Raw genomic sequence first — 144179 nt, forward strand, 5'->3', positions numbered from 1 at the left:
TGATGTCAATGGCTTCTTGTAGCCTATCTTCTTTTTGACAGAAGTCCTCGAGATCGGGTACCATCTCGAGGCTTGTAATGATGTCAATGGCTTCCTAGAGCCTATCTTCTTTTTGACAGAAGTCCTCGAGATCTAGTACTATCTCGAGGCTTATAATGATGTCAATGGCTTCCTGGAGCCTATCTTCTTTTTGACAGAAGTCCTCGAGATCGGGTACCATCTCGAGGCTTGTAGTGATGCAAGGTTTTTTGTTCCTTGAAATATCGTATGGCAACATTAAATGCATGACATGGTTATGAAGTGACTAAGGCAATTCCGCTGGTACATCATCCCAAAGCAAAAAATGGCTTAGTTAGCATTTTTAATAAGCCTTTGAGGCAGGCAGATAGTCGCCGCTTTCCCTACATATAGGGCTGTATTCCTTCTTTTAAGGATTTCGCTATTCCGAGTAATTATCCTCCTCTATAGAGCCTTCCTTTCCTATGTTAGGCCCTTCGCCATTTCAACTTTGAAGCCCTTTATCAAATTCCCGCTCCAATTCCCTAGTTATGACTGCTACACCAGGGTCCGCTCGGCAAGGAGAGGGGAGTTCCCCCTTTGAAGGCTTTTTGAACCAAAATGCTCGGGGTCATTGGAAGTATGCCTCAAAGTTTATTTTATTATTAGGAGAGAGGCACCTTGAGTCAGTGAGGAAAGATTGCGGATGAGGAGAAAAGGTAGTACTGCGGGCACCTTCCCCGGAAGAGAGCATCATGGATCATGCCAAGGGGTTTTTGAACGTGGACACGTGCCCCTATATGATGGGTCCCCCTGAAAGGGTTGTGCTCGACTTCTCTCGAAAGTACCAGGTTACCTTAGCGTAGGTTCACCTGTCATTTTGGAGGATAGTGTTGATGATTAGGTTCTTCGCGAAAGAAACATGGCTTGAATTCACTCTTAGTCATCTCATCAAACTGTATAGACCTTTTCACCATCGGGGTCTACTGACCCTATGATGCCGACCCACCATGCTTTTTGTTGTTGATGATGATGAAGACAGGGATCGGGTATGGATGAGTCGATTTGTCCGAATACGAACTGTCGATGTTATCCCTGTGGAGTCTATGTCATTTCCCGAAGAATGGAATTTTATGCGTAAGCGATATACTTGTGCCTTTGTAATTTTGCTTATGGAGTAGGCGGGTTCCGTAAATGCGCCTTCCTTTCCCTTTCTGCAGAAATTGCATGGATGTCGTGCGAGTTCCCCGACTTGATGGATTAGGCTCAGGAGCTGGAAACTCGCTCGACTTATAACGAGCGTAAGTGGGGAGCTTTGTCTAGGGGCAGATGGGAGGCTAAACACCACGGTACGTGCTATATGATTTGCTCCTTTTTTGAAAGGAACTTTCTTTTTATGCATACTAATCCGTCATCATAGGCATCGGGGAATCCTTTAAGACAAGACCGTGCCCTCTCGGAGAGGGAGAAGGATCGCCAGCTTCTGGGCTACAAAATGATAATAATAAGCAAAAAGAGCCTTTATAGGGTGACGGTTCTTACAGCAAGATGAGTCTAGGCCAGGGGCTCAAAGAGGATGTGTCGGCTGAGTCTGATGCGCCCGAGATCTTTGGCTTTAGAAAAATAGTTCCACCTCCGTTGTCATCTTCTTTCCTCATCGAAGGCACCTCGAGGAATGAGGTTTTTCTGCCACCGACTTCCTCTTCCATCGAAGGTACTTCGAGGGATGTTCGAAGCCAGGGGCTGCATACACTGAGTGATCGTGCCCCAAACGGGAGCGGTTCTACCGAGACATATGGAGCCAAACTAGTTGATGTGTGCTCAACTTTTGAGGAAGCTCAGTGGCTCTATTCTGAGGTGAGTCTTGGCTATCCGTGTTGACTTTATAGTTTTGTAATTTATACTCTCTTATCGAGTTTCTCTTTCATAGGCTTTTAACAAGCTCAAGTCCGAGTTGTTCCGTCGTGAAACCAGGTTGCGAGAAGCCGTGGATGCGGAGAAATCCCTCAGGCATCTCTTCGATAAACGGGAAGACGAATTGGCACACTTGCGGTATGAGGCGAGTCGAAGTCTGAACTACGAAAGCTACCTCGAGGAGCAGGTAATGTTTGTTTCGAGAGAGTGCGTGTTTCGTCTCCTATCTTCTGAGGCTAATGTCTAGTTTATTTCAGTTGCAGAAAAAGATGGAGGACCTGTAATGCCTTAGGAGCGAAGTTGGTCAAGCCAAGTGTGAGCGTGACAAGCTAAAGGCTCGGGTGGGCTCCCATATGTCGACTAAGAAGGATGCTTTGGCCAATGCTTCCGCCCTCGAAGTGCAACTTCGCAACGCCCAAGAAAATAGCTTGGTCCGAACGGACATGATTTTAAGGCTAGAGTCTGAGCTCCTAAAGGTGAAGGCCGAAGTCGTGGATGCTCGGGCTGAAGCCGAAGTAATCTGAAGGCTGATAAGAAGGTGGTTATTTATTTGAAGGACGCTGCCGACACTCGTGCTGAGCTAAGGGGGGCTCTTGACCAGGAGAGTAGGAATAAAGAGTACATAAGGTGTAAATCTCGGAGGGAAACCCTCGAGGAGATACATGACAGGGGCTTCGACCTCGCGAAAGAGATAAAGCAGGCGGAAGCGGAATAATACGGTGCTAAGCTCCTTCTGTCTGATGCCGATGGATATAAATTATTCTTATAATTTTAATAAAAAAATATAATATTTTAGATATAAAACATGACCAATTTAACAATTCTTGCAGGTAAAGAATATATGAAAAAAGAGAAAAAGAAAGCACCTACAGTTCAAGGAAGAAGGATACATTCGTGACAACTTCATCTAAGACTACACAAAGTCAAGAGATACAAAAGTTATGGCAAATTCCCACCAAAATTTCATGACAAATTGCCATGTCAATTTCTCATCAAGGCCATATGATATATTGATATTATCTTGCAAATTCTCACCAAGGTCTTGTAGAAATTTTCCTATAAATAGGCATATATTTGTAGAAGAAAGAACATCCCCACTTTGTATCTAATTTTCTATCTAATTTTTTCTAAGTTTCTAAAGAGAAAGAGAAGAATAATCTTAGTCTCTTCCTCTAGTCATTCTCTTTGTAGTAAAAATATTCTTAGTCTTTTGAAAGTATTTTTTAGCTTTTCTTACTTCATAATGGAGTAATTTCTTTTTGTTGGGATAGTTGATGAAGCTTGATATAATTATAATACTATCTCAGTTCAATACATTCTTGGCCTGAAACTCTATTTACATTTCATATTGTGATGGAATGATGATTTTTTAATCTTATTATCACATCTACATATTTCATATCTTAGTTATTCTTATATTAATTTTATAATTCTCACGGAGCAAAATTAATATATAATAACTGATGAATAGAATATTAGAGTGAAAGTAATTTTTGATAAGATTATTATTTCAAGTCTGCAATTTGGCTTTCCTCGGTTTTAATTCTCACTGAGGAATTGTTGAAGGCAAGATTATTGATTTTCTAGTAAAAATATTCTCACGAAATTTTTACTACACTTGAGCACATAATATTAGAGTCAAAGAAATTTTTAGTAAGATTATTGTTTCAAGTCTGTAATCTTGCTTTGCTCAGTTTTAGATCTCACGGAGAAATTGTTGAAGGCAAGATTATTTATTTTCTAGTAAAAATATTCTCACAAAGTTTTTACTACGCTTGAACACAATTCAGGCAAGATATTTCAGTTTAATCGTCACTAGCTTTAAATCAATTAATTGACATAATCTCACAGAGTGTTAATTATTTATTTATTTATAGTGTAAAAATATAATTGTATTAACAATAAGCAATTATTCTTTAGAGAAATACATATGAAACTGAGATTTTATTGTAATGATATATCAAGTGAATTCAACGATTCCCAACTCTTTTTATATATAAACTTTTCGGAAGAAATTTGTCTTAATTTTATAATTTCAAACACACCTTTCATCAATTTGGTTCTCTCAAATAGTAGTTAAAATATTACAAGTCTGTAGCTTAGATTGTCCAATCTCTGTGGGACGATATCATAAACTATACTAGAATTTGACAGGGCACGAGCAGAAAATCCTATACACACAAGCTTTGTCAAATTTTTGGCGCCGTTGCCGGGGATTAGCACACATCTACTTCAGATTAAATATTTTATTACTAATTAAAGAATTTATTATTATTGTTAATTTTTCCTTCAAAATGTTATCTCCTACATACTACTATCATAATTGTTACTATTATTAGAAGAAATTCTATATAATATTGTAAAAAAGCATATAAAAAAAAAAGAAAAAAGAAATCCCTCATAGTTAGTACTTCAACCTACTCTATTTTGTATTTTATTATTATATTATTATTGTTACTACTAACATTTATGTAATAGTATAATATATTAGTTTTGTGATTCCCAATCTCATTTTTTATTTGTCATTTTTTTAAGTATATTTTATTATTTTTATTATTATTATAATTGTAAGTACTTGTTTTTACTATTCTAGTTCTAAAAGTATCCTTTGTACTATTCTATATTACTATTATAACTATTACTTTTACTATATTTTTATAAAATAATATTTTATTCAATTTTTTTAATTGATAGTACTTTAATCCTTCAACATACTTGATTTATTATTGATTTTTTTTCATATAATATAATTAGTATTATATTATTTCTTTTGATGGTTAGTTACAACTTACTGTTTTAGTTAACTATAATATTAACGTACTATTTTTTTAATTCAATTTTAAAACTATCTATTACTATTTTAAGAACTGTCTTTATTTTACTTTAATTTCAGATAGTTTATGACCAACTCTTCTGCAAAAGAGTTGGCCAATTACGATCCTGAAATTGAATAAACTTTGCGATTGTGCAGGAAAGGACACATATCGTCTCAAAACATAACTTGTAACAGAATGGAGCACCAATTAGAAGATGATAACAATCCACTACAAATTCCACCACCAGCTCATTTAGAGGAGCAGTTTGATGAAGTGGCGCCAAGACCAGCAAATAGAATCCTAAGAGATTATGCTAGACCTGATCGTTTTAACTATGAATCTAGTATCAGGAAACCTCCAGTAGCAGCCAATAACTTTGAAATCAGGACATGCCTGATTCAAACAATTCAACAATCTTGCATTTTCACTTGTGATCTAAGTGAAGATCCACATAGCCATTTAATTGATTTTTTAGAATTGGTTGAAACCGCAAAGTATAATGGAGTACCTCCTAAAGCAATTATGTTAAGGCTATTTCCTTTTTCTTTAAAAGGAGGGTCTAAAACTTGGTTACGAAGTTTGCCGCAAGGGTCTATTACCACATGGGACCAAATGACTCAGAAATTTTTAAATAAATATTTTTCTCATGCTAAAACAACAAAGTTAAGACATGATATATCCAACTTCTTATAGACTGACACTGAGTCAGTTTATCAAGCTTGGCAAAGATTGAAAACAATGTTAAGAAAATGTCCACATCATCACATTCCTGAACATATGCAGTTGTACGTTTTTTTATCATGGGTTAAAACTATCTTCTAGAAATGTAATAGATGTAGCTGTAGGAGGTTTCATAATGGGAAAACCTATAGAAGAAGAATTGCAATTGCTTAATGAAATTTCTGAAAATGCCATACAGTGGCCATCTGAGCGTGTAATCATTAAGAAAGCTGCTACAGTAAATCAGGTGGATGCTTTAAATACCCTAACACAACAGATTGTTTCTTTGGCACAAAAATTTGAATCTTTTTAGGTAAATACACAACAACCAAGACAGTCTGAGGCTTGTGACTTGTGTAGAGGAAACCATCTAAACCACGAATATCAAACAACTAATCAAAATGATGAACAGGTCAATGTCATCGGATACAAGCCGTATCTTTTTGGAAGTCCATTAGCACAAAAACATCCAGGATTTCAATGGTGCAATGCAAATGGTGCTGAAAACTCTCAAAACTACCAGAAGCAACAGGTACAGAGTCCACCCGGATATCAAAATCAAAATTGTGGACGTCAAAATTCCAGGACATATCAGCAAGAAACTCCATATTAGCAAAGGGCTCAACAAGGTCATCCAAGTCTTGATAACCTTTTGTACAAGTACATTTAGGTTACTGATGAAAAAATGGAAAGTCAAAATTCAGCTATAAAAAATCTTGAAATTTACTTAAGCCAATTGGCAACTCTTGTGTCTGAAAAGATTCAAGGTTCTTTACCGAGCAATACAGAGAAAAATCCAAAAGAACACCTTAAGGTCAGTGCCTTACGGTCAGGTACGACTCTTGATGAACCCTATGCAAACAAAAAAGAAAAGAATCAATTAGAACAACAGGTAGGCAAGGATGAAAACTGTGAGACACCCTCTCAACCATCAGAAGAGAAAGAAGCCAAGAAAAAAGAAGAAGAAAATACTAAAAATTTGACTTCTTTCCCTGTTACACTCCCTTTCCCACAAAAGATGAAAAGAGAAAAACTTGATAATCAATTTGCAAAGTCTTTGGAGATTTTAAAATAAATTCACATTAACATTCCTTTTACTGATGCTCTATTCCAAATGCCTTCATATGCCAAATTTCTGAACGAAATTTTACTAAGAAAAAGGAAATTGGAAGAAGTTTCTGTGGTAGTTCTTACTGAAAAATGCAGTGCTATGCTTCAAAATAAGCTACAACAAAAACTCGGTGACCCAGGTAGTTTTACCATTCCATGTACTATGGGAGGAGTATACATTGAAAAAGCACTTTGTAATTCTGGAGCTTTAATAAATTTGATGCCATTTTCTATTTTTAAAAAATTAGATCTTGGTGAAATGAAAGGCATAGGTGTTTCACTTCAATTTGCTGGTCAAAGTACTAAGAGACCAAAGGGAATAATTGGAAATGTGCTTGTAAGAGTAGATTAATTTATTTTTTTCTGTAGATTTTATAGTACTTGAATGAATGAGTATCCTGATGAATCAATTATTTTAGGTAGACCATTTCTTGCAACAGACAGGGCAATCATAGATGTCCATCAAGGACAACTTATTTTAAGAGTTGATGAAGAAAGAGTTATTTTTGATACGCAAAAGATACTAAGATTCTCAGAAGATGATACATCATCTTCATGCTTCTCAATTGACATGATTAATAATCTTATAGATGAATTCAAAGATGATCAATTAATTTCTGACTCAATGGAAAGATGTTTGGCCAAATCTGGCACCACACAAGATGAAGATCCGACTATCAGAAGTGATGTGAAATTATTGGAAAACGATTATGAGGAAGGGGACATGCAATTAGAAGAAGTTCAACCAAAAATTGAACTCAAAACTCTCCCTTCTCATTTGAAATATATCTATCTTGAGCATGAGTTATTTCCAGTAATTATTTCATCTTCTTTAACTACAGAACAGGAAGAAAGATTGATTGAAGTATTGAAAGCACACAAAGGAGCCTTGGGATGGACAGTAGAAGATATCAAAAAGGATTAATCCAGCAATTTGTACGCACAGAATCCTCATGGAGGATAGCTACAAACCGATAGCCCAACCCCAAAAGAGATTAAACCCAGCAATGCAGGAAGTTGTAAAAAAGGAGATTGTAAAGCTTTTGGCGGCAGGTATTATTTACCCTATTTCAAACAGCCCTTGGGTAAGTCCTGTTCAGGTAGTACCAAAAAAGGGAGGTATGACAGTGATAAAAAATAAAAATAATGAACTAATACCTACCAGGACCGTCACAGGATGGAGAGTCTGTATAGATTATAGACGTCTTAATGGTGCCACTAGAAAAGATCACTTTCCTTTTCCATTTATTGATCAAACGTTAGAAAAAATTGCAGGGTATGGTTTTTATTGTTTTCTTGATGGCTATTCAGGGTATAACCAAATCCCAATCGCACCAGAAGATCAAGATAAGACAACTTTCACATGTCCTCATGAAACATATGCATATAGGAGGATGCCATTTGGTTTGTGCAACTCTCCTACCACATTTCAGCATTGCATGTCAGCAATTTTTTCTGACATGATTGAAAAATTTCTTGAAATTTTCATGGATGATTTTACACTCTTCGGCAAGGGTTTTGAGGATTGTATTCACCACTTAACTTTAGTTCTTAAGAGATGTGAAGAGACAAACTTAATTGTCACGACCCGGATTTTCCACCCTCGAGAGCCGTGATGGTGCCTACTCATGAAAGCTAGGCAAGCCAAATTATTCTAATTACTTAACCTTTTCTAGTTTTAAGCCGCTATCAGTGACGGGAAGATATCATGCAAATAGCAAAAATAATTAAGTGGAAGGAAAAATCTGATAAATTAATCTTAATACAAAATGCGGAAGTCTAAATACAACTCTACCCAGAATTTGGTGTCACAGTTTCACAGATGGTCCAAGAACACTACATACAAAGTCTGAAAGATGAAATATACACTGTTTCTGAAATGAGTAAAGGAAATAGGATAAAGGAAAAGTAGGAGGTGACGCCAAGGCCCGAGGACGCCTGCAGGACTACCTCGTGTCACCTGTTAGACTGAATGCAGTAACCTCACTGTGGTCCGAAGTCTACAACACTAGGATCTGCACAAAAGAGTGCAGAGTGTAGCATCTGCACAACCGACCCCATGTGTTGGTAAGTGTCTAACCTAACCTCGGCGAATTAGTGACGAGGCTAGGACTAGACTACCAAGTAAACCTATGCAGTTATATCATAAACAACGAAAATAGAAGCAGATAATTGTAATTAAAATTGGGCAGGGGAAACATGCTTTGGGGGAATAACAGATAACAACAGAATAACATGAGAATATAAAGAAACCAAAATCCAATTACTAACACGGATAGGGAAAACAAATGCAGAGTTCACTTTCGTTTCACATCTCGTTGCAGGTGTGCAACCCGATCCCATTTTATGTATCTCGTTGCAGGCGTGCAACCCGATCCCATTTCACGTATCTCGTTGCAGGCGTGCAACCCTCTCCCATTTCACATATCTCGTTGCAGGCGTGCAACCTGCTCCCATTTCACATATCTCATTGCAGGCGTGCAACCTGCTCCCATTTCACATATCTCGTTGCAGGCATGTAACTCGATCTCATTTCACATATCTCGTTGCAGGCATGCAACCCGATTCCATTTCATGTATCTCGTTGCAGGCGTGCAACCTGATCCCATTTCACATATCTTGTTGCAGGCGTGCAACCCGCTCCCATTTCTTTTATCAACACCAATCACAAAAAAGGTCCCGATAAGGGAACAATAATATCAAAACAAACATCCCGACAAGGGAACAATAATATGACAATAACATCCCGGCAAGGGAACAATAATGATAATAATATTCCGGCAAGGGAACGGTAATGATAATAACATCCCGACAAAGGAACAGTAATGATAATAACATGTGAAGCGCAATAAACCACAACACAGTCATAATAATTACAATACAAGACTCACGGGCATGCTTGACACCAACATATAGATACTCGTCACCATGCCTATACGTCGTACTCCACAATTAGCACGTAGCAAATAAGACACGACTCCTAATCCCTCTAGATAAGGTTAGACCAAACACTTACCTCGATGCCACGAACACAATTCACGTCTCAAATATCGCTTTACCCCTTGATTCCACCATCAATTCGCTCGAATCTAGTCATAACTTACTTAATTACATCAAAAAACGCTAAATAAATCAACTCCAATGCATGAAAATGAGTTTTCCCAAGTTTTACCCAAATTCAAAAATCGCCCCCGGGACCACATGGTCAAAAACCGATTACCCATTCCCCCACGAACCCAAATATATAATTTGTTTTGAAATTGAACCTCAAATCGAGGTCCAAATCCCCAATTTTTGAAAAACCTAGGTTCTACCCAAAACACCCAATTTCCACCATGCAAATCATTGATTTTGAGTTGAAATCATGTGAAAAGATGTTAATGATTGAAGAAAACGAGTTAAAATTGACTTACAATCGATTTGGAAGAAGAGTTGTTCTTGAAAAATCGCCCTAGGGAGTTTATGTTTTGAAAGGATGTGAAAAATGGTTGATTTTCGGCTAAATATAAAAGTTGCAGGTTGCAGGTATGGGAATTGCGAATAGGGTTCGCAATTATGCTCGCATTTGCGAAGGGGGTTCTCGCAATTGCGATTTGGGAAATGCGAACAAGGGATCGCATTTGCGATAGCAGGCCCAAAAGGGGTGCATCACATTTGCGAGATGGATCTGGCCTGGGCTGCTTTCGCAATTGCGACAAGGCCCTCGCATTTGCGAGCCAGGCTTCACAAATGCGAAGACTGCAGGCCTGAACACACCAGCTATAAAACCTGCAATTCATCAAGTCCAAAATCCACCCCGTGGCCTATCCAAAACTCACCTGATCCCTCGGGGCTCCAAACCAAACATGCACACCAACCTAAAAATATCATACGGACTCGCTCGTGCATTCAAATCACTAAAATAACATCAACAACTAGGAATTTAGAATCAAAATCATGAAATTTCCTTAAGAACTTCAAATTTCCAATTTTCTCAAAAATGATCTGATTCACGTCGTTTCAAGTCGTTTCTTGCCAAACTTCATAGACTTATCTTAAATCACATATAAGACCTATACCGGTTGCTGAAAAAAAGAAGTATTGGCCTGATACCATTAAGTTTTAATTACAATTTATTTCCAAAACTCATAAACAATTTCAGAAAACAATTTTTTTAAAAATTCATTTCTCCGGCTTGGGACCTCGGAATTCGATTCCGGACATACGCCCAAGTACCATATTTTCCCGCGGACCCTCAGGGACCGTCCGATCACGGGTCCGGGTCTGTTTACCCAAAATTTTGACCAAAGTCAACTTAAACTCATTTTAAAACCAAAATTCATTATTTTTCATAGATTTTCACAAAATGACTTTCCGGCTTCGCGCCCGGACTACACATGCAAATCGAGGTGACACAAAAAGAGGTTTTAAAGGCCTCGAAATGCAGAATTCGTTTTTAAAACAAGTGATGACCTAAAAGGTCATCACATTAATTCTTAATTGGGAAAATATCATTTTATGGTTACTGAGGGAATTGTTTTAGGACATAAAATCACTTCTAAAGGGATAGAAGTTGTTAAGGCTAAAATTAATCTTATAACAGGATTACCCCCTCCCACAACTATTAAAGGCATTAGAAGCTTTCTAGGTCATGCAGGGTTTTTTACAGACGATTCATAAAAGATTTTTCAAAGATTTCAAAACCACTGACTAACCTTTTAATGAAAGATGTTAAGTTTGAATTTCAGGTGAATTTATGAAAGCCTTTGACACCCTTAAAGAAAAATTATCAACTGCCCCTATTGTTGTGTCCCCTGATTGGAACCAACCTTTTGAGGTCATGTGTGATGCTAGTAATACAGCAGTTGGAGCTGTTTTAGGCCAGAGAAAAGAAAAGATTTTTCGTCCAATTTACTATGCCAACAGGACAATGAATGAGGCTCAACTAAATTATGCTACGACTGAAAATGAATTACTAGCAGTGGTATTTGCATTTGTTAAGTTTTGTTCCTATCTGATAGGAACCAAGGTCACTGTTTTTACTGATCATTCGACTCTAAAATACATCTTAGCAAAAAAAGATGTGCGACCTAGATTGTTAAGATGTATTTTACTTCTCCAAGAATTTGAGCTCGAAATAAAAGATAAAAAGGGAATAGAGAATCAGGTAGCTGACCATTTGTCTAGATTAGAGAACCCCTCGCTTGAGTTATGTGATATAAAAGAAGAGTTTCCTAATGAACATATTTTTTCGATCAACTCAGTTGTGACTCAACCACCCTGGTTTGCAGATATTGCAAATTACTTGGTTTGAAAATGGACACCCCAAAAATCTCACTTACCAATAGAGGAAAAAGTTAATATCTGATGCTAAATATTATTTGTGGAATGACCTTTACTTGTTTAAAATTTGTGCAGATAATATTATCAGAAGATGTGTACCAGAAGAAGAAATGACCAAAATTTTGTATTATTGCCACGATGGAGCAGTTGGAGGACATTATGCAGCAAATCAAACTGCCTTCAAAGTTCTAAAGGTTGGATTTTTCTGGCCAACAGTTTTTAAGGACGCTCATACCTACGTTGCACAGTGTGACATGTGTCAAAGAATAGGTAATATTACTAAGAGAGATGAGATGCCATTGCAATCAATACCGGTATGCGAAATATTTGATGTATGGGGAATAGATTTCATGGGTCCTTTTCCTTCATTTCATTCTTTTGAATATATCTTTGTGGCTGTGGATTATGTTTCAAGATGGGTTGAAGCCATCCCAACAAGGAAAAATGATGCTCAAACTGTGTGCAATTTTCTCAAGAAAAATATTTTTACCAGGTTTGGTACACAACGAGTCATCATTAGTGACCAAGGGTCTCATTTCATGAATAGACAATTTTCAGCATTATTGTCAAAATATGGCGTGACTCGCAAAACAGGAACACTATACCATGCTCAAACACAAGGGCAAGTTGAGGTTTCTAACCGTGAATTAAAAAGAATACTTGAAAAAACGGTTGGAATCTCCAGAAAAGACTGGGCTTCAAAATTAGATGACACACTGTGGGCATATCGAACGGCGTTTAAAACGCCAATTGGTACATCTCCATATCGATTAGTCTTTGGAAAAACTTGTCATCTTCCAGTTGAATTAGAACACAAAGCTTTTTGGGCATTGAAAGCATTGAACTTTGATTTAACCCCTGTTAGTAAAAATAGATTTTCTCATGTGAATGAATTGGAAGAACTCATATTAGAAGCCTATGAAAATGCCAAAATCTTTAAAGAAAAAACAGGAAAATGGCACGACAATTTAATCCGACAAAAAATATTTAAAATTGGAGATCAGGTACTTCTATACAACAGTAGACTCAGGCTATTTCCAGGAAAATTAAAATCTAGGTGGACGGGTCCTTACAATGTTACAGATGTTACTCCATACGGAGCAATTTAAATTCAACAAACCAATGGAGGAGACAAATTTAAGGTAAATGGTCATATGTTAAAATTATATTCTGGAGGGCATTTTGAGCAACAACCATCTGTCACTTTGATAGATTGATGAAGTCTACAATTAATAAGTCGAGTTGACGACGTTAAACTCAGAACTATGGTTCCTTACCCGTAGCCATTGAGGGAGAAGCAATGGAGCCTCATAAGTCCAACATAGATTTAAATAATTAAATGTTTAATCAATTGATCTGGTTAATATCCAGGTTATTGTATAAGCAAAACATCTCATGAAGGCCTCTACAAAAACAGAGTCATCTATACAGGAGCAACTCCATGGTGATTGGTATGCCTAAATAACTGGTTGGTTAACCATTTAATAATGCAATTCATATGTTGGCATAGGTAATTTTCTACTTTATATGCAAACTAGACTTGTTATTTGTGCACAAAAGGTGTGTGGCTGCAGTTTCTTTCAAGCTTCTTCTGCAGTTCTACCTTTGATTGTTCTTTTTTTCTTTTTGAACTTTCTAAGAGTTTCCCTAGTTTGTATATCACGACCCTAACCCCGAACCCGGTCGTGATGGCGCCTCTCGTGAAGACAAGGCCAGCCAGTTCAACCCAACTCAACTTTTAAAGTAGTTAATCAACATAAAAATAGTCTAAACATGATTTAAACAATACTAAATAGCGGAAATATCGATAACAATGCGGAAAGTCCAACCTGACACAGCCCTAACCAGGGTGTCACAAGTCACGAGCATCTCTAAACCATGATACTAGTCTGCTAAAGTCATAAACTACTACAAGTGTTTGAAAGGAAACAGAAATGATAGAGAAGTAGAGACACGGGGATGCAGACGTCAACAACTACCTCGTAGTCTCCGAAAAACCGCCTGGAACTGGAGGAATCAGCACACAGGAGCGATACCAACTACGCCTGAATCTGCACACAGGGTGCAGGGAGTAAAGTGAGTACTCCAACTCAGTGAGTAACAAATATAAATAACGACTGAAAGGAAGAAAACATGTAAAACACAAGGCATTCTATACTAAAGCAGTAAAAATCACTTAAAACAGTAAAACAGTGAAGAGTCAAGTAAAATCCTTTTTCAACAAGTAAAACAAGTAATTGACAGGTATGTAAACAAATATAACTTCGCCCCTCGAGCATAGTATCATCGAATCCGCCCCTCGGGCTACATCTCAGAACAATACCAATCCCTCGAGTTCAATCTCAGAACAAATATCAGCTCCTCGAGCTCAATCGCACATCATAATGGGTACCCGCGCTCATTGGGGGTGTACAGACTCCGGGAGGGGCCCTTTACGACCCAAGTGCAATATCAAGCCATCTCGTGGCATCAAATCTAGGCCCTCGGCCTCATATAAATCAAGCCACCTCGTGGCATATATATGCATCTCAGGCCCTCGGCCTCATATCACTATCAGTGTATTCTCACAACTAGACCCTCGGCCTTACTCAATCCAAAAATCATCACAAGCCCTTCAGGCAATAGTAAAACATTATTTCTCAGCCCAAAACATTATTTAAAATATCATTTAAGTCTCAAAACTGAGTAAAAATGGATGAGTAGTAAAACAGTGGAAAATAACATGACTGAGTTAAAGTAATAAGTCAAAACAGTGAGGAAATTGTAATAAACATCCCTGAAGTGTTCCAATAGTTGGCACGAAGCTCAAACATGGCAATCAGCCCAAATCATGATGATAACAAATAAGTTTCAGTCAAATACACGGTAAAATCATCAATCGGGACGAACCAAGTCACAATCCCTAATAGTGCACAACCCCACGCTCGTCATCAAGCATGTGTCTCACCTCAATATAGCACTACGATGTGCACATCCGGGGTTTCAAACCCTCAGAGCATCACTTACAATCATTACTCACCTTGAACCGGCTAAATCTCTAGCTCACGACTCCGTTGCCCCTCAAATCGGCCTCCACGCGCGTCGAATCTATTCAAAATCAGAATGAATACGTTACAATATGCTAAGGGAACAAATCCCAAGCGAGAACAATCAAAAAAGGGTAACGATTCCCAAAATTACCAAAACCCGAGCCCCAGGCCCACATCTCGGAATCGGGTAAAATTTATATTTTCAGAATTCTCATACCCTCACGAGTCTAACCATACCAAAATTATCCAATTCCGGTACCAATTGGTCCTTCAAATCATCATTTTATATTTTAGGAAGATTCCACAATTTTTCTTCCCGAATTCCATCCCAAATTACGAATTAAATGATAGATTCATGTATTCTAGCCAAATCTGAGTTAAAATCACTTACCCCGATGAATTTCGTGAAAAACCTTCAAAAAATTGCCAAAATCCGAGCTCTCTAGGTCAAAATATTAAATAAAACCCAAAAACCTCATATTTATAGAGCACCCCATGGATTTCCACCTCTGCGGACCGCACAAAAACGACTGCGGCCGTACATGTTTTCATCTGCAGTGACAGGTTTTAGTATTTTAGCCATAACTTTTGCTACACATGTCCAAATTGTGATATCTTTACCTTTCTGGAAACTACACATGAAGAGTTACAAATGTTTTTGAATAATCCCAAAATTCCTTGTAGATCAAAAGATATGAGCTTCCGAAGTAGGACCAGTGAAATGTTCCCCACCGCAGCCGCATTGCATTTTGTGCGGTCCGCACAGCACCTACCGCGGCCGCACTTCATTTTATGCGGACTGCGCTGGTGGGTTCCGAGGCCTGAAACCCTTCTAGACCTGCTACATCGAAGATTTTCGGCCTAAAACATCCCGGAACCCCCGGAACTTCAAATCAATTGTACCAACACATCCCATGATATCGTTCAAACTTGTTCAAAACTTCGGAATGCTCACAACAACATCAGATCACCAATTTAACATATGATTCAAGCCTAAGAATTCCAAGAACTCTTAAAGTATGCTTTCAATCAAAAAGTTTATCAGATCTCATCCGAATGACCTGAAATTTTGCACACACATCCCAAATGACACAACAAAGCTACTGCAAATCTCGGAATTCCATTCCGACCCCTATATCAAAATCTCTCCTATCAATCGGAAATCGCCAAAATATCAACTTCGCCAATTTAAGCCTAGATCTTCTCTACAACTCCAAAACCCATTCCGATCGCGCTCCTAAGTCACAAATCACCTCCCGAATCTAACCGAACCATCGGAACTTGCTTTCGAGCCTTAACACATAAGTCAACATCCGGTGACTTTTCTAACTTAAGCCTTTTTAAAAGAGACTAAGTGTCTCAAACTTCACCAAACTCATTCCGGACTCGATCCGACCAACCCGATACCACAAAAATACGGATAACGAAGCATAAAGAAGCTGAAATGGGGAAAACGGAGCGGTAACTCATGAGATGATTGGCCGGGTCGTCACATCCTCCCCAACTTAAACAAATGTTTGTCCTCGAACGAGTCGAGAAACATATCTGAAGCATCAAACAGGTGAGGATATCTGCTCCGCATCTCCCGCTCGGTCTCCCAAGTAGCCTCCTCCACGGGCCGACCTCTCCACTGCACTTTCACTGAACTATATCCTTTGCCTCAACTTCCGAATCTGACGACCCAAAATAGCTACTGGCTCCACATTATAGGTCAGATCATCATCTAACTGAACCATGCTGAAATCTAAAACATGAGACCGATCCCCAATATACTTCCGGAGCATAGAAACATGAAATACCGGATGCACACTCGACAAGCTGGGTGGCAAAGCAAGCTCATAAGCCATCTCCCCATTCCTCCGAAGCACCTCAAAAGGCCCAATGAACCGAGGACTCAATTTCCCTTCCTTCCCAAATCTCATAACACCCTTCATGGGTGAAACCTTCAACAGAACCTTCTCGCCAACCATGTAAGACACATCTTGAACCTTCCTATCAGCATAACTCTTTTGCTTCGTTGTATTGTACGAAGCCTCTCCCGAATAACCTTCACTTTCTCCAAGGCATCCTATACCAAATCAGTCCCCAATAGCCTAGCCTCACCGGGCTCGAACCAACCAACTGGAGATCTACACCGCCTCCCATACAAAGCCTCATATGAAGCCATCTAAATACTCGACTAGCTGCTGTTGTTATAAGCAAACTCTGCAAGCGGTAGAAAATCATCCCATGATCCTCCGAAATCAATGACACAAGCACGCAACATATCCTCCAATATCTGAATAGTACGCTCGGACTGCCCGTCCGTTTGAGGATGAAAAGTTGTGCTCAACTCTACCTGAGTACCCAACTCTCTCTACACTGCCCTCCAAAATTATGAAGTAAACTGAGTACCTCTATCTGAAATAATGGAAACTGGGACACCATGCAAGCGAACAATCTCTCGGATATAGATCCCTGCCAACCGCTCTGAAGAATAGGTAGTACACACAGGAATGAAGTATGTGGACTTGGTCAGCCGATCCACAATTACCCAAATAGCATCAAACTTCCTCAAAGTCCGTGAAAGTCCAACAACAAAGTCCATAGTAATTCTCTCCCACTTCCACTAAGGAATATCCATCTGCTGTAGCAAGCCACCCGGTCTATGATGCCCATATTTCACATGCTGACAATTGAGACACCGAGCTACAAATCCCACAATATCTTTCTTCATTCTTCTCCACCAATAGTGCTACCTCAAATTCTTATACATCTTCGTGTCACCCGGATGAATGGAATACTGCAAGCTATGAGCCTCCTACAAAATCAACTCCCAAAGCCCATCCACTTTGGGCACGCAAATCTGGCCCTACATCCTCAACACCCTATCATCGCCGATGGTCACATCTCTGGCATCATCATGCTGAACTCTGTCCTTAAGTACTAGCAAATGCGGATCATCGTACTGGCGCTCTCTAATGCGATCATATAATGAAGACCGAGATACCACACAAGCCAATACCCGACTGGGCTCCGAAATATCTAATCTCACAAACCAATTGGCCAAGTCCTGAGCATCAACCGCAAGAGGTCTCTCCCCAACTAGAATATATGCCAAACTCCCCATACTCACTACCTTTTGGTTTAAAGCATTAGCCACCACATTGTCCTTTCCCGGATGGTACAATATAGTGATATCATAATCCTTAAGCAACTCCAACCATCTCCGCTGCCTCAAATTGAGATCCTTCTGCTTGAATAAGTGCTGAAGACTACGATGATCAGTGAACACCTCACAATCTACGCCATACAAGTAATGCCTCAAAATCTTCAATGCGTGAACTATGGCAGCCAACTCCAAATCATGAACGGGGTAATTCTTCTCATAGGGCTTCAACTGACGAGAAGCATAAGCTATAACTCTACCCTCCTGCATCAACACACAACCAATCCCAACTCTCGAAGCATCACAATACACGGTATATGAACCTGAAACTGATGGCAAAACCAACACTGGAGCTGTGGTCAAAGCTGTCTTGAGCTTCTGAAAGCTCTCCTCACACTCGTCCGACCATACAAATGAAGCACCCTTGTGAGTCAACTTGGTCAAGGGCGATGCGATAGATGAGAATCCCTAAACAAAACGACGATAATAACTCGCCAAACTAAGAAAGCTGTGAATCTCTGTGGCTGAGGATGGTCTGGGCCAACTCTGAACCGCCTCTTTCTTCTTCGGATCAACCTGAATACCCTCGTTGGACACCACGTGACCCAAGAAAGCCACTAAACCAAGCTAAAACTCACACTTGGAGAACTTTGCATAAATCTTCTCCTCCTTCAATCTCTGCAATACAACTCTCAAATGCTTCGCGTGCTCTTCCTGAATACACGAATACACCAGAATATCATCAATGAAGACTATGACAAATGAATCGAGATAAGGCCGGATGACCTTGTTCATCAAATGCATGAATGCTGTTGGGGCATTGGTCAGCCCAAAAGACATCACCAAGAACTCATAATGACCATATCGGGTTCTGAAAGCCTTCTTAAAAATATCCAAGTCCCTGATCTTCAACTGGTGATAACCTGAACGGAGATCAATCTTGAAGAACACCGTCGCTCCCTCAAGCTGGTCAAATAAATCATCAATGCGAGGCAAAGAATACTTGTTCTTAATTGTTACCTTGTCTAATTGCCTATAATCAATGCACATTCTCATTGTGCCATCCTTCTTCTTCACAAACAGAACCGGCACACCCCAAGGTGACACACTAGGCCGAATGAACCCCTTATCTCAGAGTTCCTGAAGTTGCTCCTTAAACTCCTTCAACTCCGCTGGTGCCATACGATACGGCGGAAGAGAAATGGGCTGAGTGCCCGAAACCAAGTCAATACCAAAATCAATATCCCTGTCCGGTGGCATGCCCGGCAGGTTTGCAGGAAACAAATTGAAAAAATCCCTCACAACTGGGACGGAATCAATACTGGGAGTCTCAGCTCTGACATCCCTCACAAACGCCAGATATGAAAGGCAACCCTTGCCAAACATACGCTGGGCCTTCAAGAAAGAGATCACTCTACTAGGAACATAATCAGTCACACTACGTCACTCAATCTGCAACACACCCGGCATAGCCAAAGTAACTGTCTTAGCATGACAGTCCAAAATAGCACGACATGGAGATAACCAGTCCATGCCCATAATAACATCAAAATCCACCACTCTCAATAGCAATAGATCCACTCGGGTCTTCAGACCCCCAATAGTCACCACACATGACCGGTACACACGGTCTACAACAACAGTATCGCCCACCGGGGTAGATACATGAACAGGTAAAGCAAGAAACTCCTGGGGTGTACCCAAATAACGACCAAAGTATGATGACACATAAGAAAAGGTGGAACCGGGATCAAATAATATAGAGGTATCTCTGTGACAGACTGTAACGATACATGTGATAACAGCATCTGAAGCAATAACTTCGGGTCTGCCTGGGATGGCAGAGAAACGGGCATGACCGCCCCCTGATCGACCCCCCTCAGGGAGAACCCTGGCTGACTGACCCCCACCCTTAGTTGGCTGAGCGGGTGGTGGTGAAGAAGCTGGCGCTGAAGCCGATGATTGAATCCTCAGCTGGGACGAACTAGCAATATGACGAGGACACTACCTCCACATGTGGCCCATCTCGCCACACTCATAACAACTCAAGATATTCTGTGATTCTCACATACCTATGAAGCATAATATGATCTTCGTCAAAAATTTTCCTTTACCCGAGCCATCCTCGGTCTCAACCTCCATAGGCCATAACTGATTTACCCAAATGACTCAAACCGGAACCAACATAGCACATAATCGTGCAATAGCTTAATCAATAGCAAACTCCCCCACTTGGTTCGAAGTCGTAGACCAAAACACACACAATAACTCATAACGTATATACTCTATTGTTGCCTCAATACCATAGTGAAATTAAACTCAAACCTTCATAAACTCGTGAAACACAGACCATCTGGTACCTTGAATCTTCTGCAAATCTCACATTCATCCTTGCAACAGTCAAGCCCACTCTCTTAAGAGACTCAAAATTCAAATTTCAACACTTATATTTCACTTGTAAATGAGACCTTCTAAAAGACACATAAGGATCACACAACCTCGGAACACTTCGCAGGAGATAACCCACCTACCTTATCTTCAACTAACATTTCTGTATACCTTCCATTGTCACAAACATTACGCAGTCACTTATCCTTCCTGAGTCTGAACTCATACCGCAATATGAAATTTACTTCACTCCCAACTAGGACACATGAAAAGACTCTTCGCACACCCATAACTCGGGGCTATACCTCAAATCAAGATGAAAATCAAGCACCTAATAGTTCTTCTATCCTCCAACAGACCCTTCTCATCGCTTCCAATTCATAAGAATACATCTCGCAGTCACAACATACTCATCACATAGCCATGCAGCCATCACTTCCACTAATAGGGACACTACCGAACATATCAGTTCGAAGACACTTGCTCACACAATCAGCACCTCGGTGCTCAAGCTATAGGCAAAGATCTGGCCTCAAGTCCTCCAGACTGGCCTAACATCAACTCACAGAGATCACGTCTCGCCCCTCGATCGGGGAATCACAATCCATCGATGCACATCTGATACTGAGCGCTCAAGCGCGCACATGAACGCGTGGAAGGAATTCAAAGAGTTACATTTCAAGCCGAATCAAAGGACGCACGATAAAAATTCAAGAATGTGAAGTTCACCTAAAGGTTCTGAAGCCAATCGAGGAAAAATACAGACGTCTCCGTACCGATCCGTGAGACTCTACTCAACCTGCTTATGACTCGTGAGACCTATGTAACCTAGGCTCTAATACCAACTTGTCGCGACCCTAACCCCAAACCCAGTCGTGATGGCGCCTCTCGTGAAGACAAGGCTAGTCAGTTCAACCCCACTCAGCTTTTAAAGTAGTTAATCAACATAAAAATAGTCTAAACATGATTTAAACAATACTAAATAGCGGAAATATCGATAAAAATGCAGAAAGTCCAACCCGACACAGCCCTAACCAGGGTGTCACAAGTCACGAGCATCTCTAAACCATGATACTAGTCTGCTAAAGTCATAAACTACTACAAGTGTTTGAAAGGAAATAGAAATGATAGAGAAGTAGAGACACGGGGCTGCGGACGCCAACAGCTACCTCGTAGTCTCCGAAAAACCGCTTAGAACTGGAGGAATCAGCACTCAGGAGCGATACCAGCTACGCCTGAATCTGTACAAAGGTGCAGGGAGTAAAGTGAGTACTCCAACTCAGTGAGTAACTAATGTAAATAACGACTGAAAGTAATAAAACACGTAAAACACAAGGCATTCTATACTGAAGTAGTAAAAATTACTTAAAATAGTAAAACAGTGAGGAGTCAAGTAAAATCCCTTTGCAACAAGTAAAACAAGAAATTGACAGGTAAGTAAACAAATAGAAGTTCTCCCCTCGGGCACAGTATCAACGAATCCGCCACTCGGGCAACATCTCAGAATAGTCCCAGCCCCTCGAGCTCAATCTTAGAACAATATTAGCCCCTCGGGTTCGATCTCACATCACAATGGGTACTCGCGCTCACTGGGGGTGTACAGACTCCGAGAGGGGCTTCTTGTGGCCAAAGCGCAATATCAAGCCATCTCGTGGCATCAAATCTAGGCCCTCGGCCTCATATCAATCAATCCACCTCGTGGCATATATATGCATCTCAGGCCCTCGGCCTCATATCAGTATCAGTGTATTCTCACAACTAGGCCATCGGCCTTATTCAGTCCAAAAATCATCACAAGCCCCTCAGGCAGTAGTAAAACAGTATTTCTCAGCCCAAAACATTATTTAAAATATCATTTTAAGTCTCAAAACTGAGTAAAAATGGCTGAGTAGTAAAATAGTGGAAAATAACATGACTAAGTTCAAGTAATAAGTCAAAACAGTGAGGAAATAGTAATAAATATCCCCGAAGTGTTCCAATAGTTGGCACAAAGCCCAAATATGGCAATCAACCCAAATCATGATGATAGCAAATAAGTTTCAGTCAAATACACGGTAAAATCATCAATCGGGACGGACCAAGTCACAATCCCCAATAGTGAACGACCCCACGCTCGTCATCAAGCGTGTGTCTCACCTCAATATAGCACTACGATGTGCAAATCCGTGGTTTCAAATGCTCAGAGCATCATTTACAATAATTACTCACCTCGAACCAGCTAAATCTCTAGCTCGCGAGCCTTTGCCCCTCAAATTGGCCTCCACGCGCGTCGAATCTATCCAAAATTAGAACGAATACATCACAATATGCTAAGGGAACAAAGCCCAAGCGAGAACAATCAACAAAGGGCACGATTCCAAAAATTACAAAACCCGAGCCCCGGGCCCACGACTCGGAATAGGGTAAAACTTACATTTTCAGAATCGTCATACCCTCACGAGTCTAACCATATCAAAATTATCCAATTCCGGTACCAATTGATCCTTCAAATCATCATTTTATATTTTTGGAAGATTCCACAACTTTTCTTCCCAAATTTTATCCCAAATCACGAATTAAATGATGAATTCAATAATAGATTCATGTATTCTAGCCAAATCTGAGTTAGAATCACTTATCTTGATAAATTTCTTGAAAAACCTTCGAAAAATCGCCAAAATCCGAGCTCTCTAGGTCAAAATATTAAATAAAACCCAAAACCTCGTATTTATAGAGTACCCCACGGATTTCCACCTTTGAGGACCGCACAAAAACGACCGCGGTCCGCACAAAACCAGTGCAGTCCGCACAAAAACAACTGCGGCCGCACAGGTTTTCATCTGCAATAACAGACTTTAATATTTTGGCCATAACGTTCACTACAGATGTCCAAATGGCGATATCTTTACCGTTCTGAAAACTAGACACGAAGGGCTACAACTTTTGTTTTTGAATCATCTCAAAATTCCGTGTAGATCAAACGATATGAGCTTCCGAATTAGGACTGGTGAAATGTTCCCCACCGCGGCCGCATTGCATTTTGTGCGGTCCGCACAGCACCTACCGCGGCCGCACTTCATTTGGTGCGGACCGCGCTGGTGGGTTCCGAGGCCTGCAATCCTTCTGGACCGGCTATAGCTATGATTTTCGGCCTAAAACATCTCGGAACCTACCCGAAACCCCAGAACTTCAAACCAATTGCACCAACACATCCCATGACATCGTTCAAACTTGTTCAAAACTTCGGAACACTCACAACAACATCAAACCACCAATTTAACATAGGATTCAAGCCTAAGAACTCCAAGAACTCTTAAATTATGCGTTCGATCAAAAAGTCTATCAAATCTCGTCCGAATGACCTGAAATGTTGTACACACATCCCAAATGACACAACGAAGCTACTGCAACTCTCGGAATTCCATTCCGACCCCTATATCAAAATCTCGCCTATCAACCGGAAATCGCCAAAATATCAACTTCGCCAATTTAAGCCTAAATCTTCTCTACAACTCCAAAACCCATTCCGATCGCGCTCCTAAGTCACAAATCACCTCCCGAAGCTAACCGAACTATCAGAACTCACTTTCGAACCTTCTAACACATAAGTGAACATCCGGTTGACTTTTCCAACTTAAGCCTTCTTAAAAGAGACTAAGTGTCTCAAACTTCACCAAACTCATTCTGGACTCGATCTGACCAACCCGATACCACAAAAACATGGATAACGAAGCATAAAGAAGCTGAAATTGGGGAAACGGAGCGGTAACTCATGAGACGACTGGTTGGGTCGTCACACACACACACACACACACACACACACACACACACACATATATATATATGTATATATATATGTATGTATATATATTAGATCTTTTTTAATAATTATGCCCCTTGTAAAGTGTTAATTTATCAAAATAAAACTCTTATCATTCTATATCAAATATATATTTTTTATATTTACCACTTAACTTTCATGTTTTTAAGTTTATTTTTATGAAGGCAAGAATAAATATCTTCAAAACATGGCAAGACATTCTGAGATTGAGAAGCATTATGCTCAAAAGCAAGTAGAACTTATAATCTATATGCTAGAACTTGCCCCAAATTTCTTTCGAGGCGAAATCCTAGACAGCACTGATTTTTGAAATATGAATTTAGGCTTTCTTTGTTTACCTCAGTCTTTTCTAGATATTGCACAAAAATTTACTACAAAAAAAATAAATCCCTAGCATCTATTTTAAAGCTTGAAGACCTAATTTTTTCTTTTGATACCTAAGTATGACCAAATTTAGATATCACATTCATGCTTATTATTTGAAAAGTCCTTTTTCAGAAAATAAGTTTGGAGCTCATTTTGAAAAAGAATCAGAATTAAAGAAAAAAAATGAGAGATTGATCTTATGTTCAAGCATTATAAGTAGACAAAAAAAAAATCAATAGCAAATATTTGGAAAGTCGGATCTAAGAAATATTCTACTTCAAAACTAAAAAAGGCAAGTCACTACAAATATAACCTTTAACCTACCAGCATGAAGCCAATATTACAAGCCAGAAAAAGTCCTAAAAGATTTTAGAAATCAGTATTTAGTCTACATTAGTGGAGATAGACATAAAGAGCAAGCCTATGGACAAAAGATGAAGAGTACTCAATGCAAATGATCATAAAGTTATCAATTTCAGAGAAGTCTCAAAAAGAAAGAAGGTACAATTTTTGTTGAATAAAAATAAAAGTAAAAACAAGGTAAAGATTTGATAAATATAGAAAATTTAAAAAGTTTGAAAGCATGATAGATTTTATTTGATTAAATTTTCATTTTACAAGAGTAGCCATAATTTTAAACAAAAAATTAGAAATATATTTGTTTTTTTAAAATTCTTTTCCTCGAGGACGAGCAAAAATTCAAGTGTGGGGTATTTGATGGATATAAATTATTCTTATATTTTAATAAAAAATATAATATTTTAGATATAAAACATGACCAATTTATATCCTATTCTCGCACTTTTCTAACAATTCTTGCAGGTAAAAGAATACTTGGAAAAAGGGAAAAAGAAAGAACCTACAGTTCAAGGAAGAAGGATACATCTCTGACAACTTCATCTAAGACTACACAAAGTCAAGAGATACAAAAGTTATGGCAAATTCTCACCAAAATTTCATGACAAATTGTCATGTCAATTTCTCATCAATGCCATATGGTATATTGATATTATCTTGAAAATTCTCACCAAGGTCTTGTAGAAATTTTCCTATAAATAGGCATATATTTGTAGAAGAAAGAACATCCTCACTTTGTATCCAATTTTCTATCTAGTTTTTTTTACGTTTCTAAAGAGAAAGAGAAGAGTAATCTTAGTCTCTTCCTCTAGTATTTCTCTTTGTAATAAAAATATTCTTAGACTTTTGAAAGTATTTTTTAGCTTTTCTTACTTCATAATGGAGTATTTGTTTTTGTGGGGATAGTTGATGAAGCTTGATATAATTATAATACTATCTCAGTTTCAATACATTCTTGGCCTGAAACTCTATTTACATTTCATATTGTGATGGAATGATGATTTTTTAATCATTATTATCACATCTACATATTTCATATCTTAGTTATTCTTATATTAATTTTGTAATTCTCACGGAGCAAAATTAATATATAATAACTGATGAATAGAATATTAGAGTGAAAGTAATTTTTGGTAAGATTATTATTTCAAGTCTGTAATTTTGCTTTCCTCGGTTTTAATTCTCACACAGGAATTGTTGAAGGCAAGATTATTGATTTTCTAGAAAATATATTCTCTGAAGTTTTTACTACACTTGAGCACATAATGTTAAAGTCAAAGTAATTTTTAGTAAGATTATTGTTTCAAGTCTGTAATCTTGCTTTCCTCAGTTTTAATTCTCACGGAGAAATTGTTGAATGCAAGATTATTGATTTTCTAGTAAAAATATTCTCACGAAGTTTTTACTACACTTGAGCACAATTCAGGCAAGATATTTCAGTTTAATCATCACTTGCTTTAAATCAATTAATTGTCATAACCTCACGGAGTGTTAATTATTTATTTATTTCTTAGTGTAAACATATAATTGTATTAGCAATAAGAAATTATTCTTTAGAGAAATACGTATGAAACTGATATTTTATTGCAATGATATATCAAGTTAATTCAATGATTCCCAACTCTTTTTATATATAAACTTTTCGGAAGAAATTTGTCTTAATTTTATAATTTCAAACACACCTTTCATCAATTCGGTTCTCTCAAATAGTATTCAAAATATTACAAGTCTGTAGCTTAGATTGTCCAATCTCTGTGGGACGATATCATAAACTATACTAGAATTTGATAGAGTACGAGTAGAAAATCCTATACACACAAGCTTTGTCAGATGCCGAAGGTGGCGAAAAGGAGGCCGGCAGACCATAGTCCCCGAGGGGGACGTAGATTAGGCCATTCCTTTCTTATTTTGTGTATAGTGCTTTCAAAGAACATTGTTAATGAAGCTTGTATTCTCTCGCATACATGTATAAAAGGAAGCCTCGTGGTTTTATTTTTCATGCATTTCCTTTTGCCTTGATATTTGTCAGTCGTCAGCCAGATGAATTGGTTTTCGAGTTAAGAGAACCCTTAGGTTTGTGATACGGCCCTGGGGCTCGTTGATCTGGCCTGTAGGCTCTTATGTGCTTGGTCGGTACGACCGTTTAGTATAAGCCAACGTTTAATCTCTTACGCTTTTGCTCCTACGCGTATTCAATTAACTGTTCCGGGTTCAGTCTCCGAGTCGGATTTAGATTCGAACTCATTGATCCTTAAGTTTTTGAATTAAAGGCTGGCCCTTAGGCTCTTACGCATTTGGTCTGTACGACCTTTTATATGTGCTGGTGGTAGTGGCTCTTACACATTGGGTCGGTATGACCTCTAGTATGGGCTGGCGGCAGTGGCTCATACGCATTAGGTCGGTACAATCTTTTATGTGGGCTGGCAACAGTGGATTTTATGCATTGGGTCGGTATGACCTCTATTAGGCTTTGTTTTTACCTCGTTAAGGACTTTTTGAAGTTGTGTTTGCCTGACTCTTCGACGGTTTAATAAAACCTCGATTGTGAGCCGTTATATTGCGATGATCGAGCACCTCGGGAGGTTTGGCTTGGTGGCTGAGTATCTCAAAGCCTATAGTTTGGAGTTGACATGGTCGAAGCTCTTTTGCCTATGTCAAAGGTAGCTTGTTTAACCGGTTCTTTTCGAAGTATTTTCGAAGTAATTGAAGACTTGTGATTTTATAGCGACGGTTGGGCATCCCCGAGTCGCGTTAGTTTGGCTGGTACAGCCTTGTGACCGTAGTCATTGTGTTTGGCCGAAGCCTTTTAGTTCCCGAGTTAATTAGTTTCGGTGTCTATAACGAAGGTATGCCTTTTTAGGGGTCTTACAAGTTCGATATATAGCCTTAACGTTAAGATCGGGATTATGCCTTTTGTAAGGCCTTACAAATTTTACATGCCTTTGAGGTCTCACAGTTTTGGTTACTTGGTACAAGTATGGTTCATGCCTTGCTTGAGGTCTTACAGTTTTGGTCACTTGGTAAAAGTGTGGTTAATGCCTTGCTTGAGGTCTTACAGTTTCAGTTACTGCCTTATATCGGTCTTACAAGACCGAGGCTTCCCACTTGAGGTCTTATGGCCTCGGGTTTTTGATAAGTCGATGGGGGTGGCTATTGGCGGCAGTCCCTGAGTCATCGAAAATTTCTTGGCTCGGGAGCCATTTCTTGTAAACTTGGTACTACCTTATTGAGGGCATACGAGTTTAGAGTTTATCACCGGAGGTCGTGTGGCCTTGGGTTTTCGATGCCAGTCCCCGAGTATTTGGGACGTTTTTTTCTCTGGAGCCGTTTCGTGAACTTTGATGTTGGCGTGGAGGTCATATGGTTTCGAATTGTTGACGCCAGTCCCCGAGTGTTCGGGACGTTTTTCGGTTTTGTAGCCTTTCCTCTGAACTTGATGTTGCCTCATTGAGGGCTTTCGAGTTTGAAGCTCCAACTCGGGGGTCATACGACTTCGAATTGTTGATGCTAGTCCTCGAGTGTTCGGGACGTTTTTGGCTTAGTAACTGTTCCTGTGAACTTTATGTTGCCTCATTGAGGGCTTACGAGTTTGAAGCTCCAACCCAGAGGTCATACGACTTCAAATTGTTGATGCTAGTCCTAGATTATTCGGGACGTTTTGGCTCTAGAGCCATTTTTGCAAAAATACCGAGCTTCTTTGAAATGCAGAATGCTTTGGAAAGTATTCTTTGATTACTTGGTAAAAGTATACATGTTTTTGCTATTAAGGGCTCAATTATTCTATACGGACACGGTTTGTTTGATCGTTTGGCCCGGTACATTATTTTCCTATCGAGACCCCATTCAGCACATCTTGGCTTCTCCGAAGAGGTGATCTTCCGGGGGGATGCCCCCCAGTATTCGAGGTTAATTGAAAAGGAAGCCTTGAATACTTGTTGAGTCTTCCTTAGGTAGAATATAGATGTTGCCTCATTAAAAACCTTGCCGGTGAAACCCTTCTTGGGATAAAAACCCGGTCGAAGGAAAAGAGTGCAACGCATGCTTTCGGAACCTATGGTCTTCGAGTAGGAAAGCACTTTGGCCGTTTCGATTAGATACCTGAGTTTAGGTTAGGATAAAATATAATTGAAAAAAGGGAGACGACCATACCTTAATGTTGATGGTGCTTCGGACCTTGATGTGATTCAATCGTTTGTTATGAGGACTCGGTATGGTCCTTCATTTTGTTTGGTCGGGCGTAGCCAAAAATGTAGCTTGTATCGCTATTTTATTGTTTGCTTATCCTTTGGCTCCTTCGGTGGTGGAGGTATTGGTGTCGGTGCCACATCATTCACTGCGAACATTTCTTTTGCTGCATGCTGCTTCCTGTAAATGATTTTTATCCTATCCTTTGTCAGGAACTTCATCATTTGATGGAGGGTAGATGTTTCCGCTCTCATGTAGTGTATCCATGGCCTTTCGAACAAGGTGTTGTACCTCATATCTCCTTTGATGACATGAAATTTGGCATTTTGGGTTGTGTCGACCATGTTGACTGGGAGGGTGATTTCCCCTTTTTGTTGTTTCGCTCGCCATGTTGAACCCGTTGAGGACTCGAGAGGCAGGCACGATTGGTCAAGCAGTCCCAGCTGCTCTACCACCCTCGACCTGATGATATTGGCCGAGCTACCTGGATCCATAAGTACACATTTAATTTGAAATGTATTTACAAGAAAAGAGATTACCAGTGCGTCATTGTGAGGCTGAGACAAGGTCTCAATACCCTCATCGCTGAATGTGAGAGCGTCCTCGGGTATGTAACCTCGAGTTCGCTTTTCTCTGGTGATGGATATTTTTGTTCTTTTGATCATGGGTTCTTGTGGAGCATCGATGCCTCCTAAGATCATATGGATGACATGTTGTAGCTCATTTGCTTCATTCTTCTTGGTCGCCTCTTTTTTCCAGAACTGATTTTTGGCCCGATCGCTGAGGAATTCTCGGAGGTGACCTTTGCTGAGTAGTCGGGATACTTTTCCCAGAGTTGCCGGCAATCCTCGGTCCTGTGGTCATGCTTGCTGTGAAATTCACACACTAAGTTATGATTTCTTTGCGAATGATCTGATTGTACATGCCTTGGCCACCTGGTGTCTCTGATTTTACTGATGGCGTATACGATGTCTGAAATGTCAACGTTGAAGTTGTATTCCGATATGCGGTGCGTCTCCGTCGACCCTGTGTGCCTATCGATTCCAGCTCTATTACCAAGTCCCCGAGGATTCTGGCCTCAGTCCATCCTCCGATCATTACGGGGTATGTTGCGCCTTGGGGTGTTTCTTCTATATTCAATGTATGGTTGGTATCTTTCTTTATTCGACTTTGACTCCTTTGCCGGAATCCTGCTAGGATACACCGAGCCCGAGGGGGCTTCTAGTTGGTCGTCCTCGACCCTGATCTTTGACTGGTATCGGTTGTGGATGTCCGACCAATTCACGGCGGGATATTCGACTAAGTTCTGCTTCAGCTGCTTCGAAGCTACCGAGCTTCGCTCGTTCAAACCTTGAGTGAAGGCCTACACTGCCCAATTGTCAGAGACCGGTGGTAGTTTAATTCATTCTATTTGAAAGTGAGATACGAATTCTCATAGCATCTCGTTCTCCCTCTGCTTGATTTTGAAGACGTCGGATTTCCTTGTAGCTACTTTGATGGCACCAGCATGTGCCTTTATGAAAGATTCTGCCAGCATGGAAAATGAATCTATTGAGTTGGGGTCCAGTTTGTGTTACCACATCATTTCCCCTTTTGAAAGAGTCTCTCCAAACTTATTTAGCAGGACGGACTCGATCTCATCGTCCCTTAGGTCGTTGCCCTTCACTGCACAAGTATAAGTAGTGACGTGCTGGTTGAGGTCCGAGGTTCAGTTGTACTTCGAAAGGTTGGGCATTCTGAACTTCTTTGGAATGAGTTTTGGAGCAGCTTCATGCGGGAATGACTTTTGTACAAACTTCTTCGAATCTACACCCTTCAAAATCGGGGTGCACCCGGAATTTGATCGACCCTAGAATTGTAGGTCTCTACTTTCTTGTCGTTGGCTTCTATTTTCTTTTCGCCCAACTCGATCCTCTTTGTGAGGTCCTCGAGCATCTTTACTATGGCGGGGTCGGCTGCCGACCCGTTGTTGCTTGATCTTTCTGGTATTTGTTCGGCTGGGGGAGCCATCCCCGGTGCTACCGTGCTGGGAGTTTTCTGGTGACTTTGTAGCTGAGCAATCGCCAGCTGTTGTGCCTGTAACATTTAAAAAATAACGTGAAGGCTAACCTCCCATTCTTCCCTAGTTTGGGTTTTCTCAGCTTCTTGTTGGTCTCCTTGATATACGCTCCTGTTAATGTGGGAGCTTATATCGATGTGTTGGGCATCGCGTGAGACCACATCTGCGGGTATTGGCTCTGGCGCGTCCCTAGGGTTTAGTGGTGGTGCGCCGATACCTGGAACAACTACACCATTCTCCTCGTGGTCCTCAAGACCATTGTTTTCATATTCATTCACTGAGTTAGACATTTGGACCTGAGATCAAAGATCTTGGACAAGAAAAAGTGTGAAAAGTAACTTGCGTTATGTAGTAAAACCAGTAAGAAAATAATCACTATTATTTTTAGCCCCACGGTAGCCACCAAACTGTTTACCTTGAAATAGTAATTACAATTAGATTTGATTTTGTGGTTCTAAAAATACGTGATATATTTTTATGCTAGTTATTTAGGCAATAGATACTAGGTGAAAGACTTGGAAACAAGATAAGAGCTTGAAAACAAGATGATAACCAAACCGAATAGCTGTCAATCGGGGCCTCGAGCTTACTTATTCGGGGCCTCGGGGTCGAGTCTGATGTCCCGCCGAGGGTAGTCTATGGATGACTAATAGTTATAATAAAATCAATGACGGCTCTTTATGGTCAATAATAAGCAATAAATGAAGAACAATAAATAGAACACAATGGATATAAGTAATAAAAGCAAGTAATGAGATCAAGAGAATATGTTAGAGAGCAGAGAGAATGTTCTTGTATATTCAATATTGAGCATCCGATCCCTTACGAAATGACAAAGATATCTTTTATTTATGAGGGGGAATCCCAACATAGTACAAATGTATTTATAGAAAAGATATAGGGCTGGTACAACCATTTAATGCCCTGATTCGGGTCTGAACTAGCCTACTAGACTTTGTCAGCTCTAGTCGCGTGCCTTGGGAACCTCCCACCTTTTCATCATAATTTAATTAGTCCGCACTGCCTTGAGACTTGACGTCGATAACCCCTCGGGTGTTAATCTCGACCATAATCTCGAGCCCATAGAAACGTGCTTATGAAGCATCGTAGTGACCAAAAATTGGACCCTCCGATTTTGCCCAATACAAAGATTATGACATCAATATATCTAATATGTTCCTACCTTTTGTTATTTCTCGTTGTATATATTTGGATCTGAAATTAATTGTGCTTGGCTAATATTTACCTTCTTTAGTATTTATAATTGAAGTGGGCAAAAGAGTCTTAAACTTTTTGTTCAAACAATTTGGCGCCATCTGTGGGGATTTCTTAGCCAAATTCCCTAGTTTCCTTTAGATCCAAAACCGGCAAAATGTAACCACCCACCCGAAACAGTGATAAGTAAACCTCACATGCTGATTCAGATCATGCTTCTACACAAAAGCAGAAGTTACAACCAATATCCACGCAAAGCCCACATGAGAGGACGACACCTGATGCACAATTCTGTAAGAGAATGGGCACATACTTCACTACTCTCACACCCCCCCGCACATCGGATGATCCATGAACAAAGTACGACATGTCTCCCTAGTTGTGGGTTTGAATCAGACGAGATCGAATCGGGACTGGATTTCAACACCACAGCACTTAAGGTGAACCCAACTCACGCAGAGTTAGGGGGTCTCTAAAAAAGAAAAAGAAAGTTGAATATGGCCGCCAAATCTTAAAACCACCATTCCATCAACTATTTAAATACCAGGCAGAACAAGGAGCGCTATAAGGCTACCCTCGTTCACCGACTCATTGGATCGAGGTAAGGAAAATCTCATTCTGGTTTACCCTCTATTGTTAGTTTAAATAGGAACACAAGCATCGCACGGGTAAGTGAGCAATGGATCATTCCAACTAAAGACAATAGAAGGAAAACTACTACAAAACAACTGGAATGTCGCCACCTTAAACACTTCAACTTCTGAAAAATAATGCCCCTCAAGTCATACTCTATTTACCTCACCTGGGTTTGGTCCCAATTGGGTTTTCTAGGGGAGGTTTTTAACAAGGCGAGGAGGGGGATGTCTCTAAGTTCAAGGTATAATTCATTGCCCCGCCTACCGACGAGCTCTCCAGGCCGAACAATGAAGGGGCTAGATACAGAGAAATTCCAATATATACATGAAATGAACGCATACTGCACCCCCTAGTTATCGAAGCAACAACATTTTATACTCCCCGTCATCATACTCCCTAAGTCAAACAAAATTAAACAAACTTGGACTCACCCAGGAAATGCAGAAATTAAGCAAACTAGGACTCACCCAAGAAATGCAGAAGTTAAGCAAAAATGGACTCCCCAGGGGACACCCACAATTATCCCAAAAAAGAAAAGAAAAATTGAGTAACAAAAGAGAAAAGTTCGACCTTGTTCGAATCATAACGGGTTAACATTTCGACATTAGCTCAAAATAACACCCCTACAGCCAAGGGCCATCGCCAAAGAGAAGAGTTCGACCTCGTTCGAATCATAACGGGTTAACATTTTGACATTAGCTCGAAATAATACCCCTACGGCCAAGGGCCATCGCCAAAGAGAAGAGTTTGACCTCATTCAAATCATAACGGGTTAACATTTTGACATTAGCTCGAAATAACACCCCTACGGCCAAAGGCCATTACCAAAGAGAAGAGTTTGACCTCGTTCGAATCATAACGGGTTAACATTTCGACATTAGCTCAAAATAACACCTTTACGGCCAAGGACCATCGCCAAAGAGAGGAGTTCAACCTCGTTCGAATCATAATGGGTTAACATTTCGACATTAGCTTGAAATAACACCGCTACGGCCAAGGGCCATCCCTATGAGATGAGTTTGACCTTGTTCGAATCATAACGGGTTAATATTTCGACATTAGCTCGAAATAACACCCCTACGGCCAATGGGCCATCACCAAATAGAAGAATTCGACTTCGTTCGAACCATAACGGGTTAACATTTTGACATTAGCTTGAAATAACACCCCTACGGCCAAAAACCATCGCCAAAGAGAAGAATTCAACTTCGTTCGAACCATAACGGGTTAACATTACGACATTAGCTCGAAATAACACCCCTACGGCAAAGGGCCATCATAAAAAGGAGAGTTTGGCCTCGCTCGAATTATACGGACTAACATCCCAGTCTTACTGTCAATAACGCCTTTGCAGCCATCGGTCGTCATTAGACATTTTTTTTACTTACTAAGAAATTGATTTCGCCACAAGATCCAGGTTCGACCTCGCTCGAATATATATGAAAAGAGCGACTTCGCCCAAATCAACAACAGTTCTATCCCACTTGAATGACTCAAGTCAAGACTGACTTCATCCAAAACAACGAATCTGAATACAACCTCGTTTGAGTCAAAGATGAATCCACTTAAAGCGACAAGTCAAAAGTCAATCTCACCCAACTATGCGAATCCAAAGAGACTACATTCGGACTCACGCGAAGAAATCCTACTCGGTCCAGCTAAAATTGGTTTCCCTAAAAAGTCTGGAATTCACTATACAAAAATATGAAAGTCTACACCAAATAAAAGTGTAAAGCAAGGGTAAGGGAAAGAAATACAAAGGACGTACAATGAAAAAAACCCCTTTTATTTAGACAGTTACGCAAATGGCCGCAGATTATACATGGCCAAAAAAAGAAAAGACAAGAAAAAAAAACAGACTAAGGTAACAACTTTTCACTCAGCGTCATCACCGCCGTTCTCCCCATCACCATCTCCAGGAAATTCCTCCTCAGCATCAACATCCTCGCCGGCCTCCGGTGTCGCAGGATCGTAGCCACAGTTAACACGAGCCTCTCATGCCTTCGCCCAAGATCCTTCATAAGCGGCCTCAGAAATATTGTCCACTTCCCACAAACTCTTGTATATGTCCCGTTGTGCTTTGGCATGGACCCAAAACTCGTGCAAATGGCGAGGAATAGCGGCGGAAGAAGATTCGACTTGGGATAACAATTGCGCCTTTTTGGCCTCAAGAGCAGTGACCTGTTCTCCCAGTTTGAAGCTTCCCGGTCAATTTCGCCAATGTGCTCTTCAAGCCTCGCCTCCCTCAGTGTATCCATCGCCCTCTCAGACTTCTTCTCGGATTGCAGGATGCGGATAGTGTCCTCCGATGCTGCATCCCTTGTTGAAGATGACACCCAATCACTCTCGGCACTCTCCAACTCGGTTAATTTCCCCATCCACTCTGCACCCAAAGCCTCAACTCTGATGGCATTTTGATCCAACTCGGACTGCAACGACAACACCTTCACCTGAAGATGCTCACACTCTATGGTGAGCCTTTTCCCAACTCAAGTTCTTCATCCTTTACACGAAGTAGCTCCTCGAGCTTGCTATTCCTACGAATAGACTGCATCAACTCCTATCCTTCTTCTCTAGTTCCTCCCCGAGAGATTGACTACCGGCGTTCACCCTGAGCCGATCGTGCATCTCACGGCACTTGTTGCGGTAACGCTGATACTTCTCTAACATCATCAGAAAATCTTTGGCCCGAGTGTCGGCCCTGCGAGCACTTTCAATCTCCAGCATGTACGATTGAAAGCCCAAAAAGAAGAAAAGAGTCGGTAAAGGCCAAGGTCACCAAAAACAAAAGGAACACAAAAGAAAGCCCAAAGCGACCACTTCATGCATCAAATCAACATCACGGAATGTCACGAAGAGCCTCACACTCTTTGGCAGAGCACAAAAGGTCAAACTGCGATACCAAGTCTTTCGTGTCCGTATAGGTAAAGCCCTCCTTGAACATTCTAACATCATCAAGATCAAGATCGGATTCTGACTCGTAGTCGCCGACCATGACACTCTTTCCCCTCTCTACGGCTGAAGAAGAAGCACGATTCAATCCGAAAGACGAAGGTTCGCCCAAAGTGGCAATAGCAGCCTCGGGACCCCGACTTCCCGTCACAGTAGCCTGTTGATCAATCATAGCAGACGAAGCCTCTGTCGTCGGGTTGGTCTCGATCGCCGGGTCTACCTCTGCGGCCAGGTTAGCATCACCACCCATTTCAGACACCATCAAGAGAAGGTTGCCCTCTGAATATATACTACGGCTGGAGAAGCCATTTCGGACTCCACTCGCCGTCCCTTCGATGAACCCCCCCATCCTCAGCACGGGAAAATTCACCTATTGAGCGAGTAGTAGGAGCCGGCATCCCAGATTGGGGAACAATTTCCATGCATACGGCTCCGTCGTAGGTTCAACTTGAGTAGACCTTGCTATAGGTCGGGTTGTAGACCTCGGTGTAGGCCGAGCAGAAGACATCGGTCGATGGAATGCAAGCGGAGGAGCCCTCGCCCTTTGCACTCTCCCTATTAACGGTAATGGTCGTGTAAGCAACAAGGTCAAATTGCAAGGCGAAAAAACAGAGAAGCTGCGGCAAGTCGACTTACCAGTAAGAGGCTTACGCCCGTATTTCTCATAGAAGGACGCCTATTCGCGAACCCCCACCACATGGGAAGAATGGCATTCACCCATTCGCAGATTTCGACAACAGGCGTAGGAGGCAAAAGTAAAAACGATTTAACAATACTGCCCAAAGAAAAATGGTTGACCACCACTCTGACAGGAGATACAAAAACTTACGTGCGAAGTTCCACCTCTCAGGGAGCCCTGCAGAGTCCGTCACAAGGTGCTCGGTCCGCACATAAAAAGTAGCTTTCCCAGAAACGACGATTGGATCTATCGTCCATCTTCACCACCAAACTCTTCGTTCCTCGATGGTGTATGTGGATCATCATGCCTCGAATAAGTTGAGGGGCAAAAATGTTGAGCACATGCACCAGAGTGATCTTCCGACTGGTAAGCTCCGCGAACTTGAGCAACATGAGGAACAACTTGTATACGTACGACGAAAGTTGAGCTGGGCATACTTCGAAGGGAGAAGAAGCGTATACCCGACAATAAACGGGTATGCATAGAACGCACAATATCCTAGGTGATCAAAATGTACAATATCATCTCCCACCACCGGCAACATCTCAACATGGTGCGGAATCCCCCATTTGGTCTTAAGCTCCGCAATCGCCGCTTCATCCATAATAGAGGGAACATGCTCTGGTTTCTCTCCGGAGGGGCTATTAAAATCGGTCCATGGCTTCCCCGGATGGGGCAATATTTCGGCTGTTGTTGGAACCCCCTCATCCTCCGCCACCTCCACTCCTCCGGGAGCAAGAGCATCATTTTCCGGCACCAGAACTTCTGCAAGTCTGTCAGCGCGGGAAGAGGCACCAGCCATTTATCTCGATTGAACGGAGTGAATGAGCAGGGGGAAGTAAGAGGGAAGACGATGAAATAAATTTCCAACTAATAGGAGAGTGAATTAAAAATCTGAAGATCGGGGAAGGTAAAAACTCGCAAAATTCCTTTGATAGATCGAAAAGTATGGTAATAAAATGGTATTTTCCCACTATTTATAGGAACATAAATGCCCTGAGCGGGAAACCCGAGAGTCGCCAATCAAAACTGATAGGGCACAAAAAACGGTTCAATCCAGAGGGAACGTGTGTCATAATGACAGTGACTACAAACGATGTTGCGAATCAACACAACGGTTCAACTCCGAATGGATGTGATGGTCCAAAGGTATCATTGAAGCGTCACGCCATCGACTCCATATAAAAACCTCTCTCAAGGCGTAAACATTAAGATTTCTCCTAACTATCGAATCGATAGAGTCCGCCCGTTGAACCCGCTAAGACGACCTCGACGGACGGAGGGCTAACTGTATGGGTCAAAATCTGACCATAGTGGTCGACCAAACTGGGATCCCGCCCAGGTGGTGAAATAGCAAAGAACACCTCGGCCGACCTCGGGGTCAAATCGTCGAAAGCAAAAGTCAAGTCAATACTGTGTTTGAGTGATGACGAAAGGGATCGTCGCAGGAAAGCATGTTGGTCAAAGACCATTGAATAGAAGTTCTAGAAACTATATATATATATATATATATATATATATATATATATATATATATATATATATATATATATATATATATGGGGGACTTTTTCAAGAAAGGGAGGAGAAACAGACAAGGGAAGAAGAACAAGAAAAATAAGAAGAGGAAAGAAGAATCTCTCGCGGATGAACAGTTGCTTCACTTTTTCCTTTTTACTCCTTCATTTACAATTCTTTTTGGCTTCCGATGTAAGCTCATCTCTCGTGTTTGATGTAAGATTATGATATTAATAAATATAATATGTTCCTACCTTTCGTTATTTCTCGTTGTATATGTTTGGATATGAAATTAATTGTGTTTGACTAAGATTTACCTTCTTTAGTATTAATAACTGAAGTTGGCAAAAGAGTCTAAAACTTTTTGTTCAAACAATTACGGAAAAAGGTTTGTGCTAAGCTTATTTCACACGCCTTTGGTTTCATATTTTAATTGGTCGTTCAACTAATAACCATTTAAGTATATCATTACTACAGAAAGAATACGCTTATTTTTTCAATATACTTGAGATGGCCGTGTAAGGAATAATAAATATGGAGTAGTAGTAAGTAGCAAATTCATGACTTGCTGTCTTGCTATGTCACTCTGTCACCAGCTAAGCTTTGAGTAATCAAAGATATACTTATGAAGTGCTGCAGACAATATGTCAGGTCTGCATACAGTAATATTATAGTAGCATTAACATGAGTTTGTGTCAATCAACGTTTTATTCTTCTGTTATTTTGATTTAGGGTATTAGAGGTATGTATCCCAACTATATTCAGCCACTAACTCTTGGTGGTTGGATGTTCCTAACAACTATGCAATAGGTGTATGCTTTATTAATCTATCATAATGCAGACAAGCCCATTTAACCCGCCACTACATCTCTTGGAATGGGAAACTCGAGTCCTTGTTGAATATTGAATTAACTTTTGGGGTTGAATTAAGTTCAATATATTTTTTTTCTTATTAACATTGGAGCCTGCTCTAAAACCTGATGTTCTCAGGCTATGTATACCAATTTAGTATCCTATGAAAAATTGTTATATTTAGCAATGTTATTTTTCTTTGGAAGAAAAGTAAAGTTTTGTTTCATTTTACGGGGGTTTTCCCTTTTCAACATTTCATTTAGAAATAATTTCTATTCTAACAAAAAGATAAAGATGATGCTCACGACAATGACAATAATAATAATAGTAACGCTGATAAATATTAATAATGATGAAGATGAGCTATGATTATGACGATAAGAAGAATAAAAAGCAACAGCCTCTCACAGCATTTAAAGTTCAAACCTACCAAATCGTTTATCAAATTATATATATCCAGACATCATAGCTGTGTGCTCAAACTAAAAATAACATTTTCTCACTTGTCTGGACTATGGAAGTGATGCCTGATGTATTAATGCTAACTGCAGTATAAAGAATACAAAAGGTATCATATATAAATGTCTCTTAACTTGTCTCGAAAATTTTAATATATTTATACTGAAACAAAAAGTATAATGTACATAAATCTGTTATATGTACGTAGCAGTCAAAGAGCAGAATTTTACTAATTAAAGGCTAAACTTGTTGTTATCGAATATTTGTTGAAATGTTAGTTAGAGTGTTAGTTATAGTGTTAGAATGTACGGCTGGATGTCAGCTATGCTAAGTTAGTGGAGCATTAGTTAGTTAAGTAGGTACTTAACTAATAGCTTAGGTAGTGTATGTATATATATATATATATATATACCAATGCACAGTGTAAAACCAACTTAACAGAAAATGAAGAGAATAACTTTGTTCTATGTATCTGCGTACTGCTTCTTCACCTCCATAGTTCAGCAGCTCAATCTAGATCTAGGATTTCATCATGGTATCAGAGCTCGCGTTGAAGATCCACGCATCGTTATCAAGTTCCTAGAGTCTTAGTTGCATCCAGTAATTGAGTTGGAGCAAGTCAGAGCAATTTTTCGATATCTTTGAAACTAGGGCTCAATCGATAGTCAACGACTGCATTTCATTTGTTCTTCTTCATCTAAGCTCGATTATTGTTCAACAATGGCAATCGAAAGTGAAGAAATTAATACAAGTGCAACAACAATCGGAGGAGGTCCTATCTTAATCGATCAACATCATCCATTGTTCCTTCAACTATGCGATACCCAGGTAGTTCTCTAATTTCAGTCAAATTAACTGGATACTGTGGAGTAGTACAATGCGTGTGAGTTTACTTGAAAAAAGTAAACTAGGGTGTCGATGGTACTAAGGAGAAGTTTGATATAACTCTTCATGAATTATGGGGAAAATATAATTCCATAGTACTCTCATGGATCATAAATTCAGTAAGTACTGAATTGTTGAGTAGCATGGTATATCTTTAAGTGCTCACAAAGTGTGGATGGACCTCAAAGAGAGGTTTGATAAGGTCAATGGCTGTCGTGTGTTGTATCTTCCAAAACAGATTGCCACTTTGACTCAAGGAATATCCTCTATGTCAACTTACTTTCTATGTTGATAGAACTTTGGGCAGAGTTTGATTCTCTTATGCCCTGCCTTGTGTGTAGCTGTGAGGAGTCAAAGAAGTATGTTGAGCATTTCCAATACCAAAGGCTATTGCAGTTTTTGATGGGGTTGAATGAGTACTATTCACAGTCTAGCAACCAAATATTGAATATGCTGCCCATACCTTTTATTAATAGAGCTTATTCCATGATCATTTCTGAAGAGAGCAGAAGATCTGTGTGTCAGATATCTCAAATTGTTGAACTAACTGAGGGAACTACTTTGTTCAGTAGCAAAATTATAGGTGTACCAAACAATTGCACAGGTCTATTCAGTGGAAAAGGTCATAATAACTCAGGAGGCTCTACATGAGGAAACAATTACTCTGGTGGATAGGCCTATGCTGAAGGAAACAATTATAGACAGAAAAGGAACTCTCTATACTATGATTATTGCAATTTTAAGGGATACATTAGGGAGAAATGCTACAAGCTAAACGGATATCCCCCTGACTTTAAGACTAAGAAAATTTTTGGCTCAGGGAATGCAATATATCATGCTCAGGAAGCATCAAATGATACAGGTAATAGCCAAGCTGTTACTGCTACTAATTTTGCAGGTTCTTCACAGGTACAACATAGTACTACAACTGGACAGGGGACTCAGAATATGATGCTCAACATTCCTCAATTCACTTAGGAGCAGTATCAACAGATAATTCAGCTATTAGGAAAAGGGAATGAAGCCAACCGTACAAGTACACAAAGGGTCAGCAGGTATGACATCTTGTGTAATGAACTCAGAAGTGTTGGCTAAGTGGATAGTAGACTCAGGTGCTTCAAGTCACATGGTGCATAACCTTAGTCTGTATTGTATATCCTTTAGCTAAACAAACCAAGCTTCCGTTTCCTTTCAGCATTATTAACACTAATGTTTGTTTTCATACATTGCATGGTGATATGTGGGGACCATGCAGAGTCCCTATCTATGATGGCAAGAATTATTTCCTTACTCTTGTAGATGAATACTCTAGATACGGTTGGATATTCTTGTTTCCTACTAAGGCAGAAGTGATTGTTGCTCTTAGATCCTTTTTTCTAATGATTCAAAATGCGTATTCAGCTTCTGTGAAGATCTTTAGGTCAGATAATGAGAGTGAATTTCTTAACTCTCAAGTGGCTGAGTTATTAGGATCTAAGAGAAATATTCATCAAACCTCTTACATATATACTCCACAGCAAAATGGAGTTGCAGAGAGGAGACTTAGATATATTTTAGATGTTGGTAGGACTCTAATATTTCAAGCAGTTGTTCCTCTTCGATTTTGGGGGGAGTGTATTACTACAGCTGTGTATATCATCAATAGACTGCCCTCAATTGTGATTCAAGGAAAATCTCCCTTTGAAGTTTTACTTGGTCATGCTCCTTCCTTAGAACATATGAGAGTATTTGGCTGTCTTGGTTATGTATAAAGGTGAGGAAGTCTGACAAATTTGCTCCTAGAGCAATCCCAGCTGTATTCTTAGGATATTCTATGACACAAACGAGTTACAAAATGTATGGTATTCACTCCATGACCTTTACTGTCAGTAGAGATGTAGTGTTTAAGGAAGATGTATTTCCTTTCAATTATGCTCATACTACCCCCTCTATATTCCCTGTCTTGGATCTTACTTCTGTTATCCTCTCTTCTCCTAAAAACAAGTCATCATCTCAGCACTTTCAGCTTATTCCTTGTTCTAATTCTTCACCTGGTGATGAGATTCCTCTTCAAACACAGTAGGTAAAACACAACAGGCATTGGTGAAGCTTCATCTGCTGGTGGTCATGATGTCTCAGTGTCTCTACTAGCTGAGTCAAGCTTGTCCTTATCTTTACCACTGCCTACTCCTAAGGCTCCTCTTACCAGAAGTTCCAACAGAGATAATAGACCTCCTATTTGGATGAAGGACTATGTCACTCACAGCAGAGGGAAGGCTCTGCTGCTATCCTATCTCCACCGGTGTTAGCTATGATAACATCTCCGCATCCTTTGGCAGTATCTTGGCAGCTTATTCTTTCATTGTTGAACTAAAGACATTTGCTGAAGCTAACAAAGATCTTAAGTAGATTGTTGCAATGAAGGATGAAATTTTTAGCTTTGGAGGGTAACAACACTTGGAGTATAGTTGCTTTGCCTCTAGGAAAGATGCTCATTGGCTGCAAATGGATCTTTAAAGTTAAGTACACTTATACAGGGGAGGTAGAAAGATATAAGGCACGACTTGTAGCCAAAGGTTACAATCAACATGAGGGTTTGGATTACATTGAAACCTTCTCTCCAGTGGCTAAAATGGTCACTATGAGGTCTATTCTGGCCATAGTTGCTTCCAAGCAGTGGTTCATCTATCATATGGATGTCCACAATGCTTTTTTGCATGGAGAGTTGCTTGAAGAAGTATACATGGAGGTTCCTCCTGGTTTTGCAAGGTAGGGAGGGAAACAGATGGCTTGAAAACTTCATAAGTCCTTGCATGGACTTAAACATGCCCCTAGACAGTGGAACAAGAAGCTCACATATGCATTAGTTCAGCCTGGATTCACTTAAAGTCATTTTAACTATTCATTATTTACAAAAAGGGTGCAGACAGAGCTGGTAGTAGTACTAGTCTATGTTGATGATCTGTTGGTAACAAAAAGTTGTCCAAGTCTGATCTTACAAACTAGAAATGATTTAATGCTCAAGTTTAAGATGAAGGATCTGGGTGAACTTAAGTTCTTTCTAGGATAGAGTTTGCCAAGTCAAAACAAGGGATTGTGATGAGACAAAGGAAGTGTGCATTGGAGTTAAACTTGGTGGCGCCAAACCTGCTGGTACACCCCTGGAGACCAGCTCTAAACTCACATTTATGAGTTTGATAGTTCCATGAGCAAAAGCTCTTCTAATGAAGCTGATACAAAAGACAAAGAACCAGAGAATGCTGGTCCTTATCAGAAGTTGATAGTCAGACTTTTGTGTCTTCTAATGAAGTTGACTAGAATTGATATCTCATATATAGTTTAGGTACTTAGTCAGTTTATGCACAGACCTAAGCAGTCTCATATGGATGCTGCTCTAAGAGTTGTCAGGTACATCAAAACAAATCCAGGACTTGGTCTGTTGATGCCCTTAGGAGGATCTGGGAAACTTGAAGCTTATTGTGACTCAGATTGGGGTTGTCGCTTACATACAAGAAGATCAGTAATAGGATATGTGGTTAAGTTTGGTGATGCATTGATATCTTGGAAGGTTGCTAGAAGTTCAGCTGAAGCAGAGTTTAGAAACATGGCTTCAACTGTTGCAGAATTAACTTGGCTTACAAGATTGTTCTCAGAGTTGGGAGTGAAGGTCACTTTTCCTATAGACCTACACTGTGACCGCAAAGCTGCAATTCAGATTGCAGCTAATCCTGTTTTCCATGAACGAATCAAACATATTGGTATTGATTGCTGCATTGTGAGGAGAAAAATTGTACAAGGGTTGATCAAGACTCACCATGTGCCTACCAAAGAACAACAAGCTGATTTGCTTAATTAGAGTCTTGGGAAAGAACAACACGACTATCTGATGTCCAAGCTGAGATTGAAGGATCTGTTTCAACCGTCAGCTTGAGGGAGGGTGTTGAAATATTAGTTAGAGTGTTAGTTAGAGTGTTAGAATGTACATTTGGATGCCAGCTATGCTAAGTTGGTGGAGCATTAGTTAGTTAAGTAGGTACTTAACTAATAGCTTAGGTAGTATATATATATACATACACACACACATATGCACATATACCAATGTACACCGTAAAACAAACTTAACAGAAAATGAAGAGAATAACTTTCTTCTCTGTATCTGCGTAACCTCTTCGTCACCTCCATAGTTCAGCAACTCAATCTAGATCTAAGATTTCATCATATAATGACCAAAACTAGAATCTAATCATAACTGATCAGTTGACCAAAAATATATTTTTTCCATTAACGTAACATTCTCTAAATTTAATTATGCTTACACACTTTTTTAGAAAGAGTTATGAATTAATAATGCATTGTTCATCTTGAAAGGAAGCCGTGAATTCACCCAACACGATCATCGGGGGTCAAGAATTGGCTATCGGATGCGGGCGAAATTCCCGCCAATGGCTGAGATGTTCAGTTGACTCCCTCCCCCTTTGTGGGTGCCCGACCCCTACGAGTGAGCAGAAAAGGGAGGAGGAAAGAGGCCCTGTTGAACCGTCATAATTAGTGAATAAGTGTAAGTTTCGCTGCCCGACAATATGAAGTACTGACCCTACCGAGGGACAGGCCTTGAAGCGAAGGACGGGAACGAGCAGAATCAATGTGTTCCTAATTGGATTTCCTTATTTTTCTTCTTCAAATTACGAGTAGGAAAATTTGGAGAGAGTGGATAGGACAGGGTGGTGGATGACGTAAAGGAAATAAGGCTCTAAAGGTTTTAAAAACTTGATGGTTAATCTTGTAATTCTGACCCTCAATCTAATTTAAATTTGACCATATTAGGAAATGCAAAAGAAAGATTTAAAAAAATAAAAACTTTACGTACTGTCATAAGTTCAATTTTCAGTTGCACTTTGACCACTCCGTTGTAGAATCAGATCTGTCGTCTTATTCCTCTATCAATTATGTTAAGAAAAATTAAAGAATTAAAGAAGAGAAAGGAAACATTTCAGTATCATCATTCATCAACATCAGTAAAGCTAGAACAAATTAAGATAAAGTAGGCGCCACACCACTTTTCCAGTTAGTAACTAACATAGACATGCACTTAATATCATGTGCTGAATAATATACTGATCATGCACTGGGCAGAGGAGCTACACCTCTACTTACGGGTTCCACGGAGTCCAATAATTTTAGTTTAGATTTTATCTTCAAATTAAAAAGTCCATTTAATATTTCTAAAATAATTTTAGAATCCAAAATTCATAAATTTAAAATTCTAACTCTACATCTGTGCTCATGCATCAATTAACTAGTTAATAATATCAAAATTATACCTGAGAAGCCAGCAACGAATCGATAAAAGCTGATTGACAAACTAACAAACCAAACATGTGATTAGCTTCCCCCACCACGGGGGTTTACCAGCAACCAGCAGTGTGCCACCTGCCCTATTTAATTGGGATGTTATCACTATAGCTTAGCTTGTTGCTAACTTCTGGCCAAAATATTTTTAAAGTCTTATCGAATATTGAAATTAATTTGCAGTTCAATTAATTCGGTGATGGTTAGCTCCAACATATATTGTTTTTGATATTTTATAAACGTATATTACATTCTTTAGTAGATCATAAAGTCGCCTATAAAGTCGTCTTTCCCATTCATATTAACTAGTACTAGTATCTACACATTCTAGAAAAAGAAATAAGTACTATTTAATAGCCTTAAACGTAATTGCCTAAATTGTGCTTTATCTCGCATTAAATAATTCACTTAATTAATGCTCCACAAGTTGGAGCGGTAATAATAGGTTAGAAAATTAATAATAAACAAGATTTTATTTTTTCAAAAAAATTAAATATCTTGAAACAAATTAAATTTATTTATCTATTGGTGTATGATTCATAAATACCTCCGTTTTACTTGGTGGACTCAAGCAACAACCAAAAAAGACACGGATATCTATTGTTTTTGACAAACTGGACATTTTTATTTAATAAGGATTAGGGCTTATTCTGGAAACAGCCTCTCTGCCCCCTCGGGGTAGAGGTAAGGTCTGCGTATATATTACCCTCCCCAGATCCCACTTGTGGGATTACACTGGGTTGTTGTTGTTGTTGTTGTAAGGATTAAGGCTTACAAAAGATATGATCCTAAGGATCAATACTAGTGGTTGATAATCCATCCATTGCATGTTGATTACCAATTTTTGCTAGATGACTACAACTAGTTATAGAGATAATTTTAACATAAATATTTCTTCCCTTGTCCGCTAGTATCCTAGCCATGACATAGGGTGGAGGAAAGTACAATAGTCCTAATTTATTGAAACAGCAGTAAGAGTCTTTGCATGCTTTGCCAAGAGAAGAGCTACTTCATTGCTTTGTCTGAAGTTATGCTTAATCACCACCATGCCTATTGCAGATAGAAGTTGTGATGATCCAAAATGTCATCTTCTGTTTTAGAATCTGATTCTGTATACCGTGTGATGACCCACATCACTTGCTCTTAAATTATCTGTGTTCTGAGGCCTTGAAAACCTCATTTACCATCACCTCGATTTGTGTGCGCAGTCCAGGTGCGTAGCCGAAAAGCCTAAGTATGAAAATCTGTGAAAATGATAAGTTTTGATTACAAAATGAGCTAACTTGATTTCGGTCAACATTTTGGGTAAAAGGACCCGGGCCCGTGATTTGACGGTCCCGGAGGGTCCGTAGAAAAGTATGGGACTTGGGCGTATGCCCGGAATCGAATTCCGAGGTCCCAAGCCTGAGAAATAAATTTTTAAAGAAAATTATTTTCTGAAATTGCTTAAAGGAATTTGAAATGAAATTGGATTAGAACATGATGGTATCGGACTTGTATTTTGGTTCCGGCGCCAGGTGCGGGTCTTCTATATGATTTAAGATAATTCTGTGGAATTTGGTGAAAACCGGATGTCATTTGACGTGATTCAGACTTAAATTGCAAAAATTGATGTTTTAAGAGTTTTAGAAAAATTCTTTGATTCTGAGGTTTAATTCGTTGTTATTGAGGTTATTTTGGCGATTTGATCGCACGGATAAGTTCGTAGGATGTCATTGAGTTAGTACGCATGTTTGGTTAGGATCCCCGAGGGCTCGGGTGTGTTTCGGATGTGTTTCAGAAGGTTTTGGACTTAAGAAAAGTTGCAGGTTTTCAGCTGCTGGTTTTCTGATATGCCCTTCTTCGCGTTCGCGGGAGGACCCTCGCGAACGCGATGTATTAATTTTTGCTGAAGGAAATTCCTTCTATGCGAACGCGTAACCCAGGTCGCGAACGCGAAGCCTTGGTGGGCCTTCCCTTCATGAACGCGGTCCTGGCCACGCGAACGCGAAGGCTAATTGAGCCTGGGCAGGGGTGAGGCATTTGACCTACGCGAATGCGATCCTTTGCACGCGAACGCGAGGCTCGAGGAGTTTCTTCTGCGCGAACGCGAAGGCCTAGCAGGCCTAACCCATCGCGAATGTGAGTAACCTTTTGCGAACGCGATGAATATTTTCGCCCAGTTATTTTAAAAGGCAAGAAACAGTAGCATTACGGGCCGTTTTTCGCGAACGCAAAGGCCTAGCAGGCCTAACCCATCGCGAACGCGAGTGACCTTTCACGAACGCGATGAATATTTTCGCCCAGTTATTTTAAAAGACAAGAAATAGTAGCATTACGGGATTTTCACAAAAACTCATAACTTCTTCATCTAAACACCAAATTGGGCGATTTTTGAAAGAGGATTTCACCACCAATTCATAGGTATGTAATCTTAGACTCATTTGCTTCAATTTTCATTAACACCCATTAGATTTCTAGGCTTAAATCATGTGATTAAGGGTAGAAAACTAGGGATTTGGGTAGAGTTAGGGATTTTTGATTATTTGGGAAATTTGACCTCATTTTGGGGTCGGATTTCAAAATAAATTGTATATTCGGGCTCGTGGGTAAATAGGTGATCGAGTTTTGGTCCAAACCTCTTGTTTTGACCAAGCGGGCCCGGGGTCGATTTTTGGATTTTTGGGAAGAATGATTAGAAAGCTATAATTAAGTATTGGAATTGGATTGTTTAGCATTTATTGATGTTATTAAGTCGATTATGTATAGATACAATTGATTTGGAGCTGAATTCGAAAGGAAAGGCGGTGTTTGAGGCTTGAGTTGACCATGGAAGTTCGAGGTAAGTGTTTGGTCTAACCTTAGCTTGAGGACTATGAGTTGTGTCCTATTTGCTATTTGCTTCTTGTTGAGTACGACGTATAGGCATGGTGACGAGTATCTATACGTTGGTGTCAAGCATGACCGTGAGTCTTAAATTGATATTTGTTGTATTCTTAAATGATTCTACGGATGCTTAATTGGTGATTTCCGATATTGAGCAAGGATTTAGTTTGTTTTCGTGGAAATTACTGATGATTTAGTATTGGTGTTAACTGAGATAAGTAGGAGTTGAGTTAAGATTGGTTATAGCTGATTCTCCCTTGCCGGAACGTATATACTTTGACTGTTGAATTCCATTGCCGGGATAGTGTAGTTTATTGTTGATCCCTTGCCGGGACTCGTGGTATGGTTGAGTTTAAGGTATATAAATATATTGGACCGGGTTGCACGCCGCAACAATGCTATATATATTGGATCGGGTTGCACGCCGCAACAATGTTATATATATTGGATCGGGTTGCACGCCGCAACAATTTTATATATATTGGATCGGGTTGCGCGCCACAACAGTGTTATTATTACTTGTTGTAGATTTTGAGTTGTTTCTCTCATATTTCTCTTTATTTCTGCTGGATTTGATGTGTTCCCTCGAAGCATGCACCCCTCATATTTAAACTACTTTTACCTGTTTATTTTTCGTTGTATATTATATAATTGCATAGGTTTTATCTGGAGTCTGGTCCTAACCTCATCACTACCTTGCCGGGGTTAGGCCAGGCACTTACCAGCACATGGGGTCGGTTGTGCTGATGCTACACTCTACACTCTGTGTAGATATCGGAGCAGCACCGGGACAGTAACACTAGGGGAGCCAGCCTTCAGTCCACAGAGATCCCGAGGTAGTCCTACAGGCGTCCGCAGGCCCGACGTCTCTTCTATCTACTTATCTGTTCTTTTTTTATTTGTATCCGAGACAGACTATATTTCTTTTTTTCCGATATCTGTATGTAGTATTCATAGAAAGTCCATGAATATTGTGACACTGATTTCTGGGTAGAGACGCATGTTGGCATTTCCATATTTATTTTTGGTATTATATTAGTCTAAGTTTTCTGCTTAATTTCATCTTTCGCTATTATGTAAATGTTGATCACCTGTTATTACAAGTTTTTAAAAAGGATTAAAACGAAAGAGTTAAAATTTCTAAATTTCGTGGCTTGCCTAGCTTCTACGAGTAGGCGCCATCACGACTCCCGAGGATGAGAAATCCGGGCCGTGACATATCGAGGCCTTAAAAACATTATTTTATCTCTCTTCAATTTGCGTGCGCAGCCCGGGCGCGTATCCGAAAAGTTCTTATGTGAAAAATTTAAGAAATGATAATTTTTGGCTTAAAAAGATGATTTTTGTTGACTTCGGTCAACGTTTTAGGTAAACGGATCCGGACCCATGTTCTGACGGTCCCGGGAGGTCCGTAGTAAAATATGGGACCTGGACGTATGCCTGGAATCGAATTCCGAGGTCCCTAGCCTGAGAAATGAATAGTTGAAAGAAATTGATAAGACTGAAAATGCAATAATTTAAAAGATTTGATCTTGTTTGTATCGGGCTCTTATTTTGGTTCCAGAGCCCGGTACATGTCCATTATGATATTTAATCCTTATCTGTGAAATTTGGTGGAAAACGGAAGTGTTTTAATGTGATTCAGACCTTTGGTTGAGAAAATAGAAGTTTTGAAACTATCTTGAAAATTTCATGTGTTTTGGTGTTGAATTCCTAGTTCTAGGTGTTATTTTGGCGATGTGATCGCTCGAGCAAGTTCGTATGATATTTTAAGACTTGTGTACATGTTTGGTTTGGAGCCCTGAGGGCTCGGGTGAGTTTTGGATAGGCTACGGAGTGTTTTGGACTTAAGGATTTTTGCTGGTGCACTTCAGGTCTGCAGACTTTGCAATGCGAGCATCGTATTTGCGAAGATATTTCGCATTTGCGATCAGAAGGCTGGGAAGGGGACCTTCGCATTTGCGAAACTCAGTGTCGCAGTGTCTCAATTGCGATTAGAACATAGGCCGCATTTGTGAACACTTGTTCGCTTTTTCGAAGCTAGCAGGCCAGGCCAACCTTCGCATTTGCGAGTTCGCATTTGCGAGCATGTGATCGCAATTGCGATACCTGCAACTATTCAAACCGATTTTTGGACGTGATTTTTCATTCATTCTCCTATTTTTCAAAACCTAAACATCAAGAGGCGATTTTCCTAGGGCAAGTTCTTCCCCAAATCATAGGTAAATGATTCTTAACTTATTTCTTTCAATCTATTTCATCTTTTTATAAGATTTCATCCTAGAATCTAGGGTTTTTCATGGTGGAATTGGGTGTTTTTGGGTAGAATTTAGGAATTTCGAAATTTGGAGATTTAGACCTCAAATTGAGGTCGGATTTTAAAACTAATTGTATTACGGGTTCGGGGGTGAATGGGTAATCGGGTTTTGGTCCGAATTTCGGGTTTTGACCAAGCGGGTCCGTGGTCGATTTTTGACTTTTGGGGGAAAATGTTGGGAAATCTATAATTATGCATTGGAATTGATTTCTTTAACGTTAATTGATGTTATTAAGTTAATTATGAATAGATACGAGTGGATTTGAGGTGGAATCGAGAGGTAAAGCGGTAATTGAGCTTTGAAATACCCGTTGGCTTGAGGTAAGTATTTGGTCTAACTTTGACTTGAGGGATTAGGGATCCCCGACTTAATTGTTATGTGAAATTCCATGTGCGTGACATATAGATGTGGTGACGAGTACCTATGCGCCACCAAATTATCATCTTAGCCTGTTCCCTTTCCCGTTTCCTAATATATGGTTTCCTGTCTTAATTGCAACTTGCTCATAAGTGTTTCCATGTCTAATTTCTTCATGTTAAATGTTGTTTTCTCTATTAAAGTATTAATTGTTTCGTAGTTTCATTTTATTACCTTTTTGGTTTAAGTTGGTTTGTTGGTGCTTCATGGTACACCTTGGTTGGTCTCGCTGTGTAGTATTAACTGTTGAAGTTTCATAATTGTATAGATCTCCCGTGGTTATGACTTGAGGTATAAATGTTATGGAGGGTTTGAGCTAAACTGTGAAACACTTGTTCTTTTTTGTGATTGGTACTGATATGTGGGATTAGGTTGCACGCCACAACAAGAGAAATAAGGGTGAAGTGATTGTCTGATGGGATCGGGTTGCGCACCGTAACAAGGAGTAATAATGTCACGACCCGGATTTTTCACCCTCGATAGTCATGATGGTGCCTACTAGTGTTAGTTAGGCAAGCTAATTATTGAACAAGTAACCTTTTTACCCTTTTATAGTCTTTAACAGTTGTAAAGCAATAACGTATAAACAACGGAAATTTAAAATAAGCGGAAGAAAAGCAATAAAATATTTGAACATGTAACTGATACAACTATTTAAGCCTTAACCACCCAGAACTGGTGTCACAGTGTCACAGTGTGACAGACTATCTAAGATTTACTACATACAAAGTCCAAAAAATAAATGATATACAATTTCTGAATAAAGGAAATGAAACAGGGATAAAGGGATAGAGGGAGACGCCAGGGCCTGCGGACGCCTACAGGTCTACCTTGGATCTCCGCGTGGACTGAAGGTAGCCTCCCAATCTACGGTCCAAAAGATGCTCCAGGATCTGCACATAGTGTAGAGTGTAGTATCAGCACAACCGACCCCATGTGCTGGTAAGTGCATAGCTTAACCTCGGCGAAGTATTGATGAGGCTAGGACCAGACTGCCACATAAACCTGTGCAATTCAACTATATACAACAGAAAAGAAGAACAGAAATAAACAGTCAAATATGGGAGGGGTAGCATGATATGGGGGAGATATCAATTCAGAATAGAAAAACAACAGGTAATTGAAGGAAACAGTAAATCTCGGATATCAACAAAGAACCAAAAATTAATAAGTTCACGGCATCACCCTTCGTGCTTTTACTCTCGTCCTCACCAAAGCAATCAAGTAATAAAAATGTGCACGACATCACCCTTCGTGCTTTTACTCTCGTCGTCACTATATAATCAAAATAATTGGCACGGAATGGTACATCGTGCGGCACGACATCACTCTTCGTGCTTTACACTCTTTCCTCACAAATCATACACGGCATCACCCATCGTGCTTTATCACTCTCTCACCAAACAATACACGGTATCACCCTTTGTGCTTTAACTCTCTTCCTCATCAAAACATCATCACAAACAATAGGGCAAGGAAATAAATGAAGTTACAATAAGAATTCCGGCAAGGTATCAATAATTCAACAAGATGTCCCGGCAAGGGACAACATCAAAACAACAACAATATTCTGGCAAGGGAGTTAATAATACGATTCTCTTCTTTTTTCCACTTTTACTTCATAACTCACTTCACAACTTTGAGACAATGCTCTAAAAGATTCAATTTCAACTTATACTTTCACATTTCATTGTACAACTCAAGTCAACGCTCCTCAATGTTCAAATGTCATAGTTACTTCCACAAACTTTGCCCAACAATAGAAATCATCATCAAAGCATGAATAATACAACGAAGCCATAATAATCACAATATAAGACTCATGGGCATGCTTGACACCAACGTATAGATACTCGTCACCATACCTATGCTTCGTACTCAACAAATACCACATAGAAAATAGGACTCGACTCCTAATCCCTCAAGCTAAGGTTAGACCAAATACTTACTTTGATGCCTCGAACACAATTCACGTCTCAACTATCACTTTACCCCTTGATTCCTCCACTAATTCGCTCGTATCTAGTCACAAGTTACTTAATTACATCAATAAATGCTAAATGAATCAATTCTAATGCATGAAAATGAGTTTTCTAAAGTTTTACCCAAAAAGTCAAAATTCGCCCCGGGTCCACACGGTCAAACCCGAGGTTCGAACCAAACTCGATTACCCATTCCCCCATGAACCCAAATATATAATTTGTTTTGAAATCGAACCTCAAATCGAGGTCCAAATCCCCAATTTTTGAAAAACCTAGGTTCTACCCAAAACACCCAATTTTTCCCATGAAAATCATTGATTTTGAGTTGAAATCATGTTAAAAGATGTTAATGATTGAAGAAAACGAGTTAAAATTGACTTAAAATCGATTTGGAAAAAGAGTTGTCTTTGAAAAATCACCCTAGAGTGTTTTGGTTTTGAAAGAGTGTGAAAAATGGGAGTTTTTCGGCTAAGTATAAAAATTGCAGGTTGCAGATATGGGAATTGCGACCAGGGTTCGTAATTGCAAACCCCGACCTCTGCTATGTTCGCATTTGCGAGCTGGGAATTGCGATTCACATGTCGCATTTGCGAGGACTGGCCACAAGCTTGGGGATCGCATTTGCGATCAAAATCCTTGCAATTGCGAGATAGGATGGCCTGGGCTACTTTCCCAATTGCGACATAACCCTCACATTTGCGATATCGTATTTGCGAGCCAGGCTTCATAAATGCGAAGCCTGCAGCCCTGCATAAAAATAGCTGAAGCCTGCAATTCCTTAAGTCCAAAATTTTACCCCGTGGCCTATCCAAAACTCACCCGAGCTCTCGGAGCTCCAAACCAAACATGCACACCAACCTAAAAACATTATACGTACTCGCTTGTGTATTCAAATCACTAAAATAACATCAACAACTATAAATTTAGTATCAAAATCATGAAATTTTCTTAAGAACTTCAAATTTCCAATTTTCTCAAAAACGATCTGATTCACGTCGTTTCAAGTCCGTTTCTTACCAAATTTCACTGACTTATCTTAAACCACATATAAGACCTGTACCGGGTGCCGGAACCAAAATACGGGCCTGATACCATCAAGTTTTAATCACAATTCATTTCTTAAACTCATGAACAATTTCAGAAAATAATTTTCTTTAAAAATTTATTTCTCGGGCTAGGGACCTCAAAATTTGATTCCGGTCATACGCCCAAGTCCCATATTTTTATACGGACCCTCCGAAACCATCCAATCACGGGTCTGGGTCCCTTTACAAAAATTGTTGACCAAAGTCAACATAAACTCATTTAAAATGAAAAATTAATCATTTTTCATAGATTTTCACAAAATGGCTTTCCGGCTACGCGCCCGGATTGCGCACGCAGATTGAGGTGATATCGAAAGAGGTTTTTAAGGCCTCAGAATACAGAAGAAGGAAGTACCTGAGTCGGGGAAAAGATGGGGATAATGGCTCCGCATATTAGACTCGGGCTCCTAGGTCGATGCCTCAGCGGGCTGACCTCTCCACTGAACACGAACAGAAGGGAAACTCTTCGATATCAATTGATGAACCTGCCGGTCTAGATTAACTACCGGCTCCTCCTCATAAGACAAGTCCTTGTCCAACTGGACAGTGCTGAAATCTAACACGTGGGATGGATCGCTGTGATATTTTTGAAGTATGGACACATGAAACACTGATGCACGGCTGATAAGCTCGGCGGCAACGCAAGTCTGTAAGCCACCTCTCCCACTCGATCAAGAATCTCAAACGGGCCAATGAAACTAGGGCTAAGCTTGCCCTTTTTCTCAAATCTCATCACGCCTTTCATAGGTGACACTCGAAGAAATACCCGCTCACCGACCATGAAAGTCAAATCTCGAACCTTCCGGTTGGCATAGCTCTTTTGCCTGGACTGAGCTGTACGAAGCCTATTCTGAATAATCTGACCTTGTCTAAGACATCCTGAACCAGATCCGTACCCAACAACCAAGCCTCCCCCGGCTCAAACCATCCAACCGGCGACCGACACCGCCTACCATACATAGCCTCATATGGAGCCATCTGGATACTCGACTAGTAGCTGTTGTTGTAGGCAAACTCCGATAAAGGCAAAAACTGATCCCACGAGCCTCCAAAGTCAATGACACAAGCTCGGATCATATCCTCCAAAATCTGAATAGTCCGCTCGGACTGCCTGTCCGTCTGAGGATGAAACACTGTACTCAACTCAACCCGTGTGCCCAACTCTCGCTGTATTGCTCTCCAGAAATGGGAGGTGAACTGCATAGCTCGGTTCGAAATAATAGACTCGGGCACACCATGAAGGCGAACTATCTCCCAGATATAGATCCCAACTAACCTCTCGGAAGAGTAGGAGACTGCCACAGGAATGAAATGTGCTGACTTGGTCAGCCTATCAAAATAACCCACACTGCATCGAACTTTCTCTGAGTCCGTGGGAGTCCAACAACGAAATCCATAGTGATACGCTCCCACTTCCACTCAGGAATCTCAATCTTCTGGAACAAATCACCAGGTCTCTGATGCTCGTACTTAACCTGCTGACAATTTAAACACCGAGCCACATATGCAACGATGTCCTTTTTCATTCTTCTCCACCAATAATGATGCCGCAAATCCTGATACATTTTCGCAGCCCCCGGATGAATAGAGTACCGGGAACTAGGGAATTTCTCTAAGATCAATTCTCAATGCCCATCCACATTGAGCACACAAACTCGACCCTGCAATCTCAAAACTCTATCATCTCCTAAGCTAACCTGCTTGGCACCTCCGTGCTGCACCGTGTCTCTAAGGACACATAAATGGGGATCATCATACTGCCGATAACGGATACACTCCAATAAGGAAGAACGAGCGACTGTGCAAGCTAACACATGGCTGGGCTCAGAAACATCCAACCTCACAAACTGATTGGCCAAAGCCTGAACATCCAAAGCAAGCGGTCTCTCACCGACCGGAATATAAGCAAGACTGCCCATGATGGCTGACTTCCTACTCAAAGCATCGGCCACCACATTGGCCTTTCCCGGATGATATAAGATGGTGATATCATAATCCTTTAATATCTCCAACCACATTCTCTGCCTCAATTTTAGCTCCTTTTGCTTGAACAAATACTACAGAATCTTGTGATCCATGAACACCTCACATGCCATGCCATACAAATAATGCCTCCAAATCTTCAACGCGTGAACAATGGTTGCTAGCTCCAAATCATGGACCGGATAGTTCTTCTCATGGATCTTCAAATGCCGTGAAACATAGGTAATGACCTTGCCATCCTGTATCAACACCGCACCAAGTCCAATATAAGATGCATCATAATAAACCGTATATGGCGCTGAACCTGTGGGCAAAACCAACACCGGTGCCGTAGTCAGAGCTGTCTTGAGCTTCTGAAAGTTTGCCTCCCACCCATCAGACCATCTAAACTGAACACCCTTTTAGGTTAACCTGGTCATCGGGGCTACAATAGATGAAAACCCCTCCACGAACCGATGATAGTAGCCTGCCAATCCCAATAAACTCCGAATCTCTCCAGCTGATGCTGGTCTAGGCCAGTTCTTGACTGCCTCAATCTTCTTCGGATCAACCTGAATACCCTCTACTGATACAACATGACCCAGGAATGCAACTGAACTCAACCAGAACTCACACTTCGAAAACTTGGCATACAACTGACTATCCCTCAAAGTCTGAAGAACCACTCTAAGATGTTGTTCGTGCTCCTCCCGGCTATGGGAATAGATCAAAATATGATCAATGAAGACTATCATGAACAAATCCAAATAAAGCCTAAACACTTGGTTCATCAACTCCATAAAAGTTGCTGGGGCATTTGTCAACCCGAATGACATCACCAAGAAATCATAATGTCCGTACCGAGTGCGTAAAGCTGTCTTAGGGACATCGGATGCCCTAATCCTCAACTAATGGTAGCCAGATCTCAAATCAATCTTTGAGAAAACCTTGGCACCCTGAAGCTGATCAAACAAATCATCAATCCTCGGCAATGGATACTTATTCTTGTTTGTAACCTTGTTCAACTGTCGGTAATCAATACACATTCTCATCGATCCATCCTTCTTCTTAACAAACAACACCGGCGCACCCCAAGGCGAAACACTAGGTCTAATGAAACCTTTTCAAGCAAGTCTTGCAACTGCTCCTTCAACTGTTTCAACTCAGGCGGGGCCATACGATATGGCACGATAGAAATGGGATGAGTGCCTGGAGTCAAATCAATGCAAAAGTCAATATCCCTGTCGGGTGGCATCCCCAGCAGGTCCGAAGGACAGGAAACTCACGAACAATGGGCACAAAATCAATAGAAGGGACCTCAGCACTAGAATCACGAACTTAGGCGAAATAGGCCAAACACACCTTCTCGATCATATGCTGAGCCTTCATATAAGAGATAACACTGCAGGTAGAATGACGAGAAGGCCCTCTCCACTCTAAACGAGGTAAACCCAGTAAGGCTAAGGTCATAGTCCTGGCACGACAGTCCAAGATATCGTGATAAGGTGATAACCAGTCCATCCCCAAAATGACATCGAAATCAACCATGTCCAGAAGAAGCAAATCTACACGAGTCTTAAGACCCCCAATCACAACTATACAAGAACGATGGACTCGATCTACTATAATAGAATCACTCACCAGTGTAGACACATGAACATGAGCACTCAAAGAATCACTAGGCATGACCAAATACGGTGCAAAATAAGATGACACATAGGAGTACGTAGATCCCAAATCAAATAAAACTGAAGCATCTCTGTTACAAACCAGAATAATATCTATGATAACTGCATCGAAAGCCGCATCCTCGGGCCTGGATGGAAGAGCATAATATCGGGGCTGGGCCCCACCACCCTGAACTACATCTCTGGGATGGCCTGTTGCTGGCTGGCCTCCACCTTTAGCGGCTTAAGCTCCACCTCTAATACCTCTACCTCCACCTATAGCACCTCTACCCCTACCTCTAGCTAGCTGGGAGGGCTACAAAACACTCGGTGCCTGAACCATGGCACGGGAACCCTGATGTTGAGAGTTGCTCGGTGTTCGAGGGAAAAACCTAGCAATGTGACCCATATCACCACAAGTGTAACAAGCCCTCGGCTGCTGACCCTGACGACCTGAATGACCACCTTGAAAACTCTGAAGCGGCGGTACATTAATAGGAGCTGGTGGTGCGCTGTAGAACTGCTGATCAAAATACTGTATATGGGAACCACGACCACCTGAAGCACTGTGAGAAACCTGAAGTGCTGACTGGAAAGGATTAGGGGATGGCCTCTACCATACGAATCTCTACCTCCAGACGAGGTACCACTGAATCGGCCTGAATGTCGAGGCCTCTTGTCAGACCCCTAACCACCTCCATGCGATAGAACCATCTCAACTCTCCGAGAAACATTGGCCGCCTCTTGGAAATAAATCTCACTCCCAGTCTCCCTGGCCATCTGAAATCGAATTGGCTGAATAAGTCCCTTAATGAACCTCCTCACCCTCTCTCTCTCGGTGGGAAGTATGATAAGAGCATGACGGCCAAGTCGATGAATCTGGTCTCATACTAAGTAACTGGCATGGAACCCTGCTAGAGATGCTCAAACTGCCTCCGATAGATATCTCTCTGAGTAATAGGGAGAAACTTCTCCAGAAATAGCTGAGTAAACTGCTCCCAAGTCAAAGCTGGTGATCCAGCTGGTCTAGCCAAGCGATAATCTCTCCACCAAGTCTTGGCAATCCAGACAAGCGAAAAGTAGCAAAATCGACCCCATTGGTCTCCACTATCCCCATGTTCCTAAGAACATCATGACAGTTGTCTAGATAATCCTGGGGATCTTCAGAAGATGCAATGCTGAAAGTAGTAGTGAAGAGCTTGGTGAACCTATCCAACCTCCACAAAACATCGGCAAACATAGTTGCTCCATCATCGGTCTGAGCTACCATACCCAGCTGAGCTGCTCCAGCTGGCTGGACTTCTGGAGTCTGGAACTGGGGAGCTACCTGTTCTAGAGTACGAGTAGCAGGAGTCTGGGCTCTTCCTCAAGCCTGAGAGACGCTGGTGCTATAGGAAACAAGCCTGCCCGGGTGACACTCTCTATAAGGCCCACTAGACGGACCAGAGTATCCTGGAGTACTAGGGTAGCAATAAACCCCTCTAGGACTTGAGCTGAGCCCACCGAAACTATCTGGGTCGGAACCTCATAATCAAAGTCAACTTGAGGCTCCGCCGCTGGTGCTGCTGCTCTGGGCTGAGCCCTGCTCCTACCTCGCCCTCTGCCCCTCGTGGGAGTGGCTACTCGGGGCTCAGGCTGCAGGATAGTAGATGAGGAAGCGTGTGTTCTCTCCATCCGCTAAAGAACAGAGTAGAAATTCAATTAGCATTAAGAACCCAAACCGCACAATAAGAAAGAATAAATGTGAAGTTTTTCCTAACTCTGTAGCCTCTGGGGGATAAATACAGATGTCTCTGTACCGATCCCTCAGACTCTACTAAGCTTGTCTGTGAACTATGAGACCCATGTAACCTAGAACTCTGATACCAACTTGTCACGACCCGGATTTCCCACCCTCGGGAGTCGTGATGGCGCCTACTAGTGTGAGCTAGGCAAGCCAATTATTGAACAAGTATCCTTTTTACCCTTTTTAAATTCTTTAACAGTTATAAAGCAATAATGTATAAACAACGGGAATTTAAAATAAGTGGAAGAAAAGCAATAAAATATCTGAACATGCAAACAATCAAAAAATTGTTTTATTTTTGGAATTTTTTGGGAGTAATTCTCATATAGGGCAAAAATCACGTGTTCACAAATACCATCATACAACTTACATGTTATTCACTAAGTTATGTCCATATCTTGACAGTCCTATATTGAATACAATGACAAAAGTTCGACTATTAAAACCAGAAACTAGCTAGAAAATACAGTGAATCAAGTAATAAAACACAATATAATGCAGATAATACAACTGAATTATAAACAGATAACTTGAGGCTATTCTTTAAACTCCATTTTCCATTTCATACTTCAAATTTGGCTTCACATCTAGTAGAGTCCAGGAATATGTACCTGATTACAACAATCAAAATAAGGGAAAAATGAGCGTGAAGTCTAAGAAGAAACAGCAGCAGCTGAATTAACTTAAAATCCCAACAATACCAAACATAAACCAATTTTTTCAAACCAGTAGAGAAACCAAATGAAAGATCAATTAGGAAGTTTTAAAGCAGATTTGAACCAATTTTGACCAAAGAAATGCAGGAATTTCGAAGCTTTTCCAACTCAGCTATTTTTTCAATTTTTTAGTATGAAACAGGGATAAAGGGATAGAGGGAGATGCCAGGGCCTGCGGATGCCTGCAGGTTTACCTTGGATCTCCGTGTGGACTGAAGGTAGCCTTCCAATCTACGGTACAAAAGCTTCTCCAGGATATGCACATAGTGCAGAGTGTAGTATCAGCACAACCGACCCAATGTGCTAGAAAGTGCCTAGCCTAACCTCGGCGAAGTAGCGACGAGGCTAGGACCAAACTACTACATAAACCTGTGCAATTCAACTATATACTACGGAAAACAATAACAGAAATAAATAGTCAAATATGGGAGGGGTAGCATGTTGTGGGGGAGATATCAATTCAAAATAGAAAAACAACAGGTAATTGAAGGAAACAGTAAATCTCGGATATCAACAAAGAACCAGAAATCAATAAGTGTACGGCATCACCCTTCGTGCTTTTACTCTCGTCCTCACCAAAGCAACCAAGTAATGAAAATGTGCACGGCATCACCCTTTGTGCTTTTACTCTAGTCCTCACCATATAATCAATATAATCGGCACGGAATGGTACATCGTGCGGCACGACATCACCCTTTGTGTTTTACACTCTTTCCTCACAAATCATACACGGCATCACTCTTCGTGCTTTATCACTCTCTCACCAAACAATACACGACATCACCCTTCGTGCTTTAACTCTCTTCCTCACCCAAACATCAATCACAAACAATAGGGCAAGGATATAAATGTAGTTACAATAAGAATCCCGCAAGGGATCAATAATTCAACAACAAGTCCTGGCAAGAGACAACATCAAAACAACAACAATATTCCGGCAAGGGAGTTAATAATATGATTATCTTCTCTTTTCCACTTTTACTTCATAACTCACTTCACAACTTTGAGCCAATGCTCTAAAAGATTCAATTTCCACTTATACTTTCACATTTCATTGTACAATTCGAGCCAATGCTCCTCAATGTTCAAATGTCACAATTACTTCCACAAACTTTGCCCAACAATAGAAATCATCATCAAAGAATGAATTATACAACGAAACTATAATAATCACAATATAATACTCACGTGCATGCTTGACACCAACGTACAGATACTCATCACCATGCCTATACGTCGTACTCGACAAGTACCACATAGCAAATAGGACTCGACTCTTAATCTCTCAAGCTAAGGTTAGACCAAACACTTAACTCGATGCCACGAACACAACTCACGTGTCAATTATCGCTTTACCCCTTGATTCCACCACCAATTCGCTCGTATCTAGCCATAAGTTACTTAATTACATCAATAAATGCTAAATGAATCAACTCCAATGCACGAAAATGAGTTTTCTAAAGTTTTACCCAAAAAGTCAAAAATCGCCCCGGGCCCACATGGCCAAAACCCAAGGTTCTAACCAAAATCCGATTACCCATTCCCCGACGAACCCAAATATATAATTTGTTTTGAAATCGAGGTCCAAATCCCATATTTTTGAAAAACCTAGGTTCTACCCAAAACACCTAATTTTCCCCATGAAAATCATTGATTTTGAGTTGAAATCATGTTAAAAGATGTTAATGATTGAAAAAAACGAGTTAAAATTGACTTACAATCGATTTGGAAGAAGAGTTGTTTTTGAAAAATCGCCCGAGAGTGTTTTGGTTTTGAAACAGTGTGAAAAATGGGAGTTTTTCGGCTAAGTATAAAAATTGCAGGTTGCAGATATGGGAATTGCGACCAGGGTTCGCAATTGCGAACCCCGACCTCTGCTATATTCGCATTTGCGAAAAGGAGCTCGCATTTGCGAGCTGGGAATTGCGATCCACATGTCGCATTTGCGACGACTGACCACAAGCTAGGGGATCGCATTTGCGATCAAAATCCTCGTAATTGCGAGATAGGCTGGTCTGGGCTTCTTTCGCAATAGCGACATAGCCCTCGCATTTGCATTATCGCATTTGCGAGCCAGGTTTCGCAAATGCGAAGCCTGCAGGCCTATACAGAAATAGCTGAAGCCTGCAATTCCTTAAGTCCAAAAATTCACCCTGTGTCTTATCCAAAACTCACGCGAGCCCTCGGGGCTCCAAACCAAATACGCACACCAACCTAAAAATATCATACAGACTCACTCGTGCATTCAAATCACTAAATAACATCAACAACTATGAATTTAGCATCAAAATCATGAAATTTTCATAAGAACTTCAAATATCCAATTTTCTCAAAAACGATCCGATTCACGTCGTTTCAAGTCCGTTTCTTACCAAATTTCACAGACTTATCTTAAACCACATATAAGACCTGTACCGAGCGCCGGAACCAAAATACGGGCCCTATACCATCAAGTCTTAATCACAATTCATTTCCAAAACTCATGAACAATTTCTGAAAATAATTTTCTTTAAAAATTCATTTCTCAGGCTTGGGACCTCGGAATTCGATTCCGGGCATAGCCCAAGTCCCATATTTTCCTACGGAACCTCCGGGACCGTCAAATCATGGGTATGAGTCCGTTTACCAAACATGTTGACTGAAGTCAACTTAAACTCATTTTAAATGCAAAATTCATCATTTTTCATAGATTTTCACAAAATGGCTTTTCGGCTATGCGCTCGGACTATGCACACAAATTGAAGTGATGCCAAAAGAGGTTTTTAAGGTCTCGGAACGCAGAATTTAATTTTAAGGTCTGGAATCAGGCTGCACGCCACAACAGGATGAATAAAGGTGATTTGTTCAGGAGTAATAAGGGTGGACTGGTGGGATCGGGTTGCACGCCGCAACAGGAGAAATAAGGATGAATGTTTATACTTTTATTAATTATATGGTGGGATAGGGATGCGCGCCACTTCAAGTGTTAATTATGTACTCTTTTTCTGCTGAGATTCATTATTGTGGTGTTGAAACTCTCTTAAGGATTGGTTATAGCTGAGTATTGGTAGAAAACCTGGGTTCCATATTTATTTAATGCAAGTTACTGTTATATTTCATTCTGCAATTCCTTTTTGTCTTAGTATATGTGAGCACGTGATTTTTGCCCTATGTGAATTACTCCCATAAATTCAAGAAAAATAAATTTTTTTCAATTATTTGCAATTTCATAGATTGTTTGTAGAATTTTCCTGATTATTTTGCATTATTGTGTGCATGCTTAATTTTATTTAATTCATGAAAAATAATAAAAATATATTGAATTTTCATTTAAGATTTAATTTTACATTTTTAGATTAATTAGTAAATTAGTTGTTTTATGAAATAGAAAAATCACAAAAAATAGTTTCTTTTGAATTTTAATTCCCTAATTTTGAATTTCATAGCTTTTTCTTTTAATTTAGGATTTAGTTAATTATTGCAAATATTAGTTTCAATAATTAATCTAATTTGGTAGTATAATTTGGTCTATGAATTAATTTAGGTTTTTATTTTTTTTAATTTGAAAAGAAAAAGAATTTTGAAGTTAAAAGAAAAAAAAGAGAAAAGGAATTGAAGGTGAGGGCTGGTCTGGTCCATTTTTAATGAAACTTCCATCGGCCCAAATCATTTTCCCTCATTAACCCGTCGAAATTGGTCAAAAACCCACATTTTACCCGGTCCGCCCCAGCTTGACCAAAACGACCCCGTTTCGGTTCTCCCAATCAGGATCGTTGATCTCACTTGATCGAACGGTCCAGCACTGAGCCCCAAATTACATATAACTGTCCAACCACACCCCTACCCCCCCCCCCTCATTTCATCTCTCTCATTTCCCTTCATCTTCAGAGACCATCTCCATGAACCCTAGAGCGCCGCCCCAATTCTCCACCGTCTCCAGCCGGCGGTAGCACCCCCAAACCGTCCCAAATCAACACCACAACACTCCCATGGCCTCCTCTTTCCCAATCCCCAACCAATTTCCCTCGAATCTTTCCAGATTCCTTCGAATCTCGAATCAAAGTTCGAAACCCTAAAACCCCAAATCGCCCTACCTTTGATTCTGTGGCATGCATCGACCTAGGCCTTTGGTTTTCATGTTTTAAAAGTCTGATTCAACACAAAATTGATTCTTTTCGTTTGTTCTTGACAAAGAACAAGTGATTAGTATCAGTTTCGTTTAAATCAGGGTATCCGGTGTTATTCCGAGTTAACTTGGTAAGTTTTCTCCCTCTTTTTCTGTCCGCTTTGTCTGTTTCACCTCTTGTTCCTCTTCTTTTCTTCTCCCTTTCTTTAGTTAGTTTTCTTGCTTTGACTAAAATTCGAGCAAGGTTCTGAACTTAGGTTTTCCCTTTAGATTAAATTTTTTGTTCGTATTTGTGTTGTTTGCTGTTCAGTTTTCTTTTCGAGTTTTAAAAGTCTGTTCTCTGATTTTGTTGATGTCATGCTTCAACCTCTGATTTTGCCTTTTGTTTTAGTCTCATAGTTTAATTTAATTAGGTTGTTTCGATTTAATAACCTAGTTCATTCTATGCTTATTTATGTTATTAATCAGTCATGTAGTTAAATTTTAGTTTTCAGATTATTTAAGTGTTTGTTTTCTTCTACTCTTGGTAAAATCACAGAATCTAGTTTGGATCAGTTGTTGTTTGGGCTTTGGGTCATCTCTGACCCATTGGCAAGAGAAGCCTGTTCATTTGGGTTTAATTTACTAGGTCAACTTGACCTATGAGGTAGGTTAGGGGTAAAAATAGGGGGTTTAAGGGTTAATTTAGGAATTTTAGGCGAGGGAGTCTTGTATAACAGACTGTGGAAGCTTCTAGGAAGGTGGGTTTAGGGCTGTTTTGAAAAGCTGATTTTTAAACTAAGGGTATAAGAGCAAAAATGAAAATTTGAAAAGGGGTAAAGGGAAAAGCCTGAACTTATTTCTGCTGCCCTAAAACTTCACTATAAAGGGTTGTTTTTTCATTTCCAAGTTATTGCATTTAGGATTTAGGTTTGCAATTATGAGTAATTAAGTTTGTTTAACAAGAATGAAAATTACAAAAATAGGCATCTTTTGCATTTTTAGCATTTAATGTCCAAATTGTGTTATTTTATTTTTATTGATGTTTAATTTTGGGTGATAATTATTATTAGGAGTTAATTAGTTTTTTAAGATAATTTTGGATTTTATAATTTAATTTTAGCATTTTAGTTTTATTAATAAGTAAATGAAAAGAGAACAAAAAATAGAAGAAAATCGGAATTGGGCCTCCTCTTCAATTCTAAATTTAGGCCCAAAACACCTCTACCCAACCCAAAACCTCACCGGGTCGACCCGACCCAGTCCACCCCATAACCCAAACTAATCCCAACCCCCATTTGCATTACCCTAAAAAAAAACCTAAAAAAATCATCCCCCCCCCATTCTCTTCTTCTTCTCCAAACCACCCTCCCTTCACCTTCTCCAGCCAAGCTCGAGCTCGAGCTCAACCATGGCTACCCTTCCCCCCGCCTCTTATCCTTCAACACACACACACACACGCACGAGCAGCCCCACGACCATCCTTCATCTTCTTTGTCTTCGACAACTCTAGTCGAGCTCGAGCCCGTCAATGGCGACCCTTTCACCTTATTCTGCTTCGTCTTCACGTCGCCATGGACGCAGCAGCTGCCCCGTCGTCCATCTTCCTCAGCTGAACGACCAGCCATGAACGACCCCCCTCCTGCTTCGTCTTCTAGCCGTGAACAACACACACAGCGCCACCAATACACCACCCAAATCCGCCATCGTTTCTGTTACGTGAAGCAGCCCAACGACCACGACAACCTCCAGCCATCGACGGACTGCCCAGCACCGCCACTGTTGCGTGCAGCTTCACCAGCTGCTTCATCTCCTCGCCGTCAACCTCCCGTCTCCGTCGACCACCCTAGCTGCTTCTTCGTCTTCTTATTCTTCGTCTAGCAGCCATGAACGACCTCAACAACCACCATCGCTGCTATTGTTGCTTCTTCTTCGTCAGCAAACTCCGTCGCCAGGCAGTACGTCGAGCTTCATCTCACGTCAAGGTCGTTGGCAGTCTTGGTTCGAGTTTTCCGTTTCCGTTAAAGTTCGTTGTTGTTCATTTCCGGTTAGTTAGTTTAAGTTTCATTTCTGTCCGTATTTTGTTTGATATTCTCGGATTTGAAATCAGTATATGTTTAATTCTTTTCTTGTTCGTCTTTTATCGTTTTTTTGATTATTTCTTCAGATTGTTTTATGTTTTTGTTTAGTTTTAATATAGAAGGGTGTTAGTTTAATCGTTTGAATCATTCATATTTGTTGTTTAATTTAGATTTAATTCGTGTTCATTTTTTGTTTGAAGTTCGTTTTTAATCCAGTGATTTAATGTGAGTTTATGTTTTGGTTTTTAATTGTTTGATTTAATTTGAATCATTCATCTTTGTTGTAATGTTGTTGGATTTAATTTAAAGATCAATTGATTATTGAGTTTAGTGATTTGAATCTGTTTATTTGTTTTGTTTAAGTTTAATTTGAATTTGAGCTCAATGATTTGAATATACTTGTTTGTTATTGTTGTTGAATCTGAAAGTAGGTTTGTTGTTAAAAAATATTGTTCAGTCAAAATAATTTCAGTTGTTTCTTTGTTGTTCATCATTTAGTTTGAATTTGTATTAAGAGAGATTTGAGGATTTTTCGGAACAGAAAAAACATTCTGGAAATTTAAAGAGAGAGTAGTATACACCCGATATACAATATGAATACACTGGATATACGGATTCAGAAATTAAGGGTTAAACATTAACTGGTCTTTCAATCTGAAAAAGATTCACTTTGTTTCTGCCCGTTGATTGTTGTTGGTGTTTCTGGATTTTCATTTGGTTTGTTCTTTGAGTTTGGTTGGTTATTTGCTACTACTTCACTGGTTGTTGCTGGATTTCTGCTCGGTTTTTAAATCTGTTGCTGGGTGTTGCTGTTGTTGTATGCTACTGCATTCCTGCTGATCTTCCTTTTCTTTTGCTTCCAATATCAGGTACACAACTGACACGCTGGTTACTGTAAACTGAAACATGAAGCATGAATATGAAATGAAGAGTTGAAGTGCTAAATTTATCTTAGTTATATTCTGAATTTTAGTTGTATATATACATTATTTAGCTTCCTCTAATCAGAATCATGTAGTTGTTTAATATATATAATGGAACATCTGGCAGTAGCTTAGTGGACGAACTGTCTATGTATTGCTAAAAAAAATGTTGTAGTAACTCTGTTCAGTTAGTTCGTTATTGTTTGATGATTATCATGTCTCAAAAAGCATGTTAGCTGATTTAGACTATTCTTAAACATTCAACAGTTAGCTCATTAAACGAATAGACCATTTCGGAACTTGTAGGAATATTGTTTAGCTAGATACTATTGGTTAATTTCAACATGTAAATGGTCTAGGATTAAAATTAGATTGCCAAGTTTTTTTTAATTTGACAAACTGTGAGCATGCCTAGTATAATGTAACTAGGTAGTAACATGTGAATGAGATGGCCCAGGTCCAGTTTTGTGCAATACACGTTGGGCCTGGGTCCACGTTGGCCAACGGGCTGTCCATATTGTGTTTACATTCTGATTTAACAAATTGCGTTCGGAACCCGACTATAACAACTCGTAAGCATGTAAATAAATTAGGACCTTTTCTCTTTCATATTTTAGAGACAAATTTAATAGAAAAAATGTAGGCACTTTAGGATTATCCTTTTAAAATAAATGAGAAGAGCCTCACCCAATAAAATGCACAAGTTGCGGGGCCCTCAATAAATGGTTAATAATTGTATAGACTTCGGGATCGGTCGTTTAGCAAATTTCACGGCCTTACCCAAAATAATGATACGCTAGTCGCTTTAGGCGCGCCTTTAACAATTTACTTTCTTAAACTCGGGGTGCACATTTATGTGACCCAAATCCAAATCTCAACAGAGTCGAAATATGTCGATAACCACGGGTACATTGATGTGACGTGGTTCGAGATATATTTTCACGATGATGCAATTCTCGATAAAAAAAATAATAATGATAAAAGCGGTAAAGAGTTAAAATTCGCACATATGTTCAACATGTGTTATATCAGATAATCAAGCCGAATATGACAGTTGAGCGACCGTGCTAGAACCACGGAACTTGAGAATGCCTAACACCTTCTCCCGGGTTAATAGAATTCCTTATCCGGATTTCTGGTGCGCAGACTGTTAAACAGAGTCATTTATTTCCTTGATTCGGGATCCAACCGGTTACTTGGGACACCATAAATCTCCCAAGTGGCGACTCTGAAATAAATAAATAAATCTCGTTTTGATTGTCCTTTAATTGGAAAAAACTCCCTACCGCGCCCCTTCGCGGGCGGCACGGGCGAAAAAGGAGGTGTGACAATATTGTGTTCTAGGTCAATTTCCATGATTTCGTTTGTCATAATTTTGGTTCTCAAATGATTTCAAAGTCTAATGTTTTGTTTGTAAATTGCAAAGGCAAAAGTATGAAGCCTTTGATGTTAGGCTTCTGCTGAAAAATATTAGTTTTGAACCTTAAGTTATTTTTGGGTTCTATTTGGTTGGTGGTGGAATCAATCATCACTCATTCACTCTTTGAATGACTTGAAAATTAGATAAGTTTTAGTATATGCATTCTGTTGACATCGTGTTAGTTTTGTTTTGGCTAAAAATCGACTTTCTACTATGTTAAAAGACGGAATTGGAACTGTATAACATTAAGGTTGGCATCTTTTTATTGAATGTGATTTGAGCTTAAGGGTTTTCATTGTGCATCTGTGCAGAGGTGCCAAGACTTGCTAGCATTTATTTTAAAACTCAAGACTTGCATGAAAAACGTAGTTTATTTCAAGTATTAGTTTTAAGTCATAAAACTGGGCTGCCATCGTTGGCCCAGTTGTGTTCAATTTCCCTTTCAGCAATTAGATTATCAATCTGGGCTTCATGTTGAGCCCAATTGTTTCTCGTGCTGGGCATACAGTAATTGGCAGTCAGCCATTGGGCCTATGGCCAGCCTGGGCCCCTTCAACAATCAATTTGGTTTTGTCTATTACTACTTCATTGGTTATTAAAGTTTAGCTTAAACATTGGCTTAAAATAAGTAGAAATTCCCTTAGTCTTTTAATCAATTAATTATACTCATTAACTAGTTGAGGCGTGCCATGCCAAATAAAATCTCAAAACTCATGGCCCTCATTTAATTAAATTTAACCCTTTAGAAATTGAGCCGTGCCATTTAGTCGAATTTTCCATGGCCCTTACAAACTCGAAAGTGCGTAGTTGCTTTAGGCGCGATATTTAAATTAATCTCCTTAAACTCGGGTGTGCATTTCATGTGACCCAACTCCAATTCTCAACAACGTTAAATAAAATATGTCGTGGACTGGGGGTGCATTTCATGTGGCGTGGTTCAAGGCGTGTTTTAAATAACGTTGAATCTTCTTAAAAATGTAAAAGTGGTTATTAAGTTAAAAATACCATATGCTAAAACATGTATTAAAATCAGATAATGGGCTAATTATAATAGTTTAAGCGACCGTGCTAGAACCACGGAACCTGGGAATGCCTAACACTTTCTCCCGGGTTAACAGAATTCCTTACCCGGATTTCTGTGTTCGCGGACTATAAAACAGAGTCAATCTTTCCTCGATTCGGGATTTAAACCAGTGACTTGGGACTCTATAAATTATCCCAAGTGGCGACTCTGAATGAATAAATAAATCTCGTTTCGATTGTCACTTAAATTGGAAAAAACTCCCTTATACCCTTATGGGTGTAGGAAAAAGGAAGTGTGACAGCTCTGGCGACTCTGTTGGGGATCGAACCCAGAATCTCTGGTTTAGGGTTCAGAATTCGAGCTTAGAATAATTGTTATGTTTGGCTTTATTTATTATCTGATTTTATTTGCATGTTTGAGCCTGATGTGCTAAATGTTGCCTTTTACCATTTTGATATTGTTGAACTGTATATAAATTATTACGAATCCCTCCTCTCTCGGAGTCTTCTAAATTATCTGGGAAGTGTGCACTTCGTGTGACTTCTCTTCTATTAGAGCCATTCCAATTTTAGAACGAGGTTCGGACAAGTTGCAAAGCCGGTGAAACTTCTGTATTCCCGGTACGTTGCCCCCCTTGGCTCGAGCTGTCCGCTCGGGTAAGCCAGGTCTAGAACAAATAAACCTAGTATTTAAACCTAGTGTAACATAGCCTCATGTCGGATCCCTAGTAGGAACGCTTGTTTGCATCATGCGCATTTTGACTTTGGGGACTCAACACAGGGGTTGGGTCCATCTAGGACAGGTGCACCTAAAATCCAAAGACCATCCTGATGCATTTTGCTTGCTACTTTTGCATTTATTTTGATTCAGAATGCATGTTGACCGGCTGCTAGAATAAGGGAAAATTTGAGAAAACCCAAATTGAGGTGAGAGAGAGGAAATTACCCGCCTGTGGAAAACCTGGTACCCCGAAACTCTACCGAAATTTTCTGAAAAAAAGAGTTGTTTCAAAAGTTTGTGTTTTCTGTTATGTCAAAATTGGCCGAACTACGCAAGTTTAATTCTTACCAAGTGTGGGATACGTAGGAAACCCACATCGCGTCCAACTACTTTTGCAAAAATAACCCAAAAAAATGTGAAGTGTCGCTGTTTTGTCATAAATAAATTAGGTGACGCCATTCTTAGCCAAAAATGCCCCAAAAGGCGCCGGAAGGCTGTTTTTGCAAGAATATCCACCTAGCGTCCTTTTTCAAATTTTGGTTGATTAAACAAAAACAACCCTAAAATTGTTTTTGAGGTGTTGAAAGGCTGTATTCGCAAGAATGTTTTGTTTTTAAATTTTGCGAAAATGGGTGTTTTTCCATTGAGTCAAAGTAAATCACAGTCTTTTAATCAATCACCTTAAATAAATGTGCAGGATGAGCACAATTGAAAATGAACCTTTCACAGTCCGCGAGGAGATCCCGTTAGAACTACTTATGTGGTGGCATGATTTGGGAGAAGTCAACAGAAAAATTGTGATAAAAGCTTTAGGTGGTCTTGTTGGCCTTCTGAAGATTAAGCCAAGGAAAGACATAATTGAGGCCTTGATACCCTTCTAGGACCCAGCACATAATGTGTTCCATTTTGCTGATATTGAGCTAACTCCTACGCTTAAGGAAATAGCGGGTTACGCTGCCTTCAGTGAGAATCTTAGAAATCAATACCCGGTGGCACCTAGAACAGTGACTCCTCATAAGTTTCTGGACCTGTTAAGTATCAGTCGGGAAGTTCAAGATAGAAATCTGGTCGAAGGATTCTATACATTCTATTTCTTGTACCAACGTTACGGGAACCCCCACGGTTTTGAGATGCCAGATACCGGTCTTACTCACTCGGGGAACAAAGATAGGTGGGAAACTCGGCGAGGACTGGCTTTTATAGTGGCATTCCTAGGTGTTTTGATTTGTCCCAGAAAAGATGAAAACATAGAGTTGGGGCTTGTAAGGATAGCTGACTTCATGACTAAAAGGCAAATGACACCATTGTACCAATGATCTTGGTAGAGATTTACCGAGCTCTAACTATCTACCGAAAAGGGGGAAAGTTTTTTGAAGGATGCAATATGCTTTTACAACTCTGGATGGAGGAACACCTTTGCCACCGCCCGGGGTACATGAACTGCGGCATGACCGGTCTAGAATGCATTGAAAAACATGAACAACGGGAGTAAGGCTATGAGTTTCCGGACGGTACGGAAGCATGGTATGCACACTTGAGCTCTCTGACTGCAAACAAGATTGAATGGACATTCGGGTGGCTCTCGGTCAGTGAAGTCATTTATATGTCGGTCGAGGTGGGTTTTCTTCTATTGATGGGCCTCCGGAGCATTCAGCCTTATGCCCCGCACAGAGTTCTACGTCAGTTAGGTAGGTACCGGACCATCCCACATGATGAGGACTTGAGTCGGCAGGTTATCGAATTAGAACCAAAAGCTGCTTTTCCAGAAGAAAGGGTGCGTCGAATTTGGTATCAATGTAGGTTTTTAGAGCCAAAGACTCAGGTACGAGATCTATCTAGAGGCGAGTTGGAGCCTAGTTACATAGCTTGGTACGGTAAAAGGTCCCAAACCCATCTAGAGCCCGAACGGCCTGCAAAAAGGCCTCATGTCTAACAATTCACTGATGGAGCGTAGGAGCAATGGGATTGGTTGACAAAGGAGGCAAACTACAGAGCCACCATAAGCAAATTGGAGGGACAGATTCGAGATCTTAAATTTGACAAAAGTGTAGAGGCCACCGCCGATGAAGGGGAAACGAAGAAATTGGCTCAAGAAAACCATGCCCTTCGAAGACAGATTCAAAAAATGAAAATAGTTGCCGAGAATCAGGAAATACGCTAAAAGGATGAAAGACTCATAAGGGGACTCAAGAGGAAAATAGGTGAGTATGAGGATGATCTGGAAAAATCCTAGGGTAATCTGGTGAGAGCTCAGGCACAGATAGCAAGGAACACAGAGGGACGAGCAGCTTTCGTTTAGCAGATGAAATAAAGATATGAAAGAGGGGTCACAGGTTGGGAAAAGAAGATTAGCAACCTCAAAAGTAAAATGACTAAACAAGCCAAGAGTTTCAAAGCCGAGAGAGAACAGTGTTATGCTTTGATGGCACAGTTAGAGGGAGACCTACATCACTTGCAAGATCAGAATCATACCGCCACCCAGATCTTAGAGGCTAGATCCCAATAGATTGGGCGTTTGTTGCAAGAAAAGGGCATCATGAAGGAAAGGGTCAAAAGGATCGCCGACTACATGACGATGAAATGCAGCAAGTGTGAGGATATGACCAGATCCATGTTCTTCGCCACTGTAATGATCTTGGTCGGCCAGATAATGGAGGCTCTATATCATCTCTAAGGGGATCCGGCACATAGGCCCGCGGTGAGACCGACTGAGGTCCCGCATGTCCCCGGAGCAGTTGAGGCATTGATGTATTCATGATTTTTATTCGAGTTTGTATTCATGAGGCATTGTTATTGATCTATCAAGAGAAAGGGAAGAGCCTGAGGTTAATCTGAAAGAGGAGTTGTATAAGCTGAAACAACAGATGACAGAGATGTACCAGGCATGGGTGAAAGGGCATCAACCACCATCCTAGCCCACCAACCCTGCTTTCATCCCGCCGTTGGCTCAATCCCAGGAACCTCCCACTGTTGATTCGTCTCCAGGATTTCCCATTTACCACCACTACCAAGGCACCACTTCCCAAACACCACCAGCTCTACCACCCAAACCAGTTCCATACCCTCATCCATCAGCCACCCCTGTTTTTGTGGCACCCCACCCGCTACACTCTACCGATCCTCCAATGAGCCTTTATTCCATACCCAAGATAACCAATACTATCCCCCGGAGCCTACTTTCAAGGCCCCATAACCTTACTCCTACACTCCTCGTTTCGACCTCCCTGTTGAGACTGAGAAACCACCTAAAAATCTAGAACATGAGGAGATGTTTAGGAAGGTTAAAAGACTGGAACAGTCATTCAGAGAAATACAGGGATTGGGAGGCCAGGTGAGTGTGGCCTACAAAGATTTGTGTCTATTTCCAGATGTTCAACTGCCAGTGAGATTCAAGATGCCCAAATTTGATCTATATGACGGGCAAGGTGACCCAATGGCCCATTTGAGGGGATTCTGCAGTAAGATGAGAGGAGCCGGTGGGAAAGAGGAGTTGTTGATGGCATACTTTAGCCTGAGTCTATGTGGCGCGGTGTTGGAGTGGTACACTCGTCAGGATCACAGTAGTTGATATACATGGGATGATTTGGCCCAGGTATTCGCTTGTCATGTCCAATACAACTTCGAGATTGTTCCAGATCGTTTGTCTCTGACTAAGATTGAGAAGAAGCCTAGTGAAAGTTTCAGGGAGTACAGTTTTCGTTGGAGAGAACAAGCGGCAAGGGTTGACCCTCCGATGAAAGAGAGCGAAATTGTGGATTATTTTCTGCAGGCCCTGAAGCCCACTTACTATGGCCATCTAGTATCAGCCATAGGCAAGTCCTTCAACGAGGTAGTGAAGATTGGTGGCATGGTGGAAAAAGGACTTAAATCAAACAAAATCATGAGTTACTTGGCTATTAAGGCAACTACCCAAGCCATTCAAAACGGTACTGGGGGAGTAATCGGAAAGAAGAAAAAAGAAGATGTGGCAACAATTGATTCAGGATCGTGGTTTGGACCCAGGGGCCCATCACACCATTATAATCATCCTCGACTCCACCACCAAACCCACACCCAAACCCCACATAATCCACCCCAACACTACTTCCCATCACCAGACCCTCATATTTTTGTCCACCACGCCCAAACATACACTCAACCTCCTGCCTCTACACAATGGCATGCACCAGCCCTACAAAACATCTACCCAGCTCCACAAAATACTTACCCACCCCCACGAGCCTACCAAAACCCTGCCGGCCCAGGTTTCCAGCCCAATCAAGCATTTAAAAATGAGAGGTTGCAGCATAAGAAAACCTTCACCCCGTTGGGGGAGTCCTATACTAGTTTGTTCCACAGACTGAGGCAATTGGATATGCTGAGGCCAATTGAGTCAAAATTGTCAAATCCTCCTCCAAAAAATCTTAATTACTCTGTAAGTTGTGAATATTGTTCTAGTACTCTAGGGCATGATACGGAGAAGTGCTGGCACTTGAGAAATTCTATCCAGGAGCTCATTGACACAAATCGGATTGAAGTCCAAACTCCAGAGGCACCCAACATCAACCAGAACCGTTGCCAACCCATCAAGAAATAATTATGATCGAGATAGTACATAAGGGAGTGGAGCCTAAGACGCCTTCGCAGACCGTCATGATGATTCGGTCCAGTGAGGTCAAGCTAGTCAAAAAACCCACGATTGAAGGATCAGTGAACAAGTTGAGCGGGACAAATGGTGAACCATCTGCACTAGTCAAGAAAGGGTCCCCAAGTGATGTTGTAGCAAAACAAGAAAAGTCAAAAGTGGTTGTGCCAGGAGTGGCAAACAAGCCTATCATAATTGTAGAGGGTGCCCGTACGGATCCTGTCATCATCAAGCATGTAACCCAGTTGCCGATAGTCAACAACAAGGTTATCCCGTGGAACTATGAACGGGTGATAGTGACCTATAAGGGAATGGAAGTGAAAGAAGAAGTCAATGAGGCCCATGGATTAACTCGTTCGAGGAGATGCTTTGCCCCAAAAGAGTTAAGGAAAGCTAATACCTCCAGAGATAGCCCAGTTCTAGTGAAAAAAGCAGTAACTGAAGAAGAGGCGGAGGAGTTTTTGAGAAAAATTAAAGTACAAGACTATTCCATTGTAGAGCAGTTGAGAAAGACGTCTGCTTAGATTTCACTGTTGTCATTGTTAATCCACCCAGACGAGCATCGTCGGGCCTTAAAAAAATTCTAAACAAGGCTCATGTTCCCGACAAAATTTCAGTAAACCATCTGGAAAAGATCGCCAACAAAATATTTGAGGTGAACAGGGTTACTTTCTCTGATGATGAGTTGCCAGTGGAGGGTACTAAACACAACACAGCTCTCTATCTTACCGTAAAATGTGAAGATTCTGTGGTTACCAGGGTATTAGTTGACAATTGTTCCAGTTCAAACATCTGCCCTCTCTCTACTCTAAACAAGTTGAAGGTGGATGATGAGAGGATTCACAAGAACATCATCTGCGTTCGGGGATTTGATGGTGGAGGGAAAGATTCAGTTGGTGATATAGTGCTTGAGTTGACAATAGGACTGGTGGAATTCACCATGGAGTTCCAGGTGCTGGACGTAGCCATCTCTTACAATTTGCTGTTAGGTCAACCTTGGATTCATGCCGCCAAAGCAGTCCCATCCACTCTGCACCAGATGGTCAAGTTTGAATGGGATAGACAGGAGATCGTCGTGCATGGTGAAGATAATTTGTGTGCTCACAGTGATTCCTCTGTCCCATTCATTGAAGTTGAAGATGACAAAGGGCCTTGGGTCTATCAAGTTTTTGAAACAGTGCCGGTCGAGAAGGTTCCAGAGGGGAGATGTGTTCCAACTCCAAAGATAACGTCCGCATCAGTCATGGTGGCCTTTGAAATGCTGAAAAATGGTTTTGTGCCCGGTAAAGGTCTAGGTGAATCTCTGTAGGGTATCGTACAACCAGTGTCCCTTCCTGAAAATTTGGGTACGTTCGGTCTGGGATTCAAACCCACAACAGCAGATGTGAAAAGGGATATAAAGTTGAAATAGAGGACGTGGGCACTTTCAAAGCCTATCCCGTATCTCTCCGGGTTTTTTGTCAAACCCGGTGCCAAAAAACGCCCAGTGACAATAGTTCCAAGTTCTGTGGTTGACATTGATGAAGAGTTAATTGAAAGGTTCCAGAGGTTGATCGATGATGTGAACATAGTGGAAGTTGGAGAAGGTTCAAACAAGGCAGATGTGCAGTTTGTTGGGTCGGATGCAAAGCTTAACAATTGGAAGGCTACTCCTCTCCCTACCCGGAAGGAGTTTTGGTAGCTTGCTTTGATTTTCTTTCAGTTTATCTGGATTATTCCAGGATTGTAATTCAGATTTTATGTTCCGTCCGTTTGGATGTATAAACCCTGTTATCTTTTATTTTCAATGAAATGCAATTTCCCTTTTCCATCATTCCTGATAGTTTTATTTTTGTTTTTCTTTTCTTCCCTGTACAGTTCTTTTTATGCTGGTTTCAATGACATGACATGCATGAGGAATCATCGGCCCAGTCTTAAAAGTCAATCTAATTCTGAAATAATAATTCAAGAAATAGAGTGTGATGATGAATTGGAATATGATGAGGAAGAGGCCTTTGAAGAGATTAGTAAGGAATTAAATTATTTTGAAGAAAAATCCAAGCCTAACCTGAATGATACAGAAGCAATCAATTTAGGGGACCCATATAATATCATAGAAACTAAGATAAGTGTCCATCTTGAACCGCAAATCAGGGAAGAGATAATTAAAGCATTGTTTGAATACAAAGATATTTTTGCATGGTCATATGACGACATGCCTGGTCTAAGCACTGACTTGGTGGTTCACAAATTTCCCACTGACCCGGCATTTCCTCCCGTCAAACAAAAGTTGAGAAAATTCAAAACTGACATGAGTGTGAAGATGAAAGAGGAGGTCACAAAGCATCTTGATGCAAAGGTCATTCGGGTCACGCGGTATCCCACGTGGTTAGCCAATGTTGTGTCTGTGCCAAAGAAAGATGGTAAGACCAAAGTGTGTGTTGATTACCGTGATCTCAACAAGGCAAGTCCAAAGGACAACTTCCCACAGCCAAATATCCACATTTTGATCGATAATTGTTCCAAGCAGGAGATTGGGTCTTTTGTGGATTTCTAGGCAGGGTATCATCAGATTTTAATGGATGAGGAAGATGCAAAAAAGATGGCATTCATCACACAGTGAGGAACTTATTGCTACCGGGTAATCCCATTCGGTTTGAAATTCTGGGGCAACTTACATGAGGGCAATGACGACCATATTCCACGACATGATACACAAGGAGATCGAGGTTTACGTGGATGATGTGATCATAAAGTCCAGGAAGCAGTCTGACCACGTCAAAGATTTGAGAAAGTTTTTCCAGAGGCTCCGCAGGTATAATCTTAAGTTAAATCCTGCGAAGTGCGCATTTGGTGTCCTATCAGGGAAACTTTTGGGGTTCATAGTCAGCCGACGGGGCATTGAATTGGATCCATCAAAGATCAAAGCTATCCAAGAATTTCCGCCGCCGAGGAATAAGATCGAGGTGATGAATCTGTTAGGGAGGCTGAACTACATCAGCAGGTTTATTGCTCAGCTAACGATAACTTGTGGGCCTATCTTCAAGCTGCTGAAGAAGGATGCTGCGGTCAAGTGGATTGATAAGTGTCAGGAAGCATTTGATAAGATAAAGGGGTACTTGTCAAACCCACCTATGTTGGTCCCCCCAGAACCCGAGAGGCCTTTGATTCTTTATTTGATAGTCTTGGACAATTCATTTGGTTGTGTGTTGGGGCAGCATGACATTACTAGCAGGAAGGAGCAAGCCATCTACTATCTCAGCAAGAAGTTCACATCTTATGAGGTTAATTACACTCACCTGGAAAGACATATTGCGCTCTAACTTGGGTAGCACAGAAGCTGAAACATTATTTGTCATCCTACACTACTTACCTCATTTATCGCTTGGATCTGTTAAAGTATATCTTTCAGAAGCCCATGCCCACAGGGAGGCTCGCATAGTGGCAGATCTTGCTCATAGAGTTTGACATCGTATATGTGACTCAGACAGCGATAAAAGCCCAAGATTTTGCTAATCATTTAGACGAGAACCCGATAGATGAAGAATAGAACCTTTGAGGACTTACATCCCTGATGAAGAGGTGATGCATATTGACGAGTTAGAATAGGTTGAAAAACCGGGTTGGAAACTTTTCTTTGATGGGGCTGCTAATATCAAAGGCATTGGGATATGAGCTGTATTTATTTTTGAAATAGGGCATCACTACCATGTTATGGCTCAGCTTCGTTTCTACTGTACCAACAACATGGCTGAGTACGAGACATGCATTTTGGGTTTGAGGTTAGCTGTAGACATGAGTGTCCAGGAAGTCTTAGTCTTGGGAGACTTGGACCTTCTGGTGCACTAGATTCAAGGAGAATGGGAAACGCGAGATTTAAAGCTCATACCATACCAACAATGTTTGCATGATCTTTATCAACGGCTTCGATCAGTAGAGTTTAGGCATATTTCAAGGATCCATAATGAGGTTGTCGATGCTTTGGCTACCTTTGCCGTCAATGTTGCACCATCCGGACAAAGCTTATGTCGCCCCTTTGCATATTCAAGTCCACGATCAGCATGCTTACTGTAACGTGGTGGAAGAACAACTTGATGGTGAGCCGTGGTTCCACAATATTAGGGAGTACATCAGAATGGGGGTATATCCGGTACAGGCAACGGGGGATCAAAAGAGAACAATTTGACGGTTGGCAAGTGGATTTTTCTTAAGTGGAGGAGTTTTGTACAAAAGGACTCCAGATCTTGGTTTGTCAAGATGCATAGATGCTGGACAACCATTAACTATCATGAACGAAGTGCATTCCATGGTTTACGGGCTGCATATGAGTAGGTATGTTCTGGCAAAGAAGATTCTCCGAGCAGGTTATTATTGGCTCACCATGGAGCGAGATTGTATCAGTTTTGTGCGCATCTGAATTACACACAATGTCCGCACCATGTCCCTTTGTTGTTTGGGGTATAGATGTCATTGGACCAATTGAGCCAGCAGTATCCAATGGGCACAGGTTCATTCTGGTGGCCATTGATTATTTCACTTAGTAGATTGAAGCTAAAACTTTCAAGTCTGCGACCAAGAAGGAAGTGGTCGACTTTGTTCACCCAAATATCATTTGTCGGTTCGGGATCCCAAAGGTAATCATCACAGATAATGGTGCTAATCTCAATAGTCATTTTATGAAATAGGTGTGTCAACAGTTTAAGATTATGCATCGCAATTCCACCCCATACCGCCCCAAGGCGAATGGAGCGGTCGAGGCAGCCAACAAGAATATAAAGAAGATACTTCGGAAAATGGTGGAAAGTTCCAGGCAATGGCATGAGAAGTTGCCCTTTGCGTTGTTGGGTTATCGCACTTCTGTTCGCACTTCAGTGGGTGTGACTCCTTATTTGTTGGTATATGGCATAGAAGCAGTGATACCCACGAAAGTTGAAATTCCATCCCTCCGGATTGTTGCTGAAGCCGAAATTGATGATGATGAGTGGGTCAAAACCCATCTGGAGCAATTGAGTTTGATTGATGAGAAAAGATTGGCAGCAGTGTGTCATAGCCAGCTGTACCAAAAAAGAATGGCAAGAGCATACAAAAAGAAAGTACGTCCCCGCAAATTTGAAGTGGGTCAGCAAGTATTGAAATGCATCAGGCTGAAGCAAAAGGCAAGTTCGCCCCAAATTGGCAGGGGCCGTTCATCGTAATGAGAGTGTTATCCAATGGTGCATTGTATTTAACAAATGTAGAAGGAAAATGTGTAGATATGGCTATCAATTCTGACACGGTCAAAAGATATTATGTATGACTTCTTTGGTTTAAATTGTGTTTGTTTGTACTTGGTGTGCTTTGAAGATTGGAATGACGAAGGCATTTGTTCTGCTATCTAAACACTTTATCCTTTGTTACCCCTTTGAGCCTTATTTGTTTCTTTTGGAATCAGTAGCAAAGTTCAGAAACGCATGCACAATAAGTAAAGGAAAAGAGAGAAAAAGAGAAAGAAAAGAATGAAAAGAGTGGAAAAAAAAGAAAAAAAAGAAAAAAAAGAGAAGAAAAGAAAAAAGAAGAGAAGAAAAGAAAGAGAAAATCATAAAAACAAAGAAATTCCTATGTTATGAACTACGTTTGACCTGGTTCCTTTTAAGGATACGTAGACAGCCTCACGATTTGGTCCCATCAAAATAAAAATTCAAAAGTCCCCAAGCAAAGAAACTGGGGTAGAAGTTGTGGTTATTGCAAGAAATTTGATTCCAAAAGTTGTAATTTTGAACCCTTTCAAATTGTTTTGAGCCTTTTTGATATCCTTTCTTTCTAACCCTATCCAAAAGCCCACATTATGTTCCAAAGAAAGACCTTCCGATCAGTCTTTGAAAGATGCCAAGTCTAGCAAGTAGAGGTGATTCATATCAAGGGAAACACTCCGGTCTAAGCAGGAAAAATAAAAAATGAGAGAGTCTTATTGGTGAAAACCTTCACAGGCACTGTAGGGCGACGAAAGCTGAGAGAAATTAAAATGAGAGAGACTTATTGGTGAAAACCCTCATGGGCATCATAAGGCGATGGTGAGTTGAGAGATGAATAAATGAGAGAGGTTTGTTGGTGAAAACCCTTCAGGGCACCGCAGGCCGAACATGGTCAGTGATTTGGTGAAGAAATTGGGTTTTGAAGAGCTCGGGGCACCAAGTATGACAACTGAAAGTTGATTAGCTGGATAGACTGGGCTGATTAATCCGAAATGCATGTCATGATCATTGGTACCAGTTGCTCCACTCAGATAAGTCTCTTTTCTTTTTCCCCTTCAAATAGTCATCCAATTTTGGATTTTTCTTCCTTATTCCTAACTCTCAAAGTCATTGCATTTAATTTCTTTTGGGTTTATTTCTCTAAGATGTTTCTAATGTCAGTTTTTTTAAGCAAATAAGAAAGGATTTCAAAGCTCACCACCAACTTCCAAATTGCACAAAGCAAAATGCGGCTAGAACATGCCAGAGATAGTATGATGTAAAGTGGGACATAAAGTGTCAGTGAAAGTTCAATCGGTGGAATGGTTTAGTAATTTTGTGGGAGATGCAGAGGTTCAAATAGAAGGGTCAGAAATCTAAAACAACGGTTTGGGTATAGAGCACTCGGGTCATCCAGGGTCCTGCAGTTGAGGATCAATCAGAAAGTCAAACAATTCTTGGCCAGTTCAAGGCAGCCAGTCAAAGCAAAGCACGGCAAGGGAAGATCCATCTTCAGCAAGAATGCCACAAACTAACCACCACACTTTTAAACTACCAAGATTTTGCTTTGATTTGAAACAGGGGCAAAAAGATTTGTTTGTTTCGGAAAAACCCTCCGTAAGGAAAAGCAAGCACCAAATAGGTTTGATCGTAAATTTTTAGGACCCTCCTGGATAATGGGACCTACTTTTAAATTCAAAACATTCATGAGTAACAAGATCTAGCATAAGTTTACCCGAAAGAAATATAAGTTGGCTTTGAAGTTTTCATTCTTAGGATAGGACTCAATTCAAAAATTTTAGGACCCTCCTGAATAATGGGACCTAACATTAAGATTTCTATTAGATACGTAAGTTCTGCTGTAGGGGTGTATAATTCAGCCTTAAAAGTTGTCACTCTTAAGATAAGACTTGATTTTGATTTTCAGGCCCCTCCTGGATAATGGGATGTAGTTTTAAGACTTTCTTAGATAACAAGATTTAGCGGAAGTCATACCATTAGAAGATATAATTTAGATTTAAAACTATCATTTAACTAGGGGTTTTCAGGACCCTCCTGGACAATGGGATTTAGCTTTCAAATTTTTAGTGATATTTGGTAACATGACTCAATTAACACTCACATATGTGCCCAGCTACCAAACTGGGGCAGAAAATTTCTTTGTTTTGTCTATTTTGTTGAAGTCAGGCACCCACCTGGAGAACAAGGGAGAACAACACGAGTTTTAAGGATATAAAGCAATTCAGGGTCAAGCAATCAGGCACCCATTTGGGGAAACAAGGAAGGATAGTTCAAAGGAAAAGCAGTTGCGAGAGGAAGTAGTTCAAGTTCAACAATCAGAAGCCCACCTAGAGAACAAAGGGAAAACAAATCAAATTCCAAGGAAAAGCAGTTCAAGCATCGGTAATCAGGATCCCACCTGAAGAACAAAGGGAGAACAATTCAAATGTCAGCAATCAGGAGCCCGCCTAGAGAACGAAGGGAAGCAGCAATGTTCAAAGGAAGACAACAATCAGGAGCCCACCTGAAGAACAAAGGGAAGCAGCAATGTTCAAAGGAAGACAACAATCAGGAGCCCACCTGAAGAACAAAGGGAAAGCTGCAAGGTTCAGAGGAGTTCAACAATCAGGAGCCCACCTGAAGAACAAAGGGAAGTAGTTCAAGTTTTGAGGAGAAGCAACGCAAGTGTTGGTAGTCAGGAGCCCACCTGGAGAACGAACGGAAGCAACAATGCTCAAAGGAAGACAACAATCAGGAGCCCACCCGAAGAACAAAGGGAAGCAACAATATTCAAAGGAAGTTCGGCAATCAAGAGCCTACCTGGAGAACAAAGGGAGAATAAGGCAAGTTTCGGAGGAAAAGAAGATAATTCAAGTTCAGCAAACAGGAACCCACCTGGAGAACAAAGGGAAGGCAATAGTGTTCAAATGAAGACGGTTCAAGTTTAGCAATCAGGCGTCCACCTGGAGAAAAGGAAAGCATCTTAGATTAAAATTCAAGCCAGCAACAAAGGAATTTCACCTAGAGAGTACGAGTCAACAGAGCAACAGGAACTGCAAAATCAAGTTAGAAGATATAGATAAGATTCTTGTAATGCATAGATCATGGTTTAGTCTAGCTTCTTTTATTTTGTCTTGGTGTGATAAGGAGTTCAGTAAGTAGTAGCAGCAGTAGCAGCAGTAAAATCCCAGCTTCATGGTAGTCCCAGCTACCCAAACTACCCGAACTACACTGACCTGATTCCTTTATAGCCAAGGATATGTAGGCAACCTCAGAAGCAGGGTGCGGTCAAATCTTTCAAAAATGCTTCCCATGGAGTATTCAAACGGGCAAAAATCGCTCGTATCCGCTCACTTTACCTTTGCACGAAAACTCTTCGTGATTCCGAGCAAAGAGGGGCAGCTGTGAGCACGTGATTTTTTCCCTATGTGAACTACTCCCTTAGATTCAAGAAAAATAAATTTTTCCAATAATTTGCAATTTCGTAGATTGTTTGTAGAATTTTCCTGATTATTTTGCATTATTGTGTGCATGTTTAATTTTATTTAATTCATGAAAATATAAAAAATACATTGCATTTTCATTTAGGATTTAATTTTATATTTTTAGTTTAATTAGTAAATTAGTTGTTTTATGAAATAGAAAAATCACAAAAAAGTTCCTTTCGCCTTTTAATTCCCTAATTTTGAATTTCATAGCTTTTTCTTTTAATTTAGGACTTAGTTAATTATTGTAAATATTAGTTTGAGTATTAATCTAATTTGGTAGGATAATTTGGTCTAAGAATTATTTTAGGTTTTTATTTTTTTTTAATTTGAAAAGAAAAAGAATTTTGAAATTAAAAGAAAAAAAAGAGAAAAGGAATTGAAAAAGAGGGCTTGTCTGGGACATTTTTAATGAAACTTCCATCGGCCCAAATCATTTTCCCCCATTAACTCATCGAAATTGGCGCAAAACCCGCATTTTACCCGGTCCGACCCAGCTTGCCCAAAACGACCCCGTTTCGGTTCTCCCAATCAGGACCGTTGATCTCACTTGATCGAACGGTCCGGAACTGAGCCCCAAATTAAATATAACTATCCGATCGACCCCCCTACCCCCACTCATTTCATCTCTCTCATTCCCCTTTATTTTCCGAGACCATCTCTATGAACCCTAGAGCGCCGCCCCAATTCTCCACCGTCTTCAGCCGGTGACGCCAACCCCAAACCGTACCAAATCAACACCACAAAACCCCTATGGCCTCCTCTTTCCCAAACCCCAACCAATTTCCCTCGAATCTTTCCAGATTCCTTCGAATCTCGAGTCAAAGTTCAAAATCCTAAAACCCCAAATTGCCTTACCTTTGATTCTGTGGCATGCATCGACCTAGGCATTTGGTTTTCATGTTTTAAAAGTCTGATTCAACACAAAATTGATGCTTTCTTTTGTTCTTGACAAAGAACAAGTGATTAGTATTAGTTTCGTTTAAATCAGGGTATCCGGTATTATTCCGAGTTAACTTGGTAAGTTTTCTCCCTCCTTTTCTGTCCGTTTTGTCTATTTCACCTCTTATTACTCTTCTTTTCTTCTCACTTTCTTTAGTTAGTTTTCTTGCTTTTGGCTGAAATTCGAGCAAGGTTTTTCCCTTTAGATTAAATTTTGTGTTCGTATTTGTGCTGTTTGTTGTTTAGTTTTCTTTTCGAGTTTTAAATGCCTGTTCTCTTATTTTGTTGATGTCATGCTTGAACCTCTGATTTTGCCTTTTGTTTTAGTCTCATAGTTTAGTTTAATTAGGTCGTTTCAATTTAATAACCTAGTTCATTCTATGCTTATTTATAGGAGTCGGAGTCGTGAGTTAGAAGCCATTGGTATCAGAGCTCCAGATTCATAGGAGTCGTGAGTCAGAAGCCGGTTTATTAGAGTCTCGCGGATCTGTATGAAGACGTTTGTACTGATCTTCGGGAGGCTACGGATATGTTAGGAAAATTCCACTTCATTTGATTCATTGTCGTGCGAGATTATTGACTTCGAAATTCTAAGCTTTTGTCTTCTATTCTCTCACATATGGTAAGGACACGTGCTACCGGAGACGACTAGGCACCCGCGCCCCCTACTAGAGCCACCAGAGGCTGGGGCCTGGGTAGAGGTCGAGGACGTACACGTGGTGTATCCAAAGCAACCGAGCGAGCGGCTACAGAGGAGCCACCAACGGCTCCAGTCGGAGCACAAGCACCTGATACTCGTACTACTACAGTTTTTTAGGTGACCCTTGCATAGTTTATGAGCATGTACAACACTCTGGCTCAGGCAAGGTTGATTCCCCTTGTTGCAGCCACATCTCAGGCCAATGGAGGAGCACAAACTCCCGCCGACGCACCCCAGAGCAGCAGGTTCAGGTTGATTAGATTCCAGAGGTTATATCGGTACCATTTGTAGCCCTAATTTAGCCGGAGGTTAGGGCAGCAGCTTTGGAGAAGGAACAACATTGCCTTGAGAGGTATAAGAAATACGACCCTTGTACATTCAGTGGTCTAGCATCGGAGGATGCTCAGGGATTTCAGGAGGAGTGCCATCGTATCCTTCGCACTATGGGTAGAGCAGAGTTGAGAGGGGTTTCTTTCACTGCTGTTTAGATTTGAGGAGCAACCTATCAGTGGTGGCGTACTTATAAGTTAGACAGTCCGGCTGAGGTAGCTTCCCATACATGGACTCAGTTCTCGAATATGTTTTTGAGGTAGTATGTCCCTCAGACCCTCAGGGACGCATGGCGCAAGAAGTTTGAGTAGTTGCGCCAGGGTACTATGACTATTTCAGAGTATGCAGTCTATTTCAGTGACTTGGCTAGACATACACCCGCCTTGGTTTCTACAGTTCTAGGGAGGGTCCGTTAGTTTATTGATGGACTCATTCCTAGCATCAGGACTATCATGGCCCAGGAGATAGAGATGGATATCCCATGTCAACGGGTGGTGAGTATGGCTAGGAGAGTGAAGGGCATGCTTGCTCAGGATATGGGGGAGAGAGAGGCTAAGAGGTCTCGACAATCAGGCCATTATTCTAGTGCCCTTGCCTCAGCTGCAGTTCGTCATGTTAGGGGTTATGTGAGTTGCCCCATTTATTTAGCTCTTCCAGCCGCCAGTGGTATTCCAGCTCCTCCTAGACCTCACGAGCCTTATTTTGCACCTCTAGTATCTAGTGTGCCTCCTACATGAGGTACTTTTACCAGTCTATCCAGCAGACCTGGCCCGAGCCAGCCATAGCCGCCACATTCTCCCAGATCTTATTTTGAGTATGGTGACACTCTCCATGTGGAGAGGGATGCCGTAGACTTAGGAGGGGTGCACCTCCATAGACTTCTTAGCCACAACATGCTCCACAAGGTTCTTAGGCCATGATTCCAGCACAAACTTTGCCACACACCTGCTCAGCCAGCTCGAGGTGGAGGTCGGGGAGGTAGAGGTTGCCCTAGATAGGGAAGCCAGGCCAGATACTATTCCCTTCCTCCTTGTATAGAGGTCCTTGCTTTCGCATCTATCGTTGCAGGTATTGTTTCGGTTTGTTATTGAGATGCATCAGTTCTATTCGATCCAGGCTCCACTTATTCTTATATGTCATCTTATTTTGCCCTGCATTTGGGCATATCTCGGCATTCTTTGAGTTCTCCTATTTATGTGTCTACTCCTGTGGGAGATTCACTTGTTGTGGACCTCGTCTATCGGTCGTGTTTGATTACCCTTATTGGTTTTGAGATCAGAGCCAATTTATTATTACTCAGCATGATATATTTTTATGTTATCTTGGGCATGGACTGGTTGTCCCCCATTATGCTACTCTTGATTATCACGCCAAAATAGTGGCGCTGGCTGTGCCAAGTTTACCGCGATTTGAGTGGAGGGGTACCCTAGATTACACTCCTAGCGGAGTTATTTTATTTCATAAACCTCAACGAATGGTTGGAGAAGGGGTGTGACGCGTATCTAGCCTATGTGAGAGATGTCAATATTAATACCCTTACAGTTGAGTCAGTCCCAGTAGTGTGGGATTTACCTGATATGTTTCCAGCTGATCTTCTTGGCATGCTGCCCGACAAAGACATTGATTTTGAATTGATTTGTTACCAGACACTCAGCCTATCTCTATTTATCCTTTTTGTATGGCCTCTAACGAGTTGAAGGAGTTAAAGAAACAGTTGCATGAATTGCTTGATAAAGGATTCATTCGGCCTAGTGCATCACCCTAGGGTTCTCCTGTCTTGTTTGTGAAGACAAATGATGGTTCTTTGCGTATGTGCATTCATTATCGCCAGTTGAACAAAGTTACAGTGAAGAATCGGTATCCTTTGCCTCATATTGATGACCTTTTTTATCAGTTACAAGGTGCCCGAGTATTTTCCAAGACTGATTTGCGCTCAGGCTATCATCAATTGATGATTCGGGAGCCAGATATCTAGAAGACTGATTTCAGGATTCGGTATGGTCGTTACGAGTTCCTTGTTATGTCATTTGGGCTGACCAATGCCCCAGCAGCATTTATGCATTTGATGCACAATGTATTTCGGCCTTATCTTGACTCGTTCATCATTGTCTTTATTGATGACATTCTAGTGTACTCCCGGGGCCGAGAAGATCATGAGCAGCACCTGAGGACAGTGCTTCAGACTTGAGAGAGAAGAAATTATATGCAAAGTTCTCAAAATATGAGTTCTGGTTGGATTTAGTGGCATTTTCGGGTCACGTGGTATCGAGTGAAGGGATCGAGGTGGATCCAAAGAAAGTAGAAGTAGTGCAGAGTTGACCCAGACCATCCTCAACTACAGAGATCCGGAGCTTCCTTGGTTTGGCTGGGTATTAACGTCGATGTGTTGAGGGATTCTCATCTATTGCATCACCTATGACCAGGCTAACCCAGAAGGGTACTCTATTCAGGTGGACAAAAGAGGGTGAGGAGGTCTTTCAGAAGTTCAAGATAACTTTGACTATAGCCCTAGTATTGGTATTGCCTTCAAGTTCAGGGTCTTAGGGGTCATCATACTAACGCTCCCTAATACGATCATAAAGGAAAGACTGGGAGATCATACAAGCCAAAACTCGTCTTGGCTCAGAAATATCCAATCTCAAAAACTAGTTGGCTAGGGCCTGAACATCTAGTGCTAATGGCCTCTCTGCTGCTGGTAAATATGCTAAGCTCCCCAAACTCTCTGCCCTGCAACTTAAGGCATCGGCCACCATATTGGCCTTCCTGGGATGTTATAAAATAGTGACATCAAAATCCTTAAGCAGCTCTAACCACCTCCTCTGATGCAAATTAAGATCTTTTTGTTTGAACAGATGTTGCAAACTCTGGTGATTAGTGTAGATCTCACAAGGGACACCGTACAAATAGTGCCTCCAAATCTTCAATGCATTAACAAAAGCAGCTAACTCCAGGCCGTGGATATGATAGTTCTTTTCATGCACCTTCAGATGTCTGGACGTGTAGGCAATCATCGTACGGTTCTGCATCAACACTGTGTTGAGGCCAACTCGCGACGCAGCACAATAAACTGTATCATCCGCTTGTCCTTGGGGACACGGTCTTGCACATTGATGCTAAGGAGGTCACTATTAGGGATGATGGTGCATTGAGGATGCAGGCCAGACTACACGCCCCTAATGTTGATGCTTTGCGTGAGTTTATTCTTCAGGAGTCTCATAGTTCATGTACTTTATTCATCCGGGTGCCTCGAAGATGTACCAAGACTAGAGGCAACATTATTGGTGGAGGAGGATGAAGAAGTACATACTAGAGTTTGTTGCTCGGTGTCTAAATTGCCAGCAAGTGAAGTATGAGTATCAATATCTGGGTGGATTACTTCAGAAGTGGAAATGGAAGTGGATCACTATGGATTTCATTGTTATACTCCCACAGACTCAGTGAAAATTTTATATAGTTTGGGTGATTATGGATAGGCTGACCAAGTCAGCTTATTTCATTCCTGTGATGACTACCTATTCTTTCGAGCAGCTGGCTCGAGTTTATATCCGTGAGATTTTGAGGATTCATGGAATGCCGGTATCTATCATCTCTGACCGGGATATGCAGTTTACATCACGGTTTTAGAGATCTATACAGCTGGAGTTAGGTACTCAGGTGGAGTTGAGCACAGCATATTACCCTCAAATGGACGGGCAGTCCTAGCGCACTATTCAAATTCTTGAGGATATGCTCCGTGCATGTGTGATGGAATTAGGAGGTTCTTGGGATCATTTCTTGCCACTTGTGGAGTTTGCCTACAACAACATTTATCATTCCAGCATTCATATGGCATCGTATGATGTTAGATTATTGGGAACATACTTGGTTCAGGATGCTTTGGAGAAGGTTAAAATGATTCAAGATAAACTTTGCACAGCCTAGTCTAGACAGAAGAGTTATGCAGACCGGAAGTTTCGTGATGTTTCATTTATGGTTGGAGAGCGGGTCTTACTTCGAGTTTCTCCTATGAAGGGCATTATGAGGTTCAGAAAGAGGGGCAAGCTGAGCGTAAGGTTTATTGGTCCCTCTGAGGTGCTGCGGCGAGTTGGGGAGAATGCTTACGAGGTTGCCTTAACTCCCAGCCTAGCAGGATTTCATCCGGTATTTCATGTTTCGATGCTCTAGAGGTATCACGGCGATCCATCTCACATGTTGGATTTTAGCTCAGTCCAATTGGACAAGGATCTATCTTATGTTGAGGAGCCAGTAGATATTTTGTACAGGCAGGTTCGGAAGTTGAGGTCAAAGAACATTGTATCGGTAAAAGTTCAATGGCGGGGTCATCCGATCAAATAGGCGACATTGGAGACCGAGCAGGATAGGTGCATCCGTCATCCTCATCTTTTCACATCTTCAGGTATGTCTCTATGCTCGTTCAAGGACGAACGATTGTTTTAAGAGGGGGAGGATGTAATGACTCGGTCGGTCATTTGAGAGATAGAGCCCTGATCCCCTTTTAACTGATTCCCCCGTATCTATTTTTGCTATTTTGACTTGCCAGGAGGTTTCCTTTTGGTTTTTAAAGTGTTTTGAGACACTTAGTCCCTAAATGGGAGCTTAATTCTTAGAAATTAGGCCGTAGTCGGAACTGTGTGAAGATGACTTCGAAATGGAGTTTTGTCAATTCTATTAGCTCCGTTGAGTGATTTTGGGCTTAGGCGCGTGTCCGGATTGTGTTTTGGAGGTCCGTAGCTTATTTAGACTTGAAATGGTGAAAGTTGAATTTTTTGAGTTTTGGACCGGTAGTAGAATTTTTTATATCGGGGTCGAAATCCGATTTCGGAAGTTGGAGTAGATCCGTAGTCTGGAGTATGACTTGTGTGCAAAATTTGAGGTCTATTGGACGTGGTTTGATAGGTTTCAGCATCAGTTGTGGAAATTTGAAGTTTCAAGTTCATTAAGTTTGGATTGGAGAGTGATTTGTATTTTAGCGTATTTTTATGTGATTTGAGGGCTCATATAAGTTTGTATGGTGTTTTAGGATTGGTTGGTATGTTTGGTCGAGGTCCCGGGGGCCTCAGGTGAGTTTCGGGTGATTGACGGATCAAAGGTTGAAGTTGTGTTGTTGCTGAAGATTTTCTGGTGCTGGTGCGCTAATTGCGCCTGCAGAGTGGTCATTGCTTGTACAAGCCCGTAGATGCAGGACTTGGAACGTAGAAGCGGCTTGGGGTGAGTGGAGCAGAATTCTCTAGTGTGAAGGTTTTCCCCCACCTGCGATGGCCGTTGAAGTGGAGAGTTGGGCGCAAGTGCGAGCTTGGTTCTGTAGGTGCAATGTGATTTCCGTACCTGCGACATGCGCAGATGCGGTCAATGGTCGTAGAAGCGGAGGTAAGCTGAGTAAGTGATTTCCACAGAAGCAGATGATTTACCGCAGATGCGGCGCCAGAGGTTTGAAGAGAGGTCCGCAGATGCGGTTTGATTGGCAGAAAAAGGGGCTAAATCGAGGGTTTGATTCATTTCTCCATTTTTGGACTTGGGAGCTCGAGGATTGGCGAATTTTCAAGGGATTTTTAGAGAGAGCTTTGGGGTAACGAATCCTAACTCGAATTTGGTTATATTTCATTAATCTATAGTTGTTTTCTTCATTTAATTAAGGAATTTGAGTGAGAAAGTTGGGAAAATGGGGAAAACGTTACCCAATCGATTTCTGAGTTTTGAGTGGGACTTTGACATCGGATTTGGATAATTTTGATATGAGTGAATGAGTGTTCATAATTTGTAAGTTTTACCCGATTCCGAAACGTGGGCCCATGGAGGCAATTTCTAGCCTTAGCTTTGATTTCGTTAGCTAGATTAGTTATGTTATGTAATTGGTTTTGGCTAGATTTGAGCCATCCGGAGTCGGATATTCATGGAAAGAGCATTGTTTCGGATTGATTGAGCTTGGTTCGAGGTATGTAGCTTGCCTAACCTTGTGCGGTGAAACTGCCCTTAGGATTTGGTACTGTTTGATATATGAGCACCGTGTATGTGAAGTGACGAGTATGTACACGAGCTATTTGTTGTAAAACTCTGTTTTTCACTATGTCATAACTTGTTTTCTGCTTGTTTAAACTAGACTAGCATATGTAACTACCTTGTTTAGATTAGAAAAGCATGCCTATGTGTTTTAACTGCCTATTTGAACTCTATGCAACATGTTTAGTGAAGTTTACCTATTTCCTTTGATGTGAACTTAGTCTCAACTGTAGGTTTCCTTGCTATAACTGTTGTTTATATTTGTTGAGCGGCATATTTACTTTGGGACTACGGAATGGTATTATGAGAGATCCCCCTGTACAGCATATTTACTTTGGGACTACGGAACGGTATCCGGGAGATCCCCTATACATTTACGTTTGGGACTACGGGACAGTATCCCGGGAGATCCCCTGTTGCTAATATTGTGTTCTGAGCTATTGTCATTCATTGAATTTTATTCTTGTTGGATTTTCGTATTTATTTTACTGTAATATTCCTTTCTGTCTTATTTCACCATATTTATACCAGTAGGGCTCTGACCTGATATCATCACTACTCCACCAAGGTTAGGCTTGACACTTACTAGGTACCGTTGTGGTGTACTCATTCCCTTTCCTGCACATGTTTTCCGTGTGTAGATCCAGGTACCACACATCAGCCGCATTACTAGTAAGATGAGACGACTGTAGAGACTTCAAGGTATATCTGCTACGTCAGCAGACCTCGGAGCCTCTATCTACTCTTCCCCATGTTAAACACTTCTTGTATTTTTTCTTTGTTAGATTCTGGAGTTTAGAAGCACTGTTCTTTTCTGTAGCTTGTGACTTATGACATTCCAGGTTTTGGGATAGTTTATGTACTTTTCGGAAGTGATTATTTTATTCGCAAGCGACATCTCATTTTCTTATTTAAATTTACCTATTAGTTTATAGCTTTTATGTTTTCGTTCCTTTTCCCGCAAATGTTAGGCATACCTAGTCGTGGAGACTGGGTGCCATCAAAACGGTTCACGGAAAGAATTTGTGTCGCGACAACAACCCTAGTAAAAGATCTAGCTACTCATAGTGGGAATTGAAGAAAATAAAGAAGAAATTCTAATTAAACTCATATTCAAAGATTAAGATTATAAAATATAATGTTTAAACACTGAAAGAGTCACAAACTTCCTAAAATTGCAAAATGTAATGGCTACAGTAGCTCAAACTTAAAATTTTGACATAAAAATGTGAAACTCGTCTATTTATAATGGCCCAAAATTTGCTGACAAAAATTCCCTTCAGGTGGTTCTGCGGCCGCACAATTCCATCTGCGATCCACAGATTTCTTTAGTCGATAGGAGCTTAGAGTCTGCAACCACATATTTTTGGGTTGCAGCTGCAAAGCATCTTTACAACCGCACAGTTCTTGTGTGAACCGCACTTCAGTAATGATTCAAGACCTGATCTTTTGCACACTCTCTGAACTTTGAATCATTTGTCAGTGCAGACCCTGTTCTGTGGCTGCACATTGGCCAAAAGTCCTGTTGGGTTCTTTCACTTGGTCTGCGGCCACAGATGGGATTCTACTATCCGTATTTTCTTTTGCGGTAGCGGAAATCGTTCTTCGGACCACCCTTCTTTGATTATGTGCCCTTTATTGCCTTGTTGATTCAGAACACTCCCTTTTTAGTTAGATTTCATCATGGGATACGAACTTCAAATATTCCTACAATTTGCACGCATTCATTAGTTTCGGGAACATAAATCAATACTTTAGGAGTAAAACAAAAGCAAAAAGGTGCTAATAAGTAGTCGAAATCCCCACTTATCTCATGTCCATATGGTACTTTTGATTTCAAATGGATGCCTTTTGAATTGTGCAATGCGTCGACTACTTTTCAATGGTGTATGATGGCTATCTTCATGGACATGGTGGAAGACTACATTGAGGTCTTCATGGATGACTTTTTGGTGGTTGGGAATTTATTTGATGATTGTTTTTCTAATTTGGACAAAGTGCTGGCTAGATGTGAGGAAACAAATTTGATACTCAATTGGGAGAAATGTTATTTCATGGTTAAGGAATGTGTTGTCCTTGCTATAAGATTTCAAAGAATGTTACTAAGTAGATAAGGCGAAGATTGAAGGTATTTCTAAGCATCCACCGCGATTTATCAAAGATTTTTCTAAAGTTGTGAACTCTTTGTGCAAACTCCTTGAGAAGGATGCCAAGTTTCATTTCAGTGATTATTGTATGAGTGATTTTGAACAATTGAATCTAAAATTGTCAATTACTCCTATCATTACATCTCCAAATTAGAGTTCATCGTTCGAACTCATGTGTGATGCAAGTGATGTCATGATTAGCGTTGTTTTGGGGCAACGTATCAACAAAGTTTTTCATTCAGTCTACTATTCTAGTAAGACCATGAATAATGGCCGAGTCAATTATACCATCATGAAGAAGGAGCTTCTTGCTATTGTGTTTGCTATCGATAAGTTCTGCCTATACTTTATGGGTGCCAAAGTTATTGTTCCCATGGATTATGCGGCGTTTCACTATCTTATGAGCAAAAATGAATCTAAATCTCGTTTGATGAGATGGGTGCTTTTGTTACAAGAGTTTGACATTGAAATCCAAGACAAGAAGGGAAGTGAAAATTAAGTAGCGGACCACTTGTCTCATTCGCAGGAGGAGGGGAATCCATATGATAGCCTTGAAATCAATGACATTTTCCCCGATGAGCAACTCTTAGCACTTTCAATGAAATAGGTACCATGGTTCATGGATTTTGGCAAATTTTCTTGTGAGTAGTATCATTCCATATGAGTTCTCTTCAAACAAAAAGAAATAAGCTCAAGAGAGATTGTAAAGACTATTATTGGGACAAACCATATCTTTTCTGGATTTGCACGGATGAGGTAATTAGAAGATGTGTGCCGGAGGAAGAGCAAAGTGATATTCTTGGGGCTTGTCATTCTTCGCCCGATGATGGTCATCATGGTGGAGCTAGAATGGTGACTAAAGTCCTAAGTTGTTGTTTCTATTGGACTACACTCTATAAAGATGAAAATGAGTTGGTGAAAAGATATGAAGAATGTCAACGGGCTGGTGGATTTGCGGACGCACTTGAAAAATTACGGACTGCACATTTTCATGAACTCCACCACCCAGGTAACAGAGTGTGTACCAGCAGTTGGAATTATGAGGTCGCACTCGCCCTCTTTGACCTTGCCATCGTGTGACTATCAATAGCTCAGTAGTTTCCTCATTTACATTTGTTGCCACATTTACTCTCCAACTGACACTCTAAGAAGAACTACGTGCTTGCACTTTTGATCACCAACAGCTACTCACACTGCATTTGATCTGATTACACTAGCACAGTCTGTTATGCATCACTTCAATCTTGTTATTTTTCTTTTTTGAATTTATTCTTTTTTTACTTTTTAACTTCTTTTTAGGCCATCTGTGATTACATCCTTTATTTTTGTCTATGTTGGGTAGTTCAACATTGGGTCATTGTCAAAGCATTTTTAGATAGGTTTATATTGTTGATTATCATGCCTTCACCATGTCAACCAGTAGAATTTAACACATAATTTCATAACCTAGGTAAAAATGCTTGTCATCCGTGACTGTTCTTGCATGTGTGGACCGCACTTGAAATTGTGTGGTCCACAAACTATGAATTTTAGTAACTTGATTGTTGCTCTGATTGAGGGACCACATTTTGTTTGTGTGGACCGCGGTTGAAATTTTGCAGCCGCATTAGGAGGTCCGCACTATCAATAAGAGAACTTCTTCTCTGAATACCTGAGTACTTTTACTCAAGTGCAGACTGCAAAAATAATTGTGCGGACCGCAATTGAATTTTTGCGGTAGTAGATGTAGGTCTGCATTGTCCATCAGAGACTTCTCTCTGAGGACTTGGCACAGATGTGTAGGAGTACGGCCACACTTGGATTTGTGCGAACCGTACTTCATCTTTGCAAACTGCACCTGAAATTGTGCCGACGGCACTGGACCTTTATCTACTGCATGCTACAAACTTGAAACCCTATTACTTCAATGGTGTCCTCCAATGCTCTTATGACTCTTAACTGCTTTGAAAATCGTACATCAACTGACAAATATCTATGTGCATACACAGACAATGGTGGTGATCAAGAGGAAGAGGGGAGTTATCTAAAGTAAGGGGTGAATAAGGGAAAGGTAAAGGTAGAGGTGCATAGAAGGTCATATCAAAGAAAACAACAGCAGGCTGGGGGAGAGGTAGAAGCCTCTCAGAGTCAAGTTCTTATGTCCCATCTAGGGAAGCCTCTAAAGGGAATTTTGTGTCTTTACTTGAAGAGTACAATGAGGACCACTCTAGGTCATATGGGTATTTTGAGCCCCAAGCTATGCCCTCCACATCTCAAACTATCTCCCATGGCTCAGCTAGACAAGTCATGAGTCAAATACAGCTACTTAGGGATCTAATTTTGATGGTGCCCCAGATGACGAAAGAGGGGCAACAATTGCAACGAATGGGGTAGTTAGAACAAAGAAGAAGGTGGTCTAGAAAGACTGATTTTTGAGCTTACAAGCCTATACATACTTCCGAATATGGTAGATAGAAAGATCCCTCACTCACGAAAGACAACTCCTCATCAAGGATTTAGCCAAATACAATCCGGCAGTATTGGAGCAGTTTACAAAGAGAAAGGGGTGGATGTAGTTTATAGAGAAGTTGGTAGATGTCAAAGAACACCTTGTTATGCCAACACGACGCATATTTTTATAGGGACAAAGTTCACCAAAGTGCACAATATTAAAGCAAAATTTGATCAATGCACCCTTAACACCTACCTTGAACTTGAAGATGTGGAGCCGAAAGAGTATTTGGCCAAGTTCGCTGAGAAGGACGAGGACTGACCATGGCTCATAGAGATTCTTGAACCTGGGCCTACTCCCCCTTAGATATGTGTTGGGGCGCCAATTCTCCGTCAGACTCCGAGTTTGAGGAAAAGGGATGGCAGGCATTTGTTTGTACACGACTTTATCCATGCCTGAAAGGGAACAACTTACCTTTTCAAAGAGCAGTGCTAGTATCCTTTATCATGGTCAGGTACCCGATCAATGTGTGTGCTTTGATTTCATCCAATGTCACATTGGTAGCTCAGCAGAGTAACACTTTTTACCCCTATCCCATCACAATCACAGAGTACTTGACATACTACAAGGTGAGTCTAGGATATTTGACACGAAGATCAAGCCAACTAGTCCCTTTAATTTATATAAGTTGCAAGACCCGAGGAACCCGAAGAAGAGTACTTAACCTCATACTACTGCTGGCCAGTCTGATGAGCAGGTAGTAGATTCAAGTCCTTGTAAGATCCCTTCCACTTCAGTTGAGCCTTCCACCGGTTTTAGAGATAATATTTTTGATCCATCATCAACCTCTACTCTATTGCCTACACTAGCTCAGAGTTTGGTGCGTTTTCCTACGAGCCTACTATCTGCTTTGCTGGTCTTTGAAACACTAGTGAGCCTTAATACTAGATGTAGGCAGCTACTTCAAAGGTTTTCGAGATCTCTAGTATAGTTATAGGGAGACATATACACAGTCGGACCTTTTTTACAATGACATGAAGCTCACCAAAATCTTGGAAAACCAGAAGATGATTATGGATACACCAGTATAGCATGGTGCAGTGATTGTGTGGTTGACCAAGCAGGTGAAGAAGATGAGAAATACACATGCCAGCAAGAAGTTAGTTGACTCACTCCTGGCTAAGGTGACTAGGATAGCTAAGGCATACTTGCCATTTGAGATGTTACTGGACCCCACCCAGCCTTACCCAGATCAGCCTTCTTATAAGAATCTCGCTGCTTAGATTGAGGAGCCTTGCCTTACATCCAGCACTTCCGCTACAGTGCGTGATATGTTCACATCTCAGGTAGCTCCCGTAGAGGATGATGGCACTATTCAAATATCTAAGCCGCCTAGGACTGATACTGCTGGTGACACTATGATGACTGAGGACCCTTTGAGGTTCATCAGCTAGCTAGTCTGGAGTTCCATTACTGGACTCAGGTGATATTGGAATTACTATTTAGAATACGGCAACATCCTCTTTAGTAACTGAAGTAAAAGAATGCCAGTATGAGGATCATGTGTTAGTTCATTATAAGGATACCATCCCTCAGAAGGAGGAGACACCGTTTGAAATTATAGAAGATAGGGCTCTCAAATATCGAGGAAGATTATGTGTCCCTAATGTTGCAAGGCTGTGTCGGCAGGTTATGGGAGAAACTCACTATTTTCGCTATTCTATCCATCTAGGAGAGACAAAGATGTATCATGATATCACGGAAGTATATTGGTGGGACGGAATGAAAAAGGACATAGTGGAGTTTGTTGCTCAGTGTCCTAACGGTCAGCAGGTTATGATTGAGCATCAAAAACCCATGGATTATTGCAGGCTATAGAGATTCCGACTTTGAAATGGGAAAAAATCAATATGGATTTCATCGTAGTCTAACCTCGTACCCAGCGTAAGTTCGATTCGATATGGGTGATTGTTGATAGGCTTACAAAGTCAACCTATTTTTTGCTCGTTAGGACAACATATTCTGTAGAGGATTATGCTAGGCTTTATATTAAGGAGATAGTACGACTGCATGGTGTCCCTGTATCTATTATCTCGGGTAGAGGAGATCAATTTATAGCTAACTTCTCTATGTCCTTCCAAAAAGGATTGGGGACTCAGGAAAGTCTTGGTACAGCATTTCATCCCCAGACAGACGGACAGGCTGAGCGTACTATTCATACACTTGAGGATATGTTACGAGTTTGTGTGATAGACTTCAAAGGTAGTTGGGATGATCATCTGCCACTTATTGAGTTCGCATATAATAATATCTACCATTCCAGTATTCAGATAGATCCATACGAAGCTTTTTACGGATGGAAGTGTAGGTCGCCTATAGGGTGGTTCGATGTTGGGGAAACTACATTAGTAGGACCAGAATTTGTACAACAGACAATCAAGAAAATTAAGCTTATACAGGAAAGGCTATTAGCAGCTCAAAGCCGTCTGAACTCTTATGCGGATAATCGACGGTGAGATCTAGAGTTCGAGGGTAACGACTGGGTAGTCTTAAAGGTATCACCTATGAAGGGTGTTATGAGGTTTGGCAAGAGAGGAAAACTTAGCCTATGGTATATTGGGCCTTATAGGATCATTCGAAGAGTGCGCCAAGTATCTTATGAGCTAGAATTGCCCTCGGAATTGGAGCCTGTCCATCTAGTTTTTCACATATCCACATTACGGAAGTGCATTGGCGATCCTACATGAGTGGTGCCCACGGATGACGTACAGATTATAGAAGACTTATCATACGTTGAAATTTTGGTTGCCATTCTGGACCGATAAATTTGCAAGCTACGGAATAAGGAGGTAGCCTACGTGAAGGTCTTTTGGAGAAGCAAGAATGTGGAAGAGATGACATGGGAAGCAGAGGAAGAAATGAAGTCTAAATACCCCCACCTATTCCAAACAGGATATATGGCTCGAGATGGGATACCTCAGCACAGCCCTATTCAGGCCAGTAGGTCCTCAAGTAAGCTCTTATTTTTTACTTTCCGAATTTACAATAGACAGCTGTGTGAGGCCAAGTGTGGCATGTATAGTATGTTTTCTGGCTGCGTGCAGGGTGGTTTTAGTCTAGTGTATGGAGGATACTCCTTCAAAAATTTTCCAAGGTATCTAAGAGTAAACATTAGAGGACAAATGTTTCTAAGGAAGGAAGGATGTCACATCTCGTGTTTCTCGTACGTTAAAGTTTCATCTTCAATTAATTGACATAGACTCATTGATGAAACTATCTTGAGGTTAACGTATTTATGCTATTTATAACAAGCAATAAGTTCCATGAAGGATAAAGGGTACACGAATTAAAGAAAATGAGTTTCGCTGAAGGTTGTCGATTTGGGATAAAATACGAGCCAACCGATAATACCCAATATTTACAGACTAGTACCATATGAACGTGATAGTATGATGTATAAAGGGTATTAAAAATGAGTAGAATTTTAAGCAATTTGAGACAATTCTTAATTATGCGGGTAATTGGTTAATTACCGGGTAACAAAATATTACCAAATTAGTTAATTGGTTATAGGATGAGATTAAAATTTCCACCCCACCCCCACATGGAAGCAAGCCACATCTTAGACAAATGACTCTATGTCATTTATGACTAGGTGGTAACCTAATGCATTAATTTCAAAGACACATTTCATTCTAGATTATTAATTTCAACCTAATATGTTCATTTCTAGCATTTTGAATACAAAAAAACTTTTCATTATCACACTTCAATCAGATTCTATACACTACATTAGCAACGTGATTGGTCAACCAATTCCTACACAAAAAAATTCAATGAGAATTATTAGAACCTTGGCAATGTAAAATTTTGCGGTTCTAAAGGAGTACGGTGCAACCTTTTCCAAGAACATCATACGGATTTTTTTCCTATTCCGGGTATATTGAGGCTATCCTTTCTTTATTTTTGGCATGATCCAAATGATATAAAAGAAACGTGCAAACGCACAGCTTTCATAAATGACTCTATTCATAGAAATACTAGGGGTCTCTATGTTCTTGATTCCCCATGTGATATATTACATAGGTGTTATCAATGCATACTAGGGGTCTCTATATTTAAATTTTATATATGTATGTCATCCAATTATAGTGTATTACCGGTTGGTTTGGTATTATTTCTATCATAAGTTACATCATTGGTCAACAAATTTGATCAAAAGGTTTTTACTACGTTCATATGTATTTTGGACTAGCTGGCCATTTTTCTTAAATCTTAGTATTTTGAATTGGTTAGTGAGAGTCTTATTGAGTACTGAGATTTCCACAACTTTGTAATGAAGCTTATAAAAACAAACAAAAGACATAATCATAATAGTACAAGATGCAAAAAATGTAAAGGCAGTTGAATTGACTAGCTAGATTACGTACTAGGATTATGAAGCATGTGGTTTCGCCACTTCCATTGACTTGTTGATAAACTTTATCCAAAAGTATTATTGAGATTATTAACATATTTTCATGAATTTCATTCATTTATATATGTACATTGACCTATGACCAAATGGCATTATATACGCATATTTATATATATATATATATATATATATATATATGTATGTATATGGTATATGGGAAAAGGTTACGGTGTTACATGCGCACCACCACCAGATAAGCTGGTATATGTTGATGATGCGGCCCACAGTGGCCGAGATGATATTATGAGATGCCCTTAGAGGCTTGATGATGTTATGTACACCTATACCTATTCATGGCACGACATTTATATGCATGTGCATGACTTTATAAATGTTTTAGGATTTACAAAGTAATTTAGACTTACAGATGGCATTCCTTGCTCCATGTTTCATCTATGTCTTTTATGTACTTATTTTCATGCCTTACACACTCAGTACATTATTCGTACTGACGCCCTATTTCCCTGAGGCCTACGTTTCATGCCCGTAGGTGCAGGTAGACAAGTTGACGGTCCCCCTCCTTAGGATCATTGATTAGCGAAAGTTGGAGTGCTCCATTTGATCTGGGGCTACTTTTTATCTTAGTAAGATATGTTTGTTTACATATATAGGTATGATGGGGTCCAGTCCCATCCTTGTACAGTTATATATTCTAATAGAGGTCTGTAGACAGTTATGTCTAGTTGTCTATAGCAGCCTTGCCGGCTCGCCCCACTGTATTCCGTATGTATATGTACAAATGTCTTTTGGACAGGTTTCCCTCGCATATGTTATTCATGTTTGTATCTTAGATGTATGTTTATGGGTATTCGACAGGTAGGACTCGGGCACCCGTCACGGCCCATCGATTTGGGTCGTGACAAAAGGATATAGCTTCAGTGAAAGTACAGTGGAGAGGTCAACCCATAGTGGAGGCTACTTGGGAGACTGAGCGGGTGATGTGAAGCATATATCCATACCTATTTGAGGTTTTAGGTATGTTTCTAGACTCGTTCGAGGACGAACATTTTCTTAAGAGGGGGAGGATGTAATGACCCAGCCAGTCATTTCGTGAGTTATAGCCTTGTTTCCCCCATTTATACTTCCTTATGTGTTTCTCAGTTGTATTTCATTATATCATATTAGATGGTTCGGGTGTGAAGTGGTTTCGGTGTGGAATGAGACACTTAGTCTCTTATTTAGAAGTTTTAGTTAAAAAAGTCTACAGGATGTTGACTTATGAGTAAACAATCTTGGATTTGGTTTTATATGACTTAGTTAGCTCCGTTAGGCGATTTTGGACTTGGGAGCGCATCCGGAATGTGATTTGGAGGTCCATGGTGGAATTAGGCTTGAATTGGCAAAATTGGAAATTTGGCGATTTTCTATCGGCAGTGAAAATTTTGATATCGGGATCAGAATGAAATTTCAGAAGTTGGGGTAGGTTTGAAGAATCATTTTTGATGTGTGTGCAAAATTTGAGGTCATTCGGATGCGGTTTGATAGGTTTTGGCATCGTTTGCGGAATTTGGTTTTGAAGTTCTTAGGCTTGAATCCGAGGGTGATTTGGTGTTTTGATGTTGTTTTGAGTATTTCTAAGGTTTGACTAAGTTTGTATGTCGATATGTGACGTTGGTATTTTTGGTTGAGGTCCAGAGGGCCTCGGGATGAATTCGGATGGCTAACTGAGAATTGGAAAGTGGAATAATATAGCTGAAGCTGTTGCTTCTGATGTTTCCACACCTACAGAGTGGAAACCGCAGGTGCAAGGGTCGCAGATGCAGAATTTTCGGAAGCTGAGGAAGGAGCGTAGGTGCGCAGGCTTGGTCGCACCTATGAGCCCGCAGGTGAGAGCCCTGGGGCGCAGGTGCGGAGGCTGGTGAGTCAAGAGGAATTCCCAGGTGTTGCGCCTTGACCGCAAGTGCGGTCCCGCAGGTGCGAGAAGCCTGGGCAGAAGGTATGTATTGCACATTTAGCGAATTTTGGGCCATTCTTCACCATTTTTATTCGGTTTTGGAGCTTTGGGGAGTGATTTCAAGAGGTATTCAAGGGGGTTTTCATTGAGGTAAGTTACTTGAGCCCTAATACCCGTGTTTATGGTAAATTTCCGTTCTTTAACCATGTAATTAGTGAATATTAGGGGTAAAAATGAGAGGTTAGGGCTTGGGAATTTTTGAGAGTTTGATTGAGGATTTGAGTGGTCAAATGGAGTCGGATCTTGATAAATCTTATATGTATGGACTCGTGAGTGAAAGGGCTTTCTAGTTTTATGGATTTTGTTGGATTATGAGACGTGGGCCCGAGGGCCAGGTTTGAGTGAATTTCGGGATTTGTGGTTAATTTAATTGTTTTTCTTGTGGAATTCATTCCATTAGCGCTTATTGATGGTATTGTTCTGGTTGTGAATAGATTTGGAGCGATTGGAGGCGGAGTCGAGGGGCAATAGCATCACAGAGTAGAGGTTTGACCGGTTTGAGGTAAGTAATTATTGTAAATCTAGTCCTGAGGGTATGAAACCCTAGAATTTTGTATTGTTTTACTATTTTGAGGTGACGCGCAAGCTAGGTGACGGGCGTGTGGGCGTGCACCGTTGGAGATTGTGACTTGGTCCGTCTCGTAGCAACTATAAGTGGCGTATTTGGTTGAAACCATATGATACTTATGTGTTTTAGAAAGAATTTCTATAAATTGGGTTAAATGCCATATTTGGGCCTTGTGCCAGAGCTGTTTTGACCCTTAGGGGCCTTTTTCTTATTATCCTCTCACTGTTTTTGGTTGAAAATCTATACTTAGTCATGTTATACTTATTGATTTCATAATTCAGTCCTTATTACTCTTTTTTGATGCATATATAAATGTTGTTTTGGGCTAAGTACCCTGTTTTTTACTGATAGCCCGAGTGTCCTAAGAGGTTTATGACTGAGTGAGGCCGAGGGCCTGATTTGTGAGGATATTTATAGTATCGGGTTGCACGCCGCAGCATGTTGTTACTGATTCATGATTTAGTAAGGCCGAGGGCCTGATTGATTTATGCCACGAGGTGGCTTGTTATAGCGCTTGGGCTAAAGGAACCCCTCCGGAGTCTGCACACCCTTAGTAAACGCGGGTACCTTGATTGTGAGTGATGGTGAGGTATGCCCGAGGGGCTGTATACGAGTGCCTGTGAGGTTTGCCCGAGGAGCTGTATATGAGTGATGTTTTTCCCGAGGGGCTCGTTATGTTTTCATCAATTTGCTCACTGTTGCACTGAGCCTCTGTTTGAGAACTGTTGAAAAATATCTTCAAATGATTTTACTCAAATTGAGTTTAAACAAAATGATTTGATTCAAACTCTGCTTTTAAATCCTGTTGTGTTTTTACTAAGATTTCATGATATGAACTTTATATGTTTTATTACTCGTCACTGCTTCTCAGCCTTTATTTACTTTGGTTACTTACTGAGTTGGCTTACTCACATTACTCTCTGCACCTTGTGTGCAGATCCAGGCATATCAGGACCCAGTAGCGGTTGTTGACTATTCCTGTCGTAGATCTTCTTGGAGTTACAAAGGTAGTTGCTAGCATTGCAGCCCGGCTCTTCTCCCTCCTATATTCATGTAGTTGTTTATAGTTACATTTTCAAACTGTGTTAGCCGCAGTATATTTTTGGACAGATTGTAGTAGATGCTCATGACTAGTGCCACCCCGATGTCGGGCTTTTCTTTCCGTATTTTTGTTATTCAGGTCTTCTTTATGAAGTTTTATTATTAAATAGCATAAATTTATCTTTGAAATTGAAATATCGTGTTGTTTTTGGTAAAGAGTCGGCTTTCCTAGTACCACGAAAGGCGCCATCATGACATGGTAGTTTGGGTCGTGACATTATCATACCACTCCGAAAGACTTTACTAGACACTTGCTCATGACTAGTATAACCTATGAACCTAGAGCAATGATACCAACTTTTCATGACCCAAAATTTACCTAGTCGTGATGGAACCTAAGACAACCCGCTAAGTAAGCAAAAATAACAGTCAACACAATCCTAATAAAATAAACAAAAAATAAATAGGTGAGATAACTGAATTTCAATACAAGAACTCAAAGATTGGTAGTACAAGTCATGAGAAACTAAGGCTTAGAGTTACAAAGCTGGTAGGAAAATAATTACAACATCTGTTTGGAATATACCTAAACAGATTATACAAAATTCAAACTCGGTCAACTCTTCCAACGTAAAGCTTCTAAAATGAGAATTATTCTTCCAAACAAAATTTTGATCCACTTAAAAACCAAAACAGCCCACACACGCAGGTCATAATGCATCATATAAAGTTACTTACAACTTCAAAGCACTGAACGGAATGCAAAAGCTCAAAATAACCAGTCGGATCGTCACATTGTTAATGATTCTACTAAAATGAAATTTGAAAAAGATAATAAAATTGTTCGAGGGCATCTGCTTAACCATATGCCTAACACACTGTTTGATATATTTATAAATTATAAATTTGCTAAATTCATATAGGATAGTTTGGAGAAAAAATATGGTGTTGATGACGCGGGAAAAATAAGTATGTAGTTGGCAAGTGGATCAAGTTCCAGATGGTTAATGATAAGTCAATCATGGATCAGGTTCATGAATATAAGAACTTGACTGTTGATATTCTGAAATAAGGCATGGAGTTGTATGAGATTCTTCAGGCTATATTTTGCTTGAGAAGTTTCAACCATCTTGGAGTGAGTACAGGAACCAACTAAAGCATAAGAAGAAGAACTTAACTCTCCAAGAACTGATTAGTCACATGCAGATTGAGGAAGTAAATTGTCTCAAAGATAAGGAGGCGGAATATATTAAGGATAATATAAAATCTCTCTCTCTTAATTCTTCTATAGCTAACTTTGTGGAATCTTCTAGTACTTATGTGAAAGACAGGTTTAAAGTCAAACAGAAGAAAGGCCAGAAGAAATCAAATGTGAAGAAGCAAAATTACTGCAATAATCTGGAGGGCCAAATTCAAATGTCGAAAAGACTTTGTTACATCTGCAGCAAAATTGGTCACAAGGCTTTCCAGGGAAATCAAAGATAGGGGTAAAGCTCAAAGCATAAAGGAAAATCTCCATTCCAAGCTAACCTTACTGAGGATGGTGATGTCATTGTTGTTGTAATCGTTGAGGCAAGCATGGTGGCTAGCAAGACTGACTAGATAGTGGACTTAGGTACTTCAAAGCACCTTTGAGCCAACAAGGAGTTGTTTCACAACTTTGAGGAATATGCTGATGGAGAGTGTGTATACATGAGTAATTACACTATGGCTGGAGTTATGGGTAAAGTAAAAAATCTCCTTAAGTTAACTTCTGAAAAAACCTTAGCCTTGAACAATGTTCAGTATGTACCCTCAATTCGAAGAAACTTAGTTTCTAGTACACTTCTCAGCAAAGCAAGTATTAAACTTATTCTTTGAAGCTGATAAAGTTGTTATTTCTCATGGGGGAGACTTTGTTGGGAAGGGTTACCCCAGTGGAGGTTTATTTGTACTGAATATTATTCAAAAGATTACTAATAATGCTAGTACTTCCAGTTTTGCTTATATTTCCGAGTTTATTGATCTGTTGCATGGTAGACTAGGTCATGTTAATATTACTTCTATTTAAAGACATAGAAAAATAGAATTAATTCTTGTATTTAATGTTGATAATTTTTTTAAGTGTCTTATTTTTGTAGAAGCAAAACATACCAAAAAGCCTTTTAAGAATATGACTAGTAGAAAGACTGAATCGCTTGAACTAATGCATTCAAACTTTGTTGATTTCAAGAATACTAATAATAAGGGTGAAAAGAAATACTACATTACTTTTGCATATGACTTTTCGAGATACACTAAGGTATATCTTCTCAAGTCAAAAGATGAGGTTGAAAGCATATTTTTGACATATAAAGAAAAAGTAGAAAATCAAGAGACTTAGGTCTGACACGGGTAGTGAATATAGTACTAATACTCTAGAAGTCTTTTGTTAGAAAAATGGTATTATACACAAGGTTAACTCTCCCTATAACCCCAACAAAATGGTGTAGCTGAACAGGAGAATCGTGCCCTTTAAAATGTTGAATTCCATACTTTTGAGTTTAGGTTTATTTGACAACATGTGGACAGAAGCTATCTTATATGCATGTTATGTTCATCATAAAATCCCTCATAAAAATTAGATAAAACTCCATATAAGTTATGAAAAGGGTTTTCCTAACTTGAAAATTCTGAAAGTGTGGGGTTGTTTGGATAAGGTTGGTCTACCTGATTTTAAACAAGTAACTATTGGACCCAAGATTTTTTGTGCTATTTTTATCGAAAAAGGGCCAAATATATCTCTGTACTATTAGAAAATATTTAAATATACCCTTTGTTATACTTTGAGTCCATATATACCTCTATAATTATACTATTGGTTCAAATATATCCCTTTTCCATTAAGTATTTCCAAACTGAACATCCAATCCTACATGGCACTGACATTTTATGATGTGGATGTCACATGGATTGCCACCATAGCGCCCCTAAGTTATTTTACCCCTCACTTTTATTTTTTTCCACCACTAAAATTTTCGTCCTTTCTACCCCTATTGTCACTATTACCGCAACCATGAAAAATATTGTATTTCAAATTTTTGTCTTTTATATATGGATTACGGATTCTGAGGTGGCATGCCATGTGGCATCCACCTCATCAAATATCAGTGCCACATAAAATTGGATGTCCATCTTGGACAGGGGTATAATTGACCCAAAATTATTACGGCAGGGGTATATTTAGACCCAAAGTATAAAGAAGGATATATTTAAATATTTTCTCATACCAATGGTTATGCGCACAAAAGTGATGCATATAGATTTATGTATTTGATTGATAATTCTATTTGTGAATCTCGATATGCCAAAGGTTTTGAGCATGTTTTTCCATTAAAAAATGACGTGCTTAGTGATGCGGCTAATAATGCTTCTACATCTATGTCTGTTTATTCTTATGTTGTGACTTCTTCTATTGTTACTACTAAGAAGTCTGAAAATGAACCTAGTAGAAGTAAGAGACGTAGAACTGGAGCTAGATTTGGTCCTAACTTTATCACTACTTTATTGATTGAAAATCATGATCTTGATGTTTTGAATGATGAATCATGATATCAATAGATGCTAATATTTGGAAAGAGGCCATTAAAAGTGAATTAGACTCTATAATTTCTAATCTGTAAGGCCCCAAAAAATTTTGCTAAGTAAATTAGGATTTCGTGGTGCCACGTAGGCTAATTATAATATTTTATGTGCTATTAATATGGTGAGCATCAATTGGATTTGGTAAATAAGTGTAAAAGTCTTATGGTAAGTAATTTGGGGCCCAAGGAAAGGCCTAAGCCTAAGTCAAATTGGAAAAACTCATAATAGGCTAAGATTCCAAGTGAGTTTGCACATGTCAACACTTTAAACGAGCATAACTAAATATGTGTAAGGTTTTATGTGATGAACAACCTATCATATGAAATGTCTTCGAGTCTAGTTTCCAACTCTTCAAACCGTTCATCATTTGGACATTCCTACACAAAGTTATGTTCAAATTACCAAAGGCTGGAAAAATGCGATCCTGTGTCGAATCTGCGATCGTAAATATGTCGCATATTTGACTCTGCGATCGCAGATCTGTCGAAGATTGGGCCAGTGTTGCCCAGTTTTGGGCACCTATTTCGCGATGTATTTTGCGGCCCACATTCTTGTTTGCGGTCCATTCTGCTATTGCAGACCCGATTTCGGAGGCTTATTTTTCCTATTTTTATAACCCGACCCCATTTTAATATATAGTCTTTGGGGCTTCATTTGGGGTCATTTTCTATTGAATTTAGAGAGAGTTGATAGCATATAGAGAGATAAAGAGATAGAAGGAGCCTAGCTTCATAATCACCCATCTCTTGCTAAAGTATTCAAGAATCAAAGAATCCAATCACATGTTCTTCATCTAAGAGGTAAGATTCTATACATTAGACTTTAATTTCGAGTTTGGGGTATAAGATGGGTTATTGTGGTATGATTCTTGGGTGTAATAGCATTATGTATACATGCATATACAAATTAGGTTTGTGGGAAGATTGTTGAACATAAATAAGTAAAGATTGGGTTGGGGAATGAAGGAAACCTTGTAAAAGAGATTTGAAATCAAGATGCTCACCCTAGTATTTGATAAAATCCTCAAATGAGCTAAAACCATGAATACCTTCCTAATTTGTGTTCAATTTTGTTATGTCTCAAAGTAGATTGAGATTGCTAGAATTTACGGAACGTCGTAGTAACTTAAGGAAAGCTTAAACAAGGTATGTATGGCTAAAACCCCGTCTTTTAGAAATTGAGCTCCATCGGTGTTTGTGTGAATATGGTATGATTAAAGTTAAATTTTTTCATTGATTATTGTTTCACATGAATTTGGGGTCGCAACCTTATAGGCGTAAAAGATCTGTCTTAATATGATCAATGTGCTATTCTTGATAACTTGAAAGGGCGCAAGGAATATGAATCATGTATTGAAATGCTTAGACCTTAAATTGAGATTAAAGCTGCATATGTTGTGCCATCTATGTTAAGTTTCATCTATGCTTACAATTCTATTTGCTCTTGTGTGCATAAATTATCCTAAATTACAAATCTAACATTCAAATTGGGAATGCTGTGAGATGTAGCCTAGTGCCAAATATATGACATGATAGTTGTGTCCCCAAGTGCCTATGAAATGATATTTGTGAAACAAAGACTGAAATGAGATGATTGATGAAAAAGGGAAACGCCTTGGTAAGGGGCCTAGTCGATCGGGCCGAGATCGAACGCCATGCCGCGCACATGGTGGTATTGTATTTGTGATTGAAGTGTATGTGTCAAATGAGGCAACCTAGCCGATCGGGTCGAGATCGGACTCCGCTCTAGATAGCGGTGGTATTGTGGACAATGATGAACAGTATGAAATGCCCCAAAACTAAAAGCTATGGGAAATGATGTGAAAATTGTATGATTCTTTTATTTGATAATGTGGTGACCATTTAAAGTGTTTGAGTTACACTTGTGATTCCTTTTATTTGATGATGCAGTGATTGTTTAAAGATTTTGTTGAATCCTTATGATTTCTTTGTCCTTGTATGGTTGCTCTTTCTAATGAGATGGTGTTTAGTTATACATACTAGTGTTATTCGATGGCACTAACGTCCCTTTTGCCGGGGGCGCTACATCTTTAAATGAATGTAGCTATTTCTATAGCAGACAGTGTTGGTCGCAGCTAGTGCCGCATCATCCTTTCAGCTGACTTGGTGAGCCCCACTTCGTTTCACGGTCATGTTTCATCTATTTATCATGTACTTTGTATTTGAGGTATAGCCGGAGCCTTGTTGCTGGCATTTTTATATTATTCTTTGGTTGTATTTAGAGGCTCTGTAGACAAGTTGTGGGTAGTGTCGGGTATTGGAATTAAAATAGAAATATCGATGTTTTGGCAATGATGTATAAAACATGTAATATCTTCAAAATTGTGAACGGAGTTGCTAATGGAAATGAAATGGAAATTGTTAATGACATGTTTATAGAATTTTATTAATGGTGTACATTTTCTCTTTATTCAAAGACGAATTTGGGTAGTATGAAACCTAACAGGCTTGCTCAGTCAGGTTTACTCGGTTGAGCGCTGGTCGCGCTCCTCGAGTTTTGGGGCGTGACAAACTTGGAATCAAAGCCTAAGGTTTTAAAGTGTCCTAGGATGTCTCGGAGCCGTGTCTAGTAGAGTCCTTCTTATCGGTGTGTAGTGGACCACATCTATAAGTTGGAGGCTATTCGAACATCTAGGAATTTCACCCTTCTTTGATACTCCAGATCGTGCAGTAGAGCTCAAGGTAGGGAGAAAATTTCAACTCTATGTCTTAATCTCAAGACGAGTAATTCATGATTTTGGAAGCAGTAAGGAGGGAATAACCCCACCATTGAATCTGAGGGAGATTGCCCAAGAGTTTGTTAGAATAATGAATAGAGCCATCGAGGGATCGGTAGAACATGTTGCTAAGGGGAGTACCCTTGTTCCTATTAATGTCTTTGGACCACCAGATCATGAAGTATATTAGTATGTTACCTACCTACATTAGGGAAGTGGAGTCGAGGGGTATCGATTAAGCTATTGCCCTACCAACCTAAAGTCATTAAGTGAGTCAAATTAAAATTTCTGCTCATTGTATATGTGCATTCATATTGAAGAATTCTCATAAACATGGTCTTAACAAGGTGTTGAATAACAAAACATTGCATGTATTGACTTTTTGAACGAGATGCATTATTCGTGAATCCACTCTATTACAAATCCTCTTATTTATATTCTTATGGAATTAAGTTCTATAATTGTTTCCTTGAATGGAGTTATGACTCTAGGATTAATACTTCCCACTTGCTTTTCCTAAATTCTTAACAAGGGACTATACCTGATGAATTTCTTACAGAATATTTTATCTAAATGGACAACATCTGCCAACTTGTGCCTATGCATGCACCGTCGTAAAGTTTACCTATGTGGTGTCAAGTTCCATGTAAAGCATCCCAGTGTTGCGATCCTTCTCGAGTCACTCTTTTACTCACTTGTGTATATGGCTTATATGGTTTGAACAGACACTCTACTCTCTTGCGAGTATCATCACGAAAGCTTCTCACTGCCTAGTAACATAAGAGCATACCTTAACACTTATCACATGAGTGCATGTCAATAGAGATGGCCACCATGTGCATAAAGACTCTCTAAAAATTGAGATCCTCACATCCCCATCATAGGAAGATCTTATGTCACCATCTTAGTATAACTTTCGTGTCCACTTGGGACATCCCCCAATAAGTAGCTAACTTTGTTGGTTGCCCGTGACGTGGTCGTGTATTGCAGTTGGGAGTTAATATAGCATAAGCATGTCTAGCTCATAACAAATGTTTATTTTCTCTTTACACCTCCACAACATGTGATAATTGTGTTCCTTAGTTAGTGGATTCATTGTGCTAGCTTCCCCACACTTGTTCGATAACCATGAGAGAACATATCCTTCTATGTGTCATTGTAACACTTCCTTTCTCGTAAGGACCCTTACTAGGCTCTCCGTCAAGACCAAGCGCACCTTTGGGGGTTATCGTAGCAGAACGCCTGTTTCTCCTGTTTTCTATCTTTCATTAGCATCTGCGTATTTCTCAAGTCAAAATCCATGGAGAACTCATTATGAACATCTGCAAATCTTTCATGATTATTTTATACTATCTCATTGAGTTCCCACCTCACTTTAAGTTCATCAAGTGTTGATAGCATGCCGCAATTGCTGAGATTGAATGATCTCCTTTCGATAATGGATTATCTACATATGTGCTAGTCCAACGATCTGCTTATCAGTCGAACTTTCGCCTTTTGGTTTTGGGTTGACCAAGGAGCAATACACCTAGTAACACATTCGTATGTCAAAGCTTTTCTCTCAGTCAAGTCTTATAGCATCTCCCAATGTGGCTTATAATAGCTGGTTGTGTAGAGGTGTGTTGTAGTGTTTCATTATGAAGTAGAGTTACTAAACATAATTGGATTTTTGAATTCTGGAGCTATACATCACGTGACTACATACAGAGATCTTCTTTCAGAAATGTAGCTTCTCGTAATCCCTTTATATTACCACCCTTCCTAGGGTTACAATGTAAAGGTTACTTCCATAGGCTCTCTCACTTTCTTTTTATTTATCTGCTCTTCTTGTCCCTGTGACTTGATAACCTAGGTTACCTTTCCCCGATAAATGCATTAAGACGTCTCATTATTTCAAACTTATCCATGTAGGCACTTTGAATTCTTGTTTTATACCAACTCATAATGGTTTTAAGTACTTGCTCACCATTGTTAACGATTTTCTAGGGCTACGTGGGTTTGTCTCATGGGTTCCAAAAGTAATGATTTTCCCTAAGTTCAAACTTATATTGCCATGATTTCAAATAAAAGTGCATCCCCTTTTTAAACTTAAATGGGTCGGATTGGATAGGTTACTTGGCCTTCTGCTCACTTGGCTTCTAGGATTATTGACAACGTCATTGTCATATGCGGGAAATTTTGCTACCCTTGGCATTTCACCACCTTAAGGAGGATAGGAGTTTTAATTGTCTTTCCTCCCTGAGCGTTACGTCAACCATTGGACCTCCTCTAACCAATACATGATTTCACCCCAATGGTAGGATGTCCTAGCTATGTGGTTTCACTCGTGAAAGGTTGAGATTAGATGCCTTTAGATTTTTGCACATATCATGAGCATATTGATTTGGAGAACAAGTTGTCGTATCTTTAGTTCTCTCATATAGGACCAACTATCAGGAAGTGCTAAGTTGTTTCAAATATGATAATATTATAAGTGTTCAACTTCTTTTCATCCTCATGGGCTTGTGGAATAGATTACGTGTGTCAGTTAATGTTGAGAGTGTAATTCAACATCATGTATTTTGAAACCCATATCGCATTCAAGGTGCTAGAGTATTCTCATTCTTGATAAACAGATTTTCCCTGCACTCCAGAAGACGACTGGATCACGTACTTGAATATTCCTCCTTAATGGTTCCTATTGCCAATGTACGAATTACCCCTATTCCTTATTTGTCTAATAATTGATGTCGTCACAATGATTAACTATGTCATTATTGTTAGTAGTAATCTTTGTGTCTTTTAGCATATAACCTCATGAAATGTTCTGCTCAGCACATTAATGGATTCCTGAATAATTCCAGCCTGATCTTGAACTCTATTATTCCTCATTGTATTAAATCCATTGGGTATTGAAGGTTCAAACAAGTCAAAGAGGAAGCTTCGCAGTGTGATCACATATATTCTATAGGTAATTTTTATGGTCAGTTTATGATAGCACATCGTAGAGTAACTGTGGTCATCAAGGGTTTAGTGTGAGTGTTCGCCTAGAGATTTAGAGTTTTGGAGGGTGACCAGGTTATTCCCAACATTTTCCCCTGAAAATGTTATGTGAATTGATAATGAAGGTTGCATAAGTGTATTCCACATTAGGCCGCACTAGGAGTATGAAGTTTCCCCATAGTTGTTCGCCTTATATTTTCTGTATTCACATGTCTATGTCTAAGAAGGTAGTTGGAGATCCTCTGTGTGTCATTCCGGTGAAAATTATTGAAGGTGAAGTTAATACATAGTTAGCTTATGCGAGGTATCTAGCTGTCATCCTTGTTAGATAAGTTTGGAGGTTGGGATTGTTTCCGTAAATGTGTTATGGTAAAGCTTGTAAGTCGAGGAGTCCACCTTGAAGGCCGAAGTGTCATGGAAAGAAAATATTTTTGCTTGATTGTATAACAATCGGTTTTGATTTGAAAGGTACCTTATAGGTGTTGTGATTTAAAAATGTGCAGTCCAAGTTCAGGTATCATTATGATAATGTAGTGCTTGTAATTGTGAGATTAGTATTGTTGATATATACATTGTGGTGCTTTGTCGAGATGTGGATGAATTGATAGGATGGTCTTGGTGGTTCTCTGGTAGGTGGATAGGCCTAGTTACAAAGGAGACTCTGCCGAAATTTCTGAAAAATTTGGGAGTTAGTCTAAATTTAGGGAATTGAGGTAGATGAAAAAAAATGGATATATTGTGTTAAGCATTTAGGGAGGACTCTACTCCTCATTAGAGGACGAATGGTCATAAGGGGGAGAATGTAAGGCCCCAGAAAATTTCATTAAGTAATTTAGGATTATGTGGTACCACGTAGGCTAATTATAATATTTTATGTGCTATTAACATGGTGGACATCAATTGTATTTGGTAAATAAGTGTATAAGTCTTATGGTAAGTAATTTGGGGCCCAAGAAAAGGCCTAATCCTAAGTCAAATTAGAAAAGTTCATAATAGGCTAAGATTCCAAGTGAGTTTGCACAAGTCCATACTTTGAACAAGCATGTCTAAATATGTATAAAGTTTTATGTGATGAACAACCTATCATATGAAATTTCTTTGAGTCTAGTTTCCGACGCTTCAAACCGTTCATCATTTGGACATTCCTACACAAAGTTATGATCAAATTACCAAAGGCTGGAAAAATGCGATCCTGTGTCGAATCTGCGATCGCAAATATGTCGCATTTTTGACTCTGCGATCGCAGATCTATCGCAGATAGGGCCAATGTTGCCCAGTTTTGGGCACCTATTTTGCTATGCATTCTGCAGCCCACATTCTTGTTTTGCGGTCGATTCTGCGATCGCAGACCCGATTTCGGAGGCTTATTTTTCCTATTTTTATAATCTGGCCCCATTTTAATATATAGTCTTTGGGGCTTCATATGGGGTCATTTTCTACTGATTTTAGAGAGAGTTGAGAGCATATAGAGAGAGAAAGAGAGAGAAGGAGCCTAGTTTCATAATCACCCATCGCTTGCTCATGTCTTCAAGAATCAAAGAACTCAATCACATGTTCTTCATCTAAATGGTAAGGTTCTATACATTAGACTTTAATTACGAGTTTGGGGTATAAGATGGGTTATTGAGGTATGATTCTTGGGTGTAATAGTATTATGTATACATGCATGTACAAATTAGGTTTGTGGGAAGATTGTTGAACATAAGTAAGTAAAGATTGAGTTGGGGAATGAAGGAAACCTTGTAAAAGAGATTTGAAATCAAGATGCTCAACTAGTATTTGATAAAATGCTCAAATGAGCTGAAACCATGAATACCTTCCTAATTTGTGTTCAATTTTGTTATGTCTCAAAGTAGATTGGGATTGCTAGAATTTCCGGAACATTGTAGTAACTTAAGGAAAGCTTAAACAAGGTACGTATGGCTAAAACCCCGTCTTTTAGAAATTGAGCTTCATTGGTGTTTGTGTGAATATGGTAAGATTAAAGTAGAATAGTTGCATTGATTGTTGTTTCACATGAATTTGGGGTTGCGACCTTATAGGCGTGAAAGATGTATCTCAATATGATCAATGTGCTATTCTTGATAACTTGAAAGGGTGCAAGGAATATGAATAATGTATTGAAATGCTTAGACCTTAAATTGAGATTAAAGCTACATATGTTGTGACATCTATGTGAAGCCTCATCTATGCTTACAATTATATTTGCTCTTGTGTGCACATATTATCCTAAATTACAAATCTAACATTGAAATTGGGAATGATGTGAGATGTGGCCTAGTGCCAAATATATGACGTGATAGTTGTGGCCCCAAGTGCATATGAAATGATATATGTGAAACAAAGACTGAAATGAGATGATTGATGGAAAAGGGAAACGCCTTGGTAAGGCAACCTAGCCTTCGGGCCGAGATCGGATGCCATGCCACACGCATGGTGGTATTGTATTTGTGATTGAAGTGTATGTCTCAAATGAGGCAACCTAGCCGATCGGGTCGAGATCGGACTCCACTCTAGATAGCGGTGGTATTGTGGACAATGATGAACTGTATGAAATGCCCCAAAACTAAAAGTTATGGGAAATGATGTGAAAATTGTATGTTTCTTTTATCTGACAATGTGGTGACCATTTAAAGTGTTTGAGTTATACTTTTGATTCCTTTTATTTGATGATGTAGTGATTGTTTAAAGCTTTTGTTTAATCCTTATGATTTCCTTGTCCTTGTATGGTTGTTCTTTCTAATGAGATGGTGTTTAGTTATACATACTAGTGCTATTCGATGGCACTAACGTCCCTTTTGCCGGGAGCGCTACGTTTTTAAATGGATGTAGGTGTTTCTATAGAAGGCAGTGTTGGTCGCAGCTAGTGCCGCATCATCCTTTCAGCTGACTTGGTGAGCCCCACTTTGTTTTGGCATCCTGTTTCATCTGTTTATCATGTACTTTGTATTTAAGGTATAGCAAGAGCCTTGTTGCCGGCATTTTTATATTATTCTTTAGTTGTATTTAGAGCCTCCGTAGACAGGTTGTGGGTAGTGTCGGATATTGGAATTAAAAGAGAAATATCGATGTTTTTGCAATTATGTATAAAACTTGTAATATCTTCAAAATTGTGAACGAAGTTGCTAATGGAAATGAAATGGAAATTGTTAATGACATATTTATAGAATTTGATTAATGGTGTACATTTTCTCTTTATTCAAAGACGAATTTGGGTAGTATGAAACCTAACAGGCTTGCTCAGTCGGGTTTACTCGGTTGAGCGCCGGTCGCGCTCCTCGGATTTTGGGGCGTGACAAACTTGGTATCAGAGCCTAAGGTTTTAAAGGTTATAAACCTACAAGTAGCAAGTGGAATTTAAGAAAAAATTGAGACCAGATGATACAATTAATTAATATAAGGCTAGACTTGCTATTAGGGGTTTTAACCAAAAGAAAGGCATTGATTACATTGACACTTATTCTCCTATGACTAAGATAGCGACCATGAGAACCCTTGTTGTTTTAGCCGCTTTTCATAATTTAATGATATATCAAATATGTGTTTAAACAACTTTTCTAAATGGTGATTTAGAGGAAGAGACCTATATGACTCAACCTGAGGGGTTTGTTATCTAATGACAGGAGAATAAAGTATGCAAATTGAGAAAGTCTCTATATGTTCCAAAGCAGGAACCTAAGCAATGGTATGAAAAGTTTAATAGCACATTAGTGAATCATGATTTTGTTGCCAATGCATCTGATAGCTGTGTTTATTCCAAGATGATAGCATCAGATTGTATGATTATATGTTTGTATGTGGATGACATGTTAATCTTTGGCCCTAATGGGAATGTTGTCAATGAGACTAAGAACTTTTTATCTTCTAAATTTGAAATGAAAGATATTGGAGAAGCATATATGATTTTATGGATTAAATACCAAGAGCTTTTAATGGTTTTTTATTATCTCAATCTCACTATATTGAGAAAATATTGAAAAGGTTTAATTATTTTGACGTAGCTCCCATGAAAACTCCTTATGATCCTAGCATACATTTGAGAAAAAATAAAGAATCTAGTGTTTCTCAAACTGAATATACTAAGATAATTGGTAGTGTAATATTTCTCAGGAATTATATTCGGTATAATATAGATTATGTTGTTATTAGATTGAGTAGATAAACTCATAACCCCAATAGTGAACATTGGGATACTTTTCATCATTTGCTAAGGTATTTGAGAGGTATTATTGATTGGTATTTGCATTTTAATAAACTTCTTGTTGTTTTAGAAGAATTTTGTGATGCAAACTGGGTTACTGACAATGATAAAGTTAGCTGCACTAGTGGCTATGTGTTTACTTTGGGTACAGGTATTATTTCGTGGAAGTCTTCAAAATAGACTTGTATAGAATGATCTACTATGGAGTCAGAATTCATTGCTCTTGAGTTCGCGGGGCAAAAAGTCGTGTGGCTGAGAAACCTATTAGCGGACGTGCCTTTGTAGGAAATACAAGCTTCACAAGTTTCTCTACATTGTGACTCACATGCGATAATTGCAATTGGACATTCCTATAATGTGTACCATGGGAAAAGAAGACATATTTGCATAAGACACGGTGTAGTAAAATAGTTATTTAAACATGATGTTTGTCACGACCCAAAATTCATCTAGTCTTGATGGCACCTAACACAACCCACTAGGTAAGCCAATATGCTGTCAACACAACTCAAATGAGAATAATAAGAGTAAATGAGTAAAATAACTGAATTTCTATACAAACTCCAATGATTGGTAGTACAGATCCTGAGATTCTAAGACTTAGAATTTACAAAGCTGATACTAAATAAATACATTATCTGTTCAAAATATACATAAACAGATTTGCAAATCTAAAGCTACCAAGGACAAAGGCAGCTATAACCAGAATGCAGGTACATATTCATTGCCGGATCCTGCCATACACAACAACATCAACTCCATAATCAGCGCGCAAGGTGCAGAAGTGTAGTATGAGTACAACCGGCCCCATATAACTCAATATGTAACAAACATAGCCTCAGGTTGAAAGTAGTGACGAGCTTAGAAGAAAGTCAGTTCCCATCACCAATAACCAATAACATATCACAATAATAATGTGAAGACAATAAAGGTACGTAATTCAAGAGACGTAATAATCATCTCATTCACAAATAAGAAAAAGTAGACATTATTTTCAAGTATAACAATCCAAGTCTAAATCTTACCGATTAAAAAACATGAGTTTATCAAAAGAACTATATTTTCCAATTTACAACATCAAATAAGACTTTTTGTTTATCAATTAGCTTAGGAAAGTACATCTTTATGCCAACATGTGAATATACATGTCAAGTCATCAATTATCATATACCTCATAGTTTGAGGAATACACATCTCTATGTCTACATGTCAAATATACATGTCAAATTATAAATGTTATGTTACTGTCTAACATAAGAAAAATGCATCTCTATGCCTACATGCCAAGTATGCATGCCATTTGAATGATTTCATGGCGATATCCCCAAGTACTATCACTCTTAACATACTCAAGTTGTTTGCCCCAAATGCCTATTTCACCATACACACAAAAAATTAATCAATACTCTATAGGTGGCTGGCTCATAAGCCCCTCACCAAAGCACATATGTATACCATCATGCCTACAGTCACTATTGGTATGTCAGACTCCGGATGTCATGCCCCGAACTTGGGGGCGAGACCAGCACCCGATATCTTACCTATCCTTGCGTACCAACTTGCGACTAAGGGATTCTGAGCATATAATGTCATACTTTGGTCATGGGCCACATTGCAAGACAATTGTGATTACTAATTAAATCTTAATATAAAGCTGGGCCGACAAGGTCGTCATAACTACTACAGCTGACAAACCAACAAAATGTACATAAAAGGCCTACAAGCCCAACATACTCCATTAACTGATAGGATATGTCTACAGGCCTCTACTGATAGATATACTATGATTGGAATAGGGCCCCGACCTACTCATAACATATATACATATATACAAAGATGTACGTAAAGCTATAGACCTAGCAACTCTGAAGGATGTGGAGCTTATCGATCAAGCTGAACTCGGGCAACATCTAATGAGAAGGTCTACTCGTTTGTCCGTCTGAACCTACACGCATGAAATGTAGCGCCCCTAGAAAAGGGACGTCAGTACAAAATATGTACGGCAATATACAGAAAGCTGAAACTGAATAGATAATATAATAACTTAAAGCAACTGGGAGTCAAAGAAAATCTAAAGATATGCTTACCCGCTGACACTGACTCTAATCTCTCAATATAGTAAGTAAAATAGATGTCTAGCCTTATAAGGCTCGGTATATATAAATATATATAACTGCTCTACCATAGTAGGCTCGCTCATAGACACTCGGCCATACTAGGCTCTGTATCTCGACCAACTAGGTTCGCTCATAGGTGTTCGGCCATAGCAGGCTCGGTATATAACTTACCATCTGATCAGAGGTTGCCCAATAGGGGCCTACCCATTGATTATAGCTCGATGGTAATTAAAATATTGTAACACTGAATATATAGATTCTTTGCTCTCATGACTGGAAAAAGGAAATACTTAATTGAATATGAAGTCCCGATAAGGAGAATATTGTCACTTACAAGACTAGAAAAATATACGTAAATTTTGGAATATGAATTTTTCTTTATGCCTCATTATCAAACTTGTGTAACTACGAGATCATGCAAAAATTAAGAAAGGGTTTAGCCTTAAGATACCTGGAGTTTGAAAAAATCCGCACGATATTCTTAGAAAAGGTTGCACCATACTTCTTTAGAACCGCAAAATTTCTCTGTTGCTAAGACTCTAAACTGAATATACTAAGATAATTGGTAGTGTAATATTTCTCAGGAATTATATTCGGTATAATATAGATTATGTTGTTAATAGATTGAGTAGATAAACTCATAACCCCAATAGTGAACACTGGAATACTTTTCATCATTTGCTAAGGTATTTGAGAGGTATTATTGATTGGTATTTGCATTTTAATAAACTTCATGTTGTTTTAGAAGAATTTTGTGATGCAAACTGGGTTACTGACAATGATAAAGTTAGCTGCACTAGTGGCTATGTGTTTACTTTGGGTACAGGTATTATTTCGTGGAAGTCTTCAAAACAGACTTGTATAGAATGATCTACTATGGAGTCAGAATTCATTGCTCTTGAGTTCGCAGGGCAAAAAGTCGTGTGGCTGAGAAACTTATTAGTGGACGTGCCTTTGTAGGAAAGACAAGCTTCATAAGTTTCCCTACATTGTGACTCACATGCGATAATTGCAATTGCCAAAAATAGTGTGTACAATGGGAAAAGAAGACATATTCACATAAGACACGATGTAGTAAAATAGTTATTTAAACATGATGTTTGCCACGACCCAAAATTCATCTAGTCTTGATGGTACCTAACACAACCCACTAGGTAAGCCAATTTGCTGTCAACACAACTCAAATGAGAATAATAAGAGTAAATGAGTAAAATAACTGAATTTCTATACAAACTTCAATGATTGGTAGTACATATCCTGAGATTCTAAGACTTAGAATTTACAAAGCTGAAACTAAATATATACATTATCTGTTCAAAATATACATAAACAGATTTGCAAATCTAAAGCTACCAAGGACAAAGGCAGCTATAACCAGAATGCAGGTACATATTCATTGCCAGCTCCTGCGATACACAACAACATCAACTCCATGATCAGCGCGCAAGGTGCAGAAGTGTAGTATGAGTACAACCGGCCCCATATAACTCAATATGTAACAAACATAGCCTCAGGTTGAAAGTAGTAATGAGCTTAGAAGAAAGTCAGTTCCCATCATCAATAACCAATAACATGTCACAATAATAATGTGAAGACAATAAAGCTACGTAATTCAAGAGACGTAATAATCATCTCATTCACAAATACGAAAAAGTAGACATTATTTTCAAGTATAACAATCCAAGTCTAAATCTTACCGATTAAAAAACATGAGTTTATCAAAAGAATTATATTTTCCAATTTACAACATCAAATAAGACTTTTTGTTTATCAATTAGCTTAGGAAAGTACATCTTTATGCCAACATGTGAATATACATGTCAAGTCATCAATTATCATATACCTCATAGTTTGAGGAATACACATCTCTATGTCTACATGTCAAATATACATGTCAAATTATAAATGTCATGTTACTGTCTAACATAAGAAAAATGCATCTCTATGCCTACATGCCAAGTATGCATGCCATATGAATGATTTCATGGCGATATGCCCAAGTACTATCACTCTTAACATACTTAAGTTGTCTGCCCCAAATGCCTATTTCACCATACATACAAAAAATTAATCAATACTCTATAGGTGGCTGGCTCATAAGCCCCTCACGAAAGCACATGTGTATACCATCATGCCTACGCTCACTATTGGTATGTCAGACTCCGGATGTCACGCCCCAAACTTGGGGGGCGAGACCAGCACCCGGTGCCTTACCTATCCTTGCGTACCAACTTACGACTAAGGGATTCTGAGCATATAATGTCATACTTTGGCCATGGGCCACATTGCAAGACAATTGTGATTACTAATTAAATCTTAATATAATGCTGGGCCGACAAGACCGTCGTAACTACTACAGCTGACAAACCAATAAAATGTACATAAAAGGCCTACAAGCCCAACATACTGCATTAACTGATAGGAAATGTCTACAGGCATCTACTGATAGATATACTAGATCGGAATAGGGCCCCGACCTACTCATAACATATATACATATATACAAAGATGTACGTAAAGCTATAAACCTAGCAACTCTGAAGGATGTGGAGCTTATCGATCAAGCTGAACTCGGGCAACATCTAATGAGAAGGTCTACTCGTTTGTCCGTCTGAACCTACACACATGAAATGCAGTGCCCCTAGAAAAGGGACGTCAGTACAAAATAATGTACTGAGTATGTACGGCAATATAATGAAAGCTGAAACTGAATAGATAATATAATAACTTAAAGCAACTGGGAGTCAAAGAAAATCTGAAGATATGCTTACCCACTGACACTGACTCTAATCTCTCAATATAGTAAGTAAAATAGATGTCTAGCCTTATAAGGCTCGGTATATATAAATATATATATAACTGCTCTGCCATAGTAGGCTCGCTCATAGACACTCGGCCATACTAGGCTCTGTATCTCGACCAACTAGGTTCGCTCATAGGTGTTCGGCCATTGCAGGCTCGGTATATAACTTACCATCTGATCAGAGGTTGCCCAATAGGGGCCTACCCATTGATTATAGCTCGATGGTAATTAAAATATTGTAACACTGAATATATAGATTCTTTGCTCTCATGACTGGAAAAAGGAAATACTTAATTGAATATGAAGTCCCGATAAGGAGAATATTGTCACTTACAAGACTAGAAAAATATGCGTAAATTTTGGAATATGAATTTTTCTTTATGCCTCATTATCAAACTTGTGTAACTACGAGATCATGCAAAAATTAAGAAAGGGTTTAGCCTTAAGATACCTGGAGTAGGAAAAAATCCGCACGATATTCTTAGAAAATGTTGCACCATACTTCTTTAGAACCGCAAAATTTCTCCGTTGCTAAGACTCTAAACTGAATATACTAAGATAATTGGTAGTGTAATATTTCTCAGGAATTATATTCGGTATAATATAGATTATGTTGTTAATAGATTGAGTAGAAAAACTCATAACCCCAATAGTGAACATTGGGATACTTTTCATCATTTGCTAAGGTATTTGAGAGGTATTATTGATTGGTATTTGCATTTTAATAAACTTCCTGTTGTTTTAGAAGAATTTTGTGATGCAAACTGGGTTACTGACAATGATAAAGTTAGCTGCACTAGTGGCTATGTGTTTACTTTGGGTACAGGTATTATTTTGTGGAAGTCTTCAAAACAGACTTGTATAGAATGATCTACTATGGAGTCAGAATTCATTGCTCTTGAATTCGCAGGGCAAAAAGTCGTGTGGCTGAGAAACTTATTAGCGGACGTGCCTTTGTAGGAAATACAAGCTTCACAAGTTTCTCTACATTGTGACTCACATGCGATAATTGCAATTGGACATTCCTATAATGTGTACCATGGGAAAAGAAGACATATTTGCATAAGACACGGTGTAGTAAAATAGTTATTTAAACATGATGTTTGTCACGACCCAAAATTCATCTAGTCTTGATGGCACCTAACACAACCCACTAGGTAAGCCAATTTGCTGTCAACACAACTCAAATGAGAATAATAAGAGTAAATGAGTAAAATAACTGAATTTCTATACAAACTCCAATGATTGGTAGTACAGATCCTGAGATTCTAAGACTTAGAATTTACAAAGCTGATACTAAATAAATACATTATCTGTTCAAAATATACATAAATAGATTTGCAAATCTAAAGCTACCAAGGACAAAGGCAGTTATAACCAGAATGCAGGTACATATTCATTGCCAGCTCCTGCCATACACAACAACATCAACTCCATGATCAACGCGCAAGGTGCAGAAGTGTAGTATGAGTACAACCGGCCCCATATAACTCAATATGTAACAAACATAGCCTCAGGTTGAAAGTAGTGACTAGCTTAGAAGAAAGTCAGTTCCCATCACCAATAACCAATAACATATCACAATAATAATGTGAAGACAATAAAGGTACGTAATTCAAGAGACGTAATAATCATCTCATTCACAAATACGAAAAAGTAGACATTATTTTCAAGTATAACAATCCAAGTCTAAATCTTACCGATTAAAAAACATGAGTTTATCAAAAGAACTATATTTTCCAATTTACAACATCAAATAAGACTTTTTTTTTATCAATTAGCTTAGGAAAGTACATCTTTATGCCAACATGTGAATATACATGTCAAGTCATCAATTATCATATACCTCATAGTTTGAGGAATACACATCTCTATGTCTACATGTCAAATATACATGTCAAATTATAAATGCCATGTTACTGTCTAACATAAGAAAAATGCATCTCTATGCCTACATGCCAAGTATGCATGCCATATGAATGATTTCATGGCGATATCCCCAAGTACTATCACTCTTAACATACTCAAGTTGTCTGCCCCAAATGCCTATTTCACCATACACACAAAAAATTAATCAATACTCTATAGGTGGCTGGCTCATAAGCCCCTCACCAAAGCACATGTGTATACCATCATGCCTACGATCACTATTGGTATGTCAGACTCCGGATGTCACGCCCCGAACTTGGGGGGCGAGACTAGCACCTGGTGCCTTACCTATCTTTGCGTACCAACTTGCGACTAAGGGATTCTGAGCATATAATGTCATACTTTGGCCATGGGCCACATTGCAAGACAATTGTGATTACTAATTAAATCTTAATATAAAGCTGGGCCGACAAGGCCGTCATAACTACTACAGCTGACAAACCAACAAAATGTACATAAAAGGCCTGCAAGCCCAACATACTGCATTAACTGATAGGATATGTCTACAAGCCTCTACTGATAGATATACTATGATTGGAATAGGGCCCCGACCTACTCATAACATATATACATATATACAAAGATGTACGTAAAGCTATAGACCTAGCAACTCTGAAGGATGTGGAGCTTATCGATCAAGCTGAACTCGGGCAACATCTAATGAGAATGTCTACTCGTTTGTCTGTCTGAACCTACACGCATGAAATGCAGCGCCCCTAGAAATGGGATGTCAGTACAAAATAATGTACTGAGTATGTACGGCAATATACTGAAAGCTGAAACTGAACAGATAATATAATAACTTAAAGCAACTAGGAGTCAAAGAAAATCTGAAGATATGCTTACCCGCTGACACTGACTCTAATCTCTCAATATAGTAAGTAAAATAGATGTCTAGCCTTATAAGGCTCGGTATATATAAATATATATAACTGCTCTGCCATAGTAGGCTCGCTCATAGACACTCGGCCATACTAAGCTCTGTATCTCGACCAACTAGGTTCGCTCATAGGTGTTCGGCCATAGCAGGCTCGGTATATAACTTACCATCTGATCAGAGGTTGCCCAATAGGGGCCTACCCATTGATTATAGCTCGATGGTATTGAAAATATTGTAACACTGAATATATAGATTCTTTGCTCTCGTGACTGGAAAAAGGAAATACTTAATTGAATATGAAGTACCGATAAGGAGAATATTGTAACTTACAAGACTAGAAAAATATACGTAAATTTTGGAATATGAATTTTTCTTTATGCCTCATTATCAAACTTGTGTAACTACGAGTTCATGCAAAAATAAAGAAAGGGTTTAGCCTTAAGATACCTGGAGTAGGAAAAAATCCGCATGATATTCTTAGAAAAGGTTGCACCATACTTCTTTAGAACCGCAAAATTTCTCCGTTGCTAAGACTCTAAAAATTCTCGTTGGATTTTATTTTGTAGGAATTGGTTGCAAGAAGAGTAATGCTAATTTTCTCACTCTGATTGTAATGTTTTGGTATTGGAATTATTAGGAATGAAATAGAATCTGATTGTAGTATGGTTTGTTTTTGAAAGTCTTGAAGTTGAGGTGTATTGTATTGATGTCTTAAGTTGCCACCTAATCAAACTTGATCAAGAGTCATTTGGTTGTTTAATGTCTTGCTGCCTTGTGGGGGGTGGGCAAGGGATTAATCTTATCCACTAATTTTATTAATTAATTAAGTAATATTCTGTTACCCGGTAATTAATCAATTACCCACATAATTAAGAATTATCTCAAATTACTTAAAATTCTACTTATTTTAATACCCTTTTATATATCATACTATCATGGTCATATGGTACCTTATATGATACTAGTCCATAAATATCGGGTATTAACGCTCGGCCCGTATCTTATCTCAATATGCCAAATTTGGACGAAAATTTATTTTCTTTGACTTGCTTCCCCTCTCACTTTCACGAATTTACTCATCACTTGTTTGAAATAGCATAATTCTTATAATCTCCAAATGATCTTTTCCTTGGACTGATGTCAATTACCTTACGACAAATTCAACGTACAATAGTTCAAGGTGCAACATCGTCATAATTTAATACTGCAGCACGAATATCGATGTAATATTGCAGGGCGTAACATCATTCCCCCCTTTGGAACATTTGTGTAACGACTCGACCTGTCATTTTGAGAATTTAAGCTCCGTTTGGTAGTTTAAGGTCTTGAACAGCTTCATAACACGTGTATCGACTTGCGTGCATGGCTGAATTCAGTTAGCAGATGATTCAGATTCAAATTGGAAGAAGGAAACTAGTTTTGGAAGTTTAAATGGTGAGAATTTGACCAGAATTGGACATTGGAGTAAAAGGCCCCGAAATGGGTTATGGATAATCTCAACATCTTCGTATGGCGATTTTTCACTTAGGTGTGCATCCAAATTCATATTTGGAGGTCCGTATAGTAAATTGAGGCGTTTCGGTGAAAGTTGGAAAAAAAGAAAAAACAATTAAGTTTGGAAAATGTAGAAGTTTGACTCATAGTTGACTTTTCTGATATCGAGGTCGAAATGTGATTCCGAGAGTTGGAGCAGCTCCGCTATGTTATTTTGGACTTATCTGCAAAATTTGGCATCATTCCGGGTTGATTTGATCAGTTTCGGCACAAGTTTTTGAAGTTGGAAGATTTGGAAGTTCATAGTTCGATTCATGGTGTGATTCGTTGTTTGGGCATTGTTTGATGTGATTTGAGACCTCGAGTGAGTCTATGTTAGGTTATGTAACTTGTTTGTATGTTTATAAGGGGTCTTGGGGGCCTCGGGTGTGTTCCGGGTGGGCTACGAGTATTTTTCCCTATTTCGAACTGTTGTTCTATCTTCTGGTGTTCCCTTCTATGCGATCGCATAGGCACAGCCGCGATCACGAAGGCCCATTTGGTGGCTAACATTTTTCCTTCTTTGCGTTTTCATATACCAGTCCGCAATGGCGTAGGTATGTTTCTGCCTTCTCCACGTTCGTGTCTCCTTGTTCGCATTCCGTAGCTCAGTTCATGGACCACCAGATTTTCCTTCTTTGCGATCACACAAGTTTGTTCGTGATCACGTAGGACTGATTCAGGAAGTGGCCTTACTCTTCCCGATCGCATTTATTTTTCCGCGATTGCGATGCACAAATGCCTGGGCAGACAGAATATATCCCAAAATCGAGGGTTAGACCATTTTATTCATATCTGGACTTGTGGAGCTCGGTTTTGAGCGATTTTATTTACCTTGAATATGGTAATTACAATTAAATTTGATTTTGTGGTTCTAAAAATATGTGATCTATTAGTACCAGTTGTTAGACAATAGATGCCAAGTGTGAGCTAGGAAAGCAAAGTAAGGGTAAAAGTAAATGTTGTTATTCAAATCGATCGATCGTGAATTGGGGGCTCGAGCTAGCCTATGTTGGGCCTCGAGCTGAAGCTATAGCATCGGACTGGGGCCGATCAATGAAGAACTAACAGTTGGGAGCCTTGATGGTAGCTCTTTATGATCAATTATGAGTAATAAATGAGGAACAATTAATGAAACACAATAAATGTAAGCAATAGATCAAAGTAGAGACAATGGAGAATGTTTAAGTTAGAGATCAAAGAATGTTCTTGATCTTGTATTGAATATCATGTGTGGATAAGGGTCACCTTTATATAGGAGGGGGAATCCCAATATAGTACATATGAATTTATTACAAAGATATACGGCCGATACATCCATTTAATGCCACGGTTCGGACTTGCACTATTCTTGTAGACTTGGTCAGCTTTAACCACTTGCCTTGGGAATCTCCCACTCGTTCATCATAGCCACCGATTTGTACTACCCCGAGCTCGAGCTGTGCCTCGAGCTTTTTGGTTCATAAAACCTCGAGCTGTGCCTTGAGCCTTCTGGCAACGAGCTATGGAATGCCATGATGATCCCAAAATTGGACTCTCTCATTTAAGCCGTATACAGATAGTCCCCGCGTTTCTTAGAGTGAAATGATAAGAAACGGTCTTGAATTCTTACCTCTTCGATACTCCCATTATTACGTCAGCTCATCAGAGCATTAAATTCCATGGGTGGCTTTGAATCGGGCCCTGCATTTTCCCCCGGGGAAAAAGGGAATGCCTAGGATGGGGGTGCTGCCGATGTGGGGGCCTCTCAGGAAGAGGATGATATGCTTAAGGACTACTTCGCTGGTGTTGACGACGACACAGATCTTAATGCTCCTGTTGCTCTCGAGGAGGCCGAGAAGCTTCAAAAGCAGGTGATACTCTTGACATACCGTTTGCGCTTCAAATCTCTACCCTTGCCTTTCTAACTTCCCTGCTTTTGTTGTAGGCCCAAAAATTGTATGACCGTGCCTTTTCTAAGCTCCAAAACGAGCTTTCATGTCGTGAGAAGGAAATCGAGAAGCTCACCTCGGAGCTAAATAAGTAGAAGGCCTCCTCCGCCCGAAAGGAAGAGGAATTGGGTGAGCTTCGGGCAAGTCTAGAGGGAGTGCACCGGGAACGGACTAGCTTTGCCGAGCAGGTAACACGACATTCGTGTGTTCATATTTTATATTCTTATAACTTGATGCTTACTATCTTGTTCCGCCTTTGTAGATTGGGGAAAAAGGATGCCCTGGTGGGGCAACTTCGGGAAGACGTTGCAGCCAAGGATACGGAGATCCTCGAGCTGAAGAGGCAGAAAGAGATTGTGACCTTGGAGAGAGATCTTTTATAGGGAGAGTTGGCTCGACCCAGGATCTTCTTTGAAATGCTCATAATGAGGTCACTGCACTATATGCGGCCAAGGCTGGGGCCGATGATGATGCGTCCTCATACAAGAGAGATGTCGCCACTGCAAATGCTCGAGCTAGGGAGATTTCCGAGAAGGCCGAGCAGAAGTTGGCTCGGGCTGTTGCTTATGCTCATCAACAAGCTCAGAGGCAGGCCTTCGAGGAAGCAAGCGCCAGAGGTGTCAAAATTTCTGTTGAGATCGAGAAAGCCAGAACTTTGGAGGAAAGATCAGTACCTTTAACTACTTCAGATGAGGACTCCGGAAGTGATTCAGATGGTAGCGAGGGTGCGAAATAGTCTCACGTCGTCCTTTCTGCTTCTTCTTTTCTTCCTTTTATGTATGGACTCCTCGGGGGAGTTTTGTACAAAAACATTCTGTAAATGAATTTTTTAGAATGCAAAGAGATCCTTTTGTTCTAGTTTTTCAAATTTATTTTCCAGTGCTTATGTAAAGCTAGTTTGTTGAGTTTTGATGTCGGCTCTTTTAGAGCCCATACTCAGAATAACCGAGATCCTCGAGGTTAGGCACCATCTCAAGGCTAGACTGTTAGCTCTTCCGAGGTCCATTTTGTAGTGGCATAGATCCTCGAGATCGGGCACCATCTCGAGGCTAGAGTGATATCGATGGCTCCTTAGAGCCCATAGCTATAGTAATAGAGATCCTCAAGATCGGGCACCATCTCGAGGCCAGAGTGATATCGATGGCTCCTTAGATCCCATAGCAATAGTAATAGAGATCCTCGAGATCGGGCACCATCTCGAGGCTATATTGGTATTGATGGCTCCTTAGAGCCCATCGTTATGGTAGCAGAGATTCTCAAGATTGGGCACCATCTCAAGACTAGGTTGACATGGGAATCTCTGACCCCTCGAACGTTGTACGACAGCGTCCTTCGTATGACATGATCATGAAGTGACCGAGATGGTCCCGCCGGTACACTTCCCTGAAAGTGATAATTGCCAAGTTAGAATTAATTGGCCTTTAGAAGAGGCAGACAGTCGCCGTTTGCTCTATATATGAGTTTTCTCTACCCTTATTTGAGGGTTCCACTACTTTAAGCAGCTATCCTTTTTATAGAGTTCTCCTTCTTTGCGTCATCTCTTTCATCATTTTAATTCAAAGTTTTCATCTAAGTTTTCATTTCCCTTATCTTGTTTCACCATAGTTATGACTGCTACGCCCAAACTAGCTCACCAAGAAGAGGAGATTTCCTCATCTATCTCCTGCTCGGTCAGTGGTACACCACCGGCGTTCGTCGAGCTAACCTTGAAATGTTTAGTCTCAAGGAGGGACTTCTCGTTGGATAGACCTCCCGATGTTCAGGGCCATTGGGAGCATGCATCGAGGTTCATTTCATCAATAGGAGATGGACACCTCGAGGCAGTGAGGAGAGACTACGTTTGAGGAGAAAAAGTGGTACTGCAGGACCTTCCCAGGAAGAGAACATCATGGCTCATGTAGAGGGGGTTTTAAATGTATACACGTACTCTTTCACGTTAGGCCCTCTCGATAGAGTCGTGCTTGACTTCTGTCAAAGATATTGGGCTACCCTGGCATAGGTTTACCCGACGTTCTGAAGGATAGTATTGATGATGAGGTTCTTTGTGGAGGAAGCCGAGCTTGAGTTCACCCTTAGCCATCTCATCAGATTGTACCGGCCCTTTCATTACCGAGGCATAATAGCTTTATGATGAGAATCCATTAGTCCCTTTGTTGCCGACGATGAAGAAAATGGGAACCGAGGGTGGACGAGTCGATTTGTCCGAGTGCGGACTATCGATATTATCCTTGTAGAGTTCCTGCCATTTCCTGAGAAATGGAATTTCACACGTAAGTGGTACACTTGTGTTTTTATCATATTGTCCATGGTGGAGGCAGACTCCGAAAAGACGTTTTCCTTCTCTTTTCTTCAGCAATCCCATGACTGCCACATGAGGTTCCTGACCTGGCAGATTGGACTCGGAAACTGGAAGCTTGCTCGAATTACGATAAGCATAAGTGGAGAGATATGTCCAAAGGTAGATGGGAGGCCAAACACCATGATATGTGTTGTGTGGTTTATTTCCTTTGAAAGGTACTTTCCTTTATGTGTATTAACTCTATCACCATAGGCATTAGAGAATTTTCTGAGATGAGATCTTCCCACTTGGAGAGGAGGAAGGATCATTGGCTTCGGAGCCAAAGAATAATAACAAACGAAAGGAATCTTCGAAGGACGAGGGCGCTCATAGCGAGGCAAGCCCTGCTCGGAGGTCCAAAGAAGATGTATCAGCTGAGCCTGCAGCACACGAGGCTTCTAGCCTCAGAAAAATGGTTCCTCCTTTGTCGCCTTCTTTTTTTCCCGTCGAAGGTACTTCGAGGGATAAAGATTTCCTGCCGTCATCTTCTTCTCCCGTTGAAGGTACTTTGAGGGATGAAGATTTTCTGCTACCATTTTCTTCACTCGTCGAAGGTACTTCGAGGGATGTTCGAGGCCAGGGGCCGCATAAATCAAGTGGAGTCTCGAACGATCATATCCCCACCGAGTGTGGTTCGAATGGGGCCGATAAGACTAGGCCAGTAAATGCACGATCAACTTTTGAGGAGGCTCAGTGACTCTGTTCAGTGGTGAGTTTTGATTGACTTTGTTGGTTTTTTGGTTTTGCATTTTCATTTTCTCATTGAGTTTTTTTTCCATAGGCCTTTGACAATCTCAAGTCTGAGCTGCTCCATTGTGAGTCCAGGTTGAGGAAAGCCTTGGATGGGGAGAAATTCCTCAGGCTTCTTTGTGATAAAGGGGGGGAAAGAATTGAGACTCCTTCGGTACGAGGCGAATCGAAGTCTGAACTACGAAAGCCGCCTTTGATAAATAGGTAATCTTTGTTCCGAGGGAATGCATGCTTCTTCTTCTACCCTCAGAGATTAATACACATTGGGTCAGTACGAACTTTTAATTTAGGCTGGAGACAGTGGCTCTTACGCATTGGGTCGGTACGAACTTTTAATTTAGGCTGGTGACAGTGGCTCTTACGCATTGAGTCGGTACGACATTTTAATTTAAGTTGGCGACAATGGGTCTTACGCATTGGGTCAGTACGACCTTTTAATTTATGTTGGCGACAGTGGCTCTTACGTGTAAGGTCGGTACGACCTCTAGTATAAGCTATATTTTTCCCTCGTTGAAGCTTTTGTGTTTGCCCGACTCTTTGACAGTTTGACAAGAACCTAGATTGTGAGCTATTATATGATGATAGATGAGCACCTCGGGAGGTTTCGCTCGATGGCTGAATTGTCTCTAAGCCTTTTTATTGTTTAGAGCTGATATGATCGAAGCTTTTTTGCTTATTCCAAGGGTATCCTGGTTAACCGGTTCTTTTCGAAGTAATTGAAGGCCTGTGATTTATGGCGATGGTCGGGCATCTATGAGTCGTATTAGTTTGGCTGGAGCCTTTTGACCGGAGTCATTGTGTTTGGCCATAGCCTTTTAGTCCCCAAGTGAGGTAGCCTCGGCGTCTATATCGAGGGTATGCCTTTTTAGGGGTCTTACAAGTTCGGATATATAGCCTCAACTTTAAGATCGGGATTACGCCTTTTGTAAGGTCTTATAAATTTGAACATGCCTTGCTTGAGGTCTTACAGATAGGTTACTTGATACAAGTATAATTCATGCCTTTCTTGAGGTCTTACAGGTAAGTTACTTGGTACAACTATAAATCATGTCTGTCTTAAGGTCTTATAGATTTGAGCATAATCGGAGGTCTTATAGTGTTGAAGATGCCTCATGGAGGGCTTACGTTGTTGATAATGCCTTATGGAGGTCTTACATTGTTGATAATGCCTCATGGAGGTCTTACATTTTTGGTCATCACCACATGGAGGGTTTTTCAGGCTCGAGCTTGCCCGCTTAGGGGTCTTATGGCCTCGAGTTTTTGATAATAGGGGTGACAGTCTGCGAGACATCGAAAGTTTTTGGCTCTAGAGCTGTTCTTTGTAAGCTTGATGTTGCCTCATTTTAGGACTTATGAGCTTGAAGTTTCCATCCCGGAAGTCTTACGGCTTCGAGCTTTTGATATCAGTCCCCGAGAGTTCGAGAAATTTTTGGCCCTGGGGACGTTGCTTGTAAAAATAACAATCTTCTTTTGGAGCTCAAAGCGTTTTGATAATGAAAATATTCCTGTGATTACTTGGTACAAGTATACATAGTTTTCGCCATTGAGGGTTCGATAATTCTATGCAGACATGGTTCATTTGATCGTTTGGCCCGATACATCATTTTTCTATCGAGACCCTCTTTGGCTTATCTTGATTTCTCCGGGGAAGTGATCTCCCGGGGGGATGCACCCCAGTATTCGAGGTTGATTGAAGAGAAACCTTGAATACTTGTTAAGTTCTCCATGGGTAGCATATAGATGTTGCCTCATTAAAAACCTTGCCGGTAAAACCCTTCTTGGGATAAAATCCGATCGAAGGAAAAGAGTAGAACATATGCTTTAAAACCCAAGGTCTTCAAACTGGAAGGTGCTTCGATTTTTCTAATCGGACACCTGTACACAGGTTAGTGTAAGACGTAAATGAAAAAAGGAGACGGTTATACCTTAGTAGCGATGGCGTTTTGAGCCTTGATGTGCTGCAACTGCTTACTCCGGGGATGCGGTACGGTCCCTTGCTCATTTAGTCGGGTGCAACCGAGAATAAAGCTTGTGATTGCTACTTCACTGTTTGCTTGTCCTTTGGATCCTTCAACGTCAAAGGTGTTGATGTCGGTGCCACATCGTGCACCGCGGGCATCTCTCTTGCTGTGTGTTAATCCTCGTATACCATTTTTATCCCGTCTTTTGTTGGGAACGTCATCATTTGATGAAGGGTTGATGGTACTTCTCTCATGTAGTGTATCCATGGCCTTCCGAGCAAGGCATTGTACCTCATGTCTCCTTCAATGACATGAAACTTGGTGTTTTGGGTTTTGCCTGCAACGTTGGCTAGGAGGGTGATTTCCCCCTTCGTTATCTCGCTTGCCATGTTGAATCCGTTGAGGATTCGAGAGGAGGGCACGATCCAGTCGAGAAGTCTGAGCTGCTCCACCACCCTCAACCTGATAATATTGGTCGAGCTACCTGGATCCACAAGTACACGTTTAATTTGAAATGTATTCACAAGAAAAGAAATTACCAATGCATCGTTATGAAGCTGAGACAGGGTCTTAATGTCCTTATTGCTGAATGTGAGAGTGTTCTCGGGTACGTAACCTAGAGCTCGTTTTTCCCTGGTGATGGATATTTTTGTTCGTTGGACAATGGGTTCCTGTGGGATGGCGATTCCTCCAACGATCATGTGGATGGCATGTTGTGGCTCTCCTTTCTCATTTTTTCTGTTCACCTCTCTTTCTCGAAATTGATTTTTGGTTCGGTCGCTGAGGAACTCTCAGAGGTGCCCTTTGTTGATTAGTTGGGCTACTTCTTCTCGGAGTCGTCTACAGTATTTGGTCCTATGATCGTGTGTGCTATGAAATTCGCACACCAGGTTAGGGTTCCTTTGCGATGGATCTGAGAGCACGGGTCTTGGCCACCTGGTGTCTTTGATTTTATTTATGGCTGATATGATGTCCAACACATCAACGTTGAAGTTGTACTCAGATAATCAGGTTGCTTCTGTAGGTCCTGTATGTCTGTCAAATCCGGATCTACTCACGAGTCCCCAAGGATTCTGACCTCGATCTACCCTTCGATCATTTTGGTGTATGTTACGCCTTGGGGCATTTCTTCGATCTTCAGTATATGGTTGGTACATTTCCTTGTTTGGTTTTGGTTCCTTCGCCAGGAGCCTGCTAGGATATACTGAGCCCGATGGGGCTCCTAGTTGGTCCTTCTCGACCCTAATCTTTGACTGATATCGGTTGTGGACATCCGACCAAGTCATGGCGGGATATTCAACCAAGTTCTGCTTTAGATGCTTCGAAGCTACCGAGCTTCGTTCGTTCAAACCTTGGGTGAATACCTGCACAACCCAGTCATCGGAGACTGGCGGTAATTCCATTCGCTCCATTTGAAAACGAGATACAAACTCTCGTAGCATTTCATTTTCTCTCTGTTTGATTTTAAAGTTGTCGTATTTCCTCGTAGTAACCTTGATGGCACCGGCATGTGCCATTATGAAAGAATCTGCCAGCATGGCAAATGAGTCTATTGAATTCAGGGATAGGTTGTGATACCACATCATGGCCCCTTTTGAAAGTGTTTCTCTGAATTTTTTCATAAGGACGGATTCAATATCGTCGTCCTTCAAGTCATTTCCCTTTACAGCACAAGTGTAAGCAGTGATGTGCTCGTTGGGGTCTGTGGTTCCATTGTACTTCGGGAGATCGGGTATTCTGAATTTCTTTGGGATGGGCTTTGGAGCAGCACTCGATTGGAATGGCTTTTGTACGAATTTCTTTGAATCTACACCCTTCAGAATCGGAGGTGCGCCCCGGATCTGGTTAACCCTTGAATTGTAGGTCTCCACCCTTTTGTCATTGGCTTCTATCTTCCTTTCGCCTGACTCAATCTTCATTGTGAGGTCCTCGAGCAGCTTCATAATAGCGGGGTCGGCTGCTGACCCGTTGTTGCTCAATCTTTCCGGTACCTGTTCGGCTCGAGGAGCCGCTTCCGGTGTTACTGTGTTCGGAGTTTTTTGGTGGCTGCAGTTGAGCGATCGCCAGCTGTTGTGCCTGTAACATTTCAAAGATGACATGAAAGTTAACCTCTCGCTCCTCTTGAGTTGGGGTTCTCTTAGCTTCTTGTTGGTCTTCTTGGCGTATACTCCCATTAGTGTGGGAGCTTATATCAACGTGTTGGGCATTACGCGCGCCCACACCCGCAGGGATTGGCTCTGGTGTGTCTTCAAGGTTTCACAGTGATTACGTCGGTGCCTGAAATAGCTATACCATTTCTCTCCATGGTACTCAGGACCGTTGTTTTAATGTGCATTCACTAAGTCAGACATTTTGACCTGAAATCAAAGATTCTTGGACAAGAAAAAGTGTGAAGGGTAACTTGCATTTTTCAGTAAACCAGCACTAAAACAATCACTATTATTTTTAGCCCCACGATGGGCGCCAAACTGTTTACCTTGAAAATGTTAATTACAATTAACTTTGATTTTGTGGTTCTAAAAATGCGTGATCTATTTTAGTACCAATTGTTAGACAATAGATGCTAAGTGTGAGCTAGGAAAGCAAAGTAAGGGTAAAAGTAAATGTTGTTATTCAAATCGATCGACCGTGAATCGGGGGCCTCGAGCTATCCTATGTTGGGCCTCGAGGTCAAGCTATAGCATCGGACTGGGGCAAGTCGATGAAGAACTAACAGTTCTGGGAGCCTTGATGGTATCTCTTTATGATCAATGATGAATAATAAATAAAGAATAATTAATGAAAAACAATAAATATAAGCAATAGATCAAAGTAGAGACAATGGAGAATGTTTAAGTTAGAGAGCAGAGAATGTTCTTGTTCTTGTATTGAATATCATGTGTGCAAAAAACAACAAAGGTCCCCTTTATATAGGAGGGGGAATCCCAATATAGTATATATGTATTTATTACAAAGATATACAGCTAGTACAACCATTTAATGCCACGGTACGGACTTGCACTATTCTTGTAGACTTGGTCAACTTTAACCACTTGCCTTGGGAATCTCCCACTTGTTCATCATAGCCATCAATTTGTATTGCCCTGAGGTCGAGTTGTGCCTTGAGATTTCTGGTCCATCAAACCTCGAGTTGTGCCTCGAGCCTTCTGGCAATGAGCTATGGAATGCCATGATGATCTCAAAATCGGACTCTCCGATTTTAGCCGTATACAGATTCTTTGAGGGTTTTTCACACAAATCGATTGGGTAAGTGTTCTTCGCCTAGAATCTAACATATTCCATGATTTTAAATTCATTTTCATCATTTAATTTGTGTTTTGAGTTGAGGAAAATGTTGGTTTGAAAGAAAATTTCTAAAATGAAAAATCGTGATTTGAGGGACCAAATGGTATCAGAATTTGATAAATTTTATATGGTTGAACTCCTATCGGAATGAGTATTTGATTTTTGTACAGTATCTTGGGTTCCGAGGTGCAGGCCCGGGGGTTGACTTTTGGACCGATTTTTGGATTTTGCTAAAGAGTGAGACTTTATGATCCTGAATTGTTTCTTATATGTTTTATTTGTGCTTTGAAGTTAATTTGGTTAGATTTGAGCCGTTCGGAGGTCTTCTCACCCGAGAAGTGCATTTTAGAGTATCGGTTTGTCACCTTTGAGGTAAGTATCTTTCCTAACCTTGTGTGGGAGACTTCCCCTTAGGAATTGAGTCTTCAGTGTTGATTGTAGTTTGTGTACGCGAGGTGACAAGTGCGTACTCAGACTTATTTGTGGGGAATTGGCCTTTTAGGGTTATTATGTTCTTATATTCACTATGTATGGAGTTATTATTGATATGATTGAGTTTCCTATTTACTAGTTTCAACTTTTCATGCTTTAGTTGGAATTATTTGCTTATGATTCATTCTTATTGCCTATTTGACTCTTATTTTGCTTAACTAAAGATTTTTACCTCTTCTATTGTCATGCTATCTTTCATAACTGCTTGTCCTTATTGGAAATCATTATTATCTCTCCTGTAATTTTTTAGTCTAAATTGTGGTTATGATTGTCTTCCCGATGCTCATCCATAATTGAAATTATTGTATATTCTTCGTAATTTGCCCAACCTTAAAATAAGTTTAGATATCCTATATTTAGTTGACATTTCCTTATTTGAAATTATTTGACTAGCATTAGCTTCCTTGTTGATGAGCTACATATTGTGGGGTCGTCGCTACATATTATTTTCTCCCCTGTTGAGCTGTTCTTGTTATGCTTAGTATTCTCTATTGTGGTTATTCCTTGTAAGCTAGTTTTACCGACTCCTTGTGATCGAAACTTCTCGAGTTGATTTACTTGTTGTGTTCTTGAATATATTGTCATTATTGATGTTGTACTTGTTGTGGTGGTGCACGAGGATTCTTCCGTACGGTTGTTGATATTGTCATGCACGAGGTTTCTGTCATGCAGTTGTTGTTATGGGGTTGCACGAGATTTCTGCCGTGTTATTGTTACTATTAATATATTGCACATGTGGCGTGACAAGGTGGGATATGTATATATATGCGTATATGTGGGTTGCGCATGTGGCAAGACAAGGTGGGAAAATTATGATGCACGTGTGGCGAAACAAGGCGGGCACTTATTATGTTATTAATTGCACACATGGCGAGACAAGGTGGGCTATGCCAGGGATTGATTGTGATGATTTGTGATGGACTGGGGCATTCTTGTTGTTTGATATTGTGTTATGGTACGCTTACTTGTATGAGTTTTATCTCGTGAAAGTTGTGAGAAAAAATCTTACATGTTGTTCGTTCTTTTCCTTATGCTTATTAGCTGGTAGGAATTATGTTAGAGCACTTACACAAGCATATACATAGTTTAACACTCCCATTGGATTTAAAGTTCCCCTGATATTGCTGAGTATATATGTACACCCTCATTTACTTGTCATATATGTGAGAGTAGCTCTAGTTAGCAAGTGAGTTGTCAGTGTGACCATGAGGTACGATGGGGGCATAGGATGCCAAGTGCTAGGGTTCAGGTATTGGGCCCCGTGAGCTGTAAGTTTGTCTGAGGTTTGGTACTTCATGGAGTTGTTGGCTAAGACCTAATGTGAATACTGTCATAGGTTCTGAGTTATTGCTTACCTTTACTGTATTGTGATTTAGGATTTGGCTTTGTGTTTCTACTCATTCTTCTATGTCATTATTTTTGTATTTTCGTTGTTACCTACTGTTTTCTTCCCTTACTGTGCTTGTTGTATTGTTAGCCATATCATGTAGTCTTTATATATACATTATGTTTCGTTGTTCCTAGGCTTATATTTGTACAGTTTACTGGACCAGTAGGTGTTTTGGCTGTGGTGTGCTCATGCTACTCTTCTGCACATTTTTGTTGTGCAGATCCCAGGTATGATCGTTAGTAGTTGTACAGATCATTGCTGAGGAGACTCAATGTAAACCTAATGCTGTGTTCGCAGGCTTCGGAGCCACCTTCTTACTTGTATTCAACTTTTTTCACTCTTTTCCAAACACTTGTATGTAGAAGTGGTAGCTAACTCAGTAGAGCTTATGACTTGTACTACCGGGTTTTGGAAATATGTTCATTGTATAAAGGATTCGTTCCAGAAGAATATTAAGATGTTGTTTATTATCGTTGTTCTTCTGTAAATGTTAGGCTTGCCTAGTCCTTAAGACTAGGTGCCGTCACGAAACCCAATTGAGGGGAAATTAGGTCGTGACAAGTTAGTATCAGAGCTCTAGGTTCATAGTTGCTATGAGTCATAAGCGAGTTTAGTAGAGTCTTGCGGATCGGTACGAAGACGTCTTTACTTATTTTCGAGAGGCTACGGAACTATTAGGACAATCTCACTTCTTTCATTCCTATCGTGCGAGTTTATTGATTTCGGTGTCTGGACTATTATCATTCCATTCTCTCACATATGGCGAGGACACACGATGCAGTTACTGATGACGCTGCTCCTAAAGCAAGTGTCGCTGGAGGCAGAGACAGAGGCCGATAAGGAGTCCGTGCGACAACTAGAGCACCTACCAGAGTAGCTATTGAGGAGCCGCTAGTAGCTCCAGTTGGGGAGCAGGTACCGAAGGCGCCTGCTGTTACCCCCGAACTTCAGGAGACCTTAGCACAGTTCCTGGGCATGTTTGGTACATTAGCTTAGGTGGGATTGATTCCGGTTGCACCAGCTACTTCACAGACCGGGGGAGGGACTTAGACTCCCTCCGCCCACAATCCAGAGCAGCAAGTTCATGTTGATCAGGTTCCAGGTGTAATGGCAGCATAGCCTATGGTTCCAGTTCAGCCCGTGGTCAGGGCAGCAACATCTGAAAAAGAGCAGCTTAGGCTTGAGAGGTACAAGAAGTACGACCCCTTACATTCAGTGATTTGGCTTCAGAGAGTGCACAAGATTTTCTAGAGGAGTGCCATCGCATTCTCCGCACTATGGGTATCGTTGAGTTGAGTGGTATTGCTTTTACTACGTTCCAGCTTAGGGGAGCGGCTTATCAGTGGTGGCGGGCATATCAGTTGGGTAGCCCGGCCGAGTCAGTTTCACTTATATGGGTTCAGTTTTCATAGATGTTCCTGAGAGAATTCATACCTCATTCCCTTGGGGATGCATGGCGCACGGAGTTTGAGCAGCTACGCCAAGGCACTATGTCAGTATCAGAGTAGGCCGTTAGATTTAGTGATTTGGACAGACATGCACCGACCTTGGTTTCTACGGTTCAGGAGAGGGTCTGCTTGAGGGACTCCATCCTAGCATCAAGACTAGCATGGCCTGGGAGTTGGAGATAGATATTTTGTATCAGCAGACCGTGAGTATTGCTAGGAGGGTGGAGGGCATGTTGGCTTGAAAGAGATAGGGGAGAGAGAGGACAGGCGGGTCCATGAGAGAGAGGGCAAACGAGATTAGGAGAGAGAGTTTGTGAAGGCGAGGAGGCCCCGTAAACCGGGGAGATCTGCTGGTCCTTATTTTGGAAGCAGGGTGCGACATGGTAGAGTTTTTGTAGGTCAGCCAGTTCAGTTTGCGCTTCAGGCTTCGCATAGTGATTCAGGTGTTCATTATCCTCAGAGCACCCATACCACAAAATTCCCACAACCACATCAGCAACGAGGTTGTTTCGAGTGTGGAGAAATTAGCCATATGGTGAGAGACTGTCCCAGACTTCAGGTCGATATGCTACATCGAGGTATTCAGGTGACTAGAGGGCACCTAAGAGGGGGAGGCCCGGCTCGTTGATGTGTTTCACATGGTAGGCTTGAGGCCGGTGCGCCAGATGATGTCGTTCAGGTATGCTTTCAAATTGTTATAGAGGAGCACCATCCGTAGTTCATTATAGTTCTACTTATCATGGTGAGTTTCCATATCTGTTGCTCCACTTATAGGTGTGTTTCATGATTAGCACTTCATTTATGTGTTGCCTTGTTGGGAGGATTTATGAGTGATAGCCCGTGTCTATCGTATGTTTAATTCATTGTTGAGAGTTATGAGACTAGTGGCAAATTCCTATTGTCCTTTTCGGTAGGCTTGATGTAATTTATGAGTATTTTTGCCTACAAGCCGTGATGTTTATGCTCCACTAGTGTGGGAGCCAGTACTTGTTGTAAATTGTGACGGAATTGATCTAGCGAGAGTTTCCAGTTGGTTTGATGTGTACCCTACTTGTGATTCAGAGATGAGGGTGGGACCCTCGTGATTTCATGTAACTTGATGTGTTGAGACCGGGTTGTATACTGCGGTGGGAGTTATATCAATATGAGATCCTTGAGATTCTTTTATATACTTTAATTCTTTCGTGTTAGATTGCTTTGTTGATTAGTATTGATAGAAAAATTTGTGCTTGTCGAGCTTGTTTGATAGTTCCCTTATGTGTTTTCCTTTCCATATTTGGTCATTTTTCGTTCTATGCTTCTTAAGTTTTAGCTTGTAGGGTGTGTGCCCGTTGGTATTAGCTGTGATTTGGTGATTCGGGTATTTAGTAATGTGGCTTTCGTGGTCATTGTATCATCGCCAGTGTTGTGGAGGATTGAAACGGGTTCCTATTGAATATGAGGCTTATGGCAGGTGCTGATTTGATTCGGGCAGATATTGTGATCAGAAATATTCCTGTGGGCATAGGTGCGATGTGTCATATTGTGTGGTTGTACTCTGTGGGTGTTGGCAAGAGTTGATGCAGCTGGTTGAGACTGATATCAGATATGGATTTAAAATCGGGTCTCTTGGAAGTGATTAGAAGGTGAGAATTTTCGCTCTAAGGCTTATTGGTATTGGTAGAAAGACTAAATTTCAATTAAGATGGTGTCGTCAGGCTTATGTGGATTGGGGTTATATGGGATCACCCGCGGATGTATGTTGGAAGTGTGCATTCAGTGAATTGAGGTGTTCGAGGCGAATCTTGTCAAGTTCGAAGACAAACGTTGGTTTTAAGAGGGGGGATGTAACGACCTGGCCGGTTGTTTTGAGAATTTAAGCTTTGTTCGGTAGCATAAGGTCTTGAACATCTTCATAATATGTGTATCGACTTGCGTGCATGGCTGAATTCAGTTAGCGGATGATTCAGAGTCAAATTGGAAGAAGGAAACTAGTTTTGGAAGTTTAAACGATGAGAATTTGATCGGAATTGGACTTTTGAGTAAACGACCCCGAAATGGGTTATGGGTAATCTCAACAGCTTTGTGTGGTGATTTTGGACTTAGGCGCACGTCCGGATTCAGATTTGGTGGTCTGTAGGGTAAATTGAGGCGTTTCGGTGAAAGTTGGAAAAAAAAAGTTGAAGTTTGGAAAATGGAGAAGTTTGACTCATAGTTGACTTTTGTGATATCGGGGTCGAAATGCAATTCCGATAGTTGGAGCAGCTCCATTATGTCATTTTGGACTTGTCTGCAAACTTTAGCATCATTTCGGGTTGATTTGAACGGTTTCAGCACAAGTTTTCGAAATTGGAAGATTTGGAAGTCCATAGTTCCATTCATGGTGTGATTCGTAGTTTCGGTGTTGTTTGATATGATTTGTTCGCGCAGCTTAGTTCATGGACCACCAGATTTTCCTTCTTCGTGATCGCACTGATTCAAGGCAATGGCCTTATTCTTTGCGATCGCATCTCTTTTTTCGTGATTGCGATGCACAAATGCTTTGTTACTTTCGATATATTGCACATGCGGTGTGACAAGGTGGGATATGTATATATATGCTTTTATGTAGGTTTCTCATGTGGCGAGACAATGCGGGAACATTATGATGTACATGTGGCGAAACAAGGCGGGCACTTATTATGTTATTAATTGTACACGTGGCGAGATAAGGTGGGATATGTCAGGAATTGATTGTGATGATTTGTGATGGCCCAGGGGCATTCTTGTTGTTTGATATTGTGTTGTGGTACGCTTACCTATATGAGTTTTATCTCGTGGAAGTTGTGAGAAAACATCTTACATGTTCTCCATTCTTTTCCTTATGGTTATTAGTTGGTAGGAATTATGTTAGAGCACTTGCACAAGCATACATGTAGTTGAACACTACCATTGGATATGAAGTTCCCATGATATTGCTGAGTATAGATGTACACCCTTGTTTACTTGTCATATATGTAAGAGTACCTCTAGTTAGCAAGTGAGTTGTCAGCGTGACCATGAGGTACGATGGGGGCATAGGATGCCAAATACTAGGGTTCAGGTATTGGGACCCCGTGAGCTGTAAGTTTGTCTGAGGTTCAGTACTTCG

At 40.2% G+C, this 144179-nt stretch overlaps 1 non-coding gene across 1 annotated transcript; it reads right to left on the bottom strand.

The window, feature by feature from the left end:
• Window positions 1-5387: 5387 nt before the first annotated feature.
• On the bottom strand, window positions 5388-5494 carry LOC142163645 (small nucleolar RNA R71). The gene has a single exon (XR_012694591.1). It is a non-coding gene; the product is annotated as a small nucleolar RNA R71 (small nucleolar RNA).
• Between the last annotated feature and the right edge of the window lie 138685 nt (window positions 5495-144179).

The sequence above is a fragment of the Nicotiana tabacum genome, chromosome 8, assembly GCF_000715075.1.
Source record: "Nicotiana tabacum cultivar K326 chromosome 8, ASM71507v2, whole genome shotgun sequence".
NCBI lineage: Eukaryota > Viridiplantae > Streptophyta > Magnoliopsida > Solanales > Solanaceae > Nicotiana > Nicotiana tabacum.